The sequence below is a fragment of the Vicia villosa genome, linkage group LG2, assembly GCF_029867415.1.
Source record: "Vicia villosa cultivar HV-30 ecotype Madison, WI linkage group LG2, Vvil1.0, whole genome shotgun sequence".
NCBI lineage: Eukaryota > Viridiplantae > Streptophyta > Magnoliopsida > Fabales > Fabaceae > Vicia > Vicia villosa.
The window spans coordinates 123,048,613-123,170,508 of record NC_081181.1 but is presented as its reverse complement, the minus strand read 5'-3'; the positions used below and the strand labels follow the sequence as shown (position 1 = coordinate 123,170,508).

The following is a 121,896-nucleotide window of genomic DNA, read 5'->3' as shown; positions in this document are numbered from 1 at the left end:
CTTTTTCATCTTACACTTATTTTGTGTGAAGGAGAAGGGAGGAGGGAATGAGAGGATCCAAAGTGTACAATGAAAGGAGATTCACTTCAGAACTAACATTCAAGCTTATATTTTCTTAGTTCAGTTTTCTATCTCTTTTTGACAGAATATCAGTTTTCTACTTATCGCCTACCTTTATAAAGAAATAGATACAATTAACTTTCAGGAAAAAAGTATATTTGTAACATGTACATATCTATCAAATATAGTTTTTTAAGTTGTTACTTAAAGTAGACATGTCACAAATCATAACCTCAAATAAAATAATGTACAACTAAATCAATTTCCAGATACAAACTGAAACTACAGTATCTCGTCAATAAAAAGAAGATACAAACTACATTACAGATCTAAAGGAACCTTGATCACTATACTTCATCCCCTGGTAGCTATGGATTTTCCTCAGTACCACATCTTCATGGAGTAGTAATTCGTTCTATAAACGCTCTAAAGTGCAAATACAGCACCAAATCAGTATCTGTATGCTTGACAAAAAAAAAATCATACTTAACAACAACAACTGCTTTTGCCAGCCTTGAGGACCTCTGGTTTTTGGTTCACACAAAATTATACTGCATGTGCATATAGTTTCACAGCTTCCTTCCTCCCAGATCTTGGTGTAGCAGTTCTCACATGACAGTTTGATCTTGATTAGCTTTCCATAATTATCCCATTATCATCGTCGTCGTCCGTGGAATCTTCAGAGGATGTCGTCTTTGGAAAGAACTCTTCATTAGGGTACATTTGACTAAATAGCTGCAAGAATACCGCCGCCAAACAAGTAGCATTAGCGACATTGGTAATTATGGGTACTCAATTAACAATCATAACATGTTTTTGGTTTTTACATATTCATCGTGTCAAAGTAAATGCTTAAGAACACATATTTTGCCAACCCATTTCCCTATTTCTTGAGCAAAAATTGCAAGCAATTTAACCAGCTACTTTTTTTCTTTTCTTTCCAAATGTATTCCTAGTGGTATTTTTTCATATACATGAGTATCGAGATATTCAAGACAACTCAAGACAACAAGCTTAAAAGATAGTATCTAGCTATTGATTAACACTAAACAGTAACAACTTCTCATATAGACATACAGTGAAGAGTTAACAGAAGAATGATGAGAGCATACACACCTCCTCAGTTGCATCTATAAGGTCATTGTAGTTTAGATTTCCATCTGGTGTTGGAGCGGAACTAATAGCTTCAAATTTGCTCTGAAACAGAAATAAATACTTCGATTATGCCCATATCAATGTTACACGTGTGAATCGCATCTTTCCAGACGAAATTCTTAAGCCACTGCCTATTTCATGTAAAATATCTCATTGTTCGGGGTAAAAAAAACAGAAGAAAGACAATCACATGAGTCAAAACTCACGTGTTCAGCAAAGGAAATGATGCAAGGAACAAGTGCACATGTAATATGAGGGTAAGTTAAAATACACATCATAGAATAAAGAAATTTGTGAACAAGTCAGGACTAGAAGCACACCATAGTTAATTTTTGAACATAAATTGCACTCCAGAGCACAACGGCTTTTTTATCTTCACTGTCACTTTGAACGTTGGTTTCTGTGTTTCCAGATACAGGCAATGTAAAAAGAGCCTTCATGGATGCTTTTAGTAACTTCTTTCCTTCATCGGGATCATTGCACAAAGTGGAAAAATACAAAACAAAGCTGAGAAATAGAAGGAAAATATGGTCAGTTTAGTTCAAAAGTTCACTGCAAGGAAAATATAAGTGTTATTATTAGAAGTTAAACATGAACATAGTAATGTACAAGAGTAGAATTATAAATGCCAACCATGGGGGAAACTGTTACTCTCTTGAAGTCTAGGAATTTGCAACTAAAACCAATACAAACAAACAAAAATATGAATGACAATTAAATATTTTAAATGCTAGTTCTCGAGAGTACATTGACCAGGCCAATCTGGTTCACTCTCGCTGGTCTATTGGGCGTGTTTGTTCATATTTTATAGTTCGGGTTTCCATTTATGCTAGGAGCTATGCATTGGAGACTTAGTACCACATTATGTCTCCTTTGCAAATGGGCTCACATTGGGATGTCGGATGATGTGGAGTTGTGCGCTCGCCTGCTAGGTTCATTCACTTCGTTTCCCATTTGAGTGCACTGCAATCTTGCAACAACGAGTTTGGTCGTGTTTTTCAATTTGCGGGTTCATTTATGCTGGGAGCTGTGAGGTTGAGACTAAATACATCATTTTATACTACAAAGCACTATCATACAGCTGTTTCAATTTGGGTTTTTCAAAAACATCTTAACAAACTGAACTCAGTTACTACTCAACGATACTAAAGGTTTACCCTTCTCAGTTCTCAGAATAGGCATAACTTGAGAAACATTCTCTAGAGATGTAAAGCTTCCAGTTGATTTCTATGATCTTTCAGTTTTCTATGTGAAATACATTTTCCTCTGTCGAATGTTGGATGCATTATTGTGATAAAATAAAAGGACAAAGGGCTTTTGAGATGGGGTTTGGCTGCAATATTGAGTTTTGTTCCTTTGTTTAGACAGGGCTTGGAGGTCCACTCATGGACTGAAGCTAACTAATCTCAGAGCGTTTCTAATATGTTTTATGTAGAATCTGATCCAATGGTAGTTGTTAAGCCCTCCTTTCCATCTTTGTGAGGCTTTGGTTATTGAGATTTGGAGTTTGAACTCTAAGGCATGAATGTAAAGGGACTGTGCAGTTTAGTGTGCAACAAGGGACTTTGGATAAATCCTTTATCTTTTCTTTCTAAAGGATGAATTTTCATGTCGTTAACACCGTTGACATATTTTTTTTAATTTTCAATGTATTTATTAAAAAATTTAACACGTGTCAGTTAAGACTGTTTATGTGTTTGAAAACCCAGAAAATCCAGAACCAACAACCTTGGAGAAAAATGGGATGAAGCCATGGATGCAAGTTACTCTCAAATATGACAGTTTCCTAAACTAAGAAACTAATTGCATCAGACAAATCAAGAGGGGAAATTTGTAGTGTTTCTGAGGTTGAAGAACCATAAGTAAGACTGGAGTCCTCATGTTTGTGTACCAATATTGGCTAGGAGTTCAATTAATGCCAGTGTTTTTAGAAAACTCTAACTGAGAAAGAAAATAAATCCCACTTTCCCCTTGAAGAGGAACCATTTATATGTTTTGAAGGGAACCATTTATGGCTTTTGAAGATGATCAGATTTGGGTTTTGAAGCCGAATCATTTATATGTCTTGAAGGGAACCATTTATGGCTTTTGAAGAGGTGTTGAAGAGGGCAATAGGGTAAAAAGAATATAAAATAACTTACGTGCCCGCGGGACAAACTGCGAGATTTGATCCTATCTGAAGAGCTCTGACTGATGCAACCTGATCAGGATATAGAGCTAGAAGGAAGGGAGAAAAAAGTCAATTTCTTTTTCATGTTTAATATGCCCCTGATTAAAAAAATGCAGAGATTTAATCTGTCTTACATCTAGGAGGATACACCACAGAGCAATTTGACACATCTGGCTTTATGGAACTCCTCGTGATGCATATTCCTCTTGCCACCATTCCTTTAGGAGACAACGACTGTGCTGATGGAATTGTGAAGGACGGATCTAAGATTAGCTGATGGCTATATAAATCCTGACCCGAAGCTAATCTAACACCTTTATACGACTCGGTAACCTGCAATATTTGTTTAAAAATGAAAAAGGTGAAATTGCTTTGCAATTGGGAAATATTTAACATTTCAGCCTCGTCTCTTCTCAATCATGGTATATTATATGATTATTAACATGTCAAAGAATTATTTCTGTACCTTATCCATAAGCAGAGAAATAACCGGCATTCGGAGAACCTGATTCACAAACGTTTAAGATGTAAATAAGCATATGTGTTGAATAAAACTACAATATGCAAGATTTAAAGAGAATGGAATTAAGGTAGTTATAAACTTTGAGAACAAGCCTCATAAATCCCCTTTAAAACTTACATAAATGCCACCTTTGACAGCCGCACGACGACAAAAAGCTTGTGGTAGTTCTCCTTCACCGTATATAGGATAAATCAAAGCCCCCGGTGCACTGGGAAACCTTGAAGAACAAAGTTAAGCAAATTTATAAATTATTGATAGGGATCCCTTAGTTAAAAAATCAAGGCAAATGTAACACGTGAAATGAAACAAGGTGAATAAGAACTCACCTTCCAACAGATGAGCTGTATTGAGCTAAACGATCTATTCCATCTTTTGTTGTAAGTAACTCTTTACAAACCTCGCTATTTTCTTGATCAAAATCTACCATGGCTATAGCATACAAAAGAATCCTATTGAAGACAAAGAGGATTTACCTTAGCTTACTGACACAGGTCAACAGGTTATGCACGCACTATAAACAGTTAGGCTTAACATACTTTATTCAAAAATACCAAATAAAAGATGAGAGATATAGTACTCTTTGTAGCACAAGAAAAATATATACAACACCCCGCCAGAGTATACAAGCTGAGCTACTCCCAAACATCACGAGATTTTAAATGTTTGGTGGGAGGAAGACAGTTAAAAGAATTAAAAAACAAGTCTAGCATCAATTCACCGATTGCTGCAGGGAGGGTGTTCAAAAAAATCTCTACTCTAATAGTATTCCAGTGGTGTAACATAACATCACAAAGTTAAGCAATTTCCAACTGCTTATGTCCAGGCAATTGTTAAAATGACTAGTGCTAAGAGTAACATGGAATTGCAGAAACTACCATCTCCAGAACTTTAGTAATTATCAGATAACAAATCATTACCATCCATAAATCAAGTCAACTATGGTCTATGAAGTTATGCAGTCATCTCAAGACTAATACATTAGCATAAACATACTATAGAACACAACCATGAAAATTTCCAAAGCTTATGTGCGGAAATTAAGCAAACAGATTCATATACATAATATAAAGTAAATCAATCCTCACTAGGAAATGGAAACGGTAAATACGCTTTTATCTTTGGCGGCAACCCGGTTTTCTCCAAGAAACTAACAAAAGGACTCTCCATGTCTTCCTCTGAAATCCTTCCATCCTCATCATCACCACCCAAGTGTTTCTGAACAAGCTTGAAGAACTTCATCAACTGGTTTTTTTCCTTAAGCGAAAGCTTCTTGTCTCTAAAAATGGCTCCACGTGAATCTGGCACGTTAACCAAACCCTCACTTGCGTTGTACACGAGACTCGTGTCGATGCCTTTGAACTCCAAGTACTGTGCAGCACCTGATTTCAATAATAAGTCGATTGTCTTGTCCGCGCTGAACAAAGCCCTAGGTCCTCCCAAATCGAGGTTGAACTTTCTCGAATTTTCTAGAAGAAACGTGGATTGGTCGACTGAATCGCATGAAATGAGCTCAGCGCTGGATATAAGAGGTTGATGTATGAGGTTTATGACGGCGTAATCGGAATCATCGCTTGATGATGCGGCGGCGGTGGAGGATTTGGGAGGGGAATTGAGGTAAGAGGTGATTTCTTCTAGAGAAAGAGAAGCAAAATGGCTGCCGTAGAACGAATTAGGGTCAAGGTGGAGGACTGTCTTTCCGACGGCCGATGCGGCGGCGGCGATAATCGATTCGGAAAGGCCAGTGCCGATGATGATGAGATCGAAGTTCACCGGGTCTATGGGAGGGTATGAAGAGGACTCTTCGGATTCAGACATGGCGACAGCGGCGCGTGTAGATTATTCGCCGTCTGTGCCGTGAAAGAAATCAAAGAATCGGCGGCAAAGTACTGTTTGGAAGTTGTTTCACATTGAATTATTTTTCTTTTTATAATTTTGGGGAGGGGTGGCAAAACGCGTCTCACCCGTTGGGCATGCCCGCATTTTTGCACAGGCGGACCAATATTTTAGGCCCTCACTCTGCAGTGTGACCGTCACGTCTCACCCCGTTCTTTATGCGGGCACGTTTAGTAACATAAAATTTGTTTTTTAGGTTTAAAAAGGGAAGTGTCCGCGTGTTTAGCCCGCCTCACTCTCATTTTTTAGCGGAGTAGACTAAAATTTTAGACCCACAACCTCAACTATGAACACTATGTTCCACCTCATTTTTTTGCGCGCTTTTATGTAGCCGACTTAAACGAGACGGACATGCCCGTTTGTCACTCTAATTTTGGGAGTGTTACTTTGTTTATTCAATAAAAAGATGTGTTATTTTTGTAATTTAATTGATGTGACAATTAGTTTACTTTAACTTTTTTAATTTAATAATATTTAAATGATTATGATAAATGATATATATATTAGTTGTTTAAAAAACTTGTATAGGTATATAATAATTAACTTATTTTCTAATAAAAGATTTGAATCTAATTTTTTTTTGGCTTTATACCACCGGTTTAGTCCGGTTCGGGGGTTTGTTCTGGCATCAAGTGGTTTCATCCTCTTCCGATCGCAGTTGCGGAGATCAAACTATAGTTCTCTCTACCAAGTCCAGCGCCAATCACCACTGGACCAACTAACGATTGGTAGATTTGAATCTAATTAATGTACCCACAATGTACAAGATTTTACACGCGTGGTTCAAGGTTATTAATTTTTTATTAATATTTACTTTTATTTTATTTTAAGAAATTTTAAGGGTAACGGCAACGCAAACGGGTGTAAATTTGTAATTGAATCCGTTTGGACTTGTTGTTTGTCAAAAAAAAAGTTTTGAACCTATGATATTTTCATCGGTTTGGTTTGGTTTAGTTTTTAATATTTTTTAAAAATGGAACCAAAGCAAACTAACACGTTTGGTTTGGTTCGGTTGATCGGTTTACAATGTTTTTTTTTAAACATTATATTCATCACCGTATTCTCCGCTCTCGTGTTTTTCGGTGTATGATATACTATTATTTTTAAAATAATACATCTCATGTTAGTTATTTCATGCTCTATAATTACAAACAAATTACAAGTTGTTATTAATCCATACGAAATAGTGAGATAATTTTCATTGCGTCGTGAAATAAGTTCACTCTTAAATATAAAAGTTAACACTTGGTATCAAAATGTTGGAAAGTTATTTGAAAGCTTAACAAATAAAACACACGTCAATTAACATGTTTCACACCTCAAACACACATCAAAACTATTTTGTAACAAGACTAGAATGAATTTCTTTATAGAAGAAGAAACAGAAAAGGTAAAAATAAAAATTAATGGAGAGAACTTGAACATGAAGAAGACGTCCATAACATATCAGAATGACGGTAGTGAGAGCAACAATGGTAGCGGGCAGCGAGAACATAAGTTCAGTGAAAATAAGTTTTTTGTGACTTATGGCTTCTACTTTCTATGTTTTGGAGTTTAGTTATAGATGTGTCTTTTACTGAAAGAAAGAAAGTGTAAACAAAGATGGATAATGGATGAACAGATAAAAAATGTAGACTTAATGATGGGTGGAATAAAAGATTTAGGGTGTAATTATTTCTATTGGTTTGGTTCATCGGTTAGGCGGTTCCTAAAAACTAGGACCAAGAACCGAATCAAACCACATTGGTTTTTATTGGTTCGGTTCAATTTTAAATTCGAACTAGTAATAATTGGTTTTGTTTTGGTTTGGATTGTCGGTTTAATTAAATTTTCTGATTCGCTTACACCCCTACTTGTGCCTTAGGGACACAAGTTAATATTTAAATGAAGAAATATTGTTTTAAAAATTATGCATTGATTTTGATAAAAATATATTTCTTCGAGTCTCAATTATAAGCAACAAAAAATTTAATGATATTAAATATAAGCAAAAGTTATCGGTAATTATATTCATTCTCACTATTTCAAATATATTCCTATTATTTTTCATATTTCCATGTTTTTAATGATTTTCAAAGCAAAAAGTATGAACATTAGGGTGTGTTTGGTTCGGGGTAGATGGAGGGGAGGGGAGGGGAGGGGAGGGAATATTTTTAATTAAATGTGTTTGGTTCAAATTTTATGAGGAGAGGGGAGGGAAGGGGAGGGGAGCAAAATCCCTCCAAAACACACTTTTTGCGTTCCCCCAAATCGGAGGGATTTGGAGGGGAGGGGAGGGAATCTCAATTTTAATATTTTAAAAGTTATTATAATTACTATAATATCTTCAGTTTAATTTTAATATTTTAAAATTATTCATTTTCTTTTGTATTATTGCTCTCTTCTGTGTGATTTTTCTCGATTGCTTCTATCAACTTATTATAATTATTCTCTACCTTCAAATTATTTTGAAATTGTTGTCCTTAATATAAATCATAATCATTTCACTTTTTTGATTTTTTTATAACTCTTTTATGTTTATTTATGTTTTTTTTTCTAATTTTGTTATGTATCCTATCATATTTTCTTTTATATCAAATTTTAAATTTTTCATTTTAATTTATTTATTTATTTTATTAAAAAGTTTAAACTATTTATATTTAATAATAAATTATTTTATGTATTTTATGTGTTAAATAATTCATTACGATTTCAAAGTTGTTATCAACATATAGTTTAATTTGTTTTTGAACATTTTATTCAAATTAAGTGAACTCAATTTTTTAACGTTATGTAGTAAATTATAACTTTTTAGTCACTCAATATTAAAAATTTTACTAACAAAAAAATATGTATAAATTTTTCACATTTGAATATCATATTGTAACACTTATATAAGTAATAAGGATAAAAATGTAAATTATTAATAAAACCCCTCCCCTCCCCTCCTGAACCAAACATATTTTTAATTAAAATCCCTCCCTTCCCCTCCCCTCCCCTCGTTAGAACCAAACACCCATCTGATTAAAAAAATCCCCTCACCTCCCCTCCCCTTCCCTCCCCTTTACTAAATTCCCTCCCCTCCCCTCCCCCTCATTTGAACCAAACACACCCTTAGAAAAAGTGTAAGACTTAAATATATTTAGATATTTTTCTTAAAAGATGGACTTTTTTGTAAAGTTATTTATATATGAGACTGAAGAGAGTATAATTAATTTTTTATTGTTTTTTTAAATACAAACAATCTTTAAGAGGGTTTCTTAATTTGTGCTTTTAAGACACAAGTTACCATTGCATTATCTTTATTTTAATTAGGGTTAAATATATTTTGGGTCCCTATAAAATTAACATATTTTGTTTTTGGTCCTTATGAAAAAAAAGGCTTATTTTGGTCTCTACAAAATTATTATTCACGTAGTTTTAATTCTTGTTGATAAAACAATGTGTATTTTTGAATGATTGTTTTACAAACAAGTTTATATTGTTATAAAAAGTTTATAAAAAAAAACTCAAAAATTAATTTCTAAGATGATATTTTCATTACTTTTATCATTATATTTTAAAATTTTAAAAATTCATAGTTAATTCTTGATTATAATATTTGATAAATAAACATTTGACAGAATTCTAAACATGTAGGAAAAATATTATTCAAAAATTTAAAATTAAAGGGTGATTAAATAATATTTAAATTTTTTGAATATATAATTTCTAAATTGAGTTATTATAATTTTTTGAATATTAATATATATTCAAAATCACATAATTTTTTAAATAAATATATCTTTAAAATGACTTTATAGGATATTAATTTAAATATTTTTAAATGTATATATTTTGAAAATTTTAATTTAAAAATTTATAGTAAAAAATAAAATACTTAAAATGATATTTTGTAAAAAAAACTATTCGAACTAATTTTTTATTTGAAAATTTTTTTAAAAAACTTTATTTATTATATATATATATATATATATATATATATATATATATATATATATATATATATATATATATATTAAAAAATATTTTAATATCGAAAAAAACTTTTAGTATCTTATAAAAAACTATAAATACATTTTAAACATGATTTAAATTATTTATTTTGACAAAATTATTAAGTGAAGTTTTCAAAAATCAAGAGAAATAGAGTGTTTTCGTAGTCACTCTTATTAATAGGCTTCAAACCTTTTAGTCCTGGGTCGAAGATGCCTGTTTAATCTAATATCTATGTAATAAAACAACATACGTTGAAAATGTCCACTAAACCTCTCTTAAACCAAGTTTATTTTTAACTTAATTACAAGAGCGATCTTGACTATGTATCCATTGGTTGATTGATATAAGCCCAACATTAAATGTGGCCTATTTGTCATTTTCTTATATTTTGATTTTTTTTACACGTGCAACACGAAATGCAGAAGATAAATCGTTCACTCTCCTCATTGCATTGATATTTTGATGGAAAGACACTCAAATTCAAATATTTCTATTACATCAATGTAATTTATCTTGATTTAATAAACCTTCCCTCTCCTCAATGCATTGAGTAGTGAAAGGGCACATTGAGAGTTGGAGTTATAAACCCATCTCTTTAACATTGATTCCTCTCTATCTATCATTCAAATTACACACTTCTTCTGGCTAAAATTCTCTCTTCCATCATTAATGTTTCAACCTATCATTCAAACAAGAACTCCCCCTTCCATCTCTTTCTTCGCGGAGACTCTGCACCGTCGGTGAGTCCCTTTTATGTTTTTTCAATTTTAACCTAGTGTTTGTTCTTGAATGGTGTTACTTGTTTGTTTTTTTGCAAAAACCATCAATTTTGTTATATGTGTTATTCAAAGCTTGAATAATGTTTAAGGGCATTTCATGATTCATAGCTGCCATAGGTGTTGTTCACTCTGTTTTGAATTATATAGAAAGTTGAATGTCCATACATTGGACTGTGCGGAAAAGGTGATATATTTCTATGTTGCAATTGAAATTTGTTTAACGTTTGTCTTTCTTTGTTGATTCAGTTTTACATGTCAAGCTAATGGTACGACCAGTTAAAGTTGTTAGGGATATAAACGACTCCAAAGATTTGTAGAAGATTGTTGTGAGGTGTGAAGATTTACGGTCTGTTACAAGTGCCTATAACAAAGAGCATTTGGAAATGGTTTTGATTGATGTAAAGTTATGTTGATATGTTTCTTCTATTTAGTTTATTATTACCTTTCGATCGTGTTCGTGACTAATGTGTCTTCGATATATTTGATTTTTTAATGGAATATGATCCAAGTAATTGTACCACCGCATTTGGTTACGAAATACCGATATGCTTTTGCAGTTGGAAATACCTACATCATGCAGAATTTCAAGGTTTCCAATAATGATTTCTCTTTTAAATCAACCAGTCATAGTTATAAGTTGGTATTTTGTGGTTCAACTTCTGTAAAGATTTCATATTTGCCTGACATACCTGTAAATCACTTGAACTTGATTAGTTTGACATCCATACTTGATGGAAAGTTTTAACCTAATGTGGCAAGTCTGTCATATAAAATTGTTTAATTTGGTATTTATTTTGTACATTTTTCCAGTATTATATAAATAGTTTGATTTTTCGCTAGATATTATTAAAGGAGTTACTGAGATCAAACAGACCCAAATGAATGTTAAAAAAACATAAACAAGACAAGATTGTCTTCACTGTAACTGATATGAGGTAAACACTTATTATTCTACGATTTGCTTTTGTATTTCATTTAGAATTATTTGTGTTTACATATTTATCTTAATAATATACTTTATCCAATATTTTGATGTGTAAGTCATTTGTTCAATGTACTCTTTAGGATGATGATAATGTGGTTGTACTTTTGTGATGTAGGAGGATTGCGCGTATTGAAGAAGGAATCACGTGTCGGAAAATATTTTAATATTTAAGCAATTTATATTTTATTTGTTTTATTTAATTTTTTTTGGATTAAAGGCCCAACAAGATTTTTTTTTGTTTTTTTATTTAAAGACCTTTGCCATGGCCATAAGTAGAGTTGTCAAAATGGGCTAGCCCGTATGGATCGGCCCGCTAGTCCCGAAAAATCATAGGACGTGGGCCTTAAAATTAGAGCCCATATTTTTCATGGCCTTTTTAGCGCAGTCCTGAAAAGCCTACTACCCATTAGAGCTAGCCCATATGGGTCGTGGGTAGCCCATTAGGCCCCGTATAATTATAAATTTAAAAAATATATATTAATATTTATATTATCTCACTCCAAAACAGCATATTCATTTTTCTCACTTCACTAAATTTTATCTCTATTTTATTCAATCTTTCTCTTTTAAATATTATACATTAATATAATCAACATTTTTTCATCGTATTATATTAGTTTTTTGGCAAAATACTCTTTTTGGTCCCTTATGTTAACTTCAGGGTTCATTTTGGTCCCTTAACTTTAAAAAGTGTCACATTGGTCCCTTAACTCTTCAAAATGTGTCATTTTAGTCCTTTTTGTCACATTAGCGACGGAAAAACTCAAAAATCGGTCGCTATTTCCGTCGCTAATATGACAAAAAGAACCAAAATGATACCTTTTGAAGAGTTAAGGGACCAATATGACACTTTTTAAAGTTAAGGGACCAAAATGAACCTCGAGGTTAACATAAGGGACCAAAAAGGGTATTTTGCCTAGTTTTTTCTTATAATAAAAATTCAAGTATTGTTTTATACAATTTAGACATATATTGTATTTACAAACACATTATAGTATTTATAAGAGATAACATAGTACTTAAAATGTATTATGTTTAAAATAACACAATTTTTAATTTTATTTATAATAAATATTATGGAGTTTTTATATTAATTTTTTAAATAAAAAACTCATTTAGGGCCGGGTAGCCTGAGGCCCATATAGGGCCGGGCTTGGGTAGTAAATCTCAAGTTAATATTACATAGGGCCCTTTTGGCCCAACCCTAAAAATCCCAGGGCCCGTCAGGACCGGCTCGTTTAGGGTCGGGTAGCCCATTTGGACAACATAAGGATTATCTTTCATCTTTCATTATAATAAAATCTAAACTTTTCTTTATTTCTGGTAAACTCTGGAGCTTATCTACCGTTTTTCCGCTTGCAACTGTTTTCATTCAAGGTTTAGCGCTTGCTATTCCTTTAGGGCTTCTGAGTGCGTCATTTTGCATAATGCAAGAACCAAAAGAGCTTAAGGTATTGTTATTTGATTCAATGAAATTCTAATAAAATCATTAACTACCATATTCTAATGTACACGTGTATATGTGGTTTTCCATTGAATGTATCTAATGTATGGAATGATACAAGGTTGACAATCAGTGATGTTAGCATATTTGAAATTAAGCAGTTGAAATAAATGTGATTGAATTGTAAAAATTAAAATGTCTTATATGTTATATTAGTTATTTACTCTTAAATGTTGAATGACTTTTATGTTTTGCCTTATTAATCCTAGTCTGAAAGGGGAGATTCTTTTGTTATCTTCGTCCAGTTTGCAAGTTGAAACGACCCAAACGCCCAATTTTCAGAATTTGATAAGTTTGTATGGAAAGATGAAATACTAAGTCTTGCTGAAATTACCAATCATTAGCATATATGTTAATTTTCACACTTGGATACTTTATATTTCAGTTTCCTCAAGTTTAACCTTTAGCCATATATTCCCAAGAGACAACGTGTGCGACTATTGCAATGTTATAAAAATTTGAAGGTGGCCAATCTGGATGGTATTATAATGGCTATGTTGAGTATACAAAAAATGTTGCACTTAAAAATGAAAAGTTGAAGTGTGTTGCAAATCACAAAATAGATTAACCAGTTCCAAGATACGAGTTTGAACCATATTTGTTATTACTCTTCATAATATGATCTTATATGTTGTGTCTGAAACCTGTGTTCATAAATCAATTTTTTTATAGGTACAAACTTGAATTTTTGGCTAAGGATGACAAATATATGGCGAGGTTTGTATTTTAGGGCATCGATTGTGTGAAGTTGATTGAAAAATATGCAATTCAGCTGAAAAGAGAGTTGGCCAAGGTACTTTATTCCATATGTTCAACACGTTTTATTTAGTTGATGAATTATCAATAAAACATTGTATTAATTTAAGGTGGTGAAGATAACTTCCAGGAATTTCCTTATGCACTTGATCAATTATTGAAAAAAGAGTTGGCAATTAGAGTTGTCTTTCAGCCAAAGTACGAGAGATTGTCTATTATTGGTTTTGGAGACAACGAAGAATCGCGTAATAAAATAAGGAACAATTTCAAAAGTGAAGAGGTAATCTGAGTTGAATTCTTAGGTTGAGAATATCAATCATAAATCGTGGATATCAAATAAACCCTAATATGAATTTTATTTTCTTTTTTTAGCATACAACGAAACTTCAAATATCTGAGCCTTCGTCACAGGAGGAACTTACAAGTTATTATGTAAGTTTAGTCCTATATATTATAAGTATATTAACCTCAAAAATTGTGTTCACCTCAGCTCAGTTTGTGAGTTTAGCCTAGTTTAAAAGCTCGCCTTGGTTTGAGATAAGCCCATAGAAAATATGGGTTTAGCTTGGGGACTCGCCGTTTCAAGTTTTTGTTTGGAAAGAAGACTAACTGCTTCAATGTGATGTTTGGAAGAAAGACTAACCGCTTATCTTCGTATGTCCATGTTTGAAAGGAAGAATAACCTATTATCTCCATTGTTTGGTGTTTGGTTGGAATTTATAGCCTGAAACTTCATTTTTACTTGTATAAAGGGGGTCGAAAGTTTCACCCACTAAAAGCTCTTAAGAATTACTGGATACTCTCAAGATAAAGTATTAGAGACAAAACTACGTCTTTTTATTGAACCTATATAAATTCCTCATGTCTTTTCTCTTTTCCGTAACTTTTTATCTTGGCAAAATACCCTTTTTAGTCCCTTATGTTAACCTCGGAGATCATTTTGGTCCCTTAACTTCAAAAAGTGTCATATTGGTCCTTTAACTCTTCAAAAGGTGTCATTTTAGTCCTCTTTGTCATATTAGCGACTGATTTAGCGACCGCTTTTTGAGTTTTTTCGTCGCTAATGTGACAAAAAGGACTAAAATGACACCTTTTGAAGAGATAAGGGACCAATATGACACTTTTTGAAGTTAAGGGACCAAAATGAACCTCGAGGATAACATAAGGGACCAAAAATGGTATTTTGCCTTTTATCTTCCACACTTTTACTTTCTGATGTTAATATCTAAAACATTTTGAAGTCTTTTTAAGCTATAAAAATAATCATAAAAGTTTTTCAAACCGTAGTTTTTTTGAACCCCAAAATTCAACCCCTTTGTGCATAGAGTCGCATGTCTAACACATGCAACATAAGGGGTCACCCATTAGAGGAATTTTATCATGACCTCCATTGGTAGAGGAAACGCTTAACTCAAGGGAGACAAATATGGCTCGGGGAAGGAAAAGAGTGTTCATCATCATCATTATCATCTCCAATTTTTTCAAAGGTGGGTTTCCCCTCCCATAGGTTATGATCTTAAACTTATAGTAGAAAATAATCTTGCATGAGGTAGAGTAAAGTTGGAGCTTATGAATGCATGTTAGAACCAAGGATTCTTTGAGGTGTTATGTTAATTATGTGATTTATGTGATTTCATGTGATTTCATGTGCTAATTATTGACACGAACATGTTAGATGATAGATATGTTGGGATTTTCTGTCATTTGATGCTAATATTAGGTTTGCTCGACAAGCAATGGTAAGAGATATCAACATGTGTTAAAACTAAGTTTTTTGTGAAGAATGAGAAAAAAATGTGAATATAGTCTTTCATGATTCAAATCATAGGATCCATGTTTCAATTCACATAGTAAAATTTGAGCAGGATTTCAAGTTTGTTTATCATGATTCAGATCATAGGATCTATGAATTGAATCACATAGTAAAATTTGAGATGGATTTCAAATTTTTCTGTCATGGTTTAAATCGTAGGATCTGTGACTAGAATCACATAGTTAAATTTGAGTAGGGTTTCAATTATGATGTGATCATTTGAGTTATAAGATATGTGGCTTGAATCATATAGTAAATTTTGAGTAGGATTTCAATTCTATTTGTCATGTTTCGAATCATGGGATGTGTGACTCAAATCGTGAAGGTAGATTGTGTCTATAACCCTAATCGTCAAGATTTAAACCCTATTCCTAGTTATAAAATGATTATGATTATTATCGATGTGGTCAAAGGCTTATTTTTCATTAAGAAAGGAATAATAAGAAGCATAATAAGCATGTTTATGATTGTATATACATATATTATTGTAGATATAAACAAGGTGATATTATTTATATATCACAACATCATAGAGGGGGAGCGACTTTAATTTTTAAGTCCAGGAGGTCAATGTAGTCGAATAATTAGGACACTAATTTGCATTTGACTATGGTGGGTTAAACTCTTGTTTGATTCACCCACGTCTGCGAGATGGACTATGCATAAAGATATATGGATGTAAGTTTATTGTGTAAAACGAGTAAAATGGATAGATGATTATTGCAGGACAAACTTGAATTACATGTATTTAGTTTAGGAGAATTATGGGTATCATTAGCTAAGTATTGTATGAAAAACCTAGATAATTTATATCCTATATAGGCAAATCCTAAATTGAGTAGTAAGACAACGAACGAGTTTGGCTATTGTATCACCTTATTTTTCTAGCTTGCGAAAGTCCTAGAACTACGTTAAGTGCTAGTTGAGGTGAATGAATATGAAAAGTGTTGTAAATCTAATCCTAATCTAGTCATAGTTCATCTAACCTTGAGTAAGACCGTAGAATTACGTCAGGTGTTAGGTGACTAGTTGAATAATGACTAGTATCTATTTTATAGCATCATATGTGTATTATACATAGGAAGCGAATAAGGAGGCTATTGTATCTCCTTATTAGTTCTAGCCTACTTAAGACCTATAACTACACTAGGCGACAATTGAGGTGAATGAATTTTGTGAAGTGCAGTAAATCTTACCCTAGTGTGGTAATGGTTTATTTAAACCTGTGTAAGATCATAAAACTATGTTAGGCTTCGGGTTATCAGATAAATAGTTACTAAGGGATGTTCAATAAAATCAAAGGACTTATAGTTCTGAGATATAGATAAATGATATAATTAATTTATGGGATTTAGGGTTAGAGTGTCCATACTAGACCCTCGGTAGACAGCTTGATAGCCTACCATGATTCATTGAGACGCAAACTTATCTTTCCCTTGTGGATATTATTCAATGAGCAAGATAAGGAGGAAGATGAAAATGAAATGAAGGTAATCTAGATTGAGAGATCATCACTTATATTATGTTTGACTCTATGATAAGAGTTAATGTAAGAATGTTGCATATGAGTTATTCATGACTCAATACATTATATGGGAAGGATGTGAAATGCCCTGATGGAATGTTCAAGTATATCTTAACAAGGTAGAAGGGTAAAGAGTGATTAATGGTTTAGATCAGGAAGCTTACCGAGATTAGTATCTCACCCTATGTTGTTATAATTTTTTTAGGTAAACATGTATTTGGATTGCACTCACAACTTTGGACTTGGCACTAAGGATTCAATGGATAATTTTTATGTTGTGTTAAAGAATTAATATAATAGATGACACATTAGTTATTATGATGTTTCCTTGTCCATTCCAGATACTTACATTGATGTATCCAATGCTGATTAATAATACCCTTAATTATTATTATTCTAGCTAGATATATGACTAGTGGCTATTATAGAAATGAGAAAATAGATTAGCCTGAAATTATTATTCACAAGACCTTAAAAAATATTAAAATATGAACATCCACTCTCAGTACTTTCTATCCTCCTTGTGAATATAAATGGTCATGTATTAACATGAAAAATGAGGAAAAGATAAATAGGTGGATGGAGTGGTTGAGGGAGAAATATAAGAGATCTTATGAGATAGTCATCAATGCTTAGGATTATGCAGGAATTCAGTTTTTTACAATCCAGGAAGAAATAATTAAGCCTAAGTGCTACTTAGTCGGCAAAATGGTCACTCCATAGCTCTGAGAGTGAGGGTTCAAACCACCTAAACATAATTTTGTTTTGTACATTATTATTCATTAATTCCTCAAAGTCTATATAATTATTTCATTCTTTGAAATTTACATGAAAAATAATTCAAAATAGTTTAATTGGACAATATTAATTTTTGTTATTTTTAATAACAACAAGTTATTGATATTATTGAATATATATATTTTTAAAATAAATCATTTAATTATAAATTAAAAATTACGTGGAATTAAATTTGGTCAAGGTGGCAATGACACATCATCAATAGCAATGTCATGACATTAAATTTTGGTATCAATTTGGAATGAGGACTAACAACACGGGGAAATAGGGGAACCGAAATTGCAATTAAGCCAAACCATAATTGTTTGATTATAAAATACTTTCAAGATACTGATTTTGTTAGGCTTACAAATGACTATCAAATAATAAAAAGGTGATGCACTGTGTATTTTTTATCGTGATTCTCTGAGGTCATTTCTTGACGTAATCGCACATTCAACATACTCATAGTCGTTGGATTGAATCGAATAGTCTATATTTTTATTTTGTATTTTTTGTTATTTTTAATAATATGAAAAATTATATTAAATATTAATTGTATTCTCACAATAATAATCAGGAATAAACTAAATGTGAATGCGTAAAATGTTTCACATTAGAGAATTCAATTTCGTAGATTGCATGCATTGTCGATACTTAAATATTAAATTAAGACACTAACAGATCATATTGACTACTTTATCAATTATATTAAAGATAAAATTACATGAACACACATCTTATAGGTGTTTATTTTATAAGCTACCATCTATGACATTTGAATTTATATTAAAATTAATATTCAATGGAGTTTGAGATTATATTTTTAATTAAAGCAATGCAATTTTTATTATAATACAGTGAAAATCATGACAATTTGCTACAAGCTCGACGAACATATCTGCAAACCCTAGCTGACACTATTAACCATGCTATTATCCCAACCTACAATTGACAAAAAGATATTTTAAACGTATCCAAAATAAATAAATAAACATATATATATATATATATATATATATATATATATATATATATATATATATATATATATATATATATATATATATATATATATCAAGCAAACTAGAAACTATATAATAATGATAATATATGAACAAATACTTGCCATTGTGTCATTTTCTCGAACCGCTCCACTTTTCCAAGATAATAACATTGCTGCAATGAATGTAAAATATGATGAGAATGAAAAGAACATGCTAAATATTTCATGACCAAATATAAGATTCAATCGTTATATATTTTAGAATGATCTACCAAATGGTTGTACAAGTTGTTGAGATATGATAGCAACGGGAATACGCCAAAACCAAATAAGCAACATTCCATATGTTAAATACTGCATTACATAACCAAAGGTGTTTCATGAGCATCCATGAAAAATATATATAAAATTTTAAAATATTATATATGAAGATTGTACCTTTCCGATGAGAACTATTTTCAAGTATAAAACCAGATCTTTGCGATTTAAATTTTGAACTGCAATTTATTTAAATTTGTAGTTATGGGTTTGCAAATTAATGTGTAGTAACAATGTTCTTTTTATAAATGAGAATATATTGAAATAAATAAAATCATATATAGCATTAAAATAATTAGTACAATGCATTACGCTGCATAAAATTTAAATTTTAATACTGAAATAATTGAAAATAGAAAATAAACTCACGCTTTGCAAGTTCTTTCTCCTTTGCAATTGCTAGCCTTTTGAGTTTTGCTGCTTGTGCAAATGTTGATGGTCTAAAATGATAAAACAATGAGCTATGCAAAGTTAAATATGATGAGTTTTTCAACAAATACTTGAAGAGAAACAAATATGAAATGATAACGATGACACTTCTAAATGATAGTTGTCCAAATAAGTTAAGAAACTAATTTCTAAATCTCTAAAATTTCAACAGCTTCGTAATCGAATTTATGTATTGCTTTCACCAATGATGTCATCTGATGTTTTTAGATGAGTAAATAGAGGCATAAATGAATCTTGAACCAATTATTTTACAACAAGAAACTAAAGTACGATATCAAGAAGAAGAAAAATCACATAGTGCATGACAATGTGAATTACTTACTGTGACAATAAGCTTGCCTCCTTCAAAATTCGTTTTATTTCTTCACGCAACATATTTTCTTTTTCACTACTATCAGATCCATTCTGGAAACAAATGATATGATTGTCATTTTCATCTTACTATGATAACAAATGATATAATAAATTTTCAATTAATTGATTTAGATTTTCAAGAAAGAATGATATTCTAAGATATGATAGATGAAATCGAGATCTATAGAAATCTAATATTACAATGATATTCTAACATTGATTTTCTCCAACTATTAAAATGGTGGAAGGAGAATGATACCTTCTTCAAATTATCTAGGCAATAGTATGCTAATTGAAAAGTGGCAACGATCATAAATATGAAAGGAGCTGCTAATGACCTTTGATGTTCTTGGATTGCTTCATCTCCCATAATTCAACCTCCTATATGATTCAATTTTAAGAATAACGATGCAGAATGAATTTCAATTTGTGTGTTCTATGTTGGTTACAATAATGTTGTATTACCTTTTTATCCTTGAGATAAGAGAAAAATCAGAGAAAAGATATGAGGTATATAGCCATGAGTTATACATTTTTTCCTATTTAATTTATTTATCCTTTTAGCACTTCACTTTTATATTTCACCGTGTTATTACCAAAAAAAATATTTTGAGAATCTCTCTCTCTCTCTCTCTCTCTCTCTCTCTCTCTCTCTCTCTCTCTCTCTCTCTCTCTCTCTCTCTCTCTCTCTCTCTCTCTCTCTCTCTCTCTCTCTCTCGCTCTCTCGTATGTGTAGATAACATTAATTTACTGTATTTTCTCACGTTGTTTAAAATTTTATATTATAAACATAAAAATGTAACAAGACACCGCATTTTTATACCTTACTTGATACACTTGAAATTATTTACCTTTTTTGGTTTTCATGCAACATCAGTTTGTTCTCAAACTACATGTAGTATTGATACAATGTTAGGACGAAATATAACATCATAGCAAAAAACTTTCATGTTGTCATTATATTATGTCATCTTGATGAGACATAACTGAATTGGAGATATTGAAGTTGAATTGTCAAGTTTTGATTTGCATAGTGATACTCAAAGTCTTGGGAAGATATGTGTGATGAGAAGGAATGTCTTGTGGGTGTGGTAGAAGAGGAAGAAAAACTATTGGAACCAACTCTCAATGTTCAAGGGATTGCATTTAAGAGATACAAACATTGTACTTTCATATTATCTTTGAGGGTGAGACAAGTTTTACCTTATTTAATTATAAAGATGATAAGTGTCAGATTTATGTTAAATACACCGACACTTATTGACTTATTTCACAAGAACATTGTTACACCCCCCGATTTATCTATGGAAAGTGAGAAAACACTTGTTTGCATTAATAATAAATATATGAAAAGAACTTGAAAACCACAATCCATCATGCATAAAACATGCCAGAGAAAAACTCAAAATAATCAAGGCTCGCTAGGCCTAATCCAGGTGCACAAAGTGTTGGGTGGCATGAACATATGGTATAATCACCTACAACTACTTCATGGTGAAGCAATGGTTAACACACCAGTCGAAGGGGTGGTGCATTGGACGAGCAAAAGCGGCCTAAGACATGTGGAAGACATGAAAGCATTACTTACTTAGGAAGAAAAGTTAGATGGGCAGAGTTAGTAGAGTAGGACATGCACATTAAGCACAATGATGGGCTAGTAGCAAGAATCTAAGAATTTTGCTTATAAATAGCAAGTTGCAATTTAATGCAAAAGGAGTTTTGGTTGATTGAGGTAGTACGAAATTGAAGTAGGTTCACTTTGTTGGGTGAGAGTGTGGTGTAAGAAAACAGTATAAAGGGTGGGTGAATAAACTTTTTAAAATAAAGCTCTATCGATTTTTTGGAAACAAAATACGAGAGGTTTTTTAGAGTATGTGCGCGCAAGAAATAAAACGAATCATACTTGAATATAAATTAATACACTTACACACATAATCAATGTACAACAATCATAAATTAAATTAACGACGATACATAAGGTATTTAATCAATACCATTAGTATAGTCTACGAGAGATGATTATATAATGATTCAATTAATGAATTCCAAACTCAACAATTTTCTAAAATTTTAATCACCAATGAAGCTTGATTAGGTCCCAAATCCAACAAAACCCAATCTTAGGCAATAAATCGCTATCAATGCAATAAACGATAAACTTCTCTATGAATTGAAAACCCAATCTTAGGCATGTGATGTACTACGAAATGTAAATGCAAGAGTAAAAGGTAGAGAGATAACAACAAGATTTATAGTGCTTTGACTTTATCATTCTCGCATGAGTCTACGTGCACTCTTCAATGGTTTCCCAGCGGAACCTGCATAATTCCATTATTTTGACAAATATTCCAAGAGTTTATACAATAACTAGTCCATAATAATGTATGAGAAAATAAATATTTAATTTTGGTTCTCAAATTGTATACAACTTCATGCTAAACTCTTTTGCGCAATCTTTATTCAATCTACGCTTACAAATCTTCCAACGTCACTAATTCTGCTCCAAGTCTTCATCTGTAGCAATCAAACCTTTAATCCTACCGATTCCTTGAGTGGTGAATTGTCTGAAGATCTGAGAAGAACTCCGTCTTATCTGTAGTCTTCCACACAATCACTAGTAATGCAATCTAGAGAGATGATCCTCCTTCTTTGCTAGTCATGAGACTGATGACACTTCACAAATTGATGAATTTGTTGTTGAATTTTGCATAATTCATTGAGTTCCAAATTATGACGATGATGTTAACAATGCAGGCCTGTGTGACAATGTTAACTTAAGGAGTCCAACCCTTTTCACAAATCTGCCAAATGTCCTTAATGGAATAAAGTTGCAGAGGATTGTCAATAAGCTTAGCAAGCCAGTCCCAATATTTAGCTGCAAACAAACATTAAAGGAATAGATGGAGGGAGTTTTCCTGTTGTTGAAGGCAAATATTACAGGTGGATGGAAGATGAAGCCTCTAGAAGACAAGTTATCATATGTGCGCAACTTGTTATGCATTAAACGCCAAACTACAAGAGAAAGAGTTAGAGGTATGTCTCTATTCCAGATATATTTATACCAAGAAACCTTGTGGTATATGTAAGCATCCTTTAGACTAGTATCTCCATTATCTGTGTGTTTCTAATAGAGCATATCCTTGCAGGACACCATATGAATTGATATTTGTTGAATGAGATTGTGAATAAGAGGGAACTGTGTGCAAAGCTCTTGAGGAATGTCCATCGATTTCCCACCAAAATATCGCAAACTTTAAAATTATATACGCTCTTCCAGTATTGAGGAACATGCATAATTGCATCTAAAGGTTGGTTAACACACTAATAGTCTGACCATAGATTGATAAATAAGCCATTGCCCAATGGAAGTTTAGAGTTGTCTTGTAACAATTGCTTACGTGGAAAAAAGTTTTTCAAAAATCGAAGTTGTTAAAGAGTTACTTGTGATCTACCATGTCACAAGAAATGCTTAATGGATTGACTATGATAGCAATTGAAAATGATATTAAGCTGCATGAAATAATATTTAAAGTTTAAATAATACTTTGAGTTTTTTGGTGCTTCATTTGGTTAAATTATAGTTGTATTTTTGTTGTGTCATTTTTAGTTATTCAAATTATTATTATTTTAATTTAGGTCTGTTTTTAAAATTATAATAAGGTATTTGAATTGATTAGGCCGACCCTGACAATATGGATCAACCATAATCTATGAGGAGTTAAGTTAATAGTGACAATATGAAACTTAATAGTTAATGGAATGTCAATAACTGTGCCTATTCTTATTGCTTATAGATTTGAGGTTGATCCATCCAATGGACCCAGTGGTAATGACTGTACTTCATTAGACACAAATTAGACCATCCTAAACATTAAACCATGTATTAAGTCTCGCAACAACTTGTTGACATTGTAAGACTTGTGAGTTGGAAACCAAGAGAGTTAAATTGGGTGATAATATTGTCACATCTGCTACTTAAGAAGTTAAAGGGAACCGAGGTTAAAGAGACATTATTACTAAAAGGTGTCAGGTCAATACGACAATAAATCATTCTAAGATCCACTTGACCCATATACAACATGTATATTTTACTCTTTTATATTTTTCATCCTAAAACATTTGCCACGTCTAATCATGGGGGAACCCGATGGCAAATGATGCATATAATAAGGTTAATATTTAATTTGGACAAAAACATATGGCAAGAAACCATTTGAAGTAACAATACATATTGATATGCCACAAGTATCTCTTTATGGTGACATTAGGCAAGCAAACAACATGTATTACATTGAAGGACATGCCTTAACCATCATAATAATGTGATTCAGAGACTTATGTAAGTTTTATTAAGGCCCATGATGAGCATAAATGTTCATGTATGAAACATGAGAGATGACTCAAATTAGTGATATAGTATTCGATTCATCATTTCGTGTGTTTTTTTCTTCTTTAAGTTAAGGAGGTGTACTTACAAAAAAACATTCTTATGTTAAAGTAATACACGATGTGAACATGATATACGTAATTTTTAAGTAAAACCACACCTAGGAGGTGAAACCTTTGTTTATAGGAAACCAAGCTCCTTTGAGGTCCCGTATGTTTCTACTTCTCCTTGTGCGACCGTTGCAATCAAGTTGGTATGGACACTAGAAACTAATGTTTAACAAAATATATCACAATAATAACGGTAAGCCACTGTGATTGTTGTCATTCGAGTTAAGATTGATGACACAATTAACTACATTATGATTGTTTGAAGGTATATGCTCTTTATGATGAGAAAAGTGACGTGGAGAATGAAAATTTCATATATTTGACGACTTAAAAAAATCGAAGGCCATATGTTAGAGTATTTATGGAATAAAGGAATACTATTGTTTGAAATTAAGAATAAATCCAAACCATTCACCCGATAAAAAAGCCCATCACCAAAATGAGCCCAATTTATATACGCGTGATCCCGCGTATTGATATTGCAATTATTAACCCTACATTGTTATAAAACAAATCTCGAGATAAATTCAAAGTGCAGAAACACATGAAACCCTAGATCTACAATTACCATCTTCTATCTCCAACGCAAACATAACTCCCAATCTATCGCTCCTTGCTCTCATCACAAATACCATCGTTGTCAGAATTTTCCCGCTACAAAACCTTCTACCAAACATCGAGATCTCATAGTCACATATCAATCCCATCTACGTGTGCACTACAAAACTCAACACGTTTGACGCTCATATCGATGACTTTGAGAGGGGCAAGATCTTGCATATTATCCCTTTCCATGTTGTCGATAACATCCTCTTAATACGAGGTAATATTTCGTTAGTGCTTCTCACATCCAATTGCCGTCTATATAATTATTGTTTGATGAGATGATTCAATATATATATTTTTAGAATCAAATAAAATCAAAGTAATCAAAATTTATTATTTTTAGAATCAAAAGTATTGAACTCTAACTTTAGATCCTAAATCTATAGTACATCATATGAATTAAAAAGTTGGATCATCTCAATTTTTTAGAAAATTGAAAAGTTTTGTGTATCAAAAAGTTACTTATAAAAACACATTGTTGTATCAATTTTTTAAAATTTCAAATTACTTATTCATTTTGAATAATATACAAGTTTGTATAATCTTTTAATTTTGAGGAGAAGACTTTTCCTAGTTCAAGTAAGAGATAAATAAAAATTGAAATCAATTTCTCAATCTTGTGTACTCCTTTTAAGTGAATTTCAATAGTACTATAGAATTCCACACGTGCACACTTCGCACAGTGCTGAAGCCAAAGAAGGAATAGCGAGAGCACACGGATCGATGACATGTACACTCCTTCTTTTCATTATCCCGCTTAAACGCGTTCCCCAAATTTCACTTTCCCTCCACATTGCTCTCACGCTCACATTCAAAAACCCACACACGCTCTCATTTTTTTTCACAACTCGCAAAACCGATTTTACTCTTACAAACCCTACCTCTTCCCCCTACCGTTTCTCTCCGAACTCCGATCAACATGCCTAAGGCCACCTCCACCGCGAAACCCGCTGATAACCTGTGAGCTTCTTCTCCCGCTTGCCTCCCATTGTCAGATTCAGTTTCGCGTTTTGAATCGTTTCGTTTTTCCGATCTAACGTTTCCGATCTCGTGTTCGTTTTTGTTTGTTAGGTTGAAGCGCAAGGGCGCTGGTGCTGGAACTAAGCAATCGAAGAAAGCTGCGAAGGATCCTAACATGCCTAAGAGGCCTCCAAGTGCTTTCTTCGTTTTCATGTATGTTTCGGTGCTGAAAATTGGTCGATCTATTTTTTTGTTTTGTTTTTTGATATTTGTTCAAGTTCAATTTATCGAGTTTAAGATGAATCGGTTTCTGAGTTTTAGTTATTTTTTTTTTGGTTTTAGGTCTGAATTCAGAGAGACTTTCAAGAAGGAGAATCCTGACAACAAATCTGTTGCCGTGGTGAGTTATGTGACGTTAAGTTACCGTTCTTCATGTATTTTTGAAATTTGAATTTGAGTTATCTGAAGCGATTTAATCTGAAATTTGAGTAGGTTGGTAAGGCTGGAGGGAAAGAGTGGAAAGCACTGTCTGAAGCTGTGAGTAATTTGTGTTGTATATCAAGGTTAATAGATGATTATGACAATTCGATTTTTGATTTTAACACTGTTACGTTTTGCGTTTATTCCAGGAGAAAGCTCCTTATGTTGCTACCGCAGAGAAGAAGAAGGAGGAGTATGCCAAGGCTATGCGTGCATACAACATTTCGTTGGTAAATTTCTTCGCTATTGTTCTTGTTATCGTAGTTACACTTTTTTTATTGATCTAGTTTTACATTGATTTTTGATATTATTTTTGATTGAATTTTTTTTATGAACTAGACTGAGGAAAAGGCTCCGTCCGAGGAAGAGGGATCTGACAAGTCCAAGTCTGAAGTCAATGATGATGAAGATGATGACGTAAGATTATTTTTGCATTCTTAAGTAATTTGTAGGTTTTTGATTAATCGACCGTTGTGTTGATTTTGATTTTGATTTTATTACTTTTCAGGAGGAATCTGACGAGTAGAGTTGCTGTTCTTCGAAGAAGAAGAAGCGTAGGAGTATTTGCCATAGAATAATAATAATTTGTTAGTAGGTTTTTATGAATTTTGGGGATATTTTGGATCCACACAACTGTGATGTGATAAACAGTGTTTAGTGCCTTAGGCATGTTTAGGTTCAGCCCCATGACCTGTACTTATTCCATCTCTATTATTAATACAACTCAGTTTCTATGGTACAATTGTTTATTTCTCTATGGAATGCTGTTGTCATACTCTTTAAATGAAATATGTCACTACCTTCTCCCAAGTGAATCTTGTTAATACGGAGCATTTTCTGTGATCGATACAAACTATAGTAGTTTGTTAACAATAGGAAGCAAACTCCTGCATTATTGTTTTTTCATTTATATATTTAAATAATTGATTTGGACACATGCTATTACATTGTACTATTTTATTATGGACAAATAAAAAATGGGAATCTAATTTGTTTTCATTCACTAACATTGACATCTATAGTAGTAATTCCATTGGGACGTGTATGGTCGCTTGAGTAAACTGTTTTGCTCAAGACTGGCTTGGTGGTGAATTTCATGAAATATTATAGGTAGAATTGAGGATCTCAAAACTTAACCAGATATAATGATTGTTTTTTTTTAATATTTAAAATCGATTGTTTATTTTTTCACATGTATTAATTATTTTGCTCGTCAATCGATAGTTATCCACTTATCCAAATGAATTATGTCATCAATCCTAAATCATTATGAAATTGAATTGCCCCATAATTAATTTTAATAGAGAAATGTGTAAAACTAAAAAAATTTCAACTAAAATATTTAGCATTACGAAGACTGAGCAACAGAAACAATGTCTGGTGTTGGAAAATGCTTGCTAGTGACAGGTCCTCCTGTGAGTAATTCGTTCTCCGATTTTGTTTCTCCTTCCTTTGAAATTTCTGTTACTTCCATTCTTACTCATCATTCATTCATGTAATTGATTGATTTATTGATTTTCAGGGTGTGGGAAAAAGTACTCTTATTATGAGAGTCTTCGATACCCTCAAAGCCTCAAATCCCACCCTCAAGGTTCAGGGTTTCTATACTCGTAAGAATCTCTTCCTATCCCTTCACCACCCTTCCCCAATTCCCCAAAACTTCTCACTGGTTTGATTGGTTTTGTAGGTGAAGTTAGACTCGCAGGTGAGAGAGTTGGTTTTGAAGTTGTCACTCTGGATGGTCGCACATGCCCACTTGCTTCTTCCAACTTTTCAAGGTTCTGTTCTTCACTCCATTGCTAATTGGACACCGGAAACACGACATTGACACTCATATCAATAATAATTAAAAAAAAAATGAATAAATTAAACTTATGTCGGTTCGGGACACAAGACACTGACATACTTTTCAGTGGTGACGGTTGCTACAAAGGTGGCTAAAGATACTATTTTTTTATTTTATCGTGAATGTTCTGTGTTTCTTGGTGATATTGGTGCCTGTTATGCTTTTATTCGATGTTGTGAAAATCCTAACCGGACATTGAATTGATGAGACCTCATAATCATGATTCAACCGCTTGAACTGGGAGGAAACCACAATCGAACCGTGGAAAAAACCTAATTGTAGACAATGCTGGTTTGAATCATGAGTTTCGTTTGGTTTTTAAAATATTGCTTTTAGCAAACACAAAATAACTTGAGATCATTTTTTAGGTGTTTCTAAAAATGTTGTGGCATTACAGAATTTGGATTAGATGCAACCAGAATACCGCAGTCACTGCAGATAGTACATCTAGACCATTGTATTAAGTTTGGACGGTTTTAATTCCAAGTTTATATTTGTAATTAGCTTTGGTGAAATCGAAACATGAACAATCTTGATCTGAGCACGGATATGTGCTGACTGTTGTGATTTCATGTTACTTGGCAGCATAGCAGACAATCCAAATCCTACATAACAGTCTTGTTTAGTTTTGTCAGAGCTTTGCTTATTTGACTTAAGGGTGCTTTATTTAATGGCATTGGCAGCCAAGAGTCTCACAGATGGCCTAATGTTGGGAAGTATAAAGTTGATGTAGCATCTTTCGAGTCACTGGCGCTGCCTGAGTTGCAGGTGAGCTTGCTTTTGCATACTACTTGTCACCGATATTTCGGTTACACGCTTTTCTTAACTTTATGGAAGAGTATCGTCATAGTAGGTGGAGACGAAATCAATGTTTTTGTCTAATGTATGACCATCCTTGCATGCATTTAATTGCATATAAAAAAGTGGTATTTCTAGGGTGCTCTTGAGCTGCTCCCTTGACTTTCTGAGTGTAAATTTGTCATTCAGGATATACAAAGATGTTATTTACAGATGCCCATATGTTAGACCACTCTCTGAAATTTGAAGAGACACTTATTGACTAGGTTAGAGAAGACACTGATCTTTTCATCATTGACGAAGTTGGTAAGATGGAGTTATACAGTTCATCATTCTTCCCTGCAGTTCTAAAAGTTTTGGAGTCAAATATCCCAATTTTGGCTTCCATTCCAGTTCCAAAATTTGGCAGAGATATACCTGCAGGTAAATTTCCCATACTTTCAAAATTCCCATTTTTCAAACGTCTTGTTTCTTTCTTGGCTTGATTGGTTTTTCTTTTCTTGATGCTTTAAATAATTGAGTTGGGGTAAATCTGTTGCGAGCCTTGATAACCATATATCTCAAAGATCTACTGATGTTTTGAGGATTTTAACGGATTTTCTGGACCTGTTAATGACTTATGCTGTGCGTTTTCACAGTTGCAACATTGAGGAATCATGCAGGAGCAACTTTGTTTACATTGAGTGTTAGTAACAGAAACGCTGTTCGAGAACAGATACACTCGCTTCTGGAAGATCTGTTGATAAAGCACTAGTTGTTGCAAAGTTTGTCTTCTGAACTCATGCTATGTGGAGTTTTCTTTAAGTTCTAAATGCATTGTAATAGGGATCACCATCTGTCAAAACCATTGGCTAATAATACTTCAGACTCCAGTTAATGAAATAAAAGGAGAAAATCTCAATGCAATTTGGATGTCGCATTTTAACTTTGTCCCGTTTTTAAGAGTTGACATTTTAATTTGAGATTGTGTGTGTAAATATTCATAGGTGGAAAAAATTCTATCAAAAAAATTCTCTCCAAAAAGGCAGAAGGTGGAGAGAAAATATAAACGTAAGCTTATGATATTTTGATTTACAAATTCCATAGAAAATGACTTATTTACGTCCTTGAATCAGTTGCGGGTTTTTATCAATATAATATATAGCGTAAAGTTGGAGCAATAGCTGTTTCATCTGTACTTCAGTGAGCATTAAGTGTGATGGTCAAGCTTCTTTACCCTGCAATCCACATATGAAAGTAACGGCGTGGGTTAATTTCAAAAGAAGCAAAAGTAGCACAGAATATATAAAACTTTAAAATTAATATACAAGTAATTGAAAAAGGAAAACAAAATTAATGACCTTAGTACCTAACTGGTCTAATCAACTTTGTTTATCCATCCTGTTCAGCGTTTCGCAGCACCTGTTTTGCCTTTGATAAAAATGATTTTGCCTTATTTTGTAACTCTTTAGTACGCAGCTCAATACCCTGTTAAGTTATAGGAAAGTGTGTAAACAAATATATAGTAGAATTTTCATCTTTCTTATTCTTCTTGCATTAATTGTCATGTGCTAAATGGTAACAATATACTGCATAATTTTTGTGTCTGTCAACAAATAATATACCTGTAATTTCCATGTGTTTTCCTGGAGCTTGCTTTCTGCAGATTTAGCAACGCTTGTTTCCTGTAGCGCAAGATTCGTGGTTAGTCTTCGTATTTCTGAAAACAAATACTAGTATTTTAAATATATGAAAGTTATGCTAATAAAATTGTGACACTCTCAGCCATGTGGATATTCCCATTTTGACCTCTATTTCTTTTTACATAAACTCCCCACACAATAGGCTTACCACTAAATCTTCTTTTGAGCCAGCTTTCTCATCCTGGGTCCTATCAGATACCAAATTACAACTCACTGTGAAGGATACTTCTTGAGATCTATTGCTATTAAACCGGTGTTTCTAAGTTGAAATATACCATTTTCTTGGTAATTAATAATTATTATGCTCAAAAGGGTAATTATATATCATTTTCTCGATTGAATCTTATTGATACTGATCAATCTTGACACCCAAGCTACATTTGCATTAACCGATACACTTACCACCTTCATACAGAAAGATAGTCCCTAGGCAACACATTAACTTGTAAAGATGCGCCATACTTGTGAACTGTTACATAACAGAATGCAAGATAAGCCTTATAATGAATGCTGGATATGATAAATATTTACTTACATTGGACGAAGAAGAAAATCCATATTTTTTCTTAATTTGACTGACTGCACCAATTTTCTCATCTGGTTGCTCTTCCTTATCTGAAGCTTTCTGGCTGTCGCCCTTCATCTCTCTCACTTTTCCTGCATATTCTGAAGTAGTTCATTTGTTTCTTAGGTCAAATGTGAACATAAGAGACAATAGTTTGCATAAAATTGAGCTTATTGTCACAGACCTTTCAAAGCCTTAAATTTGCCAGCCAATTTCTTCTTATTAAGAGCTCCTAATATGCTTTGTTCTTTGCGTATTTCTCTATGGTTCTCCAGATCCATGTCATCTATATAGGAGGAAAAGAGAACATCCTCAAATTGGTTGCCTTAAACTCTAATATCTAAACACTATAAAATGCATTATCTGAAGGATTGTCATACCTAAGTTTGATTCTAGCTTATTTTCATCCATAGAATTGTTGGCCTCAAGAGGAAAATTTGCATGTGAAAATATTACAGAGAGTTCCTGGAGACTTTCTTTAGGATCTTCTTTTTCCATGAAGGGCATATGCTTTTCCTTGCCGCCAGTAAAATCTTTGATAACCGAGTTGAATATGCCCTACACATAGACAAGATTCAATACATTCTGTATCCAAAATAATGGATATAGTTGGATAAGTTATTCATATGTTAATGTAGACCTTGTTTCCCTTATGTATGACTGGGTTAGGAACAAGCTCCTTTTGCGATAGCATCCTTTCCTTCCTGTAGATGCAGCCAACAGAGTCCAAAAGCCTACAATGAAGTCAAACATCACGTAACGAGACTACTACTTTACCATTACCAGTATCACTTTCATCTTTAGTTGCCCGTTTGAAAAGCAAAAAATGAAGATAATCTTTTCTTGTGGGGGAGATCGATAACAAGATTCTCAGTTCCATTCTTGAACCATATATACCTGAAAATATTCCTCTGGACCAACAATGAGACAACAAAAATTTCCTGGTCACCATTCACCTGTAAAACGACTTTGAGTTAATTTGATATCATAAATATCAGAAGCTTGTTAATCAAGTGAAAGATTCTGTCATACCAAAACAATGTCTCCTCTGGATGAACAGCATATCTGTCTGTCAGAAAATGACTTAAACTTCGGAGGTGAATAAGTGAAGCCTCTAATTGAAGTCTTCACTATCAAAGATAAGTCTGGTAAAGACCTAAATCAAAAGAGAAATAGTAAAGAAAAAAAATGCCCCGTGGAAAAGTAATAATCAAAATATTGGTATGTCTAATTCTATGTATGCTGTATTCTCATCCACCTTAATTCTACTTTTCCAGTGGTGAAAAGTAGCACGAGACCGATATCAGAGGCGCCGTAAAATGTTGATGCCCAACAACAGGAAGAAGAGAACTTCTTTTTGTAAACCACCTTTTTGATTCCCTAAAAACAATAGAGAGTAATTGCAAGCATTAGCTAATCATATGGTTGTTCATAACTCATAAGGATAAAAATAAAGAACAGTGTACCTGTAGAGCATGCTCAAATGAATAGATATATAAAGCCTTCTCAGAACACAGCAAAATTTTCTTTGTTGTTGCATCGTCAATAATATGATTTTCTTCTCTCAAATCAAAGCTATTTTTTCTCATTGATCTTGTAATTGGTTCACATTGTCCATCTGTATAACATCGATAAAAAACTCTAGTCCTTCACTGCCATTAAAAATAGATTTGATATTTGTATCCTAAACCAAAAAATCTTTCAGACCATTGATAATTTTTATCAATGCGTTTTACTAATTGATCGCTGTGCCAACTTTGCAAACTCTTACCTAACAACTTCATAAATAGAGCTTTAGACGGCTTCTTAGGATGAACAGATCCAGTGCTCATCATGTTTCCAGTTTCGCTATCCAGTGCCAAAACCGACGAGTCCTTTGTTCCGACTGCTAAGATGTTTTTCTCGAAACCGTATAACCTGCATGTTATGAACTGCAGAGAGATGATACCAGTAGAGATTTCACTTGAAATATGTTTCTGATACAACAGAGATGGACCATCGATGTTAATAACTGAAACCTGCAACAAATTGATAGATATTTATACTAATTAGCGTTGTGAAGCTAATAAACAAGTATAAACTCCAAGTGAAAAATTAATAACTAGAAAAGTATCTTACATTTCCTTGATCAGAACCAACAGCAAGATGCCTTGAGCTATGATCTATAGTCATACAAATTACAGCACCAATAGTTTTTACAAGTTTCATACTCTTGACTATATCAACCCCTTTTTTTGTATTCCCTACAAAAGATAAATGGAAATACAAATCATTATTAACTTAAGTGTGAACTCTGCAGATTGTAAACTAAGTAACATGATATACATAAATTACCTGTAAGGGACATGAAGCCATTGGAGGTGTAGGGTTCAGGTTTGAATCTGAATATACGAACCTGTAGATAATGTACATATAATGCATACAATAAAAATAAGCAAGTGTGGTGAAAATTTGCGAATGAACAAAAGGAAAATATCGATTTTAATCCATTCATAGTTGAATTAACCTCACCATTCCACTCTGATCACCAGAAACAAGGAGAAGGGAGTCGATGTCAAAATATAATTCTGTCAAAGGTACACCACTTAAAGAATGATCATTTTCACTCTGCATTAAGATGAATGAAAGAATAATCATAAGCAAAAAAAGTACATGTTCTTAGAATCAAATAAAAGTAACATTTGGACACAAACCAATATTTTTGGATTTGAAATATTACCTGCTGGTTTAATTGCAAAACTGGAATGAACAAGGGACATGATGCATCCCAAAAAGTTATGGCTCCATTTTTGTGTCCAGTTATGTACAAGTTTTCAATGTTTGAAAATCCAGAGAAGTTGCCAGAACTCAGGTTAATCCCATCTCTATGATTTGTTTCAATGGAAAAAAGCTGTGGATAATTTTTCAGCATCTGACTGTAATACTGCAATATAAACGAATGATTCGATTCATCACGTAAATATTTTTTACTATGGTCCAGTAACAGAAAAATCTCAACCCTATTACCTCATCTTCAGAATAAAACACATCGGTAGCGTTGGAGATGAATTTAGCTATGCTGATGCTTGAATCAGAAAGTGGTAACCTCACCATAACTTCCTTTGGCAGCGAGGGAGTGGACTTAGATTGGCTTTGCAATAGATACCTTTCAATCAAACTATCATCATACAGATATACATGTCCCGATTTCCCAAGCAAAATCAATGAATTTTGTTTATGCTTGCTTTGCTCACTTGAGGATGATATAATCTCCATGTTAACACAGCATTCAGACAAATTAAGTCCTAGTTTAGTCGTGCGAGTTTCGGTATGTTCATTCAACAACACTACCTGATTCATACAATCATATCATTAAACATTACAAGTCTGTTGGAATCAAATTGTTTGAGTTTATCTATTGTCATAAGTTACCTGCATCGAGTTAGAAGCTCCCATGACATATAATCTACTAGCCTTTCCTTCAGAATATATCCATTTAACCGATTCTATACATGTTTTATCTGATTTATATCCCAAGTTAAATTTGAACACAGGAGTGTTTGTGCTGCTAAAACCAGAAGTTGAGCCATTTCTTGTGGTTAGAGAGGGAATGCTCCAAATGAAGAGATCGCCATTGTTGTACCCAACAACCACTTTGCTTCCATAGGGACACACCCAACACGCACAAGACACTTTCTTCGTTTCGATATGCAATGGCTGTGACACGTTTCTGCCAGTTCTGAAATAGCATCTGCTTTCTTGAATATTCCATAGTACTATTTGGCCGTTTCTAAAGATTATGAGAACTCTGCATTGATCACGTTAGAGAAGAAGTTTGATTTTTTCGTGTTGCGTAGAAAAATATCGATGAAGTAAACGCATGATAAGCAATGTCTTAAAGGAAGGTAGGGTTTGTGAAAATCAGTATCACCTTTTACTTTCAGCTCCTGGTTGAGGTAATATGTGCGTCACAGCAATATCATCATCAAATACTTCAGTTGAACTCCCTAGAAGATTATCAAAGAACTTAGATGACAATATTTATATTTAAGAGGTTGTAGTTGTTGTTACTGACTCGACTGATAAAAATTGAGGATCGAAATCATGATTTTCTCGCAAAAATATGTATAGCATCTTACCTATAGAAGCTGAGAGGGGTATGGAGTAGTTCATCTTTACGATATGCCAATTTTGATCAAGCTTCAAAACTGAAATATTACCACTAGAAACTCCAATGTACCTGAAAATGCAGATACATGTTCATAACATTTGGTGCTTCTTGAAATTGTAGTTATTTCTGAAATAGCTTATTTTGAAGTACAAGTTTTACTTACATGTAGAGGCTGTGCTGAATGATTGCAAAAGAAGTAACTTCTTCTTTAACAATGTACAAATCACACAATAATTTCTTGTCAATGTCCCAAACCTAAATGTGAAAATAAAACCAACAAAAGTTCTGAATAAATCAACCTAATGAAACACATATAACATAAATTCTTACGTCATATAAATCTTTATGTATAAATTTCCATAGTACCGACGTCTTTAAAAAAAGCTGTGTCAATATTTGAAAGTAATACATTTATTTATTTTTTAAACTTAATATCAGTGTCTATATTAGTGTCGGTCTCGTGTTTCCGGTATCCGTGTTTAATAGTGTATAAATATACTTACCTCGATATGGTTATTTGAAGTGACATTTATAAGTATGCCTTGATTCTGGATGAACTATACATGCATAATAAACACCATAATATTATTGTTAATTACAAAATCATACTTAATATACTGGAAAACACATTTTCACAACATGAAACTCATGAGACATTTGAAAAGGTAAAAAAAAATATAACCTGTAAGAACTTGCTAGGCACTGGCTTATTAGATTCAAGTAGGACTTGAGCATTATTTTTACCAAATAATTTAATCCTCCCATCACTTGAAAATGAAATAAAAAATGTCAAAAAAATAAATTTGAAGCATAAGTTTAAGAAATGAAGGTACATGACATACTTTGTGGAAATAGCCAATATGTTGTGAATATTGTGATAGGTAATGTTGGTAGCACCTGATGGTACACCATGATGGAATATCAGCCGTGGATCTACATCTCTAGCTTTTAATCCATCTGTTGAATTTCCACCAACCTGCAAAGCACATCATTCTTTTATTAAACTTAATACATCTCTAATTGAATATCAAATTTTAGCATGATTTTTTTTCTTACTTTCAATATTACAGTTTATTTAAATTATTTTGTTTTATAGTGTTATCTCTTTTATTTTTAAATTTAAATGAGTTTTTTTATAATTAAAATTGACACATAAATTTTTATAACTTCTGATTCAACTGGGATCTAGAATTGTTGGTGAATTGGTGATGTGGATTCTTAATACGGTCATGCAAATCTCCATTGCGGTTGCATCTGTGATGGATTTACAAAGTTAACACTCCAACATCTAAATCAAGAAATGAATGAAAAGAAGCAGAGTGAATTGTGTTTAGAATCATACATTAGATTCTACGTAGTAACTTATATATGATGGATGATAATTAGACTTATTTCGTATTGAGCCTATTGCCGACCCAGAACAGTTGTCCTTAAAGCTTGTCCTGGCTTGACATAAGAGAAGCCTTTCAGAGTCTGGGTCGAGTTTTCTACGGGATCCTTATTCGAAGAAGTGGAAGAGATGTGAGGCACATGCATATTAAATGTTAGTCTTTTCATAGTTCATTTAGATGTTTCACATGATTTCCTTACACGTGGCTCTAGGTTCGTAGAATAGGGCACAACACTTTCCCCTAGGGTGCTCTAATGCACTAAAGTGCCGTTGTATTTTCGAGGCAAGGTCCGACCGTTGTTTTTCCACTTCTCATTTTCTTTCATTCTGGATTGTTAATTTATCCATCTTGCTCTACTATATAAAAATCCTTTTGGTCTTTCAAACAATTTTTCGCTTCTTCTTACAACTAAGACATGATTTCTATTCACCAACCTTTCTTCCTTCTCTGAGTTCCGGTGACCTCTGATTCCATCATCTTCTATTTTTATCCGGGTTATGCATTTTCTGATTCATCATCATTTTTGAGTTTCATTTTCCTTTAATCGTTTCTCCGCTTCACCTTTTATTCATGTACCATTTCTAGTCCCTTTTTCTTTGCATTTTATTGCTTTGTTTTCTTGTCTTTTTCACGGCCAATATAGAAAATATGACTGCCAACATGTTAAAGGAGCCTGATGGTGGAGATTTTTTTTTATCATTTGCAATATTTGAAAACCTTGATATTCCAAATGCCGATCCATTAGAGGTTAATCAACCCAACCTCAATCTCGTGTCGTGTTTAACCATAGCCATGGGTTTGGCGAGGGTTCTAAAAAAAGTGGCGATGAACCCTTTAATGCCTCTACTGAGGAGAGTACAGAAGAATCTTCTAAGAAGATAAAGAGATGTACTTTGGTAACCTTATTACAGGAGACATGATTGTCCGTGTTTCCTCCTTTATGAGGGCTCACATAGATTCAAATGTTGCTATAACAGCCTAGAACAAACGCCAAACTCATTATTTCGCTATAAATTTTAGGTATGCACATGGCCGAGATCCTACCGATATAGAAATTAGGGATCCCATTAATTTTCAGAGCCACTCAACAGTTTTTGATCGACATTATCTTTTTCATGACAACCAAGTGGACAAGGTTCGACAGGAGCGTGATAATTTAGTGGAGTTAGTTGATGTTGGATTGTACCACTGGGTGGATACAAACTATTAGGGATGATTCCCTTCTATGGAAGTGTGGCTAGAGTGGTGGATGCTCACGTAGAAGTGGGTCCATCCTCTGACTAGTTGGTTTCCCATATATACTCCAACAAGAGAATTTAAAGTTACTTTGATAGGTGTTCCATCCCCTTTTATGAATGCATATTTTACCATTTGAAACTCAGGTTGTCCTTCAACGAGTTTGAAAAAGAGGTGTTAAAGCAATTAAAAACTTCCCCTTACCAACTACAACTGATATCTTGAGCTTTTGTTAAAGAGCCGTTTGTGAGCCTCTTATTTAATCTTTCACTATGTCACGTACCTCCAAGGATCTTTGTCTGACAATAATTAATTTTATTGCATCAAACATTTAAAATGTAAGGCATATATATTTAAAGTTGCAAACATTTAATGGATCGATTCCATTGGTGATTCCTGAAACTCCGGAGTTCAATTACGTATTATGCCGGGTGATCAGTGCATTTTAATGCCTATTCTTCCATGTTTGTACTCAAGCATTTCTTCGGTTTGTTTTATTTATTTTTATGTTTTAATATGTTTTTATATTTTATTTTATTTTTGTACTTATTTGTTTTTCGTATTAATTTTTCAGCATTAACAGTCTGCGCAGAAACGACTATATCTGGAGTTCCAGAAGTCTGATTGAGGCGTTCTAATAATCGCCGGAAAGCTAAGAGAGAGAGCTACGACTATCATGTTAGAGTCGAAGTCAGAATCGGACTGTAGCAGGGCCATAAAATTCGTTGAAGTTGCAACACTAGTTTTATTTAAGTTTTGAACCATTAGTTTTGGGCCCGGGTCATATGTTTGACCCAGTTGGATTGTAAAACGGGTTGTGTTATTTTCCCATAGGGTAGCAGCCGCGGTACTGTTCATCATCATCACTATTCACGAAAAAAATCGAAGCTTGTACGATCCCATGGCGAACTAATCCTTATTGTTGATCTACTGTTCATGTTCCACCGAGTCTTTGAGGTTTTATAATTTAATCCCAATTTTTTTCCCTTTCAATAATCTTATATATGTGATGCATGCTTAATTCGATTCATACACAATATTATTGATTTAATTTGATTAGTTTATGTTCCTTGATCTGTTTCGTGATTTAACGTTGCTTTATCGTTAACTTGCGTATGTCAAATCATGTTTGCTTAATTCATGAGTGCTGAATCCGTTTGCTTAATTCAGATAATAGGAATATAAACCGTATAGTATCAATTTAGCTTGTTTATTGTTTCTATAATCGAATAGGGGATAGAATTCGCCTGGGGATTAGATTTATAATTACCAATGATAAGCGGGGAACCCGAACAGTAGAACAACTTATTTTATAATCACTTTTCAAAATCACTTATTTGCTCTTTTTGTTAAATCGAACCTTAAACCAAACCCTCCTTTAATCGTTATTGTAATTAGTTTATAAGAATAAGAATCCTTGTGACATGATACTTGAGTTAATTTGTCGCCGTACTAAGTTTTTTTTGAAAACTACTCGTTTTTGATCTGCGCGCGACAGCGGATCACATGGTCCTTGAGGAAAAACCTTCCCAAACGAACCTTCTGACTCTAACCCGACTAAATATAAAGATAAGATCAGAAAGTACTGGGCTACGAGCCATTTCAACCAAAACTTGCACACATCATTTCTTATGAATATCTAACTCGAGAGGAAGTATCGATGAAAAATGATTTTATTACCTTCTGGGAGAACTTGGGTTACAAAGAAGGAGTTATACCTTAAGATTAGAGCCTTCCATCCAGGAGAGGCGACTCATTAATACTCGAGCGGTAGTGGATGCATTCGATGCTCAAGAAAGGAAATAACTCTTTAGTGAGGAGATATGATTTATCTTTATACTTGTCTATGATATTACTTAAAAGTTTACTAAATTTCTTTTCTCTTTTCTAGAGATACCATGACATCCGTCAATAACATTTTTAAGAGGTTCAAGTCATATGGTCCTGGAACTGTAGGGATTACCACCACCGACACTAAAATTGCTCATCCCAAGTTTCCTACTAGTTAGTCTCCTCTCTCAATTTCCTTGCAGTTCACAGGAAGCATGCACCTTTATCCTCGAATAAGACCTTGCTTATATTCATAGATTCTATAACACATGTAAATTTGAGTGTGGCAGAGACAACCTTTCACATATTTCAAGGTGTTTCCTTGATAACTCTTGCAGCTGTTGGTTGCGAAGAAACACTTCCTCCAGGTATTCCTTCTAAAGAGAAAGAGAAATGGAAGGGAAAGTACAACTCCGTTTCCTATGAACAGACTCAACTTCAAGAAAAGGTCTCATAACTTCAATAGGAAGTGAATAGGTTATCTAGTCTTCAAAAGAAGGTGAATGCCCATGGTACCCCTTCTAAGCTGTGAAGGTTCTCTGAATGTTGGCATGCATTTTGCTAAAACATACTAAGGAAGATCATGTTGGAAAGGATGCTATATGGCTTAGCATTCAAATTTCAACATGTTGAACAAGATGTCATGACATCCTGCCTGCAGAAGCTGATCTGGCAAGTGGATCAGACGGTTTTATTTGCTACAAGAATCTTTGTTTCAACTCAGAATATTCGAAGAAATAAATTAGTGATATTTTTACCAAGATGGATTCAATCAGAAGATCCCCACGTTGTCTATTATTGGAGACATTATAGGAAAGATTGGATTGAAGACCTAATTTCTTGGAAAACAAGTAGCAGAATTTTGGCAGCCTCACTGATGCGATTTGAAGCCCAGCCCAGTCAAAGACATATCTATAAATAGAAGGGCTGTAACATAGTTTTAGGTGGAATTGATATTATTTGTTGTATGGTTTTAGGAATTCTTATTTTCTGCGTGTTCCGTGTGTGTACACCTTTAGGTGTTGAATGTTGTTTGATCTCCAAAGCTTTTAAGCAAGGAGAGTATTTGCATCCTCATAAGCTTTTATGCATAGAGGAGTAGTTTGTCTTGGAAAAGTATCTTTCAATTGTTTTTCTTTGTTTTTATTGTTGTCACAGGGATTGTGATTGAAGGGATTTGTGGAGGGCCTCATACCTAGGTGAGTCTTAGGTAGAAGTCATAGGAAGGGTAGTGATTAAGTGACAAGGGTAAACTGGGACTGTTTAACTTCGAATTGATACTATCAGATATTGATTTCATCCTGGCTTAGTAGCCCTCAGAGTAGGAAGGATTGTTCCGAACTGAATAAACATATCATTATGTTATTTACTCTCTGCACTATTCTTATTGCTGCAATCATACGTGTTCATAACTCAGATATTGTGTCGTGACATCTCATTCGACATCACGTATCTGATACAAGAATTTCAAGCTGGATGCTATGGTGTCTACTCTATAGGAATATATAGAGGATAAATAAAATACAATTGAATAAGCAAGGACTTTGGAGGAGATATTGTCCTCTTGGGCCACTGAAGCCGAGGAGGTTCTAAAGACGAAAAAATAGGCTTACTAGGAGAAGGTGGATGCATTGAACAAAGAACTCGATGATTCCATTGATGATGGCCTCAAGGTTTTTTTTTGAAGCTCTCAAGAATGTTTGCGACCAAGTGAAAATGTTGCGTCTAAGTGCTTAGGTTCCTCGAACGAGGATGGACCCGAAAAAGGTGGTTGTTGACAGGGTGATTGTTAGCGACAATGAGGGAAATGAAGGATGATCTTTCCTTAATGTTGTTAAGGCTATTTATAATGACTTTAACATGAACAAGACTTTTTCCTTAATAACTTATTTTCTTTGCTTTGTTTAGTGCTTTATATTGCTTTATGCTATTTTTTCATTTTGATGGCCCGTGACTTTGTTTGATCCTTTATTCACCTATAATTTTATTTCATTATTTTTGCCTACGGATTTATTTCATCATTTTCACATATGATTTTGTTTCATAATTTATTCTCCTATGATTTTGTTTCATCGTTTTATCTTTATTGGCTTCGTTTCATCGTTACTCATCCTTTTGTTAGGACTGGGAGTAATCTTTGACGTCAGTGAGGACCTTACCTAGCTAAAGGTTGGACCCCTACCTTGCCCCCAAGTTTGAGCCCAACTTGAGGTTGACATATCACGGGCTTCACCGCTTATGCTTTAGAGTGGCTAGCTACCAAGAGAGAGGTGTGCCAACTGCAACTTAAACTCTCAGGACCAGACTCGCTTGTTTTATTTGACTGCTACCGCCTGCTTGACGATAAAGCTCATGAAGGTGGTGGACATACTTCTCTCTTTCAGGAAGTCTACCTTTTTTCTATTTGCTTCAGCTTTATTTATTTATGACAAAGGGTGCTCTTTCCTCCATCTAAGCTCTTCTATCTCGACAGGGATGGCGACTTCAGTCTCGTAAGTCAGTCGAAAGGGAGTCTCGTCGATTGTTGAATGAGGTGCAGTTTGGTATGCCCATAGGACGTGTGGGATCTCATATGTCCAATTTCCTTTAGGCGCTTCAACTCTTCGTTTTAACCCTCTAAAAACTACCCGGTTCACTCCTTCAGTTTGTCCATTTGACTAAGGATGACCCAGTGGCGTGAAATGCTACTTGACCTCAAGTCTTCTAAAAGCTTCTTGAAGTTCTTATATGTGAACATCTATGTAATGTTCGCATTGATCGCATCTCTTGATAAATTCTTTAAAATCCTAGACCACAAACGACCAGTAGCACACCTAAATATTATCCAACTATTCCTTTATGCACTTCGGCGATAATGTAAGAGTAGACTTTTTTTCTAAGCATTTGAACGTAAGGGTCAATATACTCGTCGATGTGTAATTATATGTGATCATACACTTCTAACCAAATCAGTTAATTAATCTATAAGTCAAAAATTATTTTTGAAGCTTTCAATAATCTTATTGATGTGTAAAAGAGATAGTCTAGACTTTTTTTTCTTATAAATAAAGTAACAAAAGCTTTTAAATTTGGCGCAACATCAAAACTTTTGAAATTTCGCCCTGTAATCACTACTTTTAATTCAAAATTAGTGATTACTTAACAAATAAAAAGCAATAATAAATTATAAAGATTGAAATATTGAAATTTTGTAAGTTTAAATTAATTTGTTTGGAACTCTTAGTACACTGATATTTAGAATTTAAAGAGAAAAATTGATTTGACAAAATATGCAATTTGGATATTGTACAATTACTAGAACGACGAGTTTTATTCAAGACTAGATAGAAATATATCCAAAATTTGAGTAAAATAAAATCATCTCCATCAAGTTGATCATAAAGAGTTATACTCAGAGATTTACTTATAATTGTAATAAACTTACATAAAAATAAAATATTTATACCAAAAGTGAAAAAGGTTGACTGAGAATCAATAGTTTTGTGAAATGTAAAATTATAAAATGTAATATCTGAGATATTTATATGCATATGCCGTTGATGTTGAAACAATTGTACATGTTTTGAGATTTTAATTAAACCAAAACTAATTATCAAATAAGAAAATGAAATCACTAAACTATGATATGATGATGGTGGATGAATCTATGAAAGTGACGATCGATATTGACTAACCTTCTTATTCGAAGCCTTCTCCACGAGTTTCTTGACGAACATGATGAAGAGAAATTGAGTAATGCCAAATTCTATTGTGCTTTGTGATAATCGAAAACAGATAAATTAATTTTATACTGCTTGATACAAATATTAGCACACACAATAAGTTCTTTCAAGGATTTATACAAAGACAAAACGAAAAAAAACAGTTTTTGTTTGTTTAATCGGTCTTCATGGGCTAATCTAATACTTATAAAACTTTTTGTTTATATATATATATATATATATATATATATATATATATATATATATATATATATATATATATATATATATATATATATATATATATATATATATATATAAAGGAATCAAAAAGTAAAATCAATATGTATGGTCAACATATTCTAGAAATTTTGTATAAAAAACATATATTATAGAATAACTTCAATATTAACAAATAATATTATACAAATGAAAATAAAACACCGAATTGTTCATTTTGCCCTTGTACTTCCGTAGATGCATCTCCGGAAACACCTTTTTTTTTGTTAAACGTTATTTTGTTCCGTAGATGCATCTACAGAAGTCTTCTGCATATGCATCTACAGAAAGGTTTTGGTGTTATATCTCGCGCTAGACCTTTCCTCTCCCTCATTCTTCACATTTTCAAACTCATACTCTCTCAACCCTCATACTCTCTCAACCCCAAACTCTCTTTCCCCTATCTCAAAATCGATATCAAGTTCGGCTACGTTGTCAACATCAACTTCAACTTCAACTATCTATCAAGTTCAAATCGATATTTTAATCGGTAAGTTTTTGAAATTTTTAGTTATTTTAGAGTAGTTTTGAAATTGAATTAGAATGTGTTATTTAGGTGTAGAAATGAAATGATAGGTTTAGCAAAAGTGTCTACCCTAGGGGTCCTGTAGACGCATCCCTTTTGACATGTATGACGAGCATGCAACTAAACGTATATAGGATGGAGAGGTACATTTTATTTGTTAATTACTTTTTATTTGCGTCATTTTTGACCTTGCTTATTACTAATCGTTTGAATTTTTTTAAATTTTTAGAGTAGGGATCCCCAGAGGTCCTACAACCATGGGCGGAAGATTAAAGATCTCGCGCAGCCTGACGAGCCATAGTTTCAGGAGGTACTGGCAGCTTCAGGCATGAGGGACCTCTGTATGCTCGGCTACGATATCATACATAATGGTATGCTTGTGGCCTTTGCAAAGAGATGACATCATGAGATATCCTCATTTCATCTACCCCACAGTGAGATTACCATCACCCTAGATGATGTGACATGCCTGCTTCATCTACCTATTAGGGGTACCCTCCTTTGTCACAATAGGCTGACGAAGGTGGAAGCTCAGGAGATGCTTATTGTTGAGCAGAGGCTGATCCCGATGACGCCTTGAGGAGGTGAAGGGGGCACGAGGGGCCCACATCAAGTTTAGATTCCTATAGAGACAATATGATGCGGAGCTCACTACGGCACTGCAGGATGATGGGGACGAGTTAGAGCAGGCAACACACAGAGACGGGGCGCTGAGATGCTACTTCCTATATTTGATAGGCACTCCGCTCTTTGTGGACACGAGCTCGACGTACACAGACGACGTCTACCTGACGTACTTACCGAATACAACACGAATCCATGAGTTCAATTGGGGAGCGGCTGTACTGGCGTACATTTACCATAGACTTGGAGAGGGATGCCTGTGGAAGGCAAGGACAGTTGCGAGAAGGTGTGCTCTTTTGGTGGTAACAATCTTAGACTCTTCTATTTTTTTTATAGTTTTTTTATTGTACTTGAAAACAATTGTGTTTTTTTTCCAAGGTTGGATACTACAGCACTTCCCAGACATTATTGACCGAGAGGTAGAGGAGTACACAGAGGTTATGCCACGTGCCAGTGCTATCACCCCCTTAGAGGGAACCAGGTGTAGGATCCCTACAGGCACGCTCTTGACCGCATGGCCACGGAGGACATCAGGTACTGCTGCTATGATGAGCACCAGAAGGCGGTTCCGTTTGACGAGATAGCTCTGTATTCTGGATGGTTGACTGCCAGCTCGACCATTGTAGGGTTTCTCTATGAGAATCTAGGTGAAGCAACATACCTTGTAAAGAATTGTAAAGAATACTTTCAAAGGACATCTCCATATAGATCTTGAACATGTTCGTGTCTTGACTCCAATACCTGAAGGTTTGGGTTTAGACAATTTTTTTGACTAACGTTTCTTTTCCGCTGAAATACTACTTCCAGTTCAAACTACAGCTGTTGCTCGAAAGAAAAAGATCAAACAACTCCCTGCGCAGAAAGCTTCTGAAGTTTTGCAGAGCAACAAACCCAGTGAGAGTGACTCTATCACTGCTGACAAGAAACCCACGGTATGTACATACTTTATCTTTCATTTGGATGTTGCATGAATCATACTTATCTTACCCAATTTACATTTTCAGAGTTCGAAGCCTCCACCACATTCGAAGCGAAAAACCTCTCCAGTAGTTGTTTCAGATGATGATTACAAGTCTTCACCTCGAACCAGGAAAGCCCAAAAGAAAAGGCAGAAGGCCGCCACCCCTTCGGGAAAAGAAAAGGGATCTGGGTCTTCGAAGCTTACTTCACCAGGTGACAAGGTATCTTCTGAAGAATCACCTTTGAAAGGTGGTAGTAATGCTTTTGTTGTCAAGAGCCACAATTCGAGCCAAGATAACATCCCAACTAAGGTATTTGGATTTCTCAACCTAATCATCTTTATAAATTTTAACTTAAAATAATTAAGTTTAATGCTTTACCTTACGATTGTAGGATGATGTTGGCACAACCACTTCTGACCTCAAATCCTTCACTCTTAATATTGATCTTGATAACCTCCAAGGTAAATGCATATTCTTTTTTACAGCGAAGGGATTTCTTGTAACTTTCCTTATCATAACATGTTCTAATTATTCCATGTAGGCAAATCTCATGTGCTTTCACCAGTGATCGAAGATGCTCAGCCTCTTGTGACTATGATTCCTAGTACAGCAGTCGAAGGGAGCCATTCAATTGATGATTCTCCACCTACCCACAAGAGCGAAAAAACAGACCAACAATGCTCAGGTAGCAACAATGCAGCTGGTCATCCAACTGGTAGTGAGGATACTTTATCTGAACAAGATGTCATGGAAGAAACCTCCAAGCTAGCCACAGTAGTTCCCCACGAAACCATACCTTTCGGGACCATAGTTTCTCCTGAAATTACTTCGACTCCTGCCCCAGCAAAACCTACTCCTTCAGAATTGGAACAGCTTAAACAAACTGATCCTCTCAGCTTCCTCAAGGCTATGATGGATATTGATAATATTTCGCCTTCCGAGCTCGAAACTTCTCCATCTGTACAGCCAGAATCTGGTAATAAAGAGGATACTTCTGTCCTTCTCCATCAGATAAAGGAAAAGTTCTTCGAAACTAACCTCGTTGAAATTCTTAGCAAGGATCCTATCAAAAGTCATAGCTTGAATCAACTTTTGAAAAAGGTGGATCTACTCTTGGTTTCGAAAGAAGTCTCAGAGGTGATTGTTTTGCTAGGTTCCTTGATCGAACAACTCCAATCAAACATTCTTCGACGTTGCCACATTAAAGAACAACTTACTACGAAGATGGCTTCTCACAGTTCATCTTGGAAGCCGCTACTGATGCATCTAAGAAAGGTGATGCTCTCAAGCTTAAACGCTCAGAGAAACAGAAAGAGTATGATGAATGTGAGCAGAATATCCAATCATGGAAACAAGAGATTGCCCAGCTTGAAGAAAAGATAAAAGAAGCTGAATCTCATAAGGCAACCATCCAACAATCCAGTGAGCAGGAATTGACTGAAGTTGCGCGTCTAGGAATCCAACATTTCGAGGTTGCACGAAAGCTAGTCCCTGAAATTGACGAACTGAAGAGACAAAGGGCCCTGATTGAACTTCGCATGTCTTCTTGGGAGATTCAATATTCGAAGATAAAAGACAATCTTCCTAGAGATTTTAATTAGTCCTTTCGAATCTTGTAATAACTTTTCTGTAATGCACATTGATTTATCTTGTAATCGAATTCCACCGGGAATATATCTATGTAGACCTTTTGTTTGCCAATTTACATCTTCTATACCACTTTGAAATGATCATAAGTAAGATTCTGACAATTCTTCCAATTTCGTCAAAATATATTTAATTGTCACAGTAATCTTAATAAATATAAGCACATGACCTGACTCTCCTTCGCACCCCTTTCAGTCTAGACTTGACGTTTCCACTCTCCTAGCCGTAACCATTATTAAAAGATGACGTCACTTTCTTCAAAACGTCTTTTTTAAGACGTGCGTGCACCAGTTTCTCATGATTACATCTCAACTTCCAAGGGCGGGAAACGGCGGAAGCCATAACTCCTCTTTGGAATACCAAACGCAGTCTAATCAATCATTAAAAATTAAACCGTCCCTCTATTGCCTCAAGTCTATATAAAGGTTCAATATCACACTTCTTCCTTCACACTTATTTGAAACCTTTGCTTAAGAGTTTGTTTCTCTTTCTCTGTTTCTCAGAAACACAAAGTTTAAAAACAAACCTTTTTAACCTTTTTCTTCTCTCCATGGCGCAACCTCTCACTTACAACAACATCAGAGCTTGCATAAAGAAAGAGTTTAAGCTTTCTGAAGAAGAGTTGGATGAAAACTTCATCAGCATTGGTGCTCTCTTCGCCAATCAAGAGCTTGATTTCTACTATGAAATCCTGGAAGGACCAGTCTATCCCAACATGCTGGCTGATTTCTGGATGTTTGCGTCTTTACGTATAGATCCAGAGGGTAGAACTACCATAGTTTCTGAAATTCGACGCGCCCAGATCAGGATCACTCCTTCAACCATCTCTAACTTGATGAGATGCAACAACTCAGGCAAAACCTTTGATGATAATAGCTTCAAGATGATGACTCATCTTCTGTTGAGGACTCTCATGGACAATGACCCTTATAGTGCCAAGGTCATCAGGGTTTGGAATCAACTACTCGTGGGTAAATTTCAACCACGAAACCATGACCAAAATAGCATCATGGTGGATGACTTGGAGTTTATCCTCTGTGCTCTTCGTGGGAAGAAAATCAACTTCCCTTTAATGATCTTTAAAGGGCTTGTCGAAGCCGTTTCCATGGCTGCTGTCCGTCAAGGGGTTGTGACCTGTCTTCCATATGGAAGGCTCTTGTCTGACATATTCCTTAAAAAGGGAATAGTGAGAAGGATGCGCAACTCTGGGTCCATGAATATGTTCGAGGCGGAGAGCTTGCCCCTGCTACCTTTGGAAGGTTTAGACCAGAGGATTAACTAGGAGGTGTTTTAGCTTAAGTTTTTAGTTTCTTTTTGTAATCTTCCATGTTTTGGACACTAAACCTCTTGTCAAGCATGTATCCACTTAATATTTAAGGAAGATATTTTAGATTTTACTCGTCTTCTTCTTTAATTTTTTTTTTGGATAACAAAGCCATTTTGGTGTTAGTTCAACCATTTTGGCTTATGTAGTATACTTTGATATCTACGTTTTTGCAATCTTTACTTCATGCATGCTTGGTTTGTATCTCTTCAGATACTTCCCATTTACTCTCAAAATCCTGCGATCTTCTGCTAACTCTTCTATCTCGTAAGCGTTATTCGAAAATACTTTCAAGATTCGAAAGGGTCCCTCCCAGTGTGGGGACCATTTACCAAGTGCTTGATTCCTTCGGTGTATGGGTAATATAACTTTCCAAATTAAATCGTTACTACTAAAAGTTTTACCTTTCACCTTCTTGTTGTATGCTCTGGACACTCTTTCTTTTTGTCTTTTTATCATCTCCAATGCTCGAAGTCCATCTTCGTCCAGATCTACTAATTCATTCATCATCAATTCCCAATACATGTTAGGAGGGATTTCTTCCTGTCTTTGTATCCGAACTGACTGCAAATATATCTCAACTGGGAGTACTGCATCATGCCCAAATGTCAATTGGAATGACGTAGTGTTTGTAGCTTCTTTTGGAGATGTTCGACAAGCCCAAAGCGCTTGGTCTAAAGTTTTGTGCCAACTCTTAGGCTTTTTTCCTACGTGTTTCTTTATGAGACCAATTATTATTTTGTTCGCTGCTTCGACTTGTCCGTTTGCCTGAGCATAGTAAGGTGTGGAAGTGAACAATTTAAAACCCATTTCTTTGGCGAAGTCTTGCATTTTCCGCCCAGTGAATACTGATCCTTGGTCTGTGGTTATACTTTCTGGGATTCCAAACCTATATATAATGTGTCTTTGAATGAACTCAATCACAACCTCTTGATCCACATTCGCCAGTGGTATCGCTTCTACCCATTTTGTGAAGTAGTCTATTCCTACTAGTATGTATCTTTGACCCTTAGAGGACTTAGGATGAATTTCTCCAATTAAGTCTAATTCCCAACCTTTGAAAGGCCATGGTTTTATTATTGGGCTTAACTCATTTGCTGGAGCGTGTTGAATACCTGCATGTTCTTGACATTCTTGACAACCTTTTGCGAATTCTATGCAATCTTTTAACATAGAAGGCCAATACATTCCATATCTAAACAAAAGCCATTTCATTTTGTGCCCCGCTTGATGTGCCCCACATGGTCCACTGTGTACACTTGAGAGGGCCAAATATGCTTCTGCTTCACCCAAACATTTTAACAAGACCCCTTCAGGAGTTTTCTTGAACAATTCGTTCCCCATAAGAAAATATGACAAGGCTCTGTATTTCACCTTTCTATCCGCGTCTGACGAAGGATTTTTTAGATAGTTCACAATTGGACTCCTCCAATCTGTGTCTGCTAACGAGTCTATATTTAACACTTCAAATTCTTCTTTGTTAGCAAAGCCTAATTGTGAATTCTCCAGGTCACTTGGGGAAAGTTTGGTAGCCATTGCTTTCCCTCTGACTTCGATCAGTTCTTCTAATTTTTGTTTTGGTACCCTATATCCCGAGGCTAACTGTGCCAAATCATTTGCTTGTTGATTCTTGGTCCTTGAAACATGGTTTAACTCCACGTATTCGAATTGTTTAAGCAGCCTATTTGCTATGACAAAGTACATGATCAAGTTTTCTTTGATGCATTTGTACTCCTTTGTTATTTGCTTAATCACTAGTTCGGAGTCTCCTTTAATTTCAACTCTGGTTGCCCCTAATTCTAACAAAGCTTCAAGTCCAGCAATTAGTGCTTCATATTCAGCTTCGTTGTTGGAGCATAAAGGACCTTCAATCTTATACTTGAGCTTTGTTGGAATTCCATCAGGAGAAATTATCAATATTCCAACACCATCCCCTTCTCTATGAGTCGAACCATCGAAGTATAGCTTCCAAGGCTTCAAATCTACATATTGTTGAGGGTTCTCAACCACTGCATGGTCCACAATGAAGTCTGACACAATTTGACCTTTCATTGCCTTGAGAGGTTGAAATGTTAGTGAGTACTCAGTAAAGGCTAAAGCCCATTTGCCGATTCGACTGTGCAATATTGACTTTGATAACATATGTTTGATAACATCACAATGAGACGAAACATAAACATCAACCGACTTTATATAATACTTGAGTTTGATACAAGAGAAATATAAACAAAGGCAGAGTTTTTCTATTGCACTATACCTAGTCTCTGCATCATTGAGTACTCTACTTAAATAATAAATGGCACTTTCGATGCCATTTTCATCTTCTTGTGCTAACATACTGCCTATTGTATTATCTGAAGCTGAAATATACAGGCGCATGTGCTTCTTCCCATTTGGGGGAGATAAGATTGGTGGATGGATCAAGTATTGCTTGATTCTATCAAAAGCTTCTTGATGTTCAACATGCCATTCGAACTTCCCTTCCCTTAAACGAAGTAGAGGGGAGAAAGCTTGCGTGCGTCCACTCAAATTGGAGATGAACCTTCTTAAGAAGTTTATCTTCCCCAGCAAGGACTGCAATTCTTTCTTCGTGGATGGAGGTTTGGTTTCCATAATAGCCTTAGTCTTATTCTGGTTAATTTCTATCCCCTTTTTATGAACCACGAAGCCCAGGAAATCTCCAGCCTGCACAAAGAAAGCACATTTAAGGGGGTTCATCTTTAAGCCATGTTTTCTCATTCTTTCGAATGATTGGCTTAGATGATCGAGATGATCGTCATCTGAGACAGATTTAACAACGATGTCATCTATGTATACTTGCATGAATGTTTCTATAAAATCATGAAATATTGAATTCATTGCTCTCTGGTAGGTTGCCCCAGCATTCTTTAAACCGAAAGGCATTACAACCCACTCATAAGTGCCTATTGCCCCTGGGCAACGAAAAGCTGTTTTAGACACATCTTCTTCTGTAATGAAAATCTGATTATAACCAGAATATCCATCCAACATACTTAGATATTCGAAGCCTGCGGCTGAATCCACTAACATTTCTGCCACAGGCATGGGATATTCATCCTTAGGAGTTGCTGCATTCAGATCACGAAAATCTATGCATACTCTTAGTGAACCATTCTTTTTAATAACTGGTACAATATTAGCAATCCATTCGACATACCTTGTGGTTCTGATGAACTTACACCGTAGGAGTCTTTCGACTTCTGCTTTGATCTTCGAATGAATTTCTGGTGCGGACCTTCTAGGAGTTTGCTTGATGGGCTTTTTTCATTCCTTTATTGGTAACTTCAATTCGACCAAATCACGCCCTAAACCAGGCATCTCGTCGTAATCCCATGCAAAGCAATCTTTGTTCTCCTTCAACAACGCGACCACTTTTGACTTCAGCGTTGACTCTAGTTTCGCACTGACGTATGTTACCCTCTTTTGGTCTCCATCTCCGAGATTTACTTCTTCGAGTGGATCTTGGGCTAACATCTTGATAGTTGATCCCATTGGGTCTTTCTCGAAACCCAAAGGCTCTTCGTCTTAGATTGCATCCAATCTTTGACCTATCTCTTCTCCTGATATTTCTTTAACTCGGACTGAATCTTCAGGCAAGTGAGGGATCGTATTTATCCCCAAATCTGGAGTTCCTTCCTTTTTTAGACCTTCATTAAATAATATGTTCGACAATTCGGCTTCGAGAGCCGTCTTTCTTTTATTCTCGGCTACGTAAGCCGAAATCTTTTCGAAAAATGATGACTCAGACATCATCAACTTCATTATCCCAGCCTGTTGGCCGTATTGTCGGATAATGCTCCGGTGGTGGGGTATCTTCTGGGCCATCCATTATTTCCCTATTCCACTGGAAACCATTCGTGTGCAAAGACAAGTAATACAATGCATTATTGTTTGGGGTGTATATGTCTTCTGCAGCGTGACAAGGTCCTATGTTCGCCAGGTTTCTATCGAAGTTAGTCTTATTAACTTGGTTAACTTCAGCCATGTAGTAGCTCTGGTCTCCCTCAATATTCTCCACTATGCCATCTTCTCTCCAAATAGTTAACCTTTGATGCATTGTCGAAGGCACAGCAGCAACCCCATGGATCCATTCCCTTCCGAGCAAGAGATTATAATTCGCTTTCGCAGGTATGACCATAAACATAGTTGGCCTTGTGACTGACCCCACCGTGAGATTTACTTGGACAACTCCCAAAGTTTGCCCTATTTTGCCTTCATAATTAGACAAAACCATATTATGTGGCCTTATATCAGTATCGAACATACCAATTCTTTTCAGCATGTATTGAGGCATTAGGTTCACTGCTGCCCCTCCATCTACCAGGACTTTATTAATTCCAACATTTTCAATCTTAGCCCTTATGTAGAGTGGCTTTAAATGGTTTCGCATACCTTCATCAGGTCTTTCGAAGAAGGCATTCTGCTCTTCGACTGCACCATTGTTCAGCACGTAGTAACACACAGGTCTGTGTTTCGCCATCTCTTCGACGTCGGCTTCTTCACAGTCTTCTACTTCAGTTTCTTGATTAAACTCATGAGGGAGTACAAATACCACATTGCAGTTCATGTTTATAGATGATACCCCATCAGAGTCAAAATTATTTGTCATTCTATCATCTTCTTTCCAAAGGTTGGAATGACTCCTTTCCTCTTCTTTCTCATTTTCAGAATCGAACAACTTGCGCTCGAGCGGAGGTTTACTTGTCCTTGCCCCCTGCATTGGGATTTGATTGCTACTTGTCTCTCCAACCTCCCTTGGTTTGACTTCCCTTTGGGCTTTCTTCATTCTCTGATGCCTTCTCCATTGGGATCTAGACATAGGGTTCTTACCTTTGTAGTTTTCCAACCTATACATCTCTCGGTTTGAAGTTTGGAATTGCTTTCTATATGCTATTGCAGTTCTTCCCCCTTGGTCCCAACTTCGCCATTTGTTTGTTCTGGCACTAGCATGCATCCATCTATCCTTGGGCATGTTTGCGGAAACCTTGAATGTAACTCTTCGAGCCTTAGGGTGTGGACTGTCAGGCCTTCTCGACGGGGTTCGATTATCGAAACCAAACAAATTAGGACGAAGCCCCTGAGTCTCCCGACCCATATAAAGATACGCCCTTTCGAACGATCCTGCCAGCGATTCGTCATAGACTGCACCACATCTAGGGCATAGAGAGACTTCAGAATTGTCACTGTGGCACCTAACCAAAAACCCAACCAAACTTTCTTCAGACCTTGGGTACACTTTCAACAACAGGTTTCCTTCTCTCCAAGGTTGCTCTAACCTTTACCGCAAAGCCCTTTCGAAATTGGCCTGATTTGTCATAATTGAACATCTTGGGCACATCATCCCCTTTGCACCATTCTTCATATGGCAATTCTAAAGATAATCCTTCAAACTGTTTCCCCTTGGCGGAATCTCAAGGTTTGCTTTCTCCCACATCAACCATTTTTCTAGTTCTTCGATTTCAGATAAGGGACGTCTAGCATTGACCATGTTAACAACTGCCGGAGGGACTTCAGAAATCTGTATTTGTTGAAGCTTCATCGTGAGGTCTTCAGTGGCCTCACTTGTTTCTCCTTTCGGATCTTCAGTCACTTCAGCATCGAAAGATCCTTCAACATCAGTATTGAGGATCGGATTGTTACTTAGGCTTTCAGTAGCCTGCTTTCCATCTGAAATTGTCGTTGATCCAGCAGCATGAATTTCAGACACTTCCACCATGTTGACGTCAAATGGTTCACACAAATTAGTGTCAGCCACGTTCAAAGGATCGGCGTCAACCTTCATAGGGTTCTTACTTTTGTCAGCGAATTTCAAACGTCCATCCCTGATACCATTTTGGATCAGATCCCTGAAAAGAAAACATTGTGAGGTTTTGTGACCTAGGAAACCATGATATTTACAAAAACCTCTCTTCTTCCGTTGTTCCAACGGAGGAATTTTAGAATTTGGAGGCACTATCATTTGGCCATCTTTTACCAGTAAATCAAATATTTCGTCACATTTAGTGACATCAAAAGTATAAGTTTTCTTGGGAAATTTATCACTTTTGTCATTATCCACTGGATTCCTTCCATTAGAAGGGGTGAGTAATTTGCAAGCATAGGGTGGCGCTTCTTTTAACTCAGCGAGATCTATTTCGACCTCTTCCATGTCGCACGAGTCTTCGAAGAGTTCACCATCAACTTCGTCTGCTTCGACGTATGCTACTCTTTCCTTCTTATAACTCTTATTAGCCCTGGCCTTTTCTGCTTTTAACCGTTCGACTTGTCGAACCCTATCTGCCAATTGGGCCATATCTCTCAGGTATTGAGTATCTAGTTTCTTTTGAATTGAATAATCTAGACCACCTGCAGCCATTTCAACTAATTCATGCTCCGGGACAGTCGTAAAGCATCTTGATTTCAACAAACGGAACCTGTTTAAGTAATCGTCAATAGACTCCGAAAATTTCCTCTTGATGCTAGCCAGTTCTTTCAAACTTATCTTGGTTTGACCCATGTAAAATTGTTCATGGAATAATCTCTCCAAGTGGGCCCATGCATCTATAGAATTTGAAGGTAAAGTAGTAAACCAAACAAACACATTTTTTGTCAGCGAACTAGGAAAATATTTAATCCTTAAATCCTCATTCCCTGCTAAGTCTCCGGCTTCTGTCAGATACCTAGCAATATGTTCTACTGTTGATTCATTCGTGTCTCCTGAAAACTTAGTAAATTTTGGCACTTTGGTGCCCCTTGGCAACTCTGTTTGCATAATATAATCCGCTATGGGAGATGTATAATTTGGACGTCGAAGCCCGGTACTGAGGCCATTATTGGCCATAACTCTCTCTATCATGGCAGTTAAATTATTTTCTGTGGCTAAGTTTTCTCTCCTGACTCTCTGAACCACTTCGTCTGGGTGTTCGTCCCTACCTACTATCCCTAATCTGGGTCTTTCCTCCTCGAACTCTTTCCGAATGGGGATAGTTCTCCGATTCGAAGGCTCCAAATCTATTATCTGATTCCTTTCGATCGTTGTTGTTCTCTGTGGGGGAATTACGCCAGCAGTGGTTGCACTAGACGGAGGAGTCACGCCAGTAGTGGTTGCACCAGGCGGAGGCACCGCATTTTGGATACGTTCTAGGATGGGCTCTCCCTCTCAATAGGAGGTTTGGTTATTTCTCCGTTTGGGTTGTGGAACACCCATGAAATCTGCCATTCGATTCATTTGGGAAGATATTTTTTGAAAATTTTCTGCACTCTCTCGACTAGAGTTAGAGATATTAATTGCTAGTGGATGCAAGATTGACGATAATTCTCGGGCCAGGGTTCCTAACATATCGTGATTACTTGCGTCCATCTCTTGTCGGAATGCTGCTTGATTGCTTGTCGTAAAATTGGGTATTTGGGCGGAGAAGCCAGTGTTTTGTGCGCTTCGTCCTACTGAACCAACATTTGGCGAAAATGTTGTGGTGTTTGTAGTATATGTGGGTCTTGCCCCCCGTGTACCTGTCATGTATAGATTTGGCATGCCATATGGACTGTTTGTTCTCCATTCGAACGCGGATGACCCTAGGGTAAATAACTGACTTCCAGCATTTGTCAAGGCAAATTGCATTCCGCTAGCGTTCGAAGATGAGGGCGCAGTAGTCGATATTGAAACTGGATTAGTCCCTGTCGTTGATGTATTATTTTCAGGAACAACCTGGGAACTATCCATGGGTCTTGATCCAGTCGAACCCGGTATCTCTTGCGCTCCTTAAGTAGAAGTCGAAACATGCGTGGAATTTGCCGCTCCGGTCCCTGACCCTTGTGGGGGATCTTGATCTCCCCCTGCACTGGCCGTAACGACTATTCTCTTGTTGTACCTTCTTTTGGGAATCGGTTTTGCACTGCTTGTTAATTTACCGTTCCTAAGGTTCATACAAGGTCTTGATATTTTCTAGACAAAACAAAACAATCGATTAATAACAATCTGTTTGACACTGTCCCGCCGGGTGTGCCAATTTGTTTACGGTGATTTCCGGTAAACAACCGCTAGTTTTCCAAACTATAATGAATATGATTTGGTTACTTGCAGGATCGACTAGATTGATCCTAGGACATAGTCAAATAGGTTGTTATTCATGACGATTCGAATTATATCTATGATTGGTGTGCGTCTCGAAAATAAGGAATACTTGATCAAACAAATAAAGATTAGCAATTACCTTGTTATACACGTAAATATAACATCAGCGAAAAGCCATTTAAAGATGAAATATAAGACAAAACTGTAAAAGTGAAAGAATCTTAAAGTGCAGAAAAGTAATGTGCTTCGAAGATAAATGACATGAAAATAAAGAGTGCGGGAATGTAAATAACAGAAAATAGAATAAAGCGTAATAATATCGAAAGATACTTGAATAAAGGAAAATACACATGTATTGAAATTGATGTTGGTGTCATACGTACATTTCTCAGCGAACTCTTTCTCTTAACACTTGATACTTGAGCAATATGTGAGTGATTTGTACAAAATGAACACCCGGAATCCTAACATTAAGATCCTTATTTATACTAATTTCGACCCTAACGGTCCTAGACTAATCTAATGCCACGTTGCCTATAGAAAATCCAGGGATGCCATCTGTCTTCGTGCGGTTACTGTTAGCTGATTTGTTAGCTGAAGATTTCGTTTTATAGTATTTGTCCTTCGAAGAAGTAGAAAATCGAAGGAAAGATGGCTACTGATGGCCATCCCTTAAAAAGTAAAAGAATGGCTACTGATGGTCATGCTTCGAGAATAAAGACTTCTAAGTTCGATATGAAGATAGTGAATACTGAAAGACTAATGAAAGTATGTGTCTTCGGGACTTAGACAAAATTTATAAATATATTCAAGTATTATTACTTAGCGTGTTTTCGTAGTGTTTTTAATACACTGCCACGCGTCGAAGACGGACTCAGGCGGGAAGATTTGAAATTCGAAGACGGTTTCGTAACTGTCCAATAACAGATGGCATCGCTGGAAGTTCTTATGAGAGACGTGGCAGCAGATTAGTGTAGGACCGTTAAGGTCGAAACTAGTATAAATAGGAGTCTTAATGTTAGGATTCAGTGTGTTCATTTTGTACAAATCACTCACATATTTACTCAAGTATCAAGCGTTAAGAGAAAGAGTTCGCTGAGAAAATGTACGTATGACACCACCATTTTAATACATGTGTATTATCTTTCGTTTTCGAATATATTTCAGAATTACTGCATTCCATTTACTTCTTGCCATTTACATTTCTGTATCTTTATTTTAATGTCATTTACTTTCGAATTTACTTTCATGTTATTTACTGTCAAAATCTTTAACGTTTCTGCAGTTTAAGATTCTTTATGTTTTAACAGTCTTTTAGTTTCATATGTTATGTTACTTATTTTTCGTTGAAGTCACAATTACATATAACAAAGTGATTATCAAGATTATTTGTTCTTTAATCGAACAACGCTTATTGAAGAAGACGAATCATGAATATGGTTCAAATGAACATTAATAACAATCTTTTTGACTATGTGTCCTAGGATCAATCTAGTCGATCCTGCGAGTAACCAAATCATATTTATTATATTTTGGAAGACTAGCGGTTGTTTACCGGAAATCACCGTAAACAAATTGGCACGCCCAGTGGGACAGTGTCAAGCAGATTGTTTTAATCAATTGCTTTGTTTTTGTCTAGACAATATCAAGATCTTGTATGAACCTTAGGAACGGTAAACTAAAGAACAGTGCACAACCGATTCCCAAACGAAGGTACAACAAGAAAATGGTCGTTACGGCCAATGCAGGGGGTGATCAGGATCCCCCACAAGGTTCAGGATCAGGAGCGGCAAATTCGACTTCCACTCAAGGAACACGAAATGCAACGGGTCCAAATGGATCGAGACCTGCAGATAATTCCCAGGCTATGCCTGAAAATAATACGGGGCCCTCAGGGACTGTTCCAGTTTCAGTGTCAACAACCGCACCCTCATCCACAAGCGCAGAGGACGTACTGTTTTCCTCGACAAATGCTGCATACAATTTGTTTGGTCAAGGCACAAATTCTGCTTTCGAATGGAGACCAAATAGTACATATGGAATGCCATACCCATATGGAACAGGCGTACGAGGGGCAGGACCTATAAATGCCTCAACTAACAATGCGACATTTTCACCGAATGTTAGTTCAGTGGGTCGAAGTGCATGCAACACTAGTTTTTCTACCTAAGTACCCCACTTTACCACAAATAACCAAGCAACATTTCGACAAGAAATGGATGCAAGCAACCATGATATGGTAGGGGTTTTGGCCAGAGAATTAACTTCAGTTTTAAGCCCACTAATGGCAAATGTTACTACTACAAATAGAGAAAACGTGGAGATTTTCCAAAAAATATCATCTCAAATGAATCGAATGGCAGAGTTCATGGGAGTAACACCGCCTAAAAGGAAAGACAAACAGCCCTCGAATCAAGAAGAGAGGCCCATTTTGGAACGTGTACAAGATATAATTCCGTCATCTAGGACAACCACTAGGGATGTAGGCCCTTAACGAAGAACGGAGTCGATCGAAGGAACTCCAGTAATTAACCTAGAGGCCTCAAATCAAAGGACCGTCCCCTTTCGACAGGAAATGGAGGAAGAGCGACCCAGATTGAGGATTGTGGGTAGGGACGAACACCCAGATGAGATTGTCCAAAGAGTTAGAAGAGAAAATCTGGCAACCGAAAATAACTTAACTGCCATGATAGAAAGGGTTATGGCCAATAATGGCCTTAGTACTGGACTTAGACGTCCAAATTATACATCCCCTATATCAGATTATATCATGCAGACAGAATTGCCTAGGGGCACTAAGGTACCCAAATTTACAAAATTCTCAGGCGAAACTAATGAGTCAACGGTGGAACATATTGCTAGATATTTGACAGAAGCAGGAGACTTAGCGGGAAACGAGGATTTAAGGATCAAATATTTCCCTAGTTCGCTGACAAAGAATGCCTTCATTTGGTTTACTACTTTGCCACCAAATTCGATAGATGCGTGGGCATACTTAGAAAGGCTGTTCCATGAGCAATTTTACATGGGCCAAACTAAGATAAGTTTGAAAGAATTGGCCAGTGTTAAGAGAAAATTCACAGAAACAATTGATGATTACTTGAATAGGTTCCGCCTGTCGAAATCAAGGTGTTTTACAACAGTCCCGGAGCATGAACTTGTCGAAATGGCTGCGGGTGGTCTGGATTATTCAATAAGAAAGAAACTAGATACCCAATACCTTAGGGACATGGCCCAATTAGCAGACAGGGTTCGACAGGTCGAACGTCTGAAGGCAGAAAAAGTTAGGGCGAATAAAAGTTATAAGAAGGAAAGAGTGGCATACGTCGAAGCCGAGGACGCTGATGATGAGTCTTTCAATGACTCATATAGCCCTGAAGAAGTCGAAATAGACTTGGCTGAGTTGAAAGAAGCGCCACCTTATGCCTGCATGTCATACCCCAAAATTTGCCCACCACATTTTTATACTGAAGCTCATTTGAATGTCAGAAGCTCAAGACTCGACTGATTGTACACTCTCCTAAACAACAACCCTCAAACTAGGGTTTTGTATCTCTCAAAGTAAAATCAAGTTCTAAGGCCTCAAATGAATCCCATGGCCTCTCATACGATTCAAAAGACCTCTATGCCAAGTTTCAAGTCTTAATTCAAAAGATTGATCACTCAATTGCTCAGAAAGTCAACAGTCGACTGAGTTAACCTAAAAGTCAATTATGGTTAAAGAACAATCAAAACTCAAATTTCAGGAAATCTACAAAACCCTAATTGGCCAATTTTGGATTTTGAAGTTATTGAGCTTAGGTTTTGGATTTCAAACATGATTATGACCTCATACAAGACCCATAAATTTATTCTCATATTTTTGTGACTACTGTTTAATTTATTTGAATTTTTATTCATTTGAAAAAACAAAATAAGTAAGTAAAAACACAAAAAATATGAAACAAATTAAAGGGATTTATTTTTAATCATACAAAGGCCCAAATAACACCCCTTAGGAGACAGGTTTTGTGGATTCCTGGCTTTGGTCTTTTATTTCATTTATTTTATTTTTATTCAAAAAAAATCAAAATAAATAAAATAAAATCATATTTAGTTAAAGAGATTTTATATGATTGCGCTCCCCAATCCAAATTAACCCAAGATCAATCAAAAATACGTGAGAAACCGTTTGGACCAAAATTAGAAATCCAATCACATATTCACTTACCAAAGATACATGATTTGATTTGATTCTTTCCAAGATTGTTAACCTAAATTCCATCTCATATATAGGCAAGAGGGTTTTCAGACGAGGGGAAGTTTTTTTGGTTTTGCAGCAGGAAAACTCTATTAAAACTCAAAAAGCCGTGGAAACAAGTGGTATAAAGATTGGAGTTCAAGACGAATTCGATCAATTTGAAATGTCAAAACAAGATCCCTCGAAGGATTCTGAAGCAGTCCAGGCTATCTACTCACATAAACACGTCCAGAAGAGCGCTAAGGGGATCCACGGTTTGCATACGTTTATCCGATTTCGATTTCTATGATTCATTGCGTATAAATGCATTTTAGTCGCATATTATTGATTGTCATGAAGTTCTGAATATTTCTGGGTAACTAATTCTTTGTGTTCATGCCTAAATCGAATTATGCCATTGATGATGAGAGAGGTTTTGTTTTTAGGGTTCCTCAATATTGGGAAAATTAGGCCAAATTACTAGTACCATTGAACTTAGGATTTGATTTCCAAGTGAACCATGGGTTTTGCGTGATTTTCTGCATAATATTTCATGATTCGGAAAGTTTCAGGTCTATGAGGATGTTAAAAAACGTGGCCAAAGATGTCTCTGTGTTGCAGCAAAAAAAAAACGGAGAAGAAGATGAGTTGGGGGGCGCCTATTTTCTTTTTGGATTTTGGTATTTTTCGTTTCATTATATATTTATTCATGTGTTAAACTGACAATTGAGGAGCGCAGCTGGAACGGTGAAGAGTATACTTGGATGACCATGCGAACCCCAGTTCGATCCATGTACAAGACACTTCTATTTTTTTTCTTCAATTAAACGCACAAATCCAGCGTACCCAGGCTGCGCGCGTCCACAATACACATCACCTCTACCAGCCGTTTGATCGATGTGAGGCCAGATCAAACGCGCTCCAGAGCCTGCACCCCACCATGGTCCTTCAAGAGCGTACCACACCGGATCCCACGCCCAGCTAAGTCCCTTTTATAACTTTTTTTATTTAAGTTTTAATTTCATGCATTTTATTTTATTTACCTTTTTTTTTCATTTATAATTTCTTTCTCTTATTTATTTTCATATATTAACTTAGTTTTATATAATACTTTTTATAACTTTTAATCGAAGACTCATTTTTATAGTATTAAAGTTTCTTTTTCGATAATAATTTAATTAAGGTTTTTATTTAACAATTATTTTTGGGGCTAATTAAATGTTTTTTTTATGCCTTAAAACCCTGACTTTAGCATGGTAAAAAATCACTGTCTATGGTGGTAGGTGTTATCTATTAATCATGTTTTAGCCTTCACAAACCTTGTGGGTCACCATAAGTTTTCTTAACAAACCCTTCAGGGTTTATAAACCTCTTTAGGATTCGTAGATCATTCATACACTAACCATTTTTCTGTTTTTGTCCAAATTTTCAGGATTAATTAAGATTCTCCGACTGCGCGCCTTCAGACCAAAAAAGCTAAGTTCTATTTCTTCTTTTTTTTTTAGATATGATTTTTATTTTTAATCTTTGCATTATAGGTTCGATTAGGTTTTACTTTATCTGTTAATGAACTCCTCCTATACTTACTTCCTTCTTTATCTTCTGTCAACTCCAATGGTCAGAGTCAATGCTTCAGGCTTCAAGGCAAACCTTTGCCCACCAACCCCGTCAAATGCAAAGCCAAAGGTCTGTCAAATTGCCAAAGCTACGAATGTCGGTAAACCTAAACCCTATTTTTATTATTACTTATGTCAAACCCTATTAAGGGATCCGCTGGTTTCATTGTCCCCTTCCCTCATTATTATGTAACTGTTTACTGGTTGTATTGATTGGCCTTGAAGGCACTTAAAACTGTTATACTATTTTACTGCGTGGTTAGTAATATAGGGAGTGGCAAGACTAATCAATCTAACGTTAGATCATTAACTATACAAGATAAATGTAATCGAAGTTAATCACGTGATTGTTGCACCCACACATCTTTAGGGTAATCCCTCTGGTTGCCTTTGTTGCCTGTTGCCTTGTTGCCTTTAAGTGTACTAAATAGTCAGAGTCCCTCGATCCCGAGGATACCTAAGCAAAACAAACGTTACTCTCAGTTCATCATCATAAGATCATAGTCCCTTCGAAGTTGCCTTAACAAATGATCTCGACCCTCGATGCTGCCTCGGAAAAATAAAGATGATTGTCCTATCGCTAAGGTATCCTCGCATGATGCCTAAAATGATTAATGACTATTGTATCATTCCCTTAGACTACCTGCCCTCTCTATGGCAAGGGACAGTCTTATGGCGAACGATTACTCGATGACCCTTAAACATCCAATTGAAAGACTTCCTGCCCTTCATGGTATGGATAGATCCTTTCGCCCCGAAAAGCTAAAAGAACGAATTCTCAAACTTAGGGTAGTTGCTACTAATTGCTTGCTCTAATTCAAATTACTTTTTACACCTCTTTTCCAAATCAAATTCAAAAAGACTACGCTTATTTACAAGCTAAAGTTCTTCTTCGAAAATCTTTTCAAACAAATTCAAACATTTTGAAAACAAAGTGAGCTAAGTGTCATACCCCAAAATTTGCCCATGCTATTTTTCATACACAAAACCAAATCAAAAGACAAAGCTCCAAAACACAGTCTCCCACACAGAAGTTCTAAACTAGGGTTTGAATAATTCAGAGGAAAATCATTGAATCAATGGCTCAAGGTGGTTCCATAGGGTCACTAACATCCCAAAGTATCTCCATATAAAGTTTCAAGTCAAACAGAGCAAATTTAGTCCCTCAAATCCTGATTAGGTCAACAGTCGACTCCCAAGGGCAAAACAGTCATTATACAGTCAAAACTCAAGGTATTTGGTCAACAACATTCTCATAACCCTAAAATCATCATTTGATCAAGGGTTGATCATGATGATGCAAGGAAAGATCAGAGAAGTCAAAAGTCAAGAGTTACTATTTTGGGCATGAACTAAAAAAGTCAACCAAACTTTGAAAATTCACCAAATATTCATACTTCATCAGAAAAATTCCCACCAAAGCTCATTTTGAAGGGAATTCATTCCTCTATCCAATGGCCCAAGAATCAGAGCTCATAGGTCAATGGTTTAAGAGATATGGCTTCATACATTATAGGTCCTTTCCAAAGGTCAACAAAAAGACATGTTTTTCAAAAGGTCATAAAATAAGAATGGAAAAATATTTTGATATAGGACCAAAGGCATCGGTTAGAGGACTCTCTAAGGTTTCTAAAAAGTCTTATAACACTTCCATACCTCAAAAATTGAGGGAGATACGCCTTATCAAAGTTGGACAAATTTGTGAGAGGAAATGTGAAACAAAAGGCTTCAAATTGAGATTTTTTTGCAAAGAAGCCCAACTTCCCATGGCCCAAACTTGATCTCCAAGATATCCATGGCCTTAAATCTGAATGCCACGAATTTTGAAATATTTATTTAATTTTATATGCATTTTTAATCATTTAAAAGTGATTTTAATTCATAAAAATTAAGTAAAGATCAAATATTCAACCAAAAATCCAATTCCAATCAAATCCAATTTACATTTAACTCAAAAAACCAATCAAATTTCGTGCATATTCTATGTGGAAATTTATGGAAAAATTGGATCAAAAACTTGTCCATAATTAGAAAGATTGTATATAATTTCAATCAAATTTCTCCAACTACCAATTCAAAGATTTGACAAGATTTATTCTGTTTATATTAACCCTAGTCCATCTCCTATAAATAGAAAACAAATTCAGATGGTAAGGGGTGGAGTTTTTTGCAGTTGGAAGCCCTAATCCGAGTCAAAGAAAACTCCAAAATTCCAAAGTTCAATTCTGAGATTTAAGTCAATTCAAGGCCTCTAATCAATCTCAAATCATTCCTGGATCATCACTGAGTGAATCCCAATCGTTTTCGAGCGCTGAGATATCAAGAATAAGCACTGTGAGTCCTCTTTTGTCCGAATTATACTTTCTTTCGATTGCATTGTTTTACGCATCCATATTCATATTCAATGGCATATTATTGTTTATCTTAGTGTATTTGCTGTTTCTGGATAAATTGGTACGTTATTGTGTCGTTTCGAGCAATATGCCATGGTTAGGGTTCTTGCTCCGATTTGGGGTTTTCTTACACAGGTGAAATTACGTTTAATAAACACCATAGCCAGGTTCGCAAGCCACAAACGAATTCAGTGGTGGTGGTGCGCCAAATTTTTGTGGCCGTTTGCTTGTATTCGCGATTTTGCAGGTGTGGTATGTGGACCCTTTCACAGCGCATTCTCCACGAAGGGTGTAAAAGATGTTTGCAGGTTTTGTTTTGAAGAAGATGACTACGTGTCATCGTGTGGTTGGTGGGTTCAAACGGACAAAGGGCGCGCAAAGCTCATGGATCAGATGCGTTAAGAAACACGCGTTGCTGTGGTCCCTCACGCTCTCAGCCACCTGATCGTCCTCTCATCAGATCTGACGCACGCAAAGCCGCAGGTGCATCAAAAACCCTCACACGCGCGCCACACACAATAACAGCTAAGAATTTTCCAATTTTTTTTATTTTTAATTACATAACCTATGTTTTTTACTTATTTATATATATATATATATATATATTAATCAAAATATTTTCTTTTTCTTAAATAAAAATAACCATTTATTTTTATTTTGTGGTGTTATTCTAAATTTTTTTTAATAATAATAATTTTATTATTTTTTATTATATACATGTTTTAATGTAAATATTAATGCAGTGTATTTTCCCTTAATTATTTATTTAAATCTTTAAAAAATTCATAAATATATTATTTTGATGCTAAAAAATTTCTTAAAAATTATTTTTACCCTCGATTTTATTCTCTTATCCTGATTTAATTAATTAGGTCGCGAGACCAATAATTAATTAAATCATTTATATTTTCTTATTTAAATTCGTACCCTAATCAGGGTTTACGACGAACATCCCACTACACTGAATATTTCTTTTGTGCCTTTTCAGGGTTATCAACATGGTTCACTCCGATAACACGCCCGATCAAAATACAAAAGCTAAGTGTTTTATTTATTCGATGTCTATTCTGTTTCCTTTTTAATTTTAGGGTTTGTCCTTATATTTCTGAACTGTGCATACATTCACTCCCTCTCTTTCTGCCTTGTCTTTTCAGGGTTACCCCCGAAGTTTCCTCCGACTCTAACCAACCATATCAGATCAGATCCAAATCAAAGCTAAGTATTATTTATCATTCATTATTAATTTATTTATCTTTTATTTTATTAAGGTTAACCTCATTTGCCTCCGAACCGATAATGCACTCACCCCTCTGTTTATTCTTTCTTTTCCAATTTTCAGGGTTTGTCAACTGCCAAAGCTACGAGTATTGGTAACCCTAAACCCTATTCACAAATTATTACTTGTGTTAAACCTTTTGCCTTTTATTTTTATATCCCGCTGGTTTCAATTCCCCTCTCCTCCGCTGGTTACAATTTCCCTTCCCCATTATTATTGTTATATTATTGTGTGGTTAGTAATTATAGGGAGTGCAACTTATTAATTGAATTAGCATCACGTAATTTTATAAGATAACATAACTGAACATAATCATGTGATTGGTGCACACACGCACGCTTTTGGGTAACCCTCTCTGTTGCCTTGTTGCCTGTTGCCTTGTTGCCTGTTGCCTTTGTGTTTTGCAGAATAAGCCACGTCCCTCGAATTCGAGGATACCTCAGCCATGTTGCCTCGATAAAAAGGTCACGACCCTAATGATGCTGCCTTCGATACACAAATGACCTAGACCCTCGGATGTTGCCTACGAAAAGGCTGAGGTATCTTCTGGCTGCCTACGAAAATGGCTTATTCTGATCCTTGCCTTAGACTACCTGCCCTTCTATGGCATGGGATAGTCTTATGGCAAAGGATGCTTCGATGACCCTTCAGCCTCCAAACGAAAGGCTTCCTGCCCTCTTTATGGCAAGGATAGACCCTTTCATTCTGAAAGGCAAAAAAGAGACCTATCATCTGAGTTTAAGGTAATTGCCCCTAATTGCCTTGCAATGCTCAAACCTTTTTATTATATTCTTTCTCATAATTTTTCAAAAGGGCAACGCTTATTCACAAGCTAAAGTCCCTATCTCTTTCATCTACTTTTTCTGAAAACGAGCAAGCCAAGCAATTAAGAGCCCATGGAAAACCATGGATGCAAAGGGTGCCTTACACCTTCCCTTTGCATAAATTACCCCCCGAACTTAGATTTCTTTTAAAAGGTTTTTTTCTGTTTCTTTTTGCCTTTCCGAATCTGTTTGGATAAAATAAAAGTCGGTGGCGACTCATGCTTAACCGCAACATTTTTCGATTATAAAAAGTCAGTTCACCGGGTTACAGAACTGGCGACTCTGCTGGGGATTTTTCGATTAAGAGGGGTTACCTTAAAAGTTTAGGATTCACTTAAATGTTTTCTATTGTTTGTTTTGCTTGCTTTACTTTTGCAGGGCTGTTTTGGGTATTCTGCTGTGTGAAAGGTCCTACACCCGGATCTAGTGTACCTTAAGTATGTGGCATGAGACCAGGGAGGCTGTACGACATGTATCGTTACGGTTGAACTGGTGGCCACCGTTAGTGCGACGCTTTGGTTTGTCCTGATGGCCCTTGAATCTGATCGAGGAGACATTTGGCTACCGCGTGGTGTCATGAGCACTAATTCGCCCTTAGAACCTTAGTCGAACTTGACTTTGGCTTATAAGAAGTAGCGAGATGGCTGGCTTCGGATTCCTGACTGAAGCCGGTTGATACTCGATGCTACACTCATTGAGATTGGACTCAAGGGATGCTTTTGGCTGGCCGATTGAGTGCTATGTTGAGACAATGCCCACGAGAAAGATCAGGGATATGAGCACCATAGAACCTGGTTACTTTTTAGGACAGGTTGAACCAACTAAACGAAAGGAAGAAGGGTATATACCTATGAACTTCATGCAAGCCTACCCTTAAGGCAATTGTGTGACTTGTTTGTGTTTGTTATCTACTTGGCATCATAACATCATAACATCATAACATCATGACATATCATAACAACTAACAAATTTCAAGGACCAAGAAATTTATATTTACACTGTTTTGTAGGACATGGCTTTTTCTACCAGAGATTATGTACGACTCAACTTTGTAGGGATACCTTCTGAGCTTAAGGAGCTCGCCTTAGAAGTCCCTGGAGACTCTAAGTTTGCTGAAAGACATGGTTATCTTCTTCGACTGGTCACCTCTCAATTTGAAGAAGATATGATGAGAGTCTTATGCCAATTCTTTGATCCCGAACATCATTGCTTCACTTTTCCGGATTATCAGTTGGTACCTACTTTGGAGGAGTTCTCAAACTTACTTGGTGTACCTATATCTAAGCATCTGCCCTTTACTGGATTGGAAAGCACTCCGAAACTCGAGACTATTGCTGCTGCACTTCACCTAAAGAGATCAGACATCGCCTCCAACTGGGACACCAAGAATGGAGTAGAAGGTCTCTCAGCCAAATTCTTATTTGGAAAAGCTCGACAATTTCTAAAGGCCATGAGCTACCATGCTTTTGAAGATGTTTTGGCTTTGTTAATATATAGTTTGGTTTTGTTTCCTAATCCTGATCAATTCATTGATGTGCACGCAATCAAGATTTTTCTGACTCACAACCCCGTGCCTACGCTACTTGGAGATATTCTACATTCCCTTCACTCTCGTGTCATGAAGAAGCGAGGGACTCTTATGTGTTGCACACCCTTGCTGGCTAGGTGGTTTATTTCGCACCTTCCACGCTCAGTAGTCAGAAACGATCAAAAGATGCAATGGTCTCGAAGAATCATGTCACTTTCTCACTCAGATATCCGTTGGCATGTTATGTCTCAAGAGTACGTCACTATCATCGATCATTGTGGGAAATTCCCTAATGTGCCTCTCCTTGGCATTAGAGGAGGAATCACCTACAATCCTTCATTAGCTTTACGACAATTTGGTTATGCTCGAAGGGATGGTCCTCATCACTTGCTCATTGAAGGGGTTGTTTTCAATTATGAAGAAGACGTTCGTAATCAACGCCAAGAGTTCATACGCGCTTGGAACAAGGTGTACAGGGTGGATAGCAAAAGTTGGGGGCAAAAGAACTCCCTTCCCTCAGAACCTTATCTTAGATGGGTACGCACTCGCGCTCAACGCTTTGTCATGCCATATCCTTATGTTAGACCTGTGATTGTTGAACCTGAATGTGAAGAGAAGGTTCCTTTAGTTGTTCTCCATCCAGACATGCCCACTGATCTAGAAGAACTACAAAAATCATGGGTCCAATTGAAAGAAGAAAGGGATACTTTTGAGGCTCATTTCCGCGCCAAAGAGAAACAAGTGTTAGAACTCACAAGGCTACTTCAAGCAGAACAGAACGTCAACAACTTCATCGGATCAAAGAGGAAGCGTCCATGGGAAGCTTGAAAAATTCTAGTTTATTGTTATTATTATTCCTAGTTGTTTCCATATTTATTTTTGTAAGCCAAAATGGCAAAGAACCATAAACTAAAGTACAATTTAATTATTATTATTATTATTATTAACAAAGTTTTTTCTTTCTTTCTTGTTTAAAGTGAATTTAAATTTTAAGGTCCTTGAAAACATTGCATATGCATAATCATATCATTCATAAACATCGCATCACAGGTTTCATAAAACCAAATGCCTCATCTTTGTTGCTGTTTATTTCAGTAAGAAAGATGAATCTCGAACAATCTGTCAAGGATCTCCAAGCTCAGAATGCTGAATTTCAAACTCTGATCCTGACCCTAGCCAATGGGCAAAACGAGCTGAAAGCCCTTCTGACTAAGAAGGACAAGAAGACCAAGAAACCCAGAGGAGTGATCAATATGGGTAGAAGGTTCAAAGGTCGTCCCAAGAAAGCTGAGGATGCTGAAATCCCTAAGAATGAAGAAGATGAAGAGAGAGATGATATCAGTATCAAGAACAATCAGGGAAGCCATGTAGGTTCTGATGGGGAAGAGGAAGAAGAAGAAGAGTATCCTGAGGACGAGGATGAATCTGATGAGAGGTATAGGCAGTTAGAAGAGCGTCTGAGAAGCATGGAAATTCAAAAGGTACCTGGGCTGGATTTCGAAGAACTGGGACTCGTTCCTGGAGTCGTTATTCCGCAGAAATTCAAGACACCCGCTTTTGCTAAGTATGATGGAATCTCTTGTCCTAAGATGCATCTGAGGTCTTATGTGAGAAAGATTCAGCCTCACACTGCTGATAAGAGGCTCTGGATCCATTTCTTTCAAGAAAGTCTATCTGGAACTCAACTCGAATGGTATTATAAGCTGGAAAGTGCTAGTATCCGCACTTGGGAGGATTTGGTTGTGGCTTTCTACAAGCAATACCAATATAACTCTGATCTTGCACCGACTCGCATGCAACTTCAAAGCATGTCCATGGGTCCTAAAGAAAGTTTCAAGGAGTATGCTCAGAAATGGAGAGATTTGGCTGGGAGAGTCCAACCCTCTTTAAATGATAGGGAGTTGGTAGACATGTTCATGGGCACGCTAACTGGGCCGTTCTATAGTCACCTGCTGGGTAGTTCTTCTTCGGGGTTTACTGAACTCATTTTAACTGGAGAACGTGTGGAAAATGGTATTCGAAGTGGGAAGATTCAAGTAGGTTCTGCCTCTGGTACTACAAGGAAGCCGTATCAAGGAAGAAACGAATCTAATGCTATTCATAGTCAAAAGAGTCGTAGTAAAGATGACCAGAATCAGTCTGTTGGTGCCGTCCTCATCTCTGCACCAATATCTCAACAAGCTCCTAGACAAGACTACCAACGCAAGACTGATAGACCAAGGAGGCAATTCACCAAGATCAACATGCCTCTGTCTCAAGTCCTGCAACATCTGCTGAAAGCCAACCTAATCACTCTGAGAGACCCGCCCAAGAACGTTACTACCACATCTCCAAATTATGACCCTAAGGCCAAATGTGCGTATCATTCTAATAGTCCTGGGCACACTGCCGATAATTGTTGGGCATTGAGAAATAAGGTTCAAGACATGTTAGAAGCTGGTGAAATTGAGTTCGACGCTCCTGAGACTCCTAACGTCATCACTGCTCCGATGCCAAAATATGACCATGTTGTTAATGCCATCATGGATACCATCCATGTCTATGATGTGAGAGATCTGTCGACTCCTCTCCCCGATATCAAGAGAAAGTTGTTGCGAGCTGGTTTATTTCCAGGTTGCGACCCTGACTGTTATTACTGTGCACTCATACCCGAGGGTTGTGAGAACCTGAAAAGAGGCATCCAAGGCTGGATGGATCGTGGCACTATCAGATTTGAGAAGACTCCCACTGTGGAAGAGTTGTGTGAGGGTTTCTCCCGTGGTTTGAAGTTCGAAGATGTATCTGTGATCTCTAAAGTACCACTAAAGATCCCTACCAAGGCTCCCTTCAAGATTTCTGCTGAACCCCGTGTGGCTCCGATTGTTATCACTCAACCTGGTCCAATACCCTATTCCTCTGACAAGGCTGTCCCTTGGAATTATGGTGCCGAGGTTTTTATTCAAGGAGTTAAACAAGAACTTGAGTCCGTTAAAGCTTCTGAAAATGACAATCCTGATGTGGGAAACATTGCTGGGACTAGTAAGGTAACGAGAAGTGGAAGGGTGTTTTCTCCAGAGATCTCTCCAAATGTTACTTCACCTGCTGTTACTATCACCCCGAATGCTGATGTTCATGATAAAGGACCATTGCATGAACCTGAAACTGTCACTGGAAATGCGCCATCTGAAGAAACAAATGAGTTCCTGAAGTACATCCGCAAGAGTGATTATGACATTGTTGAACAAATGGGGCATACTCCTTCCAAGATCTCTATGCTGTCACTCCTGAGTTGTTCAAAGACCCATGCCAAGGCTATGATGAAATTTCTAGAGGCTGCCCATGTGCCACAAGAGATTTCTGTCACTCAACTCGAGAACTGTATTGCGAACTTGACAAATGATAATTACCTTGGGTTTTCTGATGCTGATCTAAGTCCTAGTGGAAAGAATCATAACAAAGCACTACATATCTCCATTGAATGTGGCGGTACTACCCTGGCTCATGTACTAGTTGATGATGGCTCTTCTCTGAATGTGTTACCCAAGGTGGTGTTGGACAGACTCAAGGTCGATGGAATTGAGCTGAAATCTAGTAATGTGATAGTCAAAGCTTATGATGGCACTATGAGTACTGTGTATGGCGAGGTTGAGCTCCCCATCAGAGTAGGCGCCCAAACTTTTAACACTGTGTTCTATGTGATGGATATTCGTCCCGCCTATTCCTGTCTACTTGGGCGTCCCTGGATACATAAAGCAAGTGCCGTGACTTCAACTCTCCATCAGAAGTTGAGATACCCAATGGGAGGCAAGATTGTCACTGTGCATGGTGAAGATGAATATTTGGTAAGTTTCGTAGATGAGACCAAGTATCTTGAGTTCACTGGAGAGACATTTGAATCACCCCGCATAGCACATGAATGGAAGCTTGAGCCAGTTCCAGAAACCAAATATGTCTACACTCCTCCTAAAATTCCTGGAAATGTTCCTACAATGGCTTCCCTGAAAGACGCTAGGGCTGTGGTAGAAGAAGGTGGCTGCACTATCTGGGGGCAATTACCTGACATTCCGTATAAATCTGACAAATGGGGTTTAGGCTGCACTGCTAAGGATCAGAAAGGAGCACCATCTCCTCGTTCAGAAGACTTGAAACATCACTTCATCAGCAAGGGAGTTAATGCCATCGAGGAAGACGAAGACAATCACAACCTGGACAAGTGGATCTTTCCTACGTCAGACAAAGGGCTGGACAACTGGAAGACCGAGGACATTGTTTCTATCTCCTATAGTCAGGAGTAATTGCCATTCTTAGTTTATTTCCTGCTTTTCTTTTATTTCCAGTTTTTAATTCTTGTATTTCAATAAAGACAATAAAACGCTAAAGCCATGTGTCCTGCCCGAGGCACAGTGGTCCATTTGTTAGGGCTTGTCATTTCATAAGCATATTTTCATTCAATAAAGCATCGGACGTTTCGTATTCAAATTGTGTGTTTGCTTTTTTCTTTTATTTTACCTTTTATAGCTATGCGTTCTCACACACACCCACATAATGCACTGCAGATCCACATCCACGCTGGATCCTGTTGATAACGATTCTGCTATTGCTAAATATGACTTTGAAAATCCGATCTATCAAGCTGAGGATGAAGGTGAGGATGGTTGTGAAGTGCCTAGAGAACTTGCCCGTTTATTAGAGCAAGAAGAAAAGACTATACAACCGCACGAAGAGCCAATTGAAGTTGTGAACATAGGTACCGAGGAAGAAAAGAAAGAAATCAAGATAGGGGCTGAATTAGAGGATGCTGTCAAGCAAAGGTTGATTCAGATGTTACGAGACAATGTTGAGATCTTCGCTTGGTCATACGAAGACATGCCTGGGCTCGATACTGATATTGTGGTTCATCGTTTACCTATCAAAGAGAACAGTCCTCCGGTTAAACAGAAATTACGAAGAAGCAGACCTGACATGGCTCAGAAAATCAAAGAAGAGGTCGAGAAACAATTCAATGCTGGGTTCCTGAAAGTAGTGAGTTATCCACCATGGATCGCCAATATAGTGCCCGTACCAAAGAAAGATGGAAAAGTCAGAATGTGTGTAGACTATAGAGATTTGAATCGAGCAAGTCCTAAAGATGATTTCCCGTTACCACATATTGACATCCTGGTTGATAGTACCGCACAATGCAAGGTTTTCTCTTTTATGGATGGTTTCTCAGGCTACAATCAGATTAAGATGGCACCCGAAGACATGGAAAAGACAACTTTCACTACGCCTTGGGGCACTTTCTGTTACAAAGTCATGCCATTTGGGTTGAAGAACGCTGGGGCAACCTACCAACGTGCAATGGTAGCCTTATTCCATGATATGATCCACAAAGAGATAGAGGTCTATGTTGATGATATGATTGCGAAGTCCAACACTGAAGAAGAACATATGGTCCATTTACAGAAGTTGTTTGATAGGTTGAAGAAGTACAAGTTGAGATTGAATCCGAACAAGTGCACCTTTGGCGTGAGGTCCGGCAAGCTGTTGGGTTTTGTTGTTAGTAGCAAAGGTATCGAAGTTGATCCTGCAAAAGTGAAAGCCATACAAGAAATGCCCGCTCCACGAAACGAGAAAGAAGTTAGAGGATTCCTGGGTCGACTAAATTACATTGCTAGATTTATCTCTCACTTGACCGCTACTTGTGAGCCAATCTTCAAATTACTAAAGAAAGATCAAGTAGTGAAATGGAACGACCAATGTCAAGAAGCCTTTGACAAAATAAAGAAGTACCTGCAAGAACCTCCGATCATGATACCACCTGCAGAAGGAAGACCTCTAATTATGTACTTAACAGTGTTAGAGAACTCAATGGGGTGCGTACTGGGGCAACATGACGAGTCTGGTCGAAAAGAGCATGCAATATACTACCTTAGCAAAAAGTTTACCGACTGTGAAACAAGATACTCACTGCTCGAGAAAACTTGCTGTGCTTTGGCTTGGGCTGCTCGCCGACTGAGACAGTATATGTTGAACCATACCACGTTGTTGATTTCCCGAATGGATCCCATCAAGTATGTATTCGAGAAACCTGCTCTCTCTGGACGAATAGCAAGATGGCAAATGATACTAACAGAATATGACATCCAATACACTACACAGAAGGCAATCAAGGGTAGTGTAGTAGCAGATCATTTGGCACAACAGGCGGTAGATGACTACCAATCGATGAACTTTGAATTTCCAGATGAAGATGTGATGCTTGTTACTGACTATGAGCAACCTGGCCCGGATGAAGGACCTGAACCAGGATCCCGATGGACTATGGTTTTCGATGGAGCTTCGAATGCACTTGGTAATGGCATTGGCGCTATAATTGTCTCTCCTGCTGGTGGACACACCCCATTCACCGCAAGATTATGTTTCGACTGCACCAACAATATGGCTGAGTATGAAGCGTGTATCTTGGGGCTCAGAGCTGCTATCGATTTAAGGATCAAATTCCTGGAAGTGTATGGGGATTCGGCACTAGTAATCAGCCAAATCAGAGGGGAATGGGATACAAAACATCCTAATCTCATACCCTATAAGGAGTTCGTACTATCCTTAATTCCATATTTTGAAGAGATTACTTTCGAACATATTCCCCGAGAAGAGAATCAGCTGGCCGATGCGTTAGCTACTATGTCATCTATGTTCAAAGTCAATTGGGATAATGAGGCTCCTATAGTTATCATTGAAAGACACGACGAACACGCATATTGTTATGAGATAGTTGACGACGAGGCTGAAGAGAAACCATGGTTTTACGAAGTAAAAAGGTACCTCGAGACTCAAGAATACCCTGAAGGGGCATCCATTAATGACAAGAAGTTCTTAAGAAGATTCGCATCCAAATTCTTTCTGAGCAATGGGACTTTATACAAGCGCAACCATGATTCAACCCTGCTTCGTTGTGTGAACAAGAAAGAAGCTGAAAAGATCATGGAAGACATGCATGATGGTACTTTTGGGACCCACTCTAGTGGACATACTATGGCCAAGAAGATTCTAAGAGCAGGTTACTACTGGTCTACTATGGAAACTGACTGTCACCACCATTCAAGAACTTGTCACAAGTGCCAGATATACGCCGACAAAGTACACGTGCCTCCCGTTCCTCTAAATGTACTAACTGCTCCCTGGCCTTTTGCAATGTGGGGCATTGATATGATTGGAGAAATTAAGCCCACTGCTTCCAATGGACACCGTTTCATTTTAGTAGCCATCGATTATTTCACTAAATGGGTAGAAGCTGCTTCATTTGCCTCCGTAACCAAGAATGTGGTGGCTCGATTCATTAAACATAACCTCATCTGTCGGTATGGCATTCCCGAAAGGATCATCACTGATAATGGTACCAATCTAAACAACAAGATGATTACTGAGCTTTGCACCCAATTCAATATCAAACATCACAATTCTTCGCCTTATAGACCAAAGATGAATGGCGCTGTGGAGGCCGCCAACAAAAACATTAAGAAGATCGTGCAGAAAATGACCGTGACTTACAAGGATTGGCATGAAATGTTACCATTTGCTCTTCATGGTTACCGTACCTCCGCACGTACATCAACTGGGGCAACCCCGTTCTCATTAGTCTATGGTATGGAAGCGGTATTACCAATTGAAGTTCAGATACCGTCATTAAGGATCATGAAAGAAGCAGAGCTAGATGAAGATGAATGGATCCAGACTCGACTAGATCAGATAAACTTGATTGACGAAAAGAGGCTCGCGGCTGTTTGCCATGGACAACTGTATCAGAAACGTATGATCAAGGCATTTAACAAGAGAGTCAAACAACAAGTTTATCGAGTTGGTGACTTGGTCATAAAGAGAATAATTCTACCACAGGGTGATCCTAGGGGCAAGTGGACTCCCACCTATGAAGGACCATTCGTTATCAAGAAAATCTTCTCTGGAGGAGCAATGATACTCACTACTATGGATGGAGAGGACTTCCCGCAACCTGTGAACGCAGACATAGTCAAAAAATACTACGCATAAATATGACCCGCTAGGTCGACGCGCCTAGGCAAAAGTAAGGGCATCCCGGCAAACCAAAAGGGTTTGGGCAAAAATTAGGGATATATATATAAAAAATATGTACACCCGTCAAGTTGAAAACCCGAAAGGGCGACTTGGGCAAAAAAGGGTATCCTGCTAGACTGAAAACCTGAAAGGGCGGTCTAGGCAAAAGTTAAGGATTAAGCGTACGACTATGTCTCGTTCCTATCATTCATCATTCAGATACATCTACAACAACAAGTTCAAAGGGTTCAGATCAACTCAATCACTTTTCTCCGACAAGCATGGGATGAGATGCTCGAAGACATAATAGCAATAGCAGAGTGGAAACTCAATAAGATTATTTTTACATAGCTATGTTTCTTTTGTTTTTCTATCTTTTCAAAAACACACAATATGTTTCATCTTGCCTATTTATGGCTTTTCTCAATACAATTTACTTCTCTCTTTCAAATTTCTTCTTCTTTTCGAATACGCAAACGTCCAATGATAATTTTGAATGAACATATGCATATGAACATGATTATCATCCATTTTCTTTTTCCAATAGAAATAGGTAGTAATCTCTATTAGTAGGAAAAGCAACGAGACAATGTCCGAGGTAATCAAAAGTCCTCCCACAAATCGATTGACATATATTCATCCCCACAAAGCCTGGTTCACAAGATCATATCCCCACAGAGTAATCATTAAGAAGATATCTTCAAACGCTCCCGATAGAGACATGGCTGCCCAACAGAGTTTACATCTTCAACACAGTCATTCTCCTCCAACACGATTTATCAATATCTTTATCACCAATCAGGGAACATCAAGTCACTGATCATCCCCAAACAAGAATCATAAATTCCCAGCTGAGCATCTTCAAGACAAGATCAGACAGTACAATTACAAGGACAAAAAGATCTACATAAATCATATTCACATATCATATGTCATAAACATATTCATACATTGCATACATTACCTCATAATGAACTCATACATAACATGCAAAAGCTCTCATTTATTTTGAGGGATTCATTACATAACCCATGCATCATGACATTGCATAAAGATTAACCTTACCTTTTTCAGAATACAGGTACCGACAAATGAACGAAATCTCCAACTTTCCAAGATCTAATTCAGCTACTACGAATGGTACTGACACGATCAATGCTCGAAGATCTAATTCATTTACCACGAACGGTAATGACACGATCACTTTCAAAGTCTAATTCAGCTACTACGAACAGTGCTGACACGACAAAAGATCTAATTCGGTTACTACGAACGGTACTGACACGGTCAACTCTCAGAGATCTAATTCTATCATCACGAACGGTGTAGACACGGTCACTGACCTTTCTAGTCTAATTCAGTTACTACGAACGGTGCTGACACGACAAGAGATCTAATTCCATTATCACGAACGAGGTGGACACGATCAACTATTTCCTAAGTCTAATTCAGTTATTACGAACGGTGCTGACACGACAAGAGAATCTAATTCTAATCATCACAAATGGTGTAGACACGATCATCTTTCCAAGATCTAATTCAAGTATCACGAACGATACTGACACGATCAATTCCCAAGGATCTAATTCATTTACCACGAACGGTAATGACACGATCAACGCGCAAACAACATCTTCTCAAAATTCAACTACCAGATGGCATCCACAAGCCCATCTCCGACAAAAGTCCCTACTTCAAATAGGGCAAATTTCTTGGTATTCTTATGTTCAATCATCTTCCACCTTCAGATACCGACTGGCGCGCAAACCACTCTACATCTTCAGGTTTAAGATAATTGAACAGGGGCAGCTGTCATACCCCAAAATTTGCCCATGCTATTTTTCATACACAAAACCAAATCAAAAGACAAAGCTCCAAAACACAGTCTCCCACACAGAAGTTCTAAACTAGGGTTTGAATAATTCAGAGGAAAATCATTGAATCAATGGCTCAAGGTGGTTCCATAGGGTCACTAACATCCCAAAGTATCTCCATATAAAGTTTCAAGTCAAACAGAGCAAATTTAGTCCCTCAAATCCTGATTAGGTCAACAGTCGACTCCCAAGGGCAAAACAGTCATTATACAGTCAAAACTCAAGGTATTTGGTCAACAACATTCTCATAACCCTAAAATCATCATTTGATCAAGGGTTGATCATGATGATGCAAGGAAAGATCAGAGAAGTCAAAAGTCAAGAGTTACTATTTTGGGCATGAACTAAAAAAGTCAACCAAACTTTGAAAATTCACCAAATATTCATACTTCATCAGAAAAATTCCCACCAAAGCTCATTTTGAAGGGAATTCATTCCTCTATCCAATGGCCCAAGAATCAGAGCTCATAGGTCAATGGTTTAAGAGATATGGCTTCATACATTATAGGTCCTTTCCAAAGGTCAACAAAAAGACATGTTTTTCAAAAGGTCATAAAATAAGAATGGAAAAAGATTTTGATATAGGACCAAAGGCATCGGTTAGAGGACTCTCTAAGGTTTCTAAAAAGTCTTATAACACTTCCATACCTCAAAAATTGAGGGAGATACGCCTTATCAAAGTTGGACAAATTTGTGAGAGGAAATGTGAAACAAAAGGCTTCAAATTGAGATTTTTTTGCAAAGAAGCCCAACTTCCCATGGCCCAAACTTGATCTCCAAGATATCCATGGCCTTAAATCTGAATGCCACGAATTTTGAAATATTTATTTAATTTTATATGCATTTTTAATCATTTAAAAGTGATTTTAATTCATAAAAATTAAGTAAAGATCAAATATTCAACCAAAAATCCAATTCCAATCAAATCCAATTTACATTTAACTCAAAAAACCAATCAAATTTCGTGCATATTCTATGTGGAAATTTATGGAAAAATTGGATCAAAAACTTGTCCATAATTAGAAAGATTGTATATAATTTCAATCAAATTTCTCCAACTACCAATTCAAAGATTTGACAAGATTTATTCTGTTTATATTAACCCTAGTCCATCTCCTATAAATAGAAAACAAATTCAGATGGTAAGGGGTGGAGTTTTTTGCAGTTGGAAGCCCTAATCCGAGTCAAAGAAAACTCCAAAATTCCAAAGTTCAATTCTGAGATTTAAGTCAATTCAAGGCCTCTAATCAATCTCAAATCATTCCTGGATCATCACTGAGTGAATCCCAATCGTTTTCGAGCGCTGAGATATCAAGAATAAGCACTGTGAGTCCTCTTTTGTCCGAATTATACTTTCTTTCGATTGCATTGTTTTACGCATCCATATTCATATTCAATGGCATATTATTGTTTATCTTAGTGTATTTGCTGTTTCTGGATAAATTGGTACGTTATTGTGTCGTTTCGAGCAATATGCCATGGTTAGGGTTCTTGCTCCGATTTGGGGTTTTCTTACACAGGTGAAATTACGTTTAATAAACACCATAGCCAGGTTCGCAAGCCACAAACGAATTCAGTGGTGGTGGTGCGCCAAATTTTTGTGGCCGTTTGCTTGTATTCGCGATTTTGCAGGTGTGGTATGTGGACCCTTTCACAGCGCATTCTCCACGAAGGGTGTAAAAGATGTTTGCAGGTTTTGTTTTGAAGAAGATGACTACGTGTCATCGTGTGGTTGGTGGGTTCAAACGGACAAAGGGCGCGCAAAGCTCATGGATCAAATGCGTTAAGAAACACGCGTTGCTGTGGTCCCTCACGCTCTCAGCCACCTGATCGTCCTCTCATCAGATCTGACGCACGCAAAGCCGCAGGTGCATCAAAAACCCTCACACGCGCGCCACACACAATAACAGCTAAGAATTTTCCAATTTTTTTTATTTTTAATTACATAACCTATGTTTTTTACTTATTTATATATATATATATATATATATATATATATATATATATATATTAATCTAAATATTTTCTTTTTCTTAAATAAAAATAACCATTTATTTTTATTTTGTGGTGTTATTCTAATTTTTTTTTAATAATAATAATTTTATTATTTTTTATTATATACATGTTTTAATGTAAATATTAATGCAGTGTATTTTCCCTTAATTATTTATTTAAATCTTTAAAAAATTCATAAATATATTATTTTGATGCTAAAAAATTTCTTAAAAATTATTTTTACCCTCGATTTTATTTTCTTATCCTGATTTAATTAATTAGGTCGCGAGACCAATAATTAATTAAATCATTTATATTTTCTTATTTAAATTCGTACCCTAATCAGGGTTTACGACGAACATCCCACTACACTGAATATTTCTTTTGTGCCTTTTCAGGGTTATCAACATGGTTCACTCCGATAACACGCCCGATCAAAATACAAAAGCTAAGTGTTTTATTTATTCGATGTCTATTCTGTTTCCTTTTTAATTTTAGGGTTTGTCCTTATATTTCTGAACTGTGCATACATTCACTCCCTCTCTTTCTGCCTTGTCTTTTCAGGGTTACCCCCGAAGTTTCCTCCGACTCTAACCAACCATATCAGATCAGATCCAAATCAAAGCTAAGTATTATTTATCATTCATTATTAATTTATTTATCTTTTATTTTATTAAGGTTAACCTCATTTGCCTCCGAACCGATAATGCACTCACCCCTCTGTTTATTCTTTCTTTTCCAATTTTCAGGGTTTGTCAACTGCCAAAGCTACGAGTATTGGTAACCCTAAACCCTATTCACAAATTATTACTTGTGTTAAACCTTTTGCCTTTTATTTTTATATCCCGTTGGTTTCAATTCCCCTCTCCTCCGCTGGTTACAATTTCCCTTCCCCATTATTATTGTTATATTATTGTGTGGTTAGTAATTATAGGGAGTGCAACTTATTAATTGAATTAGCATCACGTAATTTTATAAGATAACATAACTGAACATAATCACGTGATTGGTGCACACACGCACGCTTTTGGGTAACCCTCTCTGTTGCCTTGTTGCCTGTTGCCTTGTTGCCTGTTGCCTTTGTGTTTTGCAGAATAAGCCACGTCCCTCGAATTCGAGGATACCTCAGCCATGTTGCCTCGATAAAAAGGTCACGACCCTAATGATGCTGCCTTCGATACACAAATGACCTAGACCCTCGGATGTTGCCTACGAAAAGGCTGAGGTATCTTCTGGCTGCCTACGAAAATGGCTTATTCTGATCCTTGCCTTAGACTACCTGCCCTTCTATGGCATGGGATAGTCTTATGGCAAAGGATGCTTCGATGACCCTTCAACCTCCAAACGAAAGGCTTCCCGCCCTCTTTATGGCAAGGATAGACCCTTTCATTCTGAAAGGCAAAAAAGAGACCTATCATCTGAGTTTAAGGTAATTGCCCCTAATTGCCTTGCAATGCTCAAACCTTTTTATTATATTCTTTCTCATAATTTTTCAAAAGGGCAACGCTTATTCACAAGCTAAAGTCCCTATCTCTTTCATCTACTTTTTCTGAAAACGAGCAAGCCAAGCAATTAAGAGCCCATGGAAAACCATGGATGCAAAGGGTGCCTTACACCTTCCCTTTGCATAAATTACCCCCCGAACTTAGATTTCTTTTAAAAGGTTTTTTTCTGTTTCTTTTTGCCTTTCCGAATCTGTTTGGATAAAATAAAAGTCGGTGGCGACTCATGCTTAACCGCAACATTTTTCGATTATAAAAAGTCAGTTCACCGTGTTACACTAAGCAATTAAGAGCCCATGGATAACCATGGATACAAAGGGTGCTTTACACCTTCCCTTTGTATAACTTACCCCCCGAACTCAAAATCTTTTTAAAAGGTATTTTCCTGTTCTTTTAGCCTTTCCTAAAATTGGATAAAATAAAAGTCGGTGGCGACTCTTGCTTAACCGCGACATTTTCGATAAAAAGTCAGTTCACCGTATTACAGAACTGGCGACTCTGCTGGGGACGCTTTCGAATAAAAAAGGGGTTACCTTAGAGCTAGGATCACTTTAAATTGTTTGATTTGTTTGATTTATATTCTAAAGGTTGTTTTGGGTATTCTGCTGTGTGAAAGATCCTACACCCGGATCTAGTGTACCTTAGGTATGTGGCATGAGATCAGGGAGGCTGTACGACATGTATCGTTATGGTTGAACTGGTGGCCACCGTTAGTGCGACGCTTTGGTTTGTCCTGATGGCCCTTGAATATGATCGAGGAGACATTTGGCTACCGCGTGGTGTCACAAGCACTAATTCGCCCTTAGATCCTTAGTTGAACTTGACTTTGGCCTATAGGAAGTAGCGAGATAGCTGGCTTTAGATTCCTGACTGAAGCCGGTTGATACTCGATGCTACACTCATTGAGATTGGACTCTAGGGATGCTTTTGGCTGGCCGATCGAGTGCCATGTTGAGACAATGCCCGCGAGAAAGATCAAGGATATGAGCACCATAGAACCCGGTTACTATTCTAGGACAGGTTGAAACAACTTAACTTCAGTGGGGAGGGTACTTACCTACGAACTTCATGCAAGCCTTTAAACCTAAGGACACTTGTGTGACTTGTCTATGCTTGCTACTAACCCTTTGGTTTTCCTGCAGGTTCTTCTTGTGGGACTCACTTGTCTTTACTATCTAACGCTTTTCCTGATGCATTGCATAACATCATGACATCATGACATCATAAGCATAACATGATTTAACTAACCCTTCCAAGGATCTTAGGGATTTAGGGCGCACAATTTCAGATACTCTTATCAAGGACTGAACTCTTATCAAGGGGCAAGAGGATTTATTTTCCTCTAACCACATACCTTCCGATTCAAAGGTTTAGCACCCAACAAGGGGCAAGAGGATTTACTTTCCTCTGGCCACGTACCTTCAAATTCCGAAGTATCCCGAATCAGAGGCGATGACCCACTCGAAGAAGGATGTTCAAAGACAAGAGTCAGAATTCTTCAAACAAATATGCGACCAAATCACTTTCCAATGTTCCGCCTCGACAATCATTCCTCTCAGATATAATCGAGCTGGAGATTCATTCTGACAAGCCCTTTTACATTCCAAAACTTCGTCAAATAACTCATCAACTCTAGCAAGCAAGCATTCTCTATCAGATATGGTCTAATGTGCGACCCGTTCCGGTATTCCCTATCAGATATGGTCCAATGTATGACCCGTTCCGGTATCTTCAGTCAGATATGGTCTAATGTATGACTCGTTCTGGCATTATTCATCAGATATGGTCTAATGTATGACTCGTTCTGACATTCCCCTTCAGATATGGTTTAATGAATAACTCGTTCTGATATCCTTCAACAGATATAGTCCAATGTATGACTCGTTCTGACATTCCAACAGATATGGTCTAACGTACGACTCGTTCTGCTATTCCTCAACAGATATAGTCTAATGTATGGCTCGTTCTGATATTCCTCCTCAGATATGGTCTAATGTATGACTCGTTCTGACACTCCTCTACAGATATGGTCTAAAGCATGACCCGTTCTGGTCTTCTCAATCAGATACACATTCCGGAAGCTCGAACCCCGGATACTCTGAATCTCTACACCAAGTCCCACAACAACGAAGAAAGCCAGACGTACCTAAGCGTCAATTCACCGAGATCAATATGTCATTGGCTCAAGCATTACAACATCCATTGAAGATCGAATTGATTACTCTGAGGGACCCTCCTAAGAATGCTAACACCTCCACTCCTGACTATAAACTCAATGCGAGGTGCGTGTACCATTCCAACAGTCTTGGACATTACACAAACAATTCCTGGACATTACAAAAACAATTGCTGGACATTGAAGAATAGGATTCAAGAGCTGATCAATGACGGAGAAATCAAATCCAACTCTCCTGAAACTCCTGTGGTGATCACCGCTCCTATACCTAGTCATGACAAGGCTGATTGACGTCTAGATGGACGAACTTTTGGATCATTAGATCTACTTTCATTTGCAAGTTCCTTTTCTGTTTGTTTAAACATCTGACTCATGATAGACATTATCTGTTTTAATAATCATCATCAGTGCATTGCATATGTTTGTCTTGAATAAATTATTTCGTTATCACTCATTTTAAATTATGTCTTTATTCTGCATATGTTTTTGTGACACTCAACTCCTGCTAAAGCTGTATGCCTTTTAAGGGAGGATGACGAAAACGATACCGCAACCTTATACAGTATGCTTTTGAACAGACTATGCTGACGATGTACAGGCATTGTTTCAATTCCTAAACAGTGGAGATATAAGGATGTTAATCCCTCGTTAACCCTTTTGAGCCTAAGAAGTAGAAGTTTCTTTCTTGTACTAATTAAAACCCTTGATCATAACCTGGGGCAGGGTAGTTCTCAGTTAATTTGGCTGTGCATTCTATTTTAAGAGAATCATTCAGTACACCTTTCAACAAAGGTTTCAATCATAAACGTTCAACCATACACATCAAAGAAGTGTTGGAGATGTCAATCAAAAGACAATGATGGTTCATCAATCATTAAGCAACGCAGTCAATATCTTTCAAAAGGAAAAAAAATGAAAAAACATATATACAAAGAAAAGCCTGCTAAGTCAACAATCAAAAAGGTGACTTAGGCAAAAATCAAGGCATCCCGCTGACTGTAAGCTCAAAATAGACAGTTCAGGCAAAAGTTAGGGATATCAAAAAGATGAAGAAAAAAAAAAGAGAGAAGTCAATAAATTCTTGAACAACTCAAAGTTGTGACTACCAAAAGGAAGAAGTGACTGCCATCTCAAGAGTTCTCTTTGTTTGCGAACCATCAACATTATCAAAGGCGCAAATCCAAAAGTCTCTTGGAACCTGAATGCATAAGTCGAACCAACTGAGCTTAGGAATGAAGAATATCACGAAGAAGGGGATGGGTATAAATAAACTTTGAGCCTTTATCTTTTGTTTCTTAAAACCGTGAACCAAGCCACGTTACAACCCTTGAAGGTCCTAACTGAAGCATGGTTAGTTCGAAAGCATACTGTCACCAAAAAGGTATCCCGACTCCTTAAGGTTTACTAAAATGCTGAGTGGATATTTCGCTTCTACAAAAAATAGCATGTTTTACAAATATCACGCTTTTACATCTCTTGTTTTAATGTTTTTTTAAAACTCAAGACAAACGTATGCATTGCATCTCATGAATTCATTATTAAACATATTCTGCTACGTAATTTCAAATGTTAGCATCAGAATAAATTTGCATAGGGTATGGCTAATGACTGAAAGTTATCCCGACAAAATCACTCCAAGAAGCCATGTCTCTTACGTATACAAGGGGCATGACATGTTTTGCCCAATCAATCTGGGGCAATCAAGTCAAGATTCGAAGAATCTCTCAAAATGCCAAAAGTCAAAGGCATTCATCCCAAGTGGACTTCAAACTATTTCCCGATCAATCTGGGGCAATCAAGTCAAGATTCCGAGAATCTCTCATGGATGCTCGAACAATCAGGGGCATACATCCAAGTATATCTAAAGCTAGTCCCCAATCAACATGGGACACTGTCTTGAGCCTATGATTACCGGGGGCATATCGCCCATAGTGTACATCTCATAAAGCCCTCGCGAGGCGAATCTTTCCAAAGTTCCTACTAGCAGGGGCAAATCTATGCAAGTCTAGTTTTACATCTTTATCAAATACTCAGTGGCATGTCCTAATCAAATCCAGGAATGGTAGTCACTATAATACTGGGGGAAATATTCAAGGCATCCATGCCTTCCCGCAATTCCGATTTCACAAAATCATATCCCCCACAGAGCAATCCTCTAGAAGATATCTTCAAACATACTCGGCCCGACAAAGACATGGCTCCCCAACAGAGTTTACATCTTCAATACCACCTGTTCTCTGACACTTTGCTCTTCTCCAACATGATTTATTAATATCCCTAAATCAGGGTACATCAAACTACTGATCATCCCCAAGCAGAAACCATAAATCCCCAGCTGAGTACCTTTCAAGACGAAATCAAACATCAAGATCAAACATCTGAAGATTTATTTTCTCGACTAAGACAACATAAATCATATTCGCATACCATATGACACAAACATATTCATACATCGCATACATCGCTGCATAACAAATCCATAACATACAAAGTTTCTCATTTATTTTGAGATACTCATTACATAAACACATGCATCATGCCATAAGAAAACTAACCTCTACTTTTCAGGATATTACTATCTCTATTTGCAAAGAGTTAAGTCGACACCTTTGACGGTTCCTTAACAATCTATTCTCAAGTATTAAGTCGACACCTTTGACGGTTCCTTAATACATCAAGAGTTAAGTCGACACCTTTGACGGTTCCTTAACAATCTATTCTCAAGTATTAAGTCGACACCTTTGACGGTTCCTTAATACATCAAGAGTTAAGTCGACACCTTTGACGGTTCCTTAACAATCTATTCTCAAGTATTAAGTCGACACCTTTGACGGTTCCTTAACAACACACTTCAGATATAAGTCGACACCTTTGACGGTTCCTTATACAATCTATCTGCATATCTGAGTCGATACCTTTGACGGTGCCTCAATGATATGCTTCAAAGTTAAGTCGACACCTTTGACGGTTCCTTAACAACCCACATCAAGAGTTAAGTCGACACCTTTGACGGTTCCTTAACGACATACTTCAGATATAAGTCGACACCTTGACGGTTCCTTATACAATCTATCCGCATATCTGAGTCGATACCTTTGACGGTGCCTCAACAATATGCTTCGAATTTAAGTCGATACCTTTGACGGTTCCTTAAATAACCCAACACAGATTTGAGTCGATACCTTTGACGGTTCCTCAACATTCAAAAAAAAGAGAAAACAGCAAAAGCAGAGATTTCGTAACAATCCATACTCCAACAACTACCAGATGGCATCTACAATCCCATCTCCGACAAAAGTCCCTACTTCAAATAGGGCAAATTTCTTGGTATTCTTGTGTTCAATCATCTCCAACCTTCAGATACTGACTGGCATACAGACCACTCTACATCTTCAGGTTTAAGATAATTGAACAGGGGCAGCTGTCATACCCCAAAATTTGCCCACCACATTTTTATACTGAAGCTCATTTGAATGTCAGAAGCTCAAGACTCGACTGATTGTACACTCTCCTAAACAACAACCCTCAAACTAGGGTTTTGTATCTCTCAAAGTAAAATCAAGTTCTAAGGCCTCAAATGAATCCCATGGCCTCTCATACGATTCAAAAGACCTCTATGCCAAGTTTCAAGTCTTAATTCAAAAGATTGATCACTCAATTGCTCAGAAAGTCAACAGTCGACTGAGTTAACCTAAAAGTCAATTATGGTTAAAGAACAGTCAAAACTCAAATTTCAGGAAATCTACAAAACCCTAATTGGCCAATTTTGGATTTTGAAGTTATTGAGCTTAGGTTTTGGATTTCAAACATGATTATGACCTCATACAAGACCCATAAATTTATTCTCATATTTTTGTGACTACTGTTTAATTTATTTGAATTTTTATTCATTTGAAAAAACAAAATAAGTAAGTAAAAACACAAAAAATATGAAACAAATTAAAGGGATTTATTTTTAATCATACAAAGGCCCAAATAACACCCCTTAGGAGACAGGTTTTGTGGATTCCTGGCTTTGGTCTTTTATTTCATTTATTTTATTTTTATTCAAAAAAAATCAAAATAAATAAAATAAAATCATATTTAGTTAAAGAGATTTTATATGATTGCGCTCCCCAATCCAAATTAACCCAAGATCAATCAAAAATACGTGAGAAACCGTTTGGACCAAAATTAGAAATCCAATCACATATTCACTTACCAAAGATACATGATTTGATTTGATTCTTTCCAAGATTGTTAACCTAAATTCCATCTCATATATAGGCAAGAGGGTTTTCAGACGAGGGGAAGTTTTTTTGGTTTTGCAGCAGGAAAACTCTATTAAAACTCAAAAAGCCGTGGAAACAAGTGGTATAAAGATTGGAGTTCAAGACGAATTCGATCAATTTGAAATGTCAAAACAAGATCCCTCGAAGGATTCTGAAGCAGTCCAGGCTATCTACTCACATAAACACGTCCAGAAGAGCGCTAAGGGGATCCACGGTTTGCATACGTTTATCCGATTTCGATTTCTATGATTCATTGCGTATAAATGCATTTTAGTCGCATATTATTGATTGTCATGAAGTTCTGAATATTTCTGGGTAACTAATTCTTTGTGTTCATGCCTAAATCGAATTATGCCATTGATGATGAGTGAGGTTTTGTTTTTAGGGTTCCTCAATATTGGGAAAATTAGGCCAAATTACTAGTACCATTGAACTTAGGATTTGATTTCCAAGTGAACCATGGGTTTTGCGTGATTTTCTGCATAATATTTCATGATTCGGAAAGTTTCAGGTCTATGAGGATGTTAAAAAACGTGGCCAAAGATGTCTCTGTGTTGCAGCAAAAAAAAAACGGAGAAGAAGATGAGTTGGGGGGCGCCTATTTTCTTTTTGGATTTTGGTATTTTTCGTTTCATTATATATTTATTCATGTGTTAAACTGACAATTGAGGAGCGCAGCTGGAACGGTGAAGAGTATACTTGGATGACCATGCGAACCCCAGTTCGATCCATGTACAAGACACTTCTATTTTTTTTCTTCAATTAAACGCACAAATCCAGCGTGCCCAGGCTGCGCGCGTCCACAATACACATCACCTCTACCAGCCGTTTGATCGATGTGAGGCCAGATCAAACGCGCTCCAGAGCCTGCACCCCACCATGGTCCTTCAAGAGCGTACCACACCGGATCCCACGCCCAGCTAAGTCCCTTTTATAACTTTTTTTATTTAAGTTTTAATTTCATGCATTTTATTTTATTTACCTTTTTTTTTTCATTTATAATTTCTTTCTCTTATTTATTTTCATATATTAACTTAGTTTTATATAATACTTTTTATAACTTTTAATCGAAGACTCATTTTTATAGTATTAAAGTTTCTTTTTCGATAATAATTTAATTAAGGTTTTTATTTAACAATTATTTTTGGGGCTAATTAAATGTTTTTTTTATGCCTTAAAACCCTGACTTTAGCATGGTAAAAAATCACTGTCTATGGTGGTAGGTGTTATCTATTAATCATGTTTTAGCCTTCACAAACCTTGTGGGTCACCATAAGTTTTCTTAACAAACCCTTCAGGGTTTATAAACCTCTTTAGGATTCGTAGATCATTCATACACTAACCATTTTTCTGTTTTTGTCCAAATTTTCAGGATTAATTAAGATTCTCCGACTGCGCGCCTTCAGACCAAAAAAGCTAAGTTCTATTTCTTCTTTTTTTTTAGATATGATTTTTATTTTTAATCTTTGCATTATAGGTTCGATTAGGTTTTACTTTATCTGTTAATGAACTCCTCCTATACTTACTTCCTTCTTTATCTTCTGTCAACTCCAATGGTCAGAGTCAATGCTTCAGGCTTCAAGGCAAACCTTTGCCCACCAACCCCGTCAAATGCAAAGCCAAAGGTCTGTCAAATTGCCAAAGCTACGAATGTCGGTAAACCTAAACCCTATTTTTATTATTACTTATGTCAAACCCTATTAAGGGATCCGCTGGTTTCATTGTCCCCTTCCCTCATTATTATGTAACTGTTTACTGGTTGTATTGATTGGCCTTGAAGGCACTTAAAACTGTTATACTATTTTACTGCGTGGTTAGTAATATAGGGAGTGGCAAGACTAATCAATCTAACGTTAGATCATTAACTATACAAGATAAATGTAATCGAAGTTAATCACGTGATTGTTGCACCCACACATCTTTAGGGTAATCCCTCTGGTTGCCTTTGTTGCCTGTTGCCTTGTTGCCTTTAAGTGTACTAAATAGTCAGAGTCCCTCGATCCCGAGGATACCTAAGCAAAACAAACGTTACTCTCAGTTCATCATCATAAGATCATAGTCCCTTCGAAGTTGCCTTAACAAATGATCTCGACCCTCGATGCTGCCTCGGAAAAATAAAGATGATTGTCCTATCGCTAAGGTATCCTCGCATGATGCCTAAAATGATTAATGACTATTATATCATTCCCTTAGACTACCTGCCCTCTCTATGGCAAGGGACAGTCTTATGGCGAACGATTACTCGATGACCCTTAAACATCCAATTGAAAGACTTCCTGCCCTTCATGGTATGGATAGATCCTTTCGCCCCGAAAAGCTAAAAGAACGAATTCTCAAACTTAGGGTAGTTGCTACTAATTGCTTGCTCTAATTCAAATTACTTTTTACACCTCTTTTCCAAATCAAATTCAAAAAGACTACGCTTATTTACAAGCTAAAGTTCTTCTTCGAAAATCTTTTCAAACAAATTCAAACATTTTGAAAACAAAGTGAGCTAAGCAATTAAGAGCCCATGGATAACCATGGATACAAAGGGTGCTTTACACCTTCCCTTTGTATAACTTACCCCCCGAACTCAAAATCTTTTTAAAAGGTATTTTCCTGTTCTTTTAGCCTTTCCTAAAATTGGATAAAATAAAAGTCGGTGGCGACTCTTGCTTAACCGCGAAACTTTCGATAAAAAAGTCAGTTCACCGTATTACACTGCAAATTGCTAAATCCTGCAAACGGAAAAAACCCAGTAGAAAACGATAAGAATGATAGGTTCCCTAAGAAAACTTATACATTCGACATTACCAAGTGTGATGAAATATTTGATTTATTGGTAAAAGATGGCCAAATGATACTACCTCCAAATTCCAAAATTCCTCCATTGGAACAACGGAAGAAAAGAGGTTTTTGTAAATATCATGGTTTTTTAGGCCATAAAACTTCTCAATGTTTTCTTTTCAGGGATCTAATTCAAAATGCTCTCAATGATGGAAGGTTGAAGTTTGCTGACAAAACCAAGAGTCATATGAGGGTCGATACCAATCCCCTGAACATTGCTGACGCTAGCCTCTGTGAGGTAGAAGATATCAACATGGTAGAGGTATCTGAAGTCGAAGTTGTGGAAACTGGAACAATGTTCAATGGAAAGCAGGCTACTGAAAGCCTAAATGATGACATAGTCTTCAATACTGATGTTGAAGAATCTTCCAAGACACAGATAACTGAAGCATCGAAGGAAGAAAACAGTGAGGCCACTGAAGACCTCAGGATGAAACTCCAGAAAATCCAAATCTCTGAAGTTCCTCCAGCAGCAGTTAACATGATCAGCGCCAGACGCCCAGTGTCTGAGTTTGGCGAATTAGAGACATGGCCGACGAGGCAAAACGGGGGCATCGAAGTTCCTCCAAAAACCGAAAGCCTCAAAGAATATCTCTGGAATTGCCACGAAAGAAATGGTGGTAAGCAATGGATGTGTCCAAGGTGTTCGATCATGCTGAATCGAAGAGTCGAAGCCAACTTCGAAAGGGCTCGACGCGAAAGATGGGAACACCCAGGAAGAGAGCCAAATCCCCTACTACAACTGTACCCAAGGACGGAGGAAAGCTTGGTAGGATTTTTGGTCAGATGCCACAAAGGAAACACTGAAGTTGCTCTGTGCCCAAGATGTGGGGCAGTCTATGATGAAATGCTAGCACGATCATTCGAACGTGTGTACTGCTACATGAATCGAGAAACTCAGGGGTTACGTCCTAACCTGTATGGTTTCGACATATGGACTCCAACAAAGAGGCCTGATAGCCCACACCCCAGAGCTCGAAGGGTAACTTTCAAAATCCCGGCAGATGCACCCAGGGATAGGTGGGTGCAAGCTGATGCAAGAACCAACAAATGGCGAAGTTGGGACCAAGGTGGTAGAAGTGCAATGGCATATAGGAAACAATTTCAAAGACCAAATCGAGAGGCGTATCGATTGGAGAATTATAAGGGAAAAAATCCTATGTCTCGGTCCCAGTGGAGAAGGCATCAGAGAATAAAAAAGGCTCAGAAGGAATACAGGCCAAGAGAAACTGGAGAATCTAGTAGCAACCAAGTCCCATACCAGGGGGCAAAGTCAAACAAACCTCCGGTGGAACGCAGATTATTCGAAGCTGAAAAACTCTTGGATGAAGAAGAAAAGACGCGTTCAAGTTCCTGGAAAGAAGAGGATAGAATGACAAATGATTTTGATTCTGATGGAGTGTCATCTATAAACTTGAATTGCAATGTTGTTTCCGTACTCCCTCACGAGTTTAATCAGGAAACTGAAGTGGAAGACTGTGAAGAGGCTGATATCGAAGAAATGGCAAAACACAGACCTGTGTGTTACTATGTGCAGAATAATGGTGCGGTAGAAGAACAAATGGCTTTCTTCGAAAGGCCTGATGAGGGTATGCGAAATCATTTGAAGCCCCTCTATATCAGGGCCAAGATTGAGAACGTTGGCATTAATAAAGTCCTAGTTGATGGGGGAGCAGCAGTGAACCTAATGCCTCAATACATACTAAAAAGAATTGGTATGTTCGATACGGATATAAGGCCACATAACATGGTCTTATCTAACTATGAAGGCAAAATAGGACAAACACTGGGAGTTGTTCAAGTCAATTTGACAGTAGGCTCAGTTACCAGGCCAACCTTGTTCATGGTCATACCAGCAAAAGCAAACTACAACCTTTTGCTTGGTAGGGAATGGATTCATGGGGTAGCAGCTGTGCCCTCAACAATGCATCAGAGGGTGACAATTTGGAGAGAAGATGGTATAGTGGAGAATATCGAAGGTGAACAGAGTTACTACATGGCTGAAGTCAACCAGGTGAATAAAACCAACTTCGATAGGAACCTGGTGTCATACCCCAAATTTGTCCTACCCTTTAACTTTTATCTGGCTTAGGCTTTGCATTCTTGTACATACATCACCTAGGTCATAATCCATATCCATGCATACATATCATTGGTATCAACCAAAGACCAGCAGGAAAGAACTTTTGTGGCAAGGTATTGATTGAAGGGTACAAGCTTGCAAATCATCTAGTTCCTTAAATGGGTTTCTTTGACCAAAGTCAACCAGTTGACTTTCTGGTCAACATTCAATCAGGAATGGCTTCCATGTGTGGGAAAAATCCTCATACTGACTATGTGGATGTGTTTGTTTGACTGGACTTGACTGGAAGAGATTTAATCGGTAATTTCATCAATAGTCGGGAAAATCAGAATAGTTGACTTTTGGGTCAAAATCAGGTCAATCACTCAAATGTTGACTTTTGGTGGAAAATCGGTCAAGAAAAGTCAAAGAATGAATAAAATCGAGAGTTTGACAAAAGTTGCCAAAAATAGAAAAAATCAAAAATGGAAAGTTTGCATACTTAGAAAAATTTTAGTCCTTTGAAATTTCAGTGAGCAGTCCACTTCATCATCATTTTACACGTGGCAAATGGAACTTTTTGGGGAAACTTACAACATCAAAGTTGTTCCTCTCATGGAAGAGAACAACTTTGTAGTTGAACATTTTTCCATTTGAAGCCTGGATCAAGAGATATAAGAGTTTGAAGTTGGGAAATTTCATTTGTTCAAGTCATGAAGCTGGGCACATTTCTGGTCATACGTGACACATTTCATCAAGCACATGGCGTGGCAACTTTGAAGCCAATTATCTGGAAATTAAGGGACCCTACAAGAGCAAACCTAGTATGTATATATTCTTTGCCATATCCTCTACACAATTAACCAAGAATCAAGTCAATCAAGTGAATATTGAATGATCTATGAAGCTCCAAAGTCTCGCCCTCGCAATGTTGAAACTACGCATCTGGCTGGGCACAAACTCACGGCCAGCGTAGGCAATTTATCGAGCACTTGGCGTGCTGTCTTCAAAGCAAATATTAAAGAGCCACAAGCATTCCCTGGATTCAAATTTAATGTCAATCTCATCTCCCCAATGCCCTCTTTCCATGGAACAAGTTGACATGTTATTCGGATGCTCGATTACCAAGTTGTGGAGGCGCGAAGTCACATGTTTGAAACTGCATTTTGCTAAGCGTCTGAAGCAAGTCATGCCCAGCAGGTTCCCTACACACTCAGTCACGAGTCACACAATCCATCACTAATCTCCATGCAACCACACAATACGCCACACACACACACATATATATATATATATATATATATATATATATATATATATATATATATATATATATATATATATATATATAAGCCGAGACACTCTCATTGGAGGGACTTCATTTTTTTTTCCTCATTTTTCTTCTTTCATTCTCTTTCGGAGCTCCCAAGATTCTCCTCTCTCATCTCCCTCACTCCATCGTAACCAACTCTAACAACTTGTAACCACCTCCATAACTAACTTCTCCGATCAACAACTACCACCCTCAACCACTATAATCGTCATGTAACCTCCAATCCCCATCACCATCTTCATTCTCTAAATGATTTCATCCTCACCCTCAACCTTTAATCTTCACCGCCATAATCAATCTCGAGCATCAACCTTCCATCATCATCCGCCGCTACTCCGGTCATCGCCATCAAACTCCGGTTGTGTATACGTTAACTCAGCAAAGAGTTGTTCAGCTTCATCATCAACCTCGCGGTAAGGGTTTTGAGCTTATCTGAACACTGACTCCTTGAAGCTTCATCATTATCACCAAGGAGGAACGCAGTGGAAGAGCTTTCTGGTTCTCTTAACTCAAGAATCGTAACAGGTAAATGTTCCCCAATCTTTCTCAGCATCTTGGCATACGTGTAGTGTAGCATACGTTTGGTGCTTATGCGCATGTGAGTTATCCTCGATCTTGAATTTCGTTTTGGTTCATATGGAATTGCTTCTGTTCGAACGGTTGAATCACTTTTTGAGCTCTGTGAATGAATAAGAGTCGATTGCTATGCTTAGTGTCGTCTTTGATGAGTTTGTTGTAGTCTTAGGGTTTAAAGTTTTGTTCCGGTCCAGACGATAGAGGGAATATCACGGAAAACCAAGGCCATATTTGAAGTCAGGGCAAGAAATCGAGTGGGGCGGTGGCGCCGTTTTTAATTTCTGGAAAATATCGTATGTCTCCGCTGCCAGTCAGGCCGGAGAAGGTGACCGGAGAAGCCCTCCGTCGCCTGTGCATGCTGCAGTCCGATGGGGACGCGTGGCGTGTTGTGGTTGGCTCATTTCCCACTATTATCCTATCTTGTCTTTTACTTAATCATTGGAGCTTGACGTGGCACGCAGGGATTGGTCCAATATGCCATTTTGTCTTATTATACTTAAAAATGCTCTTGCCCAATTGATGCTAACTTTGCATTGCACGTCACGATTTATTTATTGAATAACAAAAACCATATGAAACAAATGCATGCTGATAAAATCAAATAAGATTGGATTAATGGTGATAGTAACATTGGGCCCTGGCGCGCTGGGCCTTGCCCTTTCTGAAAGTGTACCCTCGTTTCACTAACACCACCACTGGCTTAATGGATTGGGCCGGGACGCCCTGCTTTCTCCACCCCCCTGTTTTGGTCCCAGATTACTGCTAACATCAATTTTAGTTCCTTAGAAAACTACTAATACACCCCCAGGTAGTCTAAAGTTCATTTTTCTTTTAAATTTTGTTTTTTTTATAGCTTTTAACTCATAAATCCTTTTTAAATCAAATAAAAAATGCATAAAATCAATGTGTAGATAGTTTAGAGTGTGTAAATAATTGTCATGATTTTTGTTAATTTTCTCTTAATTGTTTTAATCCCTTTAATAATTTTTTTTCTTCACAATATATATGAATTTCCTTTGATTAATACTTCTTTGTAAATAATTCTTTAATAGACTTAGGAATTAAATTTTAGTCTCGATTTTTGTATAGAATTAATGGATGTATGTGTGCTTATGAGTATCATTTACTTGTTGTAGTTCTCAATTTTATTCGTCACATATTGATTTTCTTTTACATATTCCATGTATAGTTTTTGTAAATAAATTGCTTAGTTTTTATCTTAATCCCCATACATAGACAACTTAGATTAGAATTTAGAAATAGTTCCCTTCTCATTTTCTTTTTCTTTTCAACTTTTAAAATACTTAATAAAAATCGATGAAGATCACACCGTTGCTTTATTTCATGGTAGGAAAGAAATGATTGAGGCGTAGGCCTCGATGTATGTTCTTTCCTACTTAGCGGAGAAGAAATGATTGAGGTGTGAAGCCTCGATGTATTTCTTAGCCGTTATTTAGAGAAACGATTGTGGCGTAGGCCTCGATGTGCATTCTCTAAATATTCACAAACGAACTTCTTTTTGTATCTCTGTTACTTAGCGAAAAGAAATGATTGAGGTGTGAGGCCTCGATGTATTTCTTAACCACTCTTTAGAGAAACGATTGTGGTGTAGACCTCGATGTGCGTTCTCTAAATATCAAAAAAAAAAACTCTTTTTGGTATGATCTAAGTCACAAATTAAATCCCCATAAAAAACACCAACCAAAAACACTTAAAACACTAATAAATGGTCAGATTTAAAACAAAGTAAGGAAGTGATGCGAGACCTTGTAGTGGGTTCTCGTCATCATGGAATTACCCTAAAAGATACAAACCAATCTCTTTTTCTCCTTCCTAAGGGCAACGTCATTTCCGTTTGTACGCATCGTAGGTCTTCCCTTATGCAAGAACGTGAACGTTGACTCCGCCCAATTAAAAAACATAAAAACAAACAGAAAATCTTTAGCCGAGCTACGGTAACTCTGATTCCTGAAAAGGATACGTAGGCAGCGGGGTAGGGCCCGTGCGAGTACAATTCTTTATTTTCCCTACATTCTGCATTCATCTCGCATTTAGACATAGACATAGTTATACACCCATTAGATAAAAACAGACATAGGTGGATACCATCGAGTACGATGGGCGTGAGGGGTGCTAGCACCTTCTGTCATACCCCAATTTTTGACCTAAGATACCACCTCATATCATTTGCATATGCATCATTTGCATCCCTAACAAATTGCATAGCTTGTGTTTGCTACTTGTGACTCAGCAGGGTTTAATCTGGAAATCACTCATCAATACAAGTAACAATCAATTAGGGTTTTGTTCTCCCTTCATCTCAAATGAATCATCTTCATCAATAATCAACATTTGGTCCTCAGAGATTCATTTCAACAAGCTCAACAGCTTTGAGTCGACTGAATTAGGGTTTTGACTGAAGACAGCACACTCCTGACTTTTGCTCAGAATTTGACCTAATGGCTTGGGACATGATATCAAGACCTCAAGTGCATCATTTTGACCTAATCCATTGGCTCATAACATCTCCTACACAAAGATTGATCAGACAAATCCTCAGATCAGGGTTTTGAACTATCAGGGACTGAGATCAGGGATCACATTTGGGAAACCCTAAAAACCCCCAGGGAGTCAATCAAAGGTTTCAATCATCTTCAAATAATCCCTATGACAACATCCAATGGAAATTACATCTCAATTCAAGATCCACAGTCATCAATTTCATCTGGTCGACAATTAGGGTTTTGACCTAATTCACTGAATAACTGACTTTTTAATCAGGACATGATGTCACAACTCAAACCATGGCTCAATATCCTCTAATGCTTCAATATGATTCATTCATACCATTCATTTGATGAGGGTAGCCTGTTTCATTTGAAATCTCCAGAAACGCGATTCGACTGAAAAAGTCAACTGTACAATATCACCATTGACTTTTGGGGAATTTTGGTCAACCATGACTTTTGAAGTTTTGAATCATCAATATATGATATATGAAGTCATTTGATCAAGAAAAATCAAGAAAATCAATCAAGAATCAAAAAGTCAAAAGTTTGACTTTCATACTTAGAAAATTTTTCTAAGTGTTTTTCATGGTTTTTTCCAAACTTTGGAAGGGAATAACTCAAAATTTCACCTACAAACTGAAAAAAACTTCCAACATGAAAGTTGTAGATTTTGATCCAATAAACAACTTTGACACATTTAAATTTTTTCCATAAGATCAACCATTTAAGAGATATGGAGCTTCAAAGTTGGCATCTTATGAAAATTTCACTTAAAACTTCATTTTCTTCAAAGTTCATGGATCTTTTTCACCCATTTCCTTAAAGGTCTTGAAGAAACTTTCAACTAGGGTTTTGAAGTATGTAACATGAGCTTTCCAAAATGTCCAAGAGCATGAAAAAATATGGAGCATAGCTATGGTTTTGAATTATGCATTTAGTGATCATTTTCACTTGAAATTTCAAGCCATTTTCACTAAGTTATGAACCATTTTGCCAAATAATGCAAGTAATGATGCATCAAGACAATAATTGAAGATATTTTCTGATTAGAAGATCAGAATGGAAGAGGATAAGAAGCTTGAAGTTTAACCATGGTTTAGTCACTTTTAACCATTATGCATTAAATGTAAAGATTCCATTTTATCTCCAAATGCCAAATCACCATTCTTTGATCAACTTGCAAAGCTTGGAGTTCAGAATCCTTGGCCTATAAATAGAGGTCCAAACTTCATTGCAAATCACACCAAAACCTCACAATTATAGGTTTTCTCTCTTCTTTCTTGAATTACAAGTCATGTGTTTCAAAGTGAGGTAGAAAACTCAACCTCCAAACCTTGCAAGTTCTGAACAAAGTGATGCTTCCCACAACTTCTAAATGTCATATATGATGTGTCTGAATCATCCATACACCCCAAAAACACCAAGAACTCAGAATCACTACCTCACTTCTCAAATATGCATAACTTAAGCCTTATCATGCCAATTTTCATTCAAGCTCAATTCTGTCCAATCTAACCATCCAAACACCATCCATGTACCATATATGAACTATTCCAATCATCATCCCTGACCTGTAACTCCAAAATCACCAAGCTTGATCCTCACTAGAGCCCTACTGCAGATCGAGCATCACCAACTGGTCCAGAGGTTTTCAGTTCATTCCAATCATCCAAACATGTTCCATAAGGTCCACTGAAGCTGTCCAGATCAAGAAACAACATCTGGAACCTCTCATTTGCAGAATTCGATTCCCAGTTTGGCCGTTTTTGAAGGTAAGCCTCATGAACTCCAAACTCATACATACATGCATCATAAATGAAAAATTGAATTGCTATCTTGTTTCTGCACTATCACTGATCAATAGCCCTCAATCAATTTCACAATTCATCAATCCTACACGATTCCATGTTCAAATTCAGAATTAGGGTTCTTGGTGTTCATCACAAAATTGATCACCTTAGAGCAAATATAAATGAATTATGAGGGCACCATCATGTTTCTCGTCCAAAACCGAGCAAGATAGACTATCTACTTGATCAAAACAATCCAGTTTTAGAGAAATTCAAAATCAAAATAGGGATGTGTTCTTGGCGCCATTTTTTGTTCAGAGATTTCAAACACTCGTTTTTGAATATAATTAAATGAGCGTGTATCATAAACAAGCTGCGCGCGCAGCTCAGTTGGTTGTTGTTTTGAGTAGTGAAGCTCAGGGCGTGGGTTCAAGTCCTAGTGGAGACAAAACCATTTTTTTTGCAACCTATTTTCTTTCATTTCTTCACAATTTCATTAATCATTTTAACCAATCAAAATTAATTATTTTTGCTTCATTTTTTACACACTTATTATTTTATATATGTATTTTATGAATATAAAAAAAAATCACAAAAATATATTTGTTTAATACATTTTTAATTAAGTTTAAAATAACATATTTTAAGTGTTTTTTAATACTTTTAAATATTGTTTTTCACTTGATTTCTCAAACTTAATCACTTGTAAATATTTTTTGAGCAAACCCTAATCATCTAAGTGTCATTTGAAGACAATCTTTTTGTTTATCTTGATTAAATTAACTTCTTTCAAAATTCAAATCGTTTTAAAACGAGCGATCGCGGTTCTTTTCAAAAAACAATGAACCATTTCTTTTTGAAACTTTTGATTAAATCTTTTAATTGATCAATTGATTTTCAAAACGATGTGGGCCTCTCGAATATTAGAGAGTATAAGTCCCTTTCCTCTTTCTTTTCACAGTTTTTCTTTGTACAGAAAACTCTTTCAAAACAATACTTTTCAAACTGTTTTCAAAACGACGAAACGACGCGTTTGTAAATAAACAATCAACCATGTTTTATAAAATAAAACACGGGCCTCCACGTAGGTATAAGTCCCAAGCCCTTTTGTACATACCCACTCCAGTACATGAAATTAGGTATTTCATTGTACGCCTTTTGTACATATCTCGATCAGTTTGATTTTTAACTTTGAATAACAAACCAAAAATGAAGGTTTTCTTTAAATCTTCCCAAAAATACCATGGGCCTCCATGTAGGTATAAGTCCCAAGCCCCTTTGTAAATACCTGTTTACATAGCATTGAATAAACTCAAGTGGACCTCTCCCCGAGTATGAGTCCCGAGCCCTGTGTATACAAATGGATCATGCTTACAGGTATATTTCCTTCATAAACTCCATTATATACACACACTTTGTAACTGTTCATATTTGTTCATGTACTTGTGCATATTTGTTCGTACTTGTTCACATGTGTGTTTGTGTTATATATACTTGTTCAACTTAGTACAACACTAGGTTCCCCATAGCCTCCTATTGGGCTTCGTGCAAAGAATCTCCCCTAGTTTAGGTTAGGACATAGAGTATGGTTTCCCGGTGAAATCGCTCTAAGAGCTCAGACCAGCTATACCATGCCTCCCCTTGGGCTTTGTACAAACGAGTGACCCTCCCATAGCCTCCTCTTGGGCTTACAATGCAAGGACCCTGGATTGTCCCTCCCATAGCCTCCTCTTGGGCTTACAATGCAAGGACCCTCGGATAGCCTCCTCTTGGGCTTCGTACAAGGACCCACGGGCTTCTTATAAGCATCTGTCGCGGGCGAAAAACCGTTTTTGTTCCTCTTTTTGTGGGATGAGACACCTGATGCCTTCTTTGGGCTCGAGTGCTCAAAAAATGATTTTTCTTTTGTACCGACCAAACTTTTTATTGTTTCCAAAGTAGGAAAAGGAAAAAAGCTGCAATAACCTAAAAGTGGGGGGAGAGATCTTTGGGTAAGAGGGTTGGTTATACGAAGGGAAGGTATTAGCACCCAACGTATCTATAGTACTCTATAGGTTTCTTTGTTATGTTTTATTCCATTCTTGTTGTGGTGAAGGTTTTTGTGAAATAGGTGGGACCTAAGGTGTTTGTTTGATTATGCTCGCAAAGATCATCGCGATCCTCTGCATACATATCCCCTAGAGGGAATCAGAGCATCTGTAGCTCGGGGTCTACGGGTGCTAAGGTTTGAATGGTTTTTTTTTGTTTTGTTTTGTTTTGCTCGCCAAGGATCGACCTTGTGCCTACGTATTCTCAAAGGGATGTTGAGAAAGTCAGAGCAATCGTAGTTCCCACTTATGCTAGTGGAAGCAAAGAAAAATAGACAAATGTCGTCTAAATGCTAGATGTATCTAATCTATATCATCACATACATCTGTTTGATTTTGTTTGAAAATCTTTTCATTATAAGCCCGGGGCCATGCCACTTAGGGTGCTTAGAATGATAAAGATGTTTTTGTTTGTTTAACCAGCCTTGTGGCAAAAGTTTCAATGAAGTCAGCCTTGTGACAAAAACTTTGATTAATCAGCCAGCCTTGTGGCAAAAGTTTCAATGAAGTCAGCCTTGTGACAAAAACTTTGATTAATCATCCAGTATGGTGGTAAAACAGTTTGATTGATTAGCCAGCCTTGTGGCAAAAAGAAGTTTGATTGATTGATTGATTGATTGTTTGTGATGATATATAAGAGATTCTCCTAGCATAGAGATGAAAAATGTCTAATCTCCTAGGGTATTTGGTTTTGGATATTGGGGGATGCTTATAAGAAGCCCGTGGGTCCTTGTACGAAGCCCAAGAGGAGGCTATCCGAGGGTCCTTGCATTGTAAGCCCAAGAGGAGGCTATGGGAGGGACAATCCGGGGTCCTTGCATTGTAAGCCCAAGAGGAGGCTATGGGAGGGTCACTCGTTTGTACAAAGCCCAAGGGGAGGCATGGTATAGTTGGTTTGAGCTCTTAGAGCGATTTCACCGGGAAACCATACTCTATGTCCTAACCTAAACTAGTGGAGATTCTTTGCACGAAGCCCAATAGGAGGCTATGGGGAACCTAGTGTTGTACTACGTTGAATAAGCATATAACACAATCACAAGTATGAACAAGTACGAACAAATATGAACAAGTACATGAACAGTTATATGAACAAATATGAACAGTTATACATATATGACAAAGTGTGTGTATATAATGGAGTTTATGAAGGAAATATACCTGTAAGCATGATCTATTTGTATACACAGGGTTCGGGACTTACACTTGGGGAGAGGTCCGCTTGAATTTATTCAAAGCTATGTAAACAGGTATTTACAAAGGGGCTCGGGACTTATACCTACATGGAGGCCCATGGTATATTTTTTGGGAAGATTTAAAGAAACCTTCATTTTTGGTTTGTTATTCAAAGTTAAAAACACGTTGATTGAGATATGTACAAAAAAAAAGTGTACAATGAAATACCTAATTTCATGTACTTGAGTGGGTATGTACAAAAGGGCTTGGGACTTATACCTACGTGGAGGCCCGTGTTTTATTTACAAAACATGGTTGACTGTTTATTTACAGACGCGTTGTTTGAAAAAACGGTTTGAAGATTTGTTTTGAAAGAGTTTTCTGTACAAAGAAAAACTGTATAAAGAAAAGGAAAGGGACTTATACTCTCTAATATTCGAGAGGCCCATGTTTTATTTTCATAAAACATGGTGGATGGTTTAAAAAAGAGTTGAAAGATTTGTTTGTTAAAAAAAACTGTTTGGAAGTTTATTTGGAAAAAAGTTTTCTGTTAAAACAAAAACTGTACAAAGAAAGACGAAAGGGACTTATACTCTCTAATATTCGAGAGGCCCCACATCGTTTTGAAAATCAATTGATCAATTAAAAAGATTTAATCAATCGTTTCCTTTGAAAATCAAAAAGAAATGGTTTACCGTTTTTGAAACGAATCGTGATCGCTCGTTTTTAAAACGATTTGAATTTTGGAAGAAATCAATTTAATCAAGATAAACAAGAAGATTGTCTTCAATTAACACTTAGATGATTAGGGTTTGCTTCAAAAAATATTTACAAGTGATTAAATTTTGAAAATCAAAAGAAAAATAATATTTAAAAGTATTAAAATTTCTTAAAATATGTTATTTTAAACCTAATTAAAAACATATTAAATAAATCTTTTTTTGTGATTTTTTTTAATATTGTCAAAATAGGTATATTAAATAAGAAGTGTGCAAAAAATGAATGAAAAATGAATTGATTTGGTTAGTTAAATAATTAGATGAAGTTTGTAAAAAATTGAAAGAAAAATAGTGCTAAAAAAGAAGGTTTGGTCCCTTGGAGTGTTGAACTCGTGACCTTGAGGTTACCATTCAAAAACTTAGCCAACTGGACCACGCGCGTGGTCTGTTAATACTTGCAACGAATTGAAATATATTTTGAATCAATTTCCAAATTTCAGTTTCAAAAATATGGCGCCAAGAACACAAACCCAATTCAAATTTGAAAATTCTGAAAACTGGATTGTTTTGATCAAGTGAATAGCCTATCTTGCTCGATTTTGGACGAGGAACATGATGGTACCATTTAATTCCATTTATTTTCACTCTAAGATCATTAATTTTCTGATGAACACGAAGAACCCTAATTCCCTAATTCAATCTGAAATCGTGTATGTGCAAGTTATGATGCAATTGATTGAGGGTTAATGATCCTCATAGGTGCAGAAACAAGATGGTATGCTCATATTTCATTTATGATGCGTGCAAGTATGAGTTTGAAGTTCAAGTGACTTACCTTCAAAAACGGCCAAACTGGAGATTTGATTCTTCAATATAAGTGTTACAGATGCTTTGTATCAATCTGGATAGCTTCAATGATGATTATGGAAGGTGTCTGGATGTCTGGAACAAGCTAAATTCATCTGAGCATGGCCATGGCACCTGAACTGCAGTTGCTTCAAGTATGAATCGAATTTGAAGATGGAGGTGTTACAGGTCGTATGTGAGTGTTTGGATCATTCATATGAAGTATATGGAAGGTGTTAGAAGTGATAGTTTGGACAGAAATGGTCTGGAATGAAAATTGGCATGATAAGGCTTAGGTTATGCAATTATGGAAGTGAGGTAGTGATTCTGAGATTTGAGGTGTTTTCGGGTGCATGAGTGATTCAAACACATCCCATATGATGTTTATGGTTTGCTAGAATCATTACTTTGGCCATAGCTTCAAGGATTTGGAGGTTGGGATTTCTACCTCACTTTGAAACATGAAACTTGCAATTCAAGAAAGAAAGAGAAAACCTATGCTTTGTGAGGTTTTGGTGTGATTTTGAATGAGGTAATGACCTCTATTTATAGGGCAAGGATTCTGAATGCAAAGCTCTTGCAAGTTGATCAAGAAGTGATGATTTGGCTTAAGAGATAAAATGAAATCTTTTACATTAAATGCAAATGGTTAAAAGTGACTTAACCATGGTTATTTTGCCAAGCTTCTTATCTCTTCCATTCTGATCTTCAAATCAGAAAATATCTTCAATCATTGCATCTATGCATCATTATTTGGATCATTTGGCAATTTGGCTCATGACTTTGGCAAAATGACTTGAAATTTCAAGTGAAAAGTTCACTAATGGCAAAATTCAAAACCATAGCTACACTCCATATTTTTTCATGCTCTTGGACATTTTGGAAAGCTCATATTACATACTTCAAAACCCTAGTTGAAAGTTTCTTCAAGATCCTTAAGGAAGTGGGTGAAAAAGATCCATGAACTTTGAGAAAAATGAAGTTTTAAGTGAAGTTTTCAAAAAGTACCAACTTTGAAGCACCATATCTCTTAAATGGTTGATCTTATGGAAAAAATTTATATGTGTCAAAGTTGTTTATTGGATCAAAATCTACAACTTTCATGTTGGAAGTTTTTTTCAGTTTGTAGGTGAAATTTTGAGAAATTCCCTTTCAAAGTTTGGAAAAAACCATGAAAAACACTTAGAAAAATTTTCTAAGTATGAAAGTCAAACTTTGACTTTTTGATTCTTGATTGATTTTCTTGATTTTTCTTGATCAAATGACTTCATATATCATATATTGATGATTCAAAACTTCAAAAGTCATGGTTGACCAAAATTCCCCAAAAGTCAATGGTGATCTTGTACAGTTGACTTTTTCAGACGAATCGCGTTTCTGGAGATTTCAAATGAAACAGGCTATCCTCATCAAATGAATGGTATGAATGGATCACATTGAAGCATTAGAGGATATTGAGCCATGGTTTGAGTTGTGGCACCATGTCCTGATTAAAAAGTCAGTTGTTCAGTGAATTAGGTCAAAAAACCCTAATTGTCGACCTGATGAAATTGATGACTGTAGGTCTTGAATTGAGATGCAATTTCCATGGGATATTGTCATAGGGATTATTTGAGGATGATTGAAACCTTTGATTGACTTCCTGGGGATTTTTAGGGTTTCCCAAATGTGATCCCTGATTTCAGTCCCTGCTAGTTCAAAACCCTGATCTGAGGATTTGTCTGATCAATCTTTGTGTAGGAGATGTTATGAGCCAATGGATTAGGTCAAAATGATGCACTTGAGGTCTTGATATCATGTCCCAAGTCATTATGTCAAATCCTGAGCTAAAGTCAGGAGTGTGCTATCTTCAGTTAAAACCCTAATTCAGTCGATTCAGAGCCTTTGAGCTTGTTGAGATGGATCTCTGAGGACCAAATGTTGATTGTTGATGAAGATGGTTCTTTTGAGATGAAGGGAGAACAAAACCCTAATTGACTGTTACTTGTACTGATGAGTGATTTCCTGATTAAATCCTGCTGAGTCACAAGTAGCAAACACAAGCTATGCAATTTGTTAGAGATGCAAATGATGCATATGCAGATGATATGAGGTGGTATCTTAGGTCAAAAATTGGGGTATGACAGCATCCCCCAATATCCAAATCAAAATACCCTAGGAGATTAGACATTTTTCATCTCTATGCTAGGAGTATCTCTTCTATATCATCACAAACAATCAATCAATCAAAATCAAACTTTTTTGCCACAAGGCTGGCTAATCAATCAAACTGTTTTACCACCGTACTGGATGATTAATCAAAGTTTTTGTCACAAGGCTGACTTCATTGAAACTTTTGCCACAAGGCTGGCTGATTAATCAAAGTTTTTGTCACAAGGCTGACTTCATTGAAACTTTTGCCACAAGGCTGGTTAAACAAACAAAAACATCTTTATCATTCTAAGCACCCTAAGTGGCATGGCCCCGGGCTTATAATGAAAAGATTTTCAAACAAAAACAAACAGATGTATGTGATGATATAGATTAGATACATCTAGCATTTAGACGACATTTGTCTATTTTCCTTTGCTTCCACTAGCATAAGTGGGAACTACGATTGCTCTGACTTTCTCAACATCCCTTTGAGAATACGTAGGCACAAGGTCGATCCTTGGCGAGCAAAACAAAACAAAAAAACCATTCAAACCTTAGCACCCGTAGACCCTGAGCTACAGATGCTCTGATTCCCTCTAAGGGATATGTATGCAGAGGATCGCGATGATCTTTGCGAGCATAATCAAACAAACACCTTAGGCCCCACCTATTTCACAAGAACCTCTCAATAACATGGAATGAAAAACAAAGCAAAGAAACCTATAGAGTACTATAGATACGTTGGGTGCTAATACCTTCCCTTCGTATAACCAACCCTCTTACCCAAAGATCTCTCCCCCCACTTTTAGGTTATTGCAGCTTTTTTCCTTTTCCTCCTTTGGAAATAATAAAAAGTTTGGTCGAAACAAAAGAAAAATCATTTTTATGAGCACTCGAGCCCAAAGAAGGCATCAGGTGTCTCATCCACAAAAAAGAGGAACAAAACGATTTTTCGCCCGCGACAGAAAAATGGCGACTTCACTGGGGACCATCTTTTTATTATTTCCAAAGAAAGGGTTATTTCTATTTGTTTTGTTTTTATTTTATTCTTGTTACATGTTTGGTTCTTTGGTTTCGTTACATCTGTGGTTCTGTTACAAGTGATACATTATGGACAAATCCTAACCCGGATTAAGTACACATAAGAAATTAGGTGGAGGGTATAGTCATGTGCAGGCGCACGTGAGAATCCTTCCGCTCAGTGGAGGTTCCTTGTTTGTAATATATGTTTAGCGAGTTAATTGCGAAGACATTGTTGCTTTCATTGAACTGTAGAAGCTGAGAGACCGTAGAACCCCAACCCATCCTGGCCTTATTAGGTTGTGGTGCAGAAACTATTCAGGTGAAGACTTGGATTAGTTGTCATGCGGAGAACCACACTCAGACGAGTTTTTCTTGAGAATATTGCTGGCTCATGAGTTTAATTGTGGAAAGCCGGTAATATCCGAAAGAAAAATGTAGACTCTGACGTATCAGTAGAACATGTTTTGCAGGTGATTAACTAGAACTATCCCATATTTGGTTCTCTGACCTCATGCTCGTGACGCTGGACCTTTGAACCTGTGTGTACCATGTTTGTGTTACCATGTTTGTGTTACCATGTTTGTGTTACCATGTTTGCGTTACCATGTTCGCTTTACCATGTTTGAATATGTGGCATCCATACATCCATGCATTCATACATCCATAAAAAATAAAAAAAATCTTTTTCCATAAAAACATGATTTTTTCCAAACAATTAGAGAATTTTCTTTGCAAACATTATAGGATTAGGTTATGGAGTGGGTAAAAAGGCATACCAAGAGGTACGGCTTCAAAGAGCCTAATGTGGAAAGACTGAAAGAGTTAGCGTCTTTTGTACAAGATCCTTCTGATTTTAGGAAAAGCCATGGAAAGCTTTTGCCTATCTTGAACACTCATGTTGATGAAGGACATCTCAAAACTCTGGTTCAGTTTTATGATCCCATCTACCGGTGTTTTACCTTTCCAGACTATCAGTTGGTACCAACCTTGGAAGAATATGCCAATATTTTGGGTATTCCTGTGTCTGACAAAATACCTTTCAATGGTTTGGAAGCCATTCCTAAGTCACCAGTCATTGCAGCAGGTACCCACTTGAAGAAATCTGAAATAGAGAGTAATTGGACTACCAAAGGAAACCTTCCAGGTTTGCCTTCACAGTTTCTAATAAAGAGAGCCTTTGATTTCATCGAGACTGGTAGCATGATAGCTTTTGAAGCTGTACTAGCCTTGCTCATCTATGGGTTGGTTCTGTTTCCCAATATCGACGACTTTGTTGATATCAATGCCATAAAGATCTTTTTGAATGGAAATCCCGTTCCGACTCTGCTTGGTGACATGTATTTCTCTGTCCATCATAGGAATCACCAAGGTGGTGGAATTATTGTATGTTGTGCACCTCTGTTGTTCAAATGGATTGTTTCACACTTACCTAAGTCTCCCATTTTCACGGAAAACCGGGAAGGTTTACGTTGGTCTCAAAGACTTATGTCTCTTACTAATAATGATATTCAGTGGTATACCTTGGCTCGCTGCGGTACAGAAACCATTGAAAGTTGTGGAGAATTCGCCAACGTACCCCTCATTGGTACACAAGGAGGAATTAACTACAATCCGGTCCTAGCTCGACGACAACTCGGGTATGCAAATTCAACTAAACCCATTGGCCCTACAGTGGAAAGCTACTTCTATCAGGAAGGAAATGATCCTCAAGGGTTGAAAACAAAAATGGTGAAAGCCTGGTACGACATCCGATGGAAAGAAAAAGGTGAGATAAGGAACTGTATCGCTACGAACGCCTACACCTGCTGGGTGAAGAAAAGGGCAAAGGAGTTTCAAATGCCTTATGATTATGAAAAACCCATGTTCCCTGTGGTACCTCAACGACCCAACATTCCCGCCATGGAGGAATACCAAGACACTTTGACCAAGATGAGGATAGAAAAAGACGCTTGGAAAGAAAAGTTTCGAAGAACCGATGTGGAAAATAGAAAGTTGAAGAAACAAGTGAAAGAACATGAAGAAACTCTCTATTATCAAGATGGATGGCTCATGAACAAAGATGAGAAGATCCGTCGGAAAGATGCCGCAATCAGAAGATACATCAAAGAAAGCAAGAAAAAGCTTGAAGGCTCAACAAGCAACGCTCCGATACCTGACAATTGGAAGAATGTGGTTGACAAGCTGAGAGCTGAAAAGGCCGAGTTGAAAGCTTACTATGGGAAAGAAATCATGAAGCTCAAGCTGCACAATGCATTTGGTTCTTCATCTGATGAAGATGTTTAGGATTTGTTTAGATTTTCATGTATCATTTGATTTTGTAAGGAGCTACGCTCCAATGTTGTAACATTTCCCATTATTTCAATAAAAGAATTGTTTGTGTTCAAATGTTTGCAAGGAAATAATCTTTAAAATGTTTGGAAAAATCATAAAATTTCTCTTTGCATACATCATTCTGCATATCGAGTCTGTTGTATAGAGTCTTATCTTTTGGATCTTTCTCCAATAGATCGTCAAGCTGTCGCGTCTCAAAGTTTCTCGACCGCGCTCGCAATCAGATCACAGATACAATACTCGTTCAAGCAGAAGAAGAGTAATGGAACACTCTGAACAAGAGAATATTGAGCTCCGTGGTACGGTGACCACCCTTCAGGAAAAATTGGAAAGTCTCACTACTCTGGTTGACTCCTTAATGGCCGCACAGAATCAGCCGCCGCCACCCAACAGTCAAGCAACGGTAACATCTGAAGTCACTACTCCAGTTTCTACAGTTGCATTCAACATTCCATCTTTCTCCATGCCAGAAGGTTGGGGCCCGCCTTTCAGCTTTGGTACAGGTTTCCGCCATAATTTCTCTGGGGTTCAAACAATCACAACTGAAGCGCCTGCTGCACAAGGTTCGGCATTTATTCCACATTCATGGGTAACTTTTTCTCAAGTTACTATGGCACTTTCTCAACCCACTATGACGGTTCCGACCCCTACGGTTCACACTGTTCCTTATGATGGCAATGAGATTTATCATGATCAGGGTGATAGCACGAATCAGCGTAATCTTGTGGAAGATCTCCAAGAACAGTTCAACAAGATTCAATTGGAAGTCAAGGCTATTCGTGGGAAAGATTTGTTTGGAAAGAATGCCCAGGAGCTATGTTTGGTTCCCAGTGTACAAATACCTGCTAAATTCAAGGTCCCAGACTTTGAGAAGTACAAAGGTAGTTCTTGTCCACAAAGTCATCTCGTGATGTATGCCAGAAAAATGTCTACTTATGCAGATAATCATCAGTTGCTTATCCATTACTTTCAAGACAGTCTGACTGGTGCCGCACTGAAGTGGTACACAGGCTTGGATAGCACTAATATTCGGACTTTCAATGACCTAGGTGAGGCCTTTGTCCGACAATACAAGTACAACTCGGATATGGCTCCAGACAGAGATCAGCTTCGATCCATGGCTCAGAAAGACCATGAAACTTTCAAAGAATATGCCCAACGATGGAGAGAAACTGCTGCTCAGATTAATCCACCGTTAAAAGAGAAAGAGATGACAAAGATCTTCCTGAATACTCTCAGCCCGTTTTACTATGAACGCATGATTGCTAGTGCTCCAAGTGATTTCACCGAAATGGTAAACATGGGGATGCGTCTAGAAGAAGGAGTCCGAACCGGACGTCTAACTAAAGAAGGTGGATCTTCAAGCGGGACCAAAAAGTTTGGAAGTGGTTTCCCAAAGAAGAAAGAACAAAGTGTTGACATGGTATCCCAAGGAAAGCCAAGAGGAAATGTCAATCGTCAACGACAGGTTGCTGCTATCGCACCAGCCGTTAATACTGCACCGAATCCGGGTTTTACTCCGCAGTTTCAGCAACAGCCTCGACCACAGGTTCAGCAGTTTAACAATAATCAGAACCGTGTACAAAGAGCTCCGCAGTTTGATCCAATTCCAATGACCTACACAGAGTTGTACCCTGCTTTGATTGAAAGAGGTCTTGTTCAAACTAAAGCACCACCACCCGTACCTGAGAAACTCCCATGGTGGTACAAAGCTGAGGTCTCATGCCCTTATCATCAAGGAGCACCTGGCCATGATCTCGAGCATTGCATAGCTTTGAAACATGAAGTTCAGAGGTTGGTAAGATCTAATCTCCTCTCTTTCAGAAATTTGAATCCAAATGTGCAAGCAAATCCGCTGCCCAATCATGGAGGGCATGTTGTGAATATGGTGTATGGATGTCCTGGTCCCTATCGAGTCTATAATATCAATTTCTCAAGAGCCGATTTGGTACAAATGCACGCCACTCTCTGTCGAGGGCAGAATTTTCGCCAGCATCACTATGGTTCCTGTAGCATATGTTGTGTAGATCCTCACGGATGTTCGATTGTGAGAAGAGATCTCCAAGTACTGTTGGATAATGGTACTATTCAGATCTACAGAAATAGGGATGAAGATGAAGTTAACATGATAGGATGCTATCCGCATGAGCTTTTAGTCTCAGATATCAACTCGGAAATGCCTACAGTTAACATCATCGTTCCTCATTTCAACATGCCTGAGCGCATGGAAGTTACTTATAACAAGCCAAAGGTTCCTGTTGCTCCTTTGATCATTTGTCTACCTGGACCTGTTCCTTATGACTCTGACAAGGCAGTTCCATACAACTACAATGCTACAATGATAAAAGATGGACAAGAAGTTCCTTTGCCAACTCTCTCATCTGTCGAAAACATCGCTGATGTGAGTCGAGTAACAAGAAGTGGACGTGTGTATACTCCGCTACCTCCAAAGCAGCCTGTTGCTCCCGCAGCCGGGCAAAATCCTGTCAATACACCAGTAGGGAATCCTGTGGAAACTCCTGTCAGTAATACAAACATTGATTTTGGTCAATCCAGTGGAACCAATGTGAATCCTGATTTTGATGAAATTTTGAAGCTTATCAAAAGAAGTGAATACAAGATTGTGGATCAGCTTATGCAGACTCCTTCAAAAATCTCAATACTTTCATTGCTGTTGAACTCTGAAGCACATAGGGAAGCCCTGATGCGAGTCTTGGATCAAGCTTTCGTCGATCATGATGTGACTGTTGATCACTTTGATGGGATAATAGCCAACATAACAGCTTGCAACAATTTAAGCTTCTGTGATGAAGAACTCCCCGAGGAGGGTAGAAATCACAATCTTGCTTTGCACATTTCTATGAACTGTCAGTCAGACTCTTTATCCAATGTGTTAGTAGACACCGGATCTTCCTTGAATGTGATGCCAAAGACGACTCTTGCTCGCTTGTCTTACCAAGGAATGCCTATGAAATTCAGTGGTGTAGTTGTCAAAGCGTTTGATGGATCGCGAAAATTGGTTATTGGCGAAGTCAACCTTCCCATGACAATTGGTCCACGTACATTCCAAATCACCTTCCAGGTCATGGACATTCAAGCTGCTTATAGCTGTCTGTTAGGACGACCATGGATCCATGAAGCAGGGGCAGTAACTTCTACGCTCCATCAAAAGTTAAAGTTTGTAACAAATGGAAAATTGGTAACGATAAGTGGAGAACAAGCCTTGATGGTGAGTCATTTGTCCAATTTCTCTTTCATAAGTGCTGATGATGTGGAAGGAACTCAGTTCCAAGGTCTCTCTTTAGAAGACGAATCTTCCAAGAAGAAAGCATCAATCTCTTCTTACAAAGAGGCAGTGAAAGTAGTGAAAGATGGAACTACCACTGGCTGGGGGCAAGTTGTGATCCCTACCAAGAATGAAACTAGAGCAGGTCTCGGATGTTCACCAACATTCTCAAACTGCACCAAGAAGGATGAAACCCTTCGTCCGATCAAAGAAACATTCATTAGTGGAGGATTCCTTAACCCAATTCCTCAAGAGGTTAATGTCCTTATCGAAGAATGTATCGAAGAAGGTCTACCTGATCCTGAAGAAGAATGGAAATGTTATCTCAATGACTCGGGATACATATCTCCGGAAGAACCATATCCTCCTTCGGAGAAACCCAAAGGCAAAGAAACAGAGCCTGTTCCTGCAGAGATCTGGGACACCTTGGGACAACCAAGTGGAAAATATGATTATATGGTGAAATATAGTGCACCTGAAAGTTCAAAGGTTGCGATTGAAGATATCCAACCAACTGGATGGGGAGATTCCTTTGAATATAATAGTCAACCAGAAGAGGCTTATCAGCCCTGTCAATTTTCTCAGCAGCCTGAAATTACTGAAGATTTCGGATTCAATGCATCTGCCAAGGTTTACAATCCTGAAGATGGTTATTATCACATAAATGCCATTTTTGAAGATGAAGGGGAAGATGGTCCCGCAGTTGACTCAGAAAGTGTCTCTGACAATGAGTCTCTTCATCCTGGAGACTGGGAAATACATCCTGAAAATTCTGAAGATTGTGACTCGTCTTATGCTCTTCAAGAAGTAGAAGAAGACCGTTTCAACTCCACAAAGAACAAGGTTGACAAACCAGGACCTTCAAATCCTGCTCGACCAGCGGTCAATGTCAATACTGAAGATAATTCTGAGGAGAATTTTCCTGAATACATAATACACAGAGGAGTTCGTTGCTACTGGAAGGCTGTCGACGTTCCGAATGTTGTTCGCCGCTCAAAGTAATCACCTCGCTGTTATTTTGACCTCCTGCCTTGCCCAAAGCAGAGAGATGTTTTATAGGGCTTTGCTTTTAAATGTTCCGCCCAAATAACTTTGTGTATAGGGCTTTGTTTTAAAAGTTTCCCTCTTTGTCCTGCCCAAGACAAATGAGTTTGTGTTTAGGGCTTTGTTTCAAAAATGAATCATAAATAAAGCGTCATTTTGAATTCCCTACATTATATGTTTTATTTTTGCTTTTTTTTTTTTCTGTAAATGGTAATCCTAAAAAACCAAAATGAAAAAAAAAACTTTTTCAAAAAAAATCTGCATACACTCTTGCATTCATAAATTTTCTGAAATAAATATAAATCACATGTGCAGATTAACTATTGATAAACCCATTGAATGCAATAACCCTATGCCCTCTCCCAACTTTGAGTTTCCTGTGTTCGAAGCCGAAGAAGAGGAAGAAGAGGAGATCCCGGACGAGATCTCTCGATTACTTAAGCACGAGGAAAGAGCCATTCTGCCTCACAAAGAGCCTTTAGAAAAGATCAACTTGGGTTCTGAAGAAGACAAAAAAGAAGTGACCATTGGATCGCTGCTTGATGCTGATGTCAAGAGTAAGTTGACAGACCTTCTCAAAGAATATGTTGACGTGTTTGCCTGGTCCTACCAAGACATGCCTGGGTTGGATACCAATATTGTTCAGCATTACTTGCCATTGAAACCAGAATGTCCGCCAGTTAAGCAGAAATTGCGAAGGACTCACCCTGATATGGCTAACAAGATCAAAGTGGAAGTTCAAAAGCAACTCGACGCAGGTTTTCTTGTCACCTCAGAATATCCTCAATGGTTGGCCAACATAGTGCCAGTTCCGAAGAAAGATGGCAAAGTAAGAATGTGTGTTGACTACCGTGACTTGAACAAGGCCAGTCCAAAAGATGACTTTCCATTACCGCATATCGACATGCTGGTCGATAACACCGCTAAGTTCAACGTCTTTTCCTTCATGGACGGGTTCTCCGGTTATAATCAGATCAAGATGGCTCCTGAAGACATGGAGAAGACATCTTTTGTCACCCCATGGGGTACCTTTTGCTACAAAGTGATGCCGTTTGGATTAAAGAATGCAGGCGCAACTTACCAAAGGGCGATGACTACTCTCTTTCATGACATGATGCATAAAGAAATTGAAGTTTATGTGGACGACATGATAGCCAAGTCCAGCACAGAAGAAGAACATATTGAATACCTTTTGAAGTTGTTTCAACGACTAAGGAAATATCAGCTTCGCTTGAATCCTAACAAATGTACTTTTGGGGTTAGATCTGGAAAACTCTTGGGGTTCATTGTCAGCCAAAGAGGAATTGAAGTAGATCCCGACAAAGTCAGAGCTATTCAAGAGATGCCTGCACCAAAAACTGAAAAGCAAGTAAGAGGATTTCTCGGACGATTGAACTATATCTCCAGGTTTATCTCTCAAATGACTGCTACATGTGGGCCAATTTTCAAGCTTCTCCGCAAAGATCAGGGGGTTGTATGGACTGAAGATTGCCAGAAAGCGTTCGACAGTATCAAAGAGTACCTGTTAGAACCACCAATATTGATTCCTCCGGTTGAAGGAAGACCACTAATCATGTACCTTACCGTGTTGGAAGAATCCATGGGCTGTATGCTTGGACAGCAAGATGAAACTGGTAAGAAGGAGCATGCTATCTATTACCTGAGTAAGAAATTCACAGACTGTGAGTCTCGTTACTCCATGCTCGAAAAAACATGTTGTGCTTTGGCTTGGGCTTCAAAACGTCTCCGCCAATACATGATCAACAATACTACTTGGTTAATCTCCAAAATGGATCCGATCAAGTATGTCTTTGAAAAGCCTGCCTTAACAGGAAGGATTGCCCGATGGCAAATGCTGTTATCCGAATATGACATTGAGTACCGTGCTCAAAAAGCGGTCAAAGGAAGCATTCTCGCCGATCACTTGGCGCATCAACCAATTAATGAATATCAATCTCTCAAGCTTGACTTTCCTGATGAAGATGTCTTGTACTTGAAAATGAAAGATTGTGACGACCCATTACCTGAAGAAGGTCCTGAGCCTGGATCAAGATGGGGCCTAATTTTTGATGGAGCAGTAAACGCTTTTGGCAATGGAATTGGGGCAATCATCATCACTCCCAAGGGTACTCATATCCCATTCTCCGCCAGATTGCTATTTGATTGCACCAACAACATCGCAGAATACGAAGCTTGTATCATGGGTCTCGAAGAAGCCATTGACTTAAGGATCAAGATCCTTGACATATATGGAGATTCAGCCCTCGTGATCAACCAAATCAAAGACAAGTGGGAAACTTACCACCCTGGCCTGCTTCCTTACAGAGATTATGCAAGACGTCTGTTGACTTTCTTCAACAAGGTTGAATTGCATCATATACCTCGAGATCAGAATCGAATGGCAGACGCCTTGGCTACTCTATCTTCCATGTTCAAAGTCAGTCACTGGAATGATGTGCCTAAAGTCAGAATTACGCACCTTGAAAGGCCCGCCTATGTGTTTGCAACTGAAGCAGTCATCGATGATAAACCGTGGTTTCACGACATCAAGCGCTTCCTTCAAACTCAAGAGTACCCACTTGGGGCATCAAACAAAGATAAGAAAACTCTAAGGAGACTTTCTGGCAGTTTCTTCCTGAACGGAGATGTGCTATACAAAAGAAATTTCGACATGGTTTTGCTCAGATGCGTGGATAGACACGAAGCAGACATGTTAATGCATGAAGTGCATGAAGGGTCCTTTGGAACTCATTCAAATGGGCATGCAATGTCCAAAAAGATCTTAAGAGCAGGATACTATTGGTTGACAATGGAATCTGACTGTTGTAAACACGCGAAGAGATGTCACAAGTGCCAGATCTACGCAGATAAGATCCATGTGCCACCGACTCTACTCAACGTTCTCTCATCTCCATGGCCTTTTTCCATGTGGGGTATCGACATGATTGGAATGATCGAACCGAAAGCTTCAAACGGTCATCGTTTCATCTTAGTAGCAATTGATTACTTCACCAAATGGGTCGAAGCAGCATCTTACGCCAATGTTACAAGACAAGTGGTTGTGAGGTTTATCAAGAACAACATCATTTGCCGATATGGTATTCCCAGCAAGATCATTACTGACAATGGTTCAAACTTGAACAACAAAATGATGAAAGAACTGTGTGAGGAATTCAAGATTGAGCATCATAACTCTTCTCCTTACAGACCAAAAATGAATGGCGCCGTCGAAGCCGCTAACAAGAACATTAAGAAGATTGTCCAGAAAATGGTCGTCACTTACAAAGACTGGCATGAAATGCTGCCATTTGCTTTACATGGATACCGTACTTCAGTGCGTACTTCAACAGGGGCAACTCCCTTTTCTCTAGTATACGGCATGGAAGCTGTGCTCCCCGTAGAAGTTGAAATCCCATCAATGAGAGTCCTCATGGAAACTAAGTTATCAGAGGCTGAATGGTGTCAAAGCAGATACGATCAGTTGAACTTAATCGAAGAAAAACGTATGACTGCTCTATGCCATGGACAGTTGTACCAAGCAAGGATGAAACAAGCCTTCAACAAAAAGGTTCGACCTCGTGAATTTCAAGAAGGCGACCTCGTGCTTAAAAAGATCTTGTCTTTTCAGCCAGATTCTAGGGGCAAATGGTCTCCTAATTACGAAGGCCCGTATGTTGTCAAAAGAACATTTTCTGGCGGCGCCATGATTCTTACAACCATGGATGGTGATGAACTCCCACATCCTGTGAATGCTGATGCAGTCAAGAAATACTTTGTCTAAAAAAATACAAAAGAACAGCTCGGTAAGTCGAAAACCCGCAAAGGGCGACTTAGGCAAAAATGAGCGTCTCGGTGGACTGAAAACCCGAAAGGGCGGTCCAGGCAAAAATTAGAGACAATAAACAGAAAAAATTCATCCTGGTAGATTGAAAACCTGAAAGGGCAATCTAGGCAAAAATTAGGGATTTATGACAAAGTAACTGCATCAGTCTGTACTTCGTCACCTGAGGAGTCTGTACTTCATCAAAGGATCTTCAAACAAATCATTGCCAATATGAAGCAACAAGCACAGTTGGAACTCAAAGTTGTTGGGGGGAATAGTGGTTATTGCTTTCAATGTAGCCTTTTCCGCATAATTACCATTTCCAACTTTTGTAAATACTCCATGGAATCACGCCTTTAGCTGATTACCATCCTATTAAATAAATTTGAGCCTTGTGCCCATTTGTTTGCAATCTTTAATTTCTTCCAGCTTACAAAATGACGCTTTAATTGTGTTATTCACTTTTGAAAAAAAAAAAGAAAAAAAGTTTTAAATGAATTTACTTTTCTTTTTCAAAATAAAAGCGAAATTTTCCTTTGAGTTGTGAACAACCGAAGGAACATCAACAGCTATCTCCATAGGACGAATCAAGGATTATGATAGGAAAATCTCTTCTATCCCCAGTGAAGATTGTCTTCTATCCCCAGTGTCGAAGATTTTCCATCTCCAGTAAAGAAGATTTTTCCATCTCAGTGAGAAAAAGATGCTTATCTTCCCCAGAGAAGTTTAAAGCACACAGCATCATTCATCACCTGTGTTATCTACACCGTGTTGAAGAACATTTGCCAAGTATCTGGTTGTATTGCGACGTCGGTCCTTCTCCAGTATATACTTCTTTGTCTGTCAGTATTGTCAGTATGCATGCAACATTCATGACATTCATCATTCATATGATAACACGATTTTATATCGTATATTTAGCCTAAAATCCATAGATATTTATAGCATTTTCCGTTTATTATGTTAATTTATTATGATATTACGCGTGTATTTGCTTTGTTTCAGGTTTTACACTTCAATTTCGACTATTTGCGAAAAGGAAAGAAAATTGAGCTTAAATGACCAATATTTATGCCTAAAAGATGAAAAGGGAGTGCTGAAGTGAAAGAAGGGTGCAATTAGGACCCAAAAGGCCCAAAAGAGATATTCAGCCCACCATGAATCAAAAGGCGCGTGGCCCAGACCTGCAAGCAAGTGGAGACGCACGTCTCCACGTTCTCTTCAGCCACGTCACCAAGAGGAGACGCCCGTCTCCAACTGCCCAAGATTTTCTCCACTTGAGACGCACGTCTCAAGTCTTCCTGAAGAAACGGAGACCCACGTCTCCACGCCCAGTCTGCAGAAAGTTCCTCAATTCACGGATTCCAACTGCAAACCTCCTCCTATAAATAGGACCTGCTATCCCACTTCCAAAGGGTCCGATTTCCTGCCAACGAAGTGCTGCCGAAATTGTACCGCGAACTGCTTTTCCTTATTCTGCTTTCATTTAACCGTCTATTTTCTCACAACGATTTCTACACTGGAAATTGTTGTGAACTTTTCATAGATCTAGCCTTACGTTAGGTTTATCGCTTTATTTTCCTTGTTTTTATTTTCTGCCATTTAAATTCCGAAGAACGATCCAGCCAACCTGTGGTGGAAGTTCGAGTACTTCAAGATTCAATTCAATCCAGATTTATTTTAATTCAGGTTTTTTATTTACCGCCTTATTTATATTATTTATTTGCATGATATATTATATGCCATTTAATATGCTTATTATTATGAACCGAACCGATTTATGCATGTTTAATCGTATTGATATGTCTGGCTAAAATATTAAAGGTGTCGGTATGTAGAGTAAGTTAACCGTAGGGATCCGAAATAAATTGGCTTAAATTATGTTTTATTAATTATCACTTATTTTTGGTTTATATGTCTAGTTTGATTAGTAAGTCTTAAAACCAATAGAGCGAAAGTTTGAGGGATTAGGACGGTCAAAGGTTAAAATCAATAGAGCGAAAGTTTGAGATCTTTAACTGGATAGTAGACATAGGACATTAGTTTTAAGGATGGCGAAAGCGTATTAAAACTAATTGGAACTTATTTATTTTCAAAAATTGTTTTTACACTCGAGCGGGATGGCGAAAGCGTACGTTAGGGATATTAGCATGTTCCGAGTCAACAGAGCGAAAGTTTGAGATTAGGAGATTTAAATAGATAACGACCTCGTAAAATAGGCATTTTATTAATTACATTGTTTCCAAAAAGCTCTTCTAAAATCTAATGGGATGGCGAAAGCGTACATTAGGATTAGGATAGTAGTCTGACTCAACAGAGCGAAAGTTTGAGACGAGGATTTTTAACCAATTGCAATTAGTAAAGATTTTTAATTTAATTATGCAAAAGCCAATGGACCTTCGGATTACCTTTTGTTAAACGAAATACATACTGATACCTGTCTTTTATTATTATTCTTTATTCTCTCACAATCACTTTCCCTTAGGAACAATCGAAATTTTAGTACTCCTAGCTTTACATAGTAACCTTAGATAACGGTAGATCGATTCATAGTCCCTGTGGATTCGATATCTTTTAAAACTACACGACACGACTGTGCACTTGCAGTTATCAGATTTATAGACACGTAAAGTCGCGATCAAGTTTTTGGCGCCGTTGCCGGGGACTATTTAAGTCGATATCGTAACTCACTGTTACACCGTAGAGACTAGGAAAATTCTTCCCTTTCTTTTTGAACGATTGTATGCCAAATACTCGTTCACAAGGAGGAGACTTAATACAACGAATTAACGAGATCGAACGTTTCATTAACGTTAAACGTCGAGCTCGCAACCTTCCCGAAGTAGCAGAAATTCCGATTAATCAGGAATTGATTTTTACTGATCAAATCAATCAAATCACCCCGAAGTTAGAGATGGCTGCTATTCGTCCTCTTAGAGACTATGCCGCTCCTTCGCGCGCTGAACCGCATTCAAGTATCGCACCACCTGCGATTGAAGCGAACAATTTCGAGCTGAAACCTTCACTGGTCCAAGCTGTTCAACAGAATCAATTCTCTGGAAGCCCTGTAGACGACCCCAATCTCCATTTATCTGTGTTCGTGCAATACGCCGACACTATCAAAGCCAACAACGTTAGTTCCGAAGCTATTCGATTACGCCTTTTTCCTTTCTCCTTGAGAGATAGAGCGAGAGCGTGGCTTCAATCCCTGCCTTCCAATTCCATAACTACGTGGGACGAATTGAAGAGAGTATTCTTAGCAAGATACTTTCCGCCTAGCAAAACTGCCATGCTTAGAGGTCAAATCAACGGATTTACCCAGAAAGATAACGAATCGCTTTTCGAAGCTTGGGAACGTTACAAGGACATGCTTAGAATATGCCCTCATCATGGACTCGAACCATG

At 37.0% G+C, this 121,896-nt stretch overlaps 5 protein-coding genes and 1 non-coding gene across 6 annotated transcripts; 2 read left to right on the top strand and 4 right to left on the bottom strand.

Moving 5' to 3' along the window:
• Positions 1–276: 276 nt before the first annotated feature.
• LOC131651960 (rab escort protein 1) lies at positions 277–5,819 on the bottom strand. The gene is made up of 9 exons (XM_058921708.1): positions 5,017–5,819; positions 4,235–4,357; positions 4,026–4,125; positions 3,852–3,890; positions 3,520–3,718; positions 3,357–3,432; positions 1,536–1,722; positions 1,177–1,257; positions 277–795 (listed from the first exon to the last, which is right to left on the bottom strand). Exons 1-9 carry the CDS (start codon positions 5,721–5,723, stop codon positions 691–693), a joined length of 1,617 nt encoding a protein of 538 aa, XP_058777691.1. The 5' UTR covers positions 5,724–5,819; the 3' UTR covers positions 277–690.
• Positions 5,820–18,828: 13,009 nt separating this feature from the next.
• LOC131649915 (protein GET1-like) lies at positions 18,829–20,474 on the bottom strand. The gene is made up of 7 exons (XM_058919653.1): positions 20,306–20,474; positions 20,015–20,097; positions 19,612–19,682; positions 19,363–19,421; positions 19,197–19,278; positions 19,044–19,097; positions 18,829–18,863 (listed from the first exon to the last, which is right to left on the bottom strand). The coding sequence occupies exons 1-7, from the start codon at positions 20,414–20,416 to the stop codon at positions 18,829–18,831; spliced, it is 495 nt and encodes a 164-aa protein (XP_058775636.1). The 5' UTR covers positions 20,417–20,474.
• Positions 20,475–25,952: 5,478 nt separating this feature from the next.
• LOC131651959 (high mobility group B protein 2-like) lies at positions 25,953–27,331 on the top strand. Its single transcript, XM_058921707.1, has 7 exons — positions 25,953–26,109; positions 26,221–26,322; positions 26,452–26,509; positions 26,602–26,646; positions 26,739–26,819; positions 26,929–27,006; positions 27,098–27,331. The coding sequence occupies exons 1-7, from the start codon at positions 26,069–26,071 to the stop codon at positions 27,113–27,115; spliced, it is 423 nt and encodes a 140-aa protein (XP_058777690.1). The 5' UTR covers positions 25,953–26,068; the 3' UTR covers positions 27,116–27,331.
• A 522-nt stretch (positions 27,332–27,853) lies between these two features.
• Positions 27,854–30,139, top strand: LOC131651958 (uncharacterized). Its single transcript, XM_058921706.1, has 6 exons — positions 27,854–28,004; positions 28,112–28,199; positions 28,277–28,367; positions 29,119–29,203; positions 29,500–29,656; positions 29,872–30,139. The coding sequence occupies exons 1-6, from the start codon at positions 27,963–27,965 to the stop codon at positions 29,985–29,987; spliced, it is 579 nt and encodes a 192-aa protein (XP_058777689.1). The 5' UTR covers positions 27,854–27,962; the 3' UTR covers positions 29,988–30,139.
• Positions 30,140–30,589: 450 nt separating this feature from the next.
• Positions 30,590–40,014, bottom strand: LOC131649914 (uncharacterized). The gene is made up of 24 exons (XM_058919652.1): positions 39,976–40,014; positions 36,473–36,606; positions 36,313–36,388; positions 36,134–36,187; positions 35,794–35,885; positions 35,599–35,699; positions 35,391–35,466; positions 34,892–35,267; positions 34,487–34,810; positions 34,200–34,403; positions 33,992–34,087; positions 33,797–33,875; positions 33,599–33,723; positions 33,252–33,498; positions 32,947–33,098; positions 32,739–32,860; positions 32,513–32,636; positions 32,378–32,436; positions 32,121–32,214; positions 31,861–32,038; positions 31,665–31,766; positions 31,451–31,581; positions 30,838–30,897; positions 30,590–30,700 (listed from the first exon to the last, which is right to left on the bottom strand). The coding sequence occupies exons 1-24, from the start codon at positions 40,012–40,014 to the stop codon at positions 30,605–30,607; spliced, it is 3,141 nt and encodes a 1,046-aa protein (XP_058775635.1). The 3' UTR covers positions 30,590–30,604.
• An 81,766-nt stretch (positions 40,015–121,780) lies between these two features.
• LOC131654347 (small nucleolar RNA R71) lies at positions 121,781–121,887 on the bottom strand. Its single transcript, XR_009299388.1, has one exon. It is a non-coding gene; the product is annotated as a small nucleolar RNA R71 (small nucleolar RNA).
• Between the last annotated feature and the right edge of the window lie 9 nt (positions 121,888–121,896).

What these genes read in the sequence shown, in the direction of transcription:
- LOC131651960 (XM_058921708.1), bottom strand. Translation starts at nt 5,723, where the DNA reads ATGTCTGAATCCGAAGAGTCCTCTTCATACCCTCCCATAGACCCGGTG. An exon ending in TTTCTCTGCTTATGGATAAG is followed by an intron (nt 3,719 to 3,851) that starts GTACAGAAATAA and finishes CAAATATTGCAG; the next exon opens with GTTACCGAGTCGTATAAAGG. An exon ending in TTATAGATGCAACTGAGGAG is followed by an intron (nt 796 to 1,176) that starts GTGTGTATGCTC and finishes GTATTCTTGCAG; the next exon opens with CTATTTAGTCAAATGTACCC.
- LOC131649915 (XM_058919653.1), bottom strand. Translation starts at nt 20,416, where the DNA reads ATGGGAGATGAAGCAATCCAAGAACATCAAAGGTCATTAGCAGCTCCT. An exon ending in GCCTAGATAATTTGAAGAAG is followed by an intron (nt 20,098 to 20,305) that starts GTATCATTCTCC and finishes ATTTGTTTCCAG; the next exon opens with AATGGATCTGATAGTAGTGA. An exon ending in GGAGAAAGAACTTGCAAAGC is followed by an intron (nt 19,422 to 19,611) that starts GTGAGTTTATTT and finishes AATAAATTGCAG; the next exon opens with TTCAAAATTTAAATCGCAAA.
- LOC131651959 (XM_058921707.1), top strand. Translation starts at nt 26,069, where the DNA reads ATGCCTAAGGCCACCTCCACCGCGAAACCCGCTGATAACCT. An exon ending in GCGAAACCCGCTGATAACCT is followed by an intron (nt 26,110 to 26,220) that starts GTGAGCTTCTTC and finishes TTTGTTTGTTAG; the next exon opens with GTTGAAGCGCAAGGGCGCTG. An exon ending in GTGCATACAACATTTCGTTG is followed by an intron (nt 26,820 to 26,928) that starts GTAAATTTCTTC and finishes TTTATGAACTAG; the next exon opens with ACTGAGGAAAAGGCTCCGTC.
- LOC131651958 (XM_058921706.1), top strand. Translation starts at nt 27,963, where the DNA reads ATGTCTGGTGTTGGAAAATGCTTGCTAGTGACAGGTCCTCCT. An exon ending in TGCTAGTGACAGGTCCTCCT is followed by an intron (nt 28,005 to 28,111) that starts GTGAGTAATTCG and finishes ATTGATTTTCAG; the next exon opens with GGTGTGGGAAAAAGTACTCT. An exon ending in GCTTCTTCCAACTTTTCAAG is followed by an intron (nt 28,368 to 29,118) that starts GTTCTGTTCTTC and finishes TGGCATTGGCAG; the next exon opens with CCAAGAGTCTCACAGATGGC.
- LOC131649914 (XM_058919652.1), bottom strand. Translation starts at nt 40,014, where the DNA reads ATGAGTCGCCTCTCCTGGATGGAAGGCTCTAATCTTAAG. An exon ending in TGTTTTATTCTGAAGATGAG is followed by an intron (nt 34,404 to 34,486) that starts GTAATAGGGTTG and finishes TTTATATTGCAG; the next exon opens with TATTACAGTCAGATGCTGAA. An exon ending in CAAATTTAAGGCTTTGAAAG is followed by an intron (nt 31,582 to 31,664) that starts GTCTGTGACAAT and finishes GAACTACTTCAG; the next exon opens with AATATGCAGGAAAAGTGAGA.